Source organism: Tasmannia lanceolata, unplaced genomic scaffold (assembly GCF_043159265.1).
Source record: "Tasmannia lanceolata isolate RefF3 unplaced genomic scaffold, GAP_Taslan_0.1 ptg000015l, whole genome shotgun sequence".
Lineage (NCBI taxonomy): Eukaryota > Viridiplantae > Streptophyta > Magnoliopsida > Canellales > Winteraceae > Tasmannia > Tasmannia lanceolata.
Genome location: NW_027518692.1, coordinates 43,783,525 through 43,904,651, shown reverse-complemented (window position 1 = coordinate 43,904,651; position 121,127 = coordinate 43,783,525). Strand labels below are relative to the sequence as shown.

At 38.2% G+C, this 121,127-nt stretch overlaps 8 protein-coding genes across 13 annotated transcripts; 5 read left to right on the top strand and 3 right to left on the bottom strand.

The window, feature by feature from the left end:
• Positions 1-507: 507 nt before the first annotated feature.
• LOC143847459 (histone-lysine N-methyltransferase ATXR7-like) lies at positions 508-33,046 on the top strand. 4 transcript variants are annotated; one of them, XM_077356281.1, is made up of 20 exons: positions 508-746; positions 2,371-2,600; positions 2,736-3,333; positions 3,519-3,635; positions 7,198-7,521; positions 7,610-7,978; positions 8,070-8,369; positions 8,563-9,030; positions 9,184-9,622; positions 9,709-9,864; positions 10,053-10,477; positions 10,554-10,676; positions 10,850-10,930; positions 17,721-17,774; positions 17,871-18,022; positions 20,418-20,464; positions 26,267-26,484; positions 27,708-27,757; positions 28,755-28,805; positions 33,031-33,046. In XM_077356281.1, the coding sequence occupies exons 1-16, from the start codon at positions 687-689 to the stop codon at positions 20,437-20,439; spliced, it is 3,918 nt and encodes a 1,305-aa protein (XP_077212396.1). In that variant the 5' UTR covers positions 508-686; the 3' UTR covers positions 20,440-20,464; positions 26,267-26,484; positions 27,708-27,757; positions 28,755-28,805; positions 33,031-33,046. The 4 variants fall into 4 exon arrangements, with proteins under 4 accessions (XP_077212396.1, XP_077212395.1, XP_077212394.1 ...); XM_077356280.1 differs by lacking the exon at positions 33,031-33,046 and having other exon boundaries at positions 28,755-29,284; XM_077356279.1 differs by lacking the exons at positions 28,755-28,805; positions 33,031-33,046 and having other exon boundaries at positions 27,708-27,922.
• Positions 33,047-45,350: 12,304 nt separating this feature from the next.
• On the top strand, positions 45,351-53,451 carry LOC143847458 (putative cellulose synthase A catalytic subunit 5 [UDP-forming]). Its single transcript, XM_077356277.1, has 14 exons — positions 45,351-45,855; positions 45,944-46,139; positions 46,382-46,593; positions 46,754-46,856; positions 47,004-47,178; positions 47,990-48,256; positions 48,337-48,682; positions 48,783-48,920; positions 49,294-49,419; positions 49,984-50,196; positions 50,304-50,589; positions 51,442-51,638; positions 51,767-52,117; positions 52,221-53,451. The coding sequence occupies exons 1-14, from the start codon at positions 45,775-45,777 to the stop codon at positions 52,803-52,805; spliced, it is 3,276 nt and encodes a 1,091-aa protein (XP_077212392.1). The 5' UTR covers positions 45,351-45,774; the 3' UTR covers positions 52,806-53,451.
• Positions 53,452-57,486: 4,035 nt separating this feature from the next.
• CLC-E (chloride channel E) lies at positions 57,487-77,244 on the bottom strand. Its single transcript, XM_077356276.1, has 7 exons — positions 76,609-77,244; positions 72,003-72,393; positions 67,499-67,699; positions 66,507-66,973; positions 60,964-61,506; positions 58,238-58,455; positions 57,487-58,117 (listed from the first exon to the last, which is right to left on the bottom strand). The coding sequence occupies exons 1-7, from the start codon at positions 77,002-77,004 to the stop codon at positions 58,057-58,059; spliced, it is 2,277 nt and encodes a 758-aa protein (XP_077212391.1). The 5' UTR covers positions 77,005-77,244; the 3' UTR covers positions 57,487-58,056.
• A 2,805-nt stretch (positions 77,245-80,049) lies between these two features.
• On the top strand, positions 80,050-83,366 carry LOC143846066 (putative jasmonic acid carboxyl methyltransferase 1). Of its 2 annotated transcripts, none has more exons than XM_077354477.1 (4): positions 80,050-81,273; positions 81,364-81,768; positions 82,502-82,756; positions 82,890-83,366. In XM_077354477.1, exons 1-4 carry the CDS (start codon positions 81,199-81,201, stop codon positions 83,208-83,210), a joined length of 1,056 nt encoding a protein of 351 aa, XP_077210592.1. In that variant the 5' UTR covers positions 80,050-81,198; the 3' UTR covers positions 83,211-83,366. The 2 variants fall into 2 exon arrangements, with proteins under 2 accessions (XP_077210592.1, XP_077210591.1); XM_077354476.1 differs by having other exon boundaries at positions 82,493-82,756.
• A 3,652-nt stretch (positions 83,367-87,018) lies between these two features.
• On the top strand, positions 87,019-88,422 carry LOC143847096 (uncharacterized). 2 transcript variants are annotated; one of them, XM_077355778.1, is made up of 4 exons: positions 87,019-87,171; positions 87,268-87,456; positions 87,906-88,097; positions 88,189-88,422. In XM_077355778.1, the coding sequence occupies exons 1-4, from the start codon at positions 87,088-87,090 to the stop codon at positions 88,300-88,302; spliced, it is 579 nt and encodes a 192-aa protein (XP_077211893.1). In that variant the 5' UTR covers positions 87,019-87,087; the 3' UTR covers positions 88,303-88,422. The 2 variants fall into 2 exon arrangements, with proteins under 2 accessions (XP_077211893.1, XP_077211891.1); XM_077355776.1 differs by having other exon boundaries at positions 88,183-88,422.
• A 5,842-nt stretch (positions 88,423-94,264) lies between these two features.
• LOC143847456 (UDP-rhamnose/UDP-galactose transporter 2-like) lies at positions 94,265-101,448 on the bottom strand. The gene is made up of 6 exons (XM_077356275.1): positions 101,293-101,448; positions 101,009-101,144; positions 99,111-99,295; positions 98,817-99,017; positions 95,009-95,170; positions 94,265-94,910 (listed from the first exon to the last, which is right to left on the bottom strand). The coding sequence occupies exons 2-6, from the start codon at positions 101,142-101,144 to the stop codon at positions 94,554-94,556; spliced, it is 1,041 nt and encodes a 346-aa protein (XP_077212390.1). The 5' UTR covers positions 101,293-101,448; the 3' UTR covers positions 94,265-94,553.
• Positions 101,449-105,498: 4,050 nt separating this feature from the next.
• Positions 105,499-111,960, top strand: LOC143847454 (NAC domain-containing protein 17-like). The gene is made up of 5 exons (XM_077356274.1): positions 105,499-105,842; positions 106,975-107,252; positions 107,339-107,650; positions 109,516-110,461; positions 111,104-111,960. The coding sequence occupies exons 1-5, from the start codon at positions 105,641-105,643 to the stop codon at positions 111,499-111,501; spliced, it is 2,136 nt and encodes a 711-aa protein (XP_077212389.1). The 5' UTR covers positions 105,499-105,640; the 3' UTR covers positions 111,502-111,960.
• Positions 111,961-117,533: 5,573 nt separating this feature from the next.
• Positions 117,534-119,887, bottom strand: LOC143845691 (transmembrane protein, putative (DUF677)). Its single transcript, XM_077354097.1, has 3 exons — positions 119,703-119,887; positions 118,909-119,612; positions 117,534-118,110 (listed from the first exon to the last, which is right to left on the bottom strand). The coding sequence occupies exons 1-3, from the start codon at positions 119,773-119,775 to the stop codon at positions 117,796-117,798; spliced, it is 1,092 nt and encodes a 363-aa protein (XP_077210212.1). The 5' UTR covers positions 119,776-119,887; the 3' UTR covers positions 117,534-117,795.
• Between the last annotated feature and the right edge of the window lie 1,240 nt (positions 119,888-121,127).

The window sequence follows — 121,127 nt, the reverse complement described above, 5'->3', positions numbered from 1 at the left end:
GCTGCAACGTAAATAGGTTGTGCCTCAAAAATCATTTTCAGAGGATGATCCCAACCATCTAATCTATAGAAGTTTCCATAATGTGTGAGTCTCGCTTTAGATAGGAGGGTTAGAATCATCCTATGGTAATGATTTTTTGGGCACAACCCATTTACGTTGTGGCCCATCAAATGGACGGTTTGGATCATCCTATGGTGTGGGCTTTGGCTTCCATTTTGGAAAATAGGGGATGTATTCAATTTAATCTCACTATTCCAGCCACTCAAACCCAAAAAAAGAAAAGAAAAAGAAAAGACGAATTGCGGGTACCCGCGGGCTCACCCGACCCAACCCTTGTTTCGGGTCTCTCAAATGCAAGCCGAACTTACAAATTTGCGGGTGGGTTGGGCCCGGGTCGGTTTTGCCAGGTCTAGCACAACCTATTTACTTCGTGGCCCATCGGGCATCCTCTGTGGTCCTCACAGTACTTCTTTAGAAGGGCATAAGCCGTATAAAATCTCCGAAATATCGCACATTTTTTGTTCAACCGGCAAAACCCTAGCTCTGATTTCAATCCGTACATCTTCCTCCCCCTCTTGAATTCGTCCTCTCTCTCATGATCATTGCTTCAATCTCTTGCCTTATATCCAGATTTCGTTGGATATATTTAAGATCCCGTCTAAATCTGACCGGCCTACATAATCTGGATGCCGGTGGCCGGCGTCTTATCCGGCTCATCGGGTATCCGTTTCGACATTCCGGATCCTGTAAGTCTCCTTTTCAATCCTTGATCGAATTTGTAATCTCTTCTGTGCTTAAAAGAGGAAAATAAATTTGATTTTGGAAAGATTTCTTGGGTTTTCCTTTTCGTCACTACTTAGGGTTTTGTTTTTTTCTGACGTTCTTCCAACGTTACGATGATTTTGTTCTTATATATTTCTCTGGTTAGCATCTAGACTATATTCTTATTTTACAATCGATCTGTTCTCTCCTGTCCATCTCGGTTTTCATTTGTATCTTGTCAGAGTTTGCAAGATGTGGATCATCGATCACTGCTGTCTCTGTCTAGAGGCGGAAGAAACAATGTATCGTTTGTTGTTGCATTGTAAGTTTACTCGGGAAGTGTGGTGTGCCCTATTAAGTAGATTGGTATGTCTTGGGTGTTCCGTCGTCATCTTATTGATCTTTTGGATTGCTGACAGTTGGTTCCTTGGGGGGAAAAGGGAAGATCTTGTGGAACGTCTCCTTGCTACTTTATGGGTTATTTGGAAGGAGAGAAACACAAGGATCTTCAATGGTCACGTGAATAGTCCTCCTTTCTTTCTAAAGGAGGTCGCATTAACTATTGCTTGGGTTAGAACTATCCTGAGCTTCATGTTTGTGTCCGCTTTCGATTTATGGTATGGATGGGGGGAGATCTGCTTAAGTTTTGAATCGCGGCCGTTGGTTGATCAAGATTGGGTGTTGCCGCCTCAAGGTCATTTTAAATTTAATTTCAACGAGTCTAGTTATGGAAACCCTGGCCCTACAGGAATTGGGGGCGTTCTAAGAGATGACTCAGGCAGTGTGAAGTGGGCTTTCGTTGGCCCTTTGGGGGTAGCCGATTCTACCGAGGCGGGGGTTAGGGCGGTTTTCGATGGTCTTAAAGTCTTGGTGGGAGAAGACCTTAATAAAGTGGTGGTGGAGGGTGACTCCATTAATGAAATCCGGTGGTTATGCGGCTTTAAAATCTTTCCTTGGCATTTCGCTCAATATTTTGAGGAAATCCATGATATTGTTGGCAATTCTTCTATATCTTATAATCATGTTAGAAGATGGGCCAACGGGCGGCGGATGGTTTAGCTAGGAGGGGGGTTCACTTGGAGGCTCTCGAGCAATTCGACTTTCTTCCTCCTACGTGTTATCTTTTTTGGAAGTGTCTGTCTATTAGTTTGTGTACCTTTGTACTTTTTCCTTTCTTTTTTGTATTTGACCATCTCGGTTATAACGAATTCTTGACTATTAAAAAAAAAGTGACTCTAATCTTTTACCTTGAATGACTCTTTCCATTAGGAAAAAAAACTCTTTAACATGACTGACTTGTGGTTTACTTGAATCAATTGAGCTATTCTTTTGAGTGCTTAATTTTGAGTTTAAGGCAGTGTCTGCTCCTTGAAGCTCAATGTATCTTGTTGTTTTGGGGCTGACCTTGACACCTTGTCTTTATTATAGCCAAAATTTTTATTTTTAAGCTGGCTCCTGGAAATATAATTTGTCTAGTTTTTACTGTGGTTTTATTGTGTTGATTGGAGTGGACAACAATCTGTGGTTACTCTTTGATTTTCTCTACTAATGTTGATGAATTAATCTCTCTGAAGTGATAGCTTGAATTTGCACATTTTTATTATTCAGGTCTCATGCGAGGAACTCTTACTTAGCATGGTTGCCTCAACACGTTGCGGTGAGAATAGTGATTTCTCTGCTGCAGAAATTCACCCTTATGGGTATGAACAGTTATCAAGAAAGAGGCTAAAAAGACTGGATTCTGAACAATCTCATTTGGAAGCATATATTTGTGTTGGTAAGATCGATGACATTGCTTTGCCTTGGCATCAACACACACAACGCTGCTCACCTTATAGGTATTGAATTATTGATTGTTGCTTGTTATCCTAAATCACTAATATTATCACATAGTTTCATGTAGCATCCTAATTTAAGCTGATATGCAACTCCTCTATGTGTGGATCTACCTTGGTATGGCTTTGCATTTTCAGGTGCTCGGCTGATGGTCATGGTTCTTCCTCTTGCTGTGATCCACTTGAAAAAATAGGGTCACATGTTGCTATGGAGGGAGGCTGCCAATCTGCAAATAATAGCAGTGATATTTCTCAGTTGAACAGTATTGGTGGGATAACATCCCACAATAAGAGTTATCCTGAATATGCTCATGCTCTCTCCGTGAGTGGATGGATGTATATTAACGAACATGGGCAGATGTGTGGGCCATACATCCAAGAACAACTATATGAGGGCTTATCTACGGGATTCTTACCCGAAGAGCTTCCTGTATATCCCATTGTTAATGGAAGTCTTATCAATCCAGTACCCCTGAAATACCTTAAACAGTTTCCTGAGCATGTCGGTACAGGTTTTGCATATTGGGCTGCAAGTTTCCCAACCGCGTTACCAAGTGAAGACTCCGTCTCTAGTTCCAGCAAGGACGGGAAGCTTGCTCATTATCCTGTTCACTCCTCAGCTACTTCAAGATCACAGTTAGAACAGCGGTCATGGGTTGGCTGTCATAGTGATGTTTCTAAACTGCAAACGGCAACCACAGAAGTAACTAACTTGGTCTCATCGAATCCGCCAATGGTATCACAGTTCTTTCATCCCATGGAAAGAAAATAAAGACAAATAGCTATTTGAATGCATTTTTTAGTTTTGATAGTCGAAATAATATTTCCTTTTTGGTTTTCCTGATGCACTAAGTCATATTTCGAAAGTCTTCCATCTAAGGTTCTTTTCTTATGGATGAGTTCTTTTTAAATCTATTGCAGTCCAGTGAAGAATCATGTTGGATGTTTGAGGATGTGGAGGGAAGAAAACACGGGCCACATTCTCTTGCAGAGCTTTATTCTTGGTATCTTTGTGGATATCTTCATGAGTCGTTGATGGTATGCCACCCAAAATTGGAATTTATTACATACTGCCATGTTTTTATCTGTAGCTCATTTGAAAATTTCGAGGAGAGGGTCGACTTGGTCAGTTAAGTATGTCAAGCAGTTAACATGTAGGGCTCATTGATCAATTTTGAACATTCATGATAAGATTACGAAAGATAATGTAGTCACCCCTTCCCCTTAGAACAGGTACCAGACTTGGTCAGCTAAGTATGCCAAGCAGTTAACATGTAGGGCTGATTGATCAATTTTAACATTCATGATAAGATTACGAAAGATCATGTAGACACCCATTCCCCTTAGAACAGGTACCACGGTTTCCACTTTCACATCACCAGCTCCTATGCGTACTTCTGTTTTTTTTTTTCTTTTGGAATGAGGATTCTTTCATACTTTCCTTGGTTCTATGAGTACACATTGTTTTCTTTCATCTTCAGAATTTTAAATTGAACTTACCTTTAATAGTATTAATTTGTCTTAAGAATCTAATACTCACCCATTCTTTGAATTCTGGAGAGTTCCACTGATCCTTTAGTAGATCTCTTAACCCCAAAGTTCCTAGCTACATATTTTTAAACTTCAAAGGTGCCATGTTTCTACAACCATTCTTGAGCAGCATGAGTGCATGATTGGATGCCGTGACCCAGGGAGGCCTTTTTTTTCAATGTGAGGAGTTTGATGTTAGCACTTAACATACCTCAATATCCTTTTATACATTGACAACTTTAATTGAATCATTCTCAGCTGTTACAGAAATTGGCTCGTCAATTGATAAAATTACTCCGGTGATGGTTAAGTCTATTGTTTAGAATTTTTGTCCTTGCATTTGCAAGGTTTGCTAGCTATAACTCGAGTCCTTTCAATATTTACGAGTATTCGATAAACTATTGTTTAAAAACTCGGTTCTCTTGGATCAACCCCGTTTTAGCCCTACTGAATTAATGTAAAAATTCGTGGCACCCAATGCAGTTAAAACTCGTTGTACTACTCATCTGTTCACCCAAATCGACTCTGTTTTACATTCTGTGAGTTCTTGTTAGATTATGAGCTTTTTTAGGCAATGCAATAAGAAGAACCTGTGCGTTTCTAGGTTGTTGAATGAACTGTTTTTTTAATTTTTCAACTCACAAATTACGTCTCTGGTTAAATATATGAGATTGCCCACTTATTTTCAGTAATTCACGTCATCCAGAAGCTCCCGTCCACTTGTGTTCAGAAGGTTTAATGTTAATTACGTCAAAATCTCACTGGGTTTGCCACCAAGCATTCTGCATTTCCTTGAGTGATCCAGGATGCATTTTCATACCGAGGTGCCTCGATTACTAAGAAGTAAGAAGTATTTTAGGTTCCACAGATTCATTACATCAAACTTGTCTCTCAGCTTCTTCTTCATATTAACTATTAGAGTCTTTGTCATCTCTCATCACCACGATGTTCCATGTAGAAATATGAGTGACATACCTGATAGATCACTGATAAGGTGCCATCACTTGTGAATTCTTCGAATCCTTTTTTCATCTACTATTGTGTTGAACTTGGATGATTGGGCACAATGTCTTGTTTCAGTCCAAAAGTAGAGGTCTTTTACATCCGGAGACGTTTTATGTATTTACATCTCAAGATGGTGAGGAATTTTCCTGCATCATTTTTGTTAGAATCCCCATAAAGAGAGGCGTTCTTGGCACCAAGTTGGAGCAACTCCTAACCATTTTATGACTGCCACTTATAAAATGCTCGATAGTGTTTAAACTTATGACCAAGGTTTGAAATTTCGGTTTCGTTCATCATGGAAACGTAGTTTAGGTTGAAACTTTTGGTGGAAATCTTGTAAAATCACCGTAACATACGGAAACATATGCAGACGATAGAATTTTAAGATGAAACTTCAGGAAATGCTAGAATAAGCACAAATACACACTTAGAAACTATCACATAAGTAGGATAGCCGAGGAATTGTATGATGAATGGGCGTTCAAACTTGTATTCATCATCTCACGCTTGATATTTGATCCAACAGTAGCACACATTTTAAGATCCTGCTGTTGGATCAAATATAAAGGGTGGTACTTCACTCGTACCACAAATACAGGTCTGTGCGGCCATTCATCATATAATTTCTGTGGGAAAGCCTTCTATAATAGTTTAACAACGTCAAAACCTTGTGGCACGCGTTTTCGCACATCTCTGGAACAAACAATCAAACAATTTTGCAAGAAATGTTTCCTATTTTGATCCTTTAATTTTTTTTTTTATTTCAAGGTGTTTTAGGTCTTTTTAGAATGCAAGAAAAACATTTCTGATGCAAAAATTTTCTCAGAATTTTTTCCTCATTTTAGAGGAAAATAATATATTTATGATTAATTTAGAGGGATATCATCATAAGTTGAATGTCCCTCCAAATAAAAATACATTAGGGTTGGTTCAAGTTATGTTTTTTCGAGTAAAAAAAGTATGAAATTTTAGAAATATTTTTCCTTTCCAAACTTATCTAGGAAATTCCTACAATCCATACAGTGAAAAATATAGGAACTTTTACAAAAAAAAGTTGGTACTTTTCCAGATAATTCCTGCAATCCAAAATTTTCCAGAAAAATTCCTGCAATCCAAATGTAAAATTTCTGCAATCCGTTGGAAAAAAAATTTCTTTCCATGGTTTAGAGGGAAATGTTATATTCTATGGTTAATTTAGAGGAATACTAATACTATCATGCATTGAAAGTCCCTGTAAGTAAAACTAGCATAGGGTTGTATCTGTTTGTGTGTGGTTAAAAAGGTAGGTTTTGAAAACCACGGCCTTAAGGAAGTATTTTCCCTTGCCAAGGATCCATTAAGTTGGGGACCCTCCAACACCACTAGAGTGAGTCCTCACCTCTAATGAGAAGACTTATACAAACTTGTTCTTTAATGGTCTATCTTTCTTGCTGTTCAAACAAAACGAAGCTTTGCTTTCCTTGAACCTCTGCACCGGCATAGGCAGTAGAGTGAGGAAATGCTGATACAACCATTGCCAGCTCATCTTGAAATGCAGCAAATGGGAAATACAAATGTTTTCTTTTACGCTCTATCTTTCTCGCTGTTCGAAAAAAAGCTTTGGTTTCCTCCAACCACTTTGTCAGCATAGGCAGTAACATGAGAATGCTGATGCAACCTCAGCAACCTCATCTTGGAATGCGCCAAAATGCAATATGAAACAGTTTCCTATGTTTTTAGAGTTGTTTAGCCATATAGTTCTAGCAAACTTCATGGGTGAAAATCTTGGCTCGATGTGTTGCCACCACGATAGTAAGCATTCCTTTATCTAGCCAGGTTCAGTTTACTTCACATTATCTAAATGCTTTGAGTATTTTTTTTTGAATGATATCTAAATTCTTTGAGTTATTAGCACATTTTCTCTGTCCTTCTTTGGCAGATCTTATCTAAATACTTTGAGTTATTACTGCATTTTCTCTGTACTTCTTTGGCAGGTCTGTTTCGTGACTTATTATTTTGCTAGCATTTGGATGTATGTTCTAGTTGTCATCTATTTCTTGTTAATTTTTTTATTGGATTTTTGTAGATTTGTCATGTAGAAAACAAGTTTCAGCCCTTTTCTCTTGTATCTGTAATCAATGGATGGAGCACAGACAGGCCAGAAATCTTTCCTGAAACTGAGATTAAATGCCACGACACCAGTTCTCTTCCCACATTCATAGGCAAAATATCAGAAGAAGTTTGTGCCCAACTGCACTCTGCGATTATGAAAACAGCTCGTCGGGTGGTTCTAGACGATATAATTAGTAGCATTATACCTGAGTTTGTTGCCTTGAAGAAAGCTCAGAAACATCTCAAGCCTGAAGTGGCAAATCAGCCTATCAAGGCCTCTTGTTTGGATGATAAGAGGGTAATACATTAGTTAAGACACTGTATTATACTGTTGCCATTACCTGTCTATCTGTGAAATGACTTTATGTTATTTGCTTGATACACAGTCGGAACTTCCGGTGAAGAGAAGTAATTATTCTTCTTCGGGTAATACGGCTGCAGTCACCTTTCCTACTTCTGACCAGGCAATTTCTATTGACGATTCTCCTGTGGAGCGTCGTGCAAGTATAAAGTCTGCTGGGAGGATCGAAGATTTTTTGGGTGTATTATCGGCAGCCCGTACAGTGTTTTTTGATTCTTGTATGCAGGTCATGTGGAATGCTATCTTTTATGACACAGTTGCAGAGCATTCTTGTGCCTGGCGTAAAAGAAAACGTTGGTCTGGTTATCCTATTTTGCCAATTGTTTCTGGTGTTGAACATGATACCCCATGTGAAAAATTGTTGTACATGAGTGGGATGCTAACTGCTGATGATGTATGCTTTTCTTTACTTGACTGATGAAATTTATCTATTATTTCTCTTGTCAATCCTTGAATGTTACACTCACATATCTGTAGTTTTACAGGTGGATTTTGAACCAGAATCTTCTATTCGTGGCGTGGATTTTCCTCCTGGCTTTGGTCCAATTCATGCCCAGTCACCACTCATTTCAGTAGACGGGTCCTCTTCTTTTGCTGGAGCAGCTCCACTAAAACAAATTACAGTTTCTAGTTCATTCATGAAAGGCATGCAAGTAATCCAGGAGAGCGTAGAAAAAACACTATATTTCTCAGCAAAGGTCTCGTTATTTGAATATTTTGAAGATGTTATTAATGCGGAGGTGGTGAAACTGTCTAATTTTGCAGTGGAGGCTGAAAAGAATGAGGTAAAGTCCTGAAGTCCTTGTATCATAATACAGCTCATTGTGGGCAATATAGCTACACCCGTTTCTCATTTCATGGAATTTGAGGCTTATTCGGTAGTGAAATCATATGGTCTTTGTTTCGTATTGTTTAGGAACTAGTATTTCTCTTTCTGTGGTCAGTTTTTTGTAAGATGGAAATACCTTCTGATTGCAGGATGTTGTTGATGTTGATAAGCATTCTTGCACATCCGAATCTCGCAGTATTGGTGCTGATGCTTATGGTTCTCTTGATGTGGGCATTGCTATGGGTTCTTTTTCAACACGTACTGTAAGTGTCTTTGAAAGATTGGGTTTACCCATGGTGGAAGAGGTTATTGACCATGAGTTTGATGAACCACCACCCCCTGGACTTGAAGAAGGTTCTATGCTTCTTGATCCACCTCTCAAAATCAAATTCCGACCATCAAAAGCCGGTGAAAATATTCCTAAGATTGGCATATATGTTGCCATGGCTTTGTGCCGACAAAAGATTCATGATGACGTGCTTGACAAATGGAAATTCTCTCTTTATGATGCTGCTCTTCATCGCTATTTTCTGTCATGGTGTGCTTTGAGGAGAAACCATGAATCTGATGTCTCCGAAGTCCCCAATAGGACACAATGCCTCCATAATATATGTGAGGTATAATTTCTTATTTTTTCTTTCATGCATTTATACCCTTCCTTTTATGATCTATAATCTGGGGATTGTGTTTTGTTGTTGTTTTTTTTTTCGTTATTATATTCTCTATTTTTTGAAGTTTGTATTGATCATACTTGCCTATGTTTATTTTAGGATCAACCATTTCAAACTGGGAGAGGGGCTGATTCTCCTGTGATCCTTGAAAACCTTAGAGTAAGGCCAAGGGATTGTCATAGTTCAGGTTCATCTGGAGTTTCTTTAGTGATGGGTAAATATACATATTTCCGCAAGAAAAGATCATCGCGGAAAAAGATAGGGTCTTTGTCAGAGTGTATTGCTTCAGAGAATAACAGTTTGCTGAAGCAACTTGGGAATAACATAGGAGATCAGGTTTTGTCCGGGATGCTATCCGAGTTAACTGAAAATGCGGATGCCAATCTTCCGGAAAATGATCTAATTAAACTCAAGGCAGATACTTTTGTAAGCTATGCATCTTTGCAAGCTACTGTTCAAAGTGGATCCCCTGGTTATTGCCCATCAACAGGCGAGACGGCTTCTCATTTATCTAGAAAGATTTCTTTTGACATTCAGAGTATGGTTTGTTTTCACCTTTGTGTAAATAACTAATTAGTATTTTCTGAAGGATATATCTCATTTTTCTGAATGGTGTAAATGTAGGTAATAATGAGGTTACAAAAGATGTTACAAACTGCAGCTTAGAAGGGGTTTCGGTTTCAAGTCAAAATTTTAACCAAGTTGAGAAGGTTGTGGATAGCACTGGCTCTGGTTTGACAGCTCAGAAGGGGCTTTCTGAAAACAGCCCTGACAAGATTTGTAAGTGCTATGCCATTAATTTTTTTGCTGATTATTTGGAAAATTCATTTTCTTCCTTACATGTTTCTGTTTTTATGTTTTGACGTGACTTTCCTTGCACTGTCCAAAGTCATCCGTTTCGGTTTTTTTTTTTCTATTGAAAATGAACTGTTTTGGTATTTTATAGTTATTTTTTAAAATTTTGACAGCAACTAGGGTATCACATCTGAAAAGGAAAGGTTTAATCCATGAGATGTCATCGTCTAAGCCTGCAAAAGCTTTGAAACTATCATATATGGGTTCTAATAAGAAAGAAAAGCACAGACAACTAGAAGTAAAGATGGTTAAATCTGCTAGGTTCAGATTGACAGATCAATGCCCAAAGTCTGATGGCTGTGCTCGAACTTCCATTAATGGTTGGGAATGGCATAGGTGGTCACAGACTGTGAGTCCTGCCAACAGAGCTCGTGTGAGAGGAACTCAGTTTATTAACAGTCAATATTTAGGTTCTGAGTTTAGTACTTCTCAGTGCTCAAACACCAAGGGTCTTTCCGCTAGAACGAACAGGGTTAAACTCCGAAACCTTCTTGCTGCTGCGGAAGGTGCTGATCTTCTCAAAGTAACTCAATTGAAGGTGAGAATGAATTCTAGGATCATACTTTGTCATTTACTTGGGCTATCAGTTTTAATATTCCATGTTCTTGCTCCAGTCAAGAAAAAAACACCTGCGTTTCCAAATAAGCAAGATACATGATTGGGGTCTTGTTGCTCTTGAGCCAATTGAGGCATATGACTTTGTAATTGAATATGTCGGTGAATTGATTCGCCCTCGGGTAAGAGTTACTAATATCATCCATTTCTTGTTTATTGGTATATTTCCGATTAAAGAACTACTGATTTATTTTTGTTAGTTTGAGCTTTTGATTTTGGTTTTGTTTTATTTGATGATTTGGTTAGTATCAGTTTGGCTGCTCTTTTTTTTTACTTAATGATTTGAATTTCACAGATATCGGATATTCGTGAGCGTCAATATGAAAAGATGGGAATAGGCAGTAGTTATCTTTTCAGATTGGATGATGGTTATGTGGTAAGTAAATTACATTGCCTTCCGTGCTTATTTTTTGTTGCTTATTGTTTGATTACATTTTTATTGTTTATTTTATAGGGTCTTTTTAGAATCTTCATGATAACATCCGGTGCTGGTTGGACTATGTACTTATGGTACTTTGAGTCTTTGAGAGTCTCTGGTGCCCCACTTTTTAGTTCCAAATTCTACTAACTTGTTATTGTAGATCTGTTGCCTTTTTCATCTTTTTAGTTATGTGGTTGAATTTCTTAATCATAATGCATATGTTTTGTTTCTTCACAAGGTTTTAAATTTCGGTCGGAAACGGAAACATTTCAGTTTTGGTGGAAATCTTATAAAATCACGGAAACGTATGGAAACATATGCAAATGATGAATTTTTTAGATCATTTAAAAAAACTTATGCAAATGATGAAATTTTGTGATGAAAATTTGGGAAATGCTAGAATAAGCACAAATACACACCATTAAAAAAAAAGCACAAATACATAATTAGAAACCATCACATAAGCAAAAAAACTATCCATAATGGCTTTATCACATTGAACACCTAGCTACATGCGTTGTCGCATGTGTATAGAATAGTAAAGTCAATAAAGAAGTACAATGTAATGAAGTATAAGAATGTACAATGACCCGTCTTCCCTCTAAGGACCCCAACTCTATGTCAATACCGCATAGAGTTACGAGGTATTATTGGTCCCATGCCGATATGACATCCCATGCATAAGAGACAATTGCTTTTTTGTGCAGTTCAATGATGTTGCCTATCAAATATCATTCTTTACATTTAATGAAATGAAATGCAAATTATAACATCTTTCCATTTTTTTTCGTTCCGACCAATTCGGTCAAATTATGGGCATTTCGGTCCAGTTTTGGGAATCTTGGTCAAATTTCGGGAATTAATGTCAAAATTTCGGGGAAATAATGACGTGAAAGGAAATCATGTAGATTTTGTTTCGATGGGGATGGAAATGGAAACATTTCTGTCATTTTGGGGAAACTTAAAACCATGTCTTCATTCAAATAATAGCCCATGAGGGTTAGAAGAGAAACTATCAAATAACGGTTCACTTAAATTGTGTTTAGAAATTGAATCAGTCTGTGTCCATTCAAGGTTCATCCCTTGACATTTGGAGTAACGCTAATGGTTAATAGGGTATGAATTTCAACATCATGAACTAGGTCTGGGAAAGATCCTTTTGTGGCATGTGGACTGATATATGTTGAGGAGTAATTGATGCAGCGCAAGTAGAGAACTTACAAACTTTCCAGCAGAATAAAATGCATCTATTGTAGCATTGACTGAAAAACATTCTAGAATCATCGCTCAGAAATAAAGGCACTAGAATTGTTTTTGCAATTTTCAACATAAAAACCATGAAAACAAAATACACTTCAATGAACAATGTTCCCTTATCTTCTTGTTTTCTCAACCTGGAAGTTGTATGCATATTAAAACACTAGTAAGACTATAATCCAAGGTACCAACTGTTTTTGGACTACTTTCCATACCCATTTCTACCTTCTAAATTCAAAAAACCTGCAGGTAATGCAGCATAAACAAACTAACTTATTGAGAAAAAAATAAATCTAAGGATGCATTCTTTAATCATTCTCATAATTCTCATTCAGCAAGTTAGAGTCAATTCTTATTCTTTAGAGTGCTTCCAGAATTAGAATCACATTCTTTAACTCACTTTCAAGAATTACTTTTTCTATTTTTTGGAACAAAATTACTTCCTATCATCTAAAAATTTGATTCTAGTTGATGGATCAAAATAACCTTGTCCTCTATTGGTCTTAACCAATGTTACTTGAAACGACCCCAGGAAGTGGGAAGCACATTTCCAAAGCGCAAACGCGGTGCTTCCCAAAATGTGAGAAAGCGCGTTCCCGAAACATGAGAAGCACGTTCCCCCTTTCCTGGGAGACATTTTCGTGTTTGAGAAAGCACGTTTATAGCCCCGGGGATTCGTGTTTCAGGATATTTTCCGTTCTCTTCCTCTTGCTACTTATTAGTTCTCTGTTGAAGAACATGAGTAATACATGAAACTGCTATTTACATGCAAAGTCATTTAAGTACTTAAGATTTACATCGTTTGGATTTATTAAAAATAATTTCAAGACCACCCAAATGCAAATGTATAAAAAGTCAACTTTCCAGTTATATTACAAAATCCGATCTTTTTCGGTCATTCTGAGCGGGTCATAATCTTAACTTCCAAACGATGAGGTAATTTGCCAATTTTAAAAATTCATAAATTCTATCATGTCCAAGTCCAAAACATTATTAAATCCCAAAAGTCCGATAAAAAATCTCATAAATTGGTCTCTAAAATAATTTTGGTCAACATAGGCATTTCAACTGACAATGATTTTCTTTTTAAGTACAATATTGCGTGTAATTTATGATGGTCATATTCAAATTGTTTATGTTGGTTGGAAACTAGAATTTACTTATTTTTAAATTTTGTCATTTTTCAATTATTTCACTCTTCCCCTTCCTTCCCTTCACGCTTCCCAGTCGCTTCACGCTTCACGCTTCCCACCTTCCCGTGAGCCTTCACTTCTTAAGATCTTCAAAGGACTGTCAAGGCCATAGTTGCCAATGCGACTACTCACTCGAAGACGGCTGCTAAGATCTTCAATGGAGGTCCTTTGGTCTGGCAATGCCGGAGAGATGTTCTCCACTGTCTTGTCACTCTCTCATAAGTTCAAAACTTTGAAAATTCCAAGTCCCCTTTGAACTGAACACAAGAAGTAATCTTATTTACTTGCTCATTCACCTGTAAAATGAGTTTTTTTACCATGACTTGCTGACATAAGGTTTCATTCACCTGTAAAATGACTCCTTAACCCCTGGTTGCCGACATAAAGACTGTTCCCAATTGATGTCGCAGCTTATTGCTAATTAAGTACCAACCTAACTTGCAACTCCCAAGTGATGGGGCAGCTGGTTAGCAACATCAGTAATCTGAACTTTTGTCCAGTAGTTTCCTGCATAGTTTTAAAACTCCTCCGCATCTGCGTCGACTCCCCCGAGTCGACTCCCTTTTACCTTGGCCGTGTTCCGCGTTGCGCCTCATCTGCATTCCTCATTTTTCCCTACAGAGTCAATAAAATTTCCTTTGATTCTCCTGAATTATGACTGCATCAACCAATTACTCAGCCGCGTCTTGCCGAATCGACGAGAATTTTCTTCGGCAGCGTTCTGCGACGTATGCGCGTCTTTAGATACTTGTTTCCTGCAGTCATCTTACTACATCTCGATTTTTAATTCGGCAACTACCTGTACTCAATTTCCTGTGCTTCGATTCTTGATTCCAGAGACTTAGTTGGCTGCGTGTTTGATTATCCGGATGAGCTTATGAGCCTCAAATTTGAGCCTTTAACCTCTCAGACCTTTTGAGAGTTTTTGGATGCTCCAAGGCCTTGAGAACCTCATTCTCAATTTACTCAGCTGAATCCACATCCTCATCACTTTCTTGGCCATAGATAGGTATTTTATGATGAAATCTGTTTTGTTTGACAGTCCTGTTTAGAAATCTGATTACTATTGATTAGTCACCTGTTTGTTTGATTTGGACTCTATTGTTTGGAATTTCACTTGCCCGATTAGTTTTTTTGATAATGGGATTTCATACCCTATGAATCTTTATTGAATTCCTGGCAGCTTATTGTCTGGTATGTGTTGTTATTTAGTCTTTGGGAATGCTCGTTGATGTTAAAGTGAACTAGAAATCATCGTTAATATGCGCCTAAGTTTTCAGAAGTTAATCTATGAACCCTAAGTTTGCACTAATTTGGTATTAGAGCTAGGTCTGCATCAGGGGAAGGGGGTAGTAGAATCTTTTCCTGCTTAAACCACTATGATGAAATTCTATGAACCCCAAACCTTTTGATGAAAATCTTAAGCACAATTCAGTTATTCTATTGAGTTATTGACCACGAGGGCCGCATGACCTCATATGCCATCTTGTCACTTAATTAACTTAGATGGCCATTTGATAGTTTTGTTTGGAAAGGAAGCTGAATTTGTAAGAGAAGCTGAATTCGCATACAACTATTCAAGAAATCACACTACTAGAAGGAGCCCATTTGATATTTTTGTATTCAAGGGATGAAATAAACACTGTAAATCTTTTCTTCCCAGGCTGACCTTCAATAACTATAATTGAAGGCAAGCCAAGTCATTAGTACAACTTGATCGATTTTCTTAATTCAGAGAATGCAAGCAGGGATGCAGCAGAAATGGCTGGACGCATGAAAGATTTGCATTTGGAAGTCTGTAAAACGATTGAACACATGAATACAAATATAAGGCCAAGGCCATTTCATCTTCGCTTATGAGTATTTGAAAAAAGTGTCATTATTATGGTCAAGGCTATGTCACAAATATCTCCTATATTTTCAAAATATAACGATTTTTTTGCAACATTTTGATAAAATGACAAAATCCCGAATTAATCCTGAGATTTGAAAAAAATTATAGCGATATTTTCGTTGTAATCATTTGCTGCAATAATATCACGATATTTTTACGATTTTTTTTAATAATGACTTTTTTTACTTTTTATTTTTACGATATTTTTATTTCCTGTTTTTTAAATTATATATTTTTATAGGGAAAAGTGTTTCTAGTCGGCTGACAATATACGTTATCGACTCCGTCGCCAAAAATACAATGGGGGCCCACATTGTTTGGGTGATGCAAACCATTAATTTGATGGCCCTGGCATAGATAGTGTGTGCCCAAAAAATCAGCTCCAAAGGATCATCCCCACCCTTCGATTTGTGGAGGTTAAATTGGACGGACCTCCACAAATCGAAGGGTTAGGATTATCCTATGGAGCTAATTTTTTGGGCACATAGCTATGTCAGGGCCTATCAAATGAATGCTTTGGATAATCCAAACAATGTGGGCCACTGTGTTTCTGGCTGACGTCATTCGATTGGGATGATGTATTTTCTAAACGAACCTTCACAAATCGAAGGGTTAGGATTATCCTATGGAGCTGATTTTTTTGGCACACCCTATCTATGTCAGGGCCTATCAAATGAATGCTTTGGATCATCTAAACAATGTGGGCCACTGTGTTTATGGCCGACGACATTCGATTGGGATGATGTATTTTCTAAACCGAATACTATATTGAATGTTCTCTTGTATGGTCAATTTTAATAATGTTATCTCTTTCATAATGTAATGATTGTTTCACTGTAATACAGGTGTATGTTACAATCCGTTGTGCGAGATCACACTCCACTGGCGGCCACCCGGGCTAGATAATGTTATCTAGTCGGTCGACTAGAAACACTTTGCCAATTTTTATATATTTTTCAATAATTTTTTTTATCATTTTTCCCAATTCCCGATATAAACCTGGAAAAAATATAAAAATAATATATCCTGAGATTATCCCTTCCCGAGAAATTCCCATGAACAATATTTTTGACTTAGGGTGAAGGTTTGAAATACTCTGAGCACACATCCTAAGTTGGTAGATACTCGCATGGGATGGTGCAAGGTGTTTGAGCGAATAAATCTCAACGCTCGTAAGAATGAGACGCCGACGACTTAGTTGTCGATAACACATTTGATTTAAAAGACGTCTTTACTTATCGAGGCATCTTAGGAGATGAAAATATCGGTGGTCTCCCTGAGAAACACATGCTTGAAGTGTAGAAGATGGTGGTGAAGAGGTGGCTAAATTTTTAGTGGAATGGACTGACAGAAATTCATCAAAGGCATGGGTTTTGAGGGAAGGGTTACAGGACACTGTAAAAATGATGGAAGTATTAGCAGCCTTGAATTTGAAGACGAGTTCTTCCCAACTAGCGATTGATGCAAATGTAATCTTGTATACACCATAGAAGTCAAAGAGGACTAAAAATAAGACAAGTTGCAAGGGGATGATTTGAGGCGGCAGTCCTAAAATCTGCCCAACCTCAGATTAATACTGCGGTCCGCATGTTGTAGCATGTGTTAAAACTTGTCATGGAGGATGTCAGAGTCAATACCCATGGTTAAAATTTTATATGAAATGTGTAAAATTTGCTATGATTTAGGTGGCTTGAAGAGGACTAGTTTGGTAATTACCACAAATAGGGCATGTTTGCCATTGTTCTTTAGATAACATATTGGGAGAGGAACAGGGGGGTGGGCGTGGGGGTGGGGGTGGGGGTGTGTTTGGGGGGACCTTAGTAATTTTATTTTATTTATTTGCACAAAAACAGATAAACCAAAATTACTAGACTGTTCACCCTCACACCACCCATAACTTATTTAAAGAAAATGACAGATATGTCTGTGTGCAGTAATTAACAAACCTGTCCTCTTTTAGTCACCCTAATTCTGTCAATCTGTGTTCTTTTCTGTTGAAACCTGCTTTTTGTCCTGTCATTACTCAATTGACAGGATATGTTGATATTGTATGTGATTTGATACACGCTCACATGGATCGGTTTCTTAACAACATGCTTTAACATTGCATTGGTGGATGTTAGGTTTGAGTTTCCAACTATAACAAAGTAGTCTATATTTTCCTTGTAAGCTTTTGACATTGGTTGTGGAGTAAAATTGACTAGGCTTGTTTAGTTTTGAACTTGGAATTTCTGACTGGGAAGCTAAAAGCTGATTGGGTATGGTATCTTATGTCAATGGTATGCTATTATATTATGAACTTCTATCCAACTATTCATGGAAGTTCTTTTTCTCTTTGTTTATTTGTATATGATTCTAAATTAGGTTTTGGCGAAATTTTATATCCTCTCTATATTTGTAGGTTGATGCTACCAAACGTGGTGGAATAGCAAGATTTATAAACCATTCATGCGAGGTAGTTATGTGAGCACTTATGAGTTTTTTAATAAGTAAAAGCTCTTAATTGGCTTTTGATGTTACTTTTTTCTTTATTTTTTTTTATCCTTTTCAGCCTAACTGCTATACCAAGGTGATCACTGTTGAGGGACAGAAAAAGATCTTCATTTATGCAAAGAGGCAGATATCTACTGGTGAAGAAATTACTTACAATTATAAATTTCCACTTGAAGAGAAAAAGATACCCTGCAATTGTGGTTCTAGAAGGTAGTATGGATTAGTTTTTTATTTGTCTTTAAATTTTAACTAAGAGAAGTCAATGGGAAAAAAAGTTAAAGGGGCTGCTTTTCATTTTATTTGATTGAGTTTTTTTATTTTATTTAGCTGATAATATCCTCATAATGTAACTTTTTCTTGGTTCATATGACGACTCCCTGTGCTTCTTTATTAGCAAATAAGGATTTTTTTAATGTCTTAATTGATTATCCACAAGGGCATACGTAGGCTGAATTTTGCTTTACAAGAAATACTTTACAAATAGCAAAGTTCACTCCATTTCATCCTTTTCCTGTCTATAAATGAGTTATATCTGAATAATGTTGCTATAACAAATGTGCTTAGCGACAAATTGCTGGAAAATTCCATGAGGGAGTAACCTTTATGGCATCAAATGATAATGGAAATCTCTCTTCTCTGCCAATAACCCAATGACAAGAGTATAATCTATTGTCAATCTTTAGACCCTTTGAGAGAGTCCTCCCTCAGCCTCTCCCGTGTCAGTAAGAACATACCTACAGAAAAGAAAATGTCACCTCTTCATTGTCGCTTCTCTAAAACTTGTAGGAAAAATTGACAAAGGTTAATTTTGCCTCCTCCACTGAAGTTCATCTTCTGGGAAGCATATGAGGTGATGCCAATGATGATTATGTCCCCTTATTTCAGCAAGAATATACCTAATAATCATACCTACTTAAAAGAAACAGAACCAATTCATCTTCATGGGGCACACCTCTAAAACTTGTAGGACAATTTGACAGCAATTGTGTCAGTTCTACTGAAGTTCATCCTCTGGCAGCATATAAGATGATAACTATGCTTATTGTGTTCACTTATTCCAGTTCAACTTGTGTAGCCAGTGGAAATCAACTTTGAAATAAGAATGATGCAACGTGGTTTTGTTTGCATCTTGGTGGGCGGCCCTGATATAAAAACATTCTTATGGATTAGCTTGGTGCCTTTTCTTTTGAAATTCTTTGAGCATTTGGAAGATCAGGGTCCGTTAATTACTCTCATTCAGTATCATAGTTTTAAAACTCCCCCGCATCGGTGTGGACTCCCTTTTACCTTCACCGTGCTGCGCATTTTACCCTACAGAGTCAATAAAAACTTATTCGACTCTCCTGAGTTATGACCGTGCCAACCGAGTACTCTGCTGCGTTAACCGAGTACTCAGCCGCATCAACCGTGTTCTTGGCTGCGTCTGCGCCGAGTTGACAAGGATTTTTCTTGGCCGCTTTTTAACCCTCATCCGCATTTTTAAACACTGTTAAGTACTCTCCATAAATTTACTAATTTTGTCATCACATCTGAGTAGGTAAGTACTATTGGTACACAGCAGTGAAGTGTAGGAAGATTCTGACTGAAAATTGACGTGCTCTCTCTTTTTTTTTTTTTTTTGGGGAAATCCTTCTAATAGTGATGAGAAAGCCCAGGATCCATAAGCATCCCGCCTAGAAGACTCAAACAGCACCTCCATCCCTGCCACAAGTTTCTAAAAATTGTCTCCAGGTTCTAAGCATAGTAGAAAATCTCCCCCTGGGGACTCTCAATCAATTAAACAAACACACAGAAAACAGATCATGCAGAGATGTTTCTTCATCTCACAATGAATGCACATATGCATGAGCTGAATATTATGTGAATCTGTTTCTTTTCTTCCCAGATTCTGCCACATGTAGGTGGCTTGCTTGAATGCTGCGATAACCATGAGATTTGAATTATTTCTCAGTGCAACGCCTTTAGTACGATATAAAAAGAGAACGGAAACAATCCTACCTGTCTCTCAGTCCCTAGTACCTACGAGAATGAGTGTTAAATGCAACGAGTGGACTGACCTGCTAAAGCCTCGAGAAATCCTTCATGGCCCCTTCCCTCCAAAGAAAATCTGCAATGGTCTATGCTCCCTTTTTACAACAGGACCTTGTTTACAAAGGAATTCTAGCACTGCACTTCTTGTCCCTGCCCAGTTAATTATTTATTTATTTTTTTGTGTGTGTGCGTGTGTGTTGGGGGAGGGGGTGTTTGGTTCTAAGGTTCCTCTTGTTCGCAAAACTTCGTGCTATAACTAGGCTTCTTTATTGATTATGATCTGAAGGCCAACTTGCCCATGAATTTCTGAAAACTTTTACCTTTTTCCAGAGTCTCACATGTCCATCCTACAGCTTTCATTTCTGAGAACTCAGTATCTAGTTAGATTATGTGAAGTTATGACCTGTTCTAACAGAAGAAGCATTTATACTTAATTTTAGTTTGCCTTTGTGATTAAGTTTATAAAAAGTTACTAACAAATGTGACCACATCTTGGAAAATGTCACTTCTGGTTGTCGATGTGCTAGTTTCTATTTTGGTAAAGCAGTGGTTCTAATGTTCTCATTTTGTACAGATGCCGTGGATCGATGAATTAGGAAGGGCATAGAGTTGCTGCCACTGGTGTGTACTATTTGTCTTTTGATTTTTAATTCCTTTTATATATAGGTATAGTTCCTTTACAACTGCATACCATACAGTTGTAATGTACATAATAAGTAATAACTAGTATTCGTGGGTTCTTGATGTTTTATCAGTTATTGGAGGGCTTTAGTCATTAATTTTCTTATTTCATTTATGATTTATCAGAATATTTTTTTGTTACAATATATTTGTGGATGACTATTTCTTGTGCAGTATTGGTTGTCAAGTATTTTTGTGCAAGGCTATGGATAACAAAAACTCCTACTCTGCTTTTGAACTAATAATCTTTATCATGTTAGGTATGCACGTTCATTATTATTTGCAACTTTCGTGGTATGAGCAAATAGGTAATGGATATTGTCCACACATGAAATAGAAATTTATCATTGATGGTTTTTAATTATCATGATAATGGGATCCGCGAGATCCTCTAGTTTTCATTTGGATAGACCTTGGCTTTGCAGAACTGCACAGTACCGAAGGTGATAAGTCATTGGAACTATTTTTCCATGTGAAAAGGAGCTTTCACGGAGTGTTATTCTAATTTTCTTGGCACAATTGTTCCACCTGGGGATCTATTATGTCATGTAGTTAAACCTCAAGTCTGGTATCCGTGGATCTACTTTGCATAAGTTTAATGGTTTAAAAACAGGAGTCAGTTATCTTTCCAGTTAAAAAAAAACAGTAGTCAGTTATCAGGTTGAAAGAAGAATATGACCTAAGTCTGTAATTATACCAAATAAAATTCAAAAAATTCCTATCAATAGCCTAATATAATGAACAAGATACAGATGCCTCTCTATTTCTGTTTCCATCCTTTGTCATTGTATTTGAGACGCTCTTGGTCTCGCTTTTAGTAATGAAATCCTTTCACCATTTAAAAAATAAAATAAAAATGAACAAGATACAGATGTAAAATGTAAGATATATGAGGTGAATAATAATGTTTCATATTATTTTGTTCTAGTTTTTTCTCTCCATTCAGTCATTTGGTCGCAGAAAACTCAGTTTTCAAACCATTAAAAAAAATAAAAAAATCTCACTTTTCAATTTTAGTTGATGTTGGTCTGCTCCTGCTTTGACAGACAAAATGAATTTTGTTGATAAACAAAGAGATAAAGGGTCCAACATCAGGTTGAACCGATGTCAAGTGTTTCAAAAGAATGACACAGTACGAGTATAATCTCAACTATAAATGGGGAAAAGGATTTCCTATGTGAAGACTGAAGACTTGATCATTCAATGCCTTGTGTTGTGAAAGTATCTGCTACATCTGTCCTGATCGACTTTCCTGCTCACATATTTTATCCCATTCTTAATAAATTCCTTTTGCTAGAGTTCAAAATACAAAATAAAAAGGGCAGTTATTTTAGGACCTAAAGCATATATTGAGTGCCGTGTCAACTTGCAGATCATTCTATTGAGTTCTGGAATGATATTTATGTAATTTTAGTTTGCTTGTCTGTTCCAAATTCACATCATAATCTGTGAATTTATTTTTTTTGGTGTGTTTTTAGATTCTTGGGGCTTTGTGGGTGTTTATTTATTTTTATTTTTACTTTTGCTGTATTTCCGTAGAACTATATGCTCTTATTACTTGTAAATGGGTCTTGGATACTTATAGGAGGTATTTGTTCATATAATCTTCTATGTGGGGCATTTCAATATATATGAGGATTTAACCAGGTCATTTGCCATTTCTCTGCTACAAACATGTTCATATTTTCTTTTGCTTGGGTGTCGTGATTAGCAGGGCGAGAGATGCAGTTTTTTTGAATGCTTCAAAACTAATGTGGCTTTCCCTTTGATTACTTACTTACAATTTGTTGATGATTTAGTAACCCATCAATTTGTTGAGTTGAGTTAGTAACCCATCAATTTCTCACTTATAGTTTGCTGATGATTTAATAACTTTAATAAGTATAATAAAAAGCATGTCAGAAATGTTCGAGTGATTCTAAGATTTGTTTGAGGTGGTTTCTGTTTTATAATCAACTTGATTAGAAGGTTCGCTAGTGGGAATCAATTTTGAGTAAAGGAGACCCAAAGAGGTAGTTAACATGGTCAGGAGACTCAAAGAAGTAGTTGGCATGGCCAGCGTTAACAACCTGGCTTTCCTTTCATGTATCTTGGTCTCCCTCTAGTCACAAGGAGGCCTTCTAAAGCTCTATGCGTAGTGTAAAGAGTTGAAAGTTAGGTAGGGGGAGGGTGGTATGTTTTTAGGTATTTTGGAGCAATTTGAATCAAATGGTAGGTTCTTTAGCCTCATTTCTTAGGCAATAATGCACTGCCGGATAATTCTTGTTACCCTTTTGATCCTTCATTGGCTAACCCTCTGGCAAGACCATCTTTGAAGGATGATGGCCACTTTCTGAACCCTTATGTAGCATGAGCGAACCACATACTATTGGAAATGTCTTTGGGTCACCTGACCGGCGGCTCGCTGCTAATCCTCGCGTACAAATTTGAATAATAGTAACTAACGAAAGTAGATCCTTGTTTCCTTTGTAGGAAACATAGTTTAGCCATTTGTATCCTTATATCTCATATCCTTTTGCATTCCTGAAAAGTCTTCATCGCAAACATTTTCAAAAACTGGTCCCTCATGTCACTCCGACAAGTGATGGGTCGGTGTTACATTAGACTCAGTTTCTTCTTTAGTTTCGCCCGCCATTATTTGGTATAACCGGCCAAAGTTACCCTAGCAAGTGCAATCATTGGGTCATTGTCCATTCGAACTGCCATAAATACTCCTCCGATGCTTCTACCCATTCAACACATTCTTTTTTCAATGACCCCATTAAAATCTGGTATATGCCTTTAATCCTCACAGTGTATCGATTATGATCCATTGGCTCGGGTCTTCCCATCACAATCTTGCAATTCCAAGTAGCCATTTGGACCTAGGCTTTGATACCAATTGTCATATGATGGGTATGGAAAGATCATTAATGAACATCGCTTCGATACCAATAGGTAAGGAATTTCGCTGGATATGGATTGTAAATGGGTTTAAAGGATTGGATATGGGTATAGGAGGGACTAGTGAGGTTTAAGTAGGGCTGTAACAATGTTTTGGGGCTGAATAATAGGCAGGTGAGTTGATTGGTGGGGCAAAGGTAATAAATCTGGGCAGTTACAGGTTTGCACAGGGACCACTGTGTTAACTGGAAGGTGTAGGGTGATTTACAATCTATGAATATGGACTGTAAAGGGTTGTAGGATGATAGGAGGGTAGCTGACGAGGCTTTTGGAGTGTAAAATTGGACTGGGTGCAGGTTTTACATGCAGGATAGTCAATCATGATGGACTGTGGGGATACAGTATGGCAGCAGGTTGGGGATATAAGGCCTGGGATAACAGATATTGAAAGAGAATGGAGGATTGATTTGGGTTTCAGGGTTGTGGGCATGCAGGGAATGGGTTTCAGGGTTTATCTTGGGTCTGAAAAATAAGTTGTAAGGTCACTGGTCAAGGATTGTTGCTGAATAAAATTTCTGTAGCAGAAAATTATACAACTCAACTCAACTAAGCCTTTGTCCTAAAGTAGTTGCGGTCGGCTAATGAATCCTTTAGAAAAATTTCATGAAGAAGGTGAAAGGATCTACCCGGCTCAAATTGACCAAGTATAATCCTGACACTAGTTGGGTTCGTCTACATTGATCAATTTCTTCCATTCAATCCTATCCAAGGTCATGTTCTCTGTTATATTTCTAGCCCTCAATCTTTCGTCACTGTTCCTACCCAAGTTGCTTTTGGTCTGCCCCTACCTCTTTTTTGATGTGATCCGACTGTTGGATAATCATTTGCTTGCTTTTGGACCACTATTTTGTTATTTTGTTTGTTAATGGACTTATTTATTGTTATTTGGGTTTCCTAGATGTGAGGGGATGTCCACATCAACTAGGGCCCACACATTTGCACACACATTTGTCCCTAGCCATTTTATTTTGGGTAACCTTCTGATCAAGTTAACCTCTTTTTTTTTCTACTTTAGGTACTTGACCTGTAACCTATGACTACAGGTTACAAGGAAAGGTTGTAATTCCTTTAGTTACCTATGATAACAGCTCACAATATAAAGAGAAGTTAACCTGATAACTTAAAAGGTGACCTAAAGCCAGAAAGTTAGCAACAAATAGACCTTTTCCTTTTAACTTTATTGTTGTACCTTCCTTTTTTTTTTGGGAAAACCTGCTGTGCAAGTTATTGGTTTGGCTAGGATAGTTAGATACGTATAACTTATTAAGCTAATGGGCCCCACATTTTTTCTGTTGGGATATGTCTGTTGCGGCAAGACCCCGCCGCTAGAAATCCGGTTATCGTAGACTACTCGAACCAATCAACAACAAATAGCCTCCGGCAACCCACGGAATTAGCCCAAACGAGTATGTGCACAAATCAAGAGTGTATGGAAATAAAGAAGGAAAACAAGAGAGCAAGAGACACAAGAGATTTACGTGGTTCGGCACTTTGTCCTACTCCACGGGCAATCCGGCAAGTAAACTTCACTATCAACAATGGGAAATTACAAACAAGGGTTAAAATCCTTACCTCTCCAACAATGGTGAAAACCCCACCAATACTCTCTTCTTACAACTCAAGCAAAAACACAACTCCCTCTTTACAATGTCTTCACAAACCCAAAAACACTATAAAAGGAACCCCAATAACCTTGGATTAAAGTTCTTGCAAAAGAAGAAGAAGAAGTAACCCTTGGAGAGAGAAAACCCTTTTCTAGTAGAGAAAAGCCCCAAATCCATTTCTTTAGAAGAATAACACGACTCCCACATTCCAAAAATGCCCCTTCTTAAAGAAGATATTACCAAGTGATTTTATATCACTAATACAACAATGTCTTCTGTAATCGATATAGACTGGGGGGATGCCTTGTCCCCATTGTCGTACCCAGGCTACAAGTTCTTTAACAAAACTTTTATCTTTCGAAAAAAATTGCGTAGTTCTTATTCTTGGACGATGTGGATTGTCCAAATCTGCATTATTCTTGGGCATAGTTTATCCATGGCGGGTCCTTTATTAGTTTATCCATGGCGGGTCCTTAATGAACGTCTCAACCGTTGGCAGTACGGTCAGGATGATATATGCCTCTACAAATAGAAAATCAATCACATTTTCTTTGTTTTGGGTGGGTATCAATCACATCTTCTGTTATGCACTGAGGTAGAAGTAGATGGTAAACATCATTAGCTAAGTGTTTCGTGCCAAGCTCCTGATCTTACATGGGAATGAATGAATGGTAGCATAAATTTCAATCATTGTATTATTATTATTAGAGAAAAGTGTTCCTGCGCTGTAGTTGTGTTATAAAGCCTCCCATTGGTTCGTTTAGTGGTCCACGGTCCACCTTTGCGGGCCCACAAAAAGTGACGAATGGGAGCCGTTATAAACAATTACAGCGCAGGAACAGTTTCCTCTTATTATTATTATTATTATTATTATTATGGCTCATTGAGTTTAGGTGCTTAGCGGTCGAAGTGTACCTATTAACCGTATTTGTTGGATTAATGTTTACACTTGTAGGAATAGATGTCATGTTGGATGGTTAGATATAAGATTACTGGTAGCTTATCTTAAATTTTGAATAAGAGATGTTGCAAATTCATTTATGGACGATTTCATTTGCACAACCTCATCCTTTTTTTTTCCTCTTCTTTTTTTTATGTGACTGAAAGATCTGAAATAATGTGCTAATAGTAGGTATACTGGTTAGAGATGCTCTATGTAGACATTTGAATATGGTTTCATTGTCTTCTATTGCAGGTTATGGAAAATATTTCAGATAGCCACATAATACTGGTTTGTCTATATATTGTTACTCCACTTGAGGATCGGTGCTTGGAAGTTTTTATCACCAAGCATATGGAGACCACTTGTCGTGTAGCAGAGCTTCATTGCCTTTTCCTGCTGGGTGGATGCTTGTAACTGTTAAAGCAAAACTGAGCTGCAGTGAAACTATGTCTGGCTGTATTTCTTACCTTGTATGTATCTAAATAACCTGTCGATTTATTTCAAATAGGTCTACATATCACATCTACTTGATTGTTTCCGTTTCATTGCCAATCCCACATCGGCAAGAGCATATATGGAACCAATCTTCATTTTCAACTGATCTTGTTTTTCTTGATACAAAGTTTTTCAAATAACTAGAAAATTCTTGAAAAATCCTAAATTTCTGATACTCTATCTAGGCTATAAAAAATCCTGAATACTTCGAACTTTTTTGTAATTTTCTAATTAAACGTGAATTTAACAAATAATTCGTCAAAATTTTTTTTTCCTGAATTTCTGATGCTTCATTTAGCCTATTAAAATTCCTGAATAATGCTAATTTCTTGCCTTTTTCGATTCGTCAAATTCTCATATACTATTATTTGTAAAATCTTGCGAGAATTTCAAAATGAATACTGAACTCATGTCCTAATCTAGCAAACACATGCATTTAACCATCCTTCTATACCTATTGTTGTCTTATTTAGAAAAATAAGTATATTTGTATAGTGGATATATGTGTAATACATAGAAAAAGGAACATGCTTTTTCTGATTTTTTCCCAATTTCTTCTCATACTTTCCCGAATTTTGTAAACATTTGCGTCCCTGATTTATTCCTGAATCTTAATTTTGTAACTATTCTTGGATGCATGAGGTTCAAATTGTAGAATTGTTGTTCTATTTGACAATTTAGGACAATGCCCCGTGATTGTTGTGACTTAATATAACTCAAGTCTGTTGAACTTTTCCCGGAATGCTCTCAGGGTTTTAACAGTTAGTGATCTTTGACAGAGCTTTCTATGAAAAATTGGCTTGGACATGACCTTCACGAGCCACAGAAGCAACAGTGTGTATCTTATTTGAGGATGACCCACTTGTTTTCTATCAATAGTGTTTCCGATAAACACCAGTTTTTATTTATTTATTTTTTATTTTCTGAAAAATTGGCTTGGGCCTTCACGAGCACGGAAAGCAAGTGTGTATCTTAATCGACGAAGACCCACTTATTTTTTTATCATAGTGTTTCCAATAAACACCTGTTTCCAATAAACACCAATTTTGATTTATTTTATTTGTTTTCTATCAATACCTTTCAGATCTCACTTGATGGTGTTTTGAACTACATTAAATTCAGCAATTACCCACTTGTTATTCACATTTAGGAGAGTAAAATTTAGTATTGATATGTGGGGTCTTATGTTCTGTTTCAGGTCAGAGTCCTTCCTATCCCCTATGGCTGGTCGAGCAATCCTGTATACAGGTGTCTATTTTGTCTTGTTGCAGATGAGTTCTCTTTCATTCAAGACAACGTGTTACTGTTTATTATTGAACACACGAGGATCTGGATATTCCAAATCTTTGTACGGGCTCATGCCAGACTCTTTATTTCATTCAATATATAAGGGAAATCCCTTAGTTTCTTTTATGACACATGGCATTCTTTCTTTATATAATCTCGAGCCTTCTTGAATGGCTTACATCAATCCATTGATCATAGCTTGCAACGATCTTTGTTACCAAAACCCAACGCCAGTTCAAGGAAATAGTATGGTTGTAATGATTATACATTTCTTCTCCAAATTTAATCCTTAGCCTATAACGTGTGGCTAATCTTTACTCCAATCTCTATCATTACAAGAACTTTGATTGAAAATCAATGAATGCTGAAAACGTCTAGAGTTTCTTGAGAAGTGCAAGCATGTTTATTGCCCAGCAAGAGGAGATTCATAATGAAAATGGCTGGTATGGCCAACTGTTTAGTCGATGTGGGTTCTGTCTAGGTTTTTCTTCCACCGAATTTACTTCAATCCCACATGATTATGTAGCTCCCTGAATCTTACATGTTTGTGATCATATTCTTACCGGATTTTGAATCCATTCTCATATTTCCATCTCTTGGAGAACTTAGCCAAAATTCAATATTTGCCAAAATGTTTCAGTACTTTGTAAGCCATGGCGTGGGCCTTGGGGAGGTTGCAACACGGTGGGCACTTCTCAGGAAGGAATAGGTTTTGATGTCCGACGCAGACTCGCCTAACTAACAATGACATTTTGAGTCCAGGGTGTGTTGGCTGCGTCCAATTGCTCAATTAGGACAGATAGTGATCAAGTTTATCTAAAACTTTAGGAGCCAACCATTAGGGTCTCGTAATACTGTGATTATCTCATGTAAATTGCTGATGCATATTTTTTTTCTTCTTATAATTAAGTTGATTTCTAAAACTATTGAAGCTTATGGAACAAATATCTCCATGCAGGCAGAAGATGAGAGTCAGGATTTTAATTTTCAAAAGCTTGCAACGTGCAAGGTATGTTTATTTACTCCTTTCTCAACCAAATCTGCAAACGGTGAAAATATTCCATAAAATAAGCTGGCACTAATCTCTTGGTAAGTGGGTAAAAAACAAAAGGCTAATAAAATTTAATTCCATGCGCCCTAAAATGTCAAATCTCCTATGTAACGAGGGTCACATTGCATATTTTTTAACGTACCTTAACAAGCATTTTTTAGTTCTTCATTTTATAGGTATGTGAGCTGAATATGTGATACTGTAATATCTTTTAATATCGTCATATCACCGTGACCATGACAAATGGCTTGCTAAGATAGTTTGAAAAATCAAGCGGGTCTTGTGATATTTGCAAAAAAGAGAGGGCAGTGTGGTCCGTACTTGAAGCTATTTGACCCCTTGATATGGGAGATTTGCACATTGGCGCAATGCAAGCAGTTCATTTTCCAAAAATTACCCTCACGGAACATAGATTCATAGGTTAACAAAGTAAAGCCTAGGGCTACAACTCGGGTCGGGCGGGTCGGGTTTTGGAGAACCCAACCCTACCCGAGAAATATCTCGGGTCGGGTTTTTTTTCGGAAAACCCACGATTCCCAAACCCGGCGCTACCCATGATAAATGTTGGGTCGGGTTGGGTCGGTTCGGGTTTTTTCACGTTGACGCAATTTTTTAAGGAAAATTCTTGTTTGGCAAGGCAACTCAACTCATAGAAGCAGAAATTACACTCACATTACACTTGAATCAAACAATGATGTAATTACACTCACATTACACATGAATCAAACAATGCTGTAATCAAACAATGTTGTAATTACAATCAAACAATGCTGAATCAAACACTTGAATCAACTCAACTCATAGAAGCAGAAATTACACTCACACGCAATAACAGTGGGTGCGTGGGTTTTCACTTTTAACATTTAACTAACAATAGAAAAAAATGTACATACTGTAACTTATGTTACTCGGGTCGGGCCCCTTCAAACCCGGCTCGACCCGAGATTCATGCGGGCTTTTGAATGCTCAACCTGACTCGACCCGAAACCCATGAAACCTGAACCCAACCCAGGCTATTTTCGGGTCGGGTAAAACCTGGCTCGAGTTGTAGCCCTAGTAAAACCAGTAGGGTGTGTCCTCTATTGTATGATTGGATGTTAGTATTGTAATATCTGTGAAAAGCTAATTAAAGAAGTGTAAAACAAAATGAGTAGTGCCATTTTCAAAATATGGTAGTGCAGATATCAGTTCCGAAACCATGATACTTGGGGCATGTCTGGCAACCATGAAAAATTATTCCGTGGAATATTTGTTGGCCCAATTATGAAAGAGAGAAGAAGCTGAACAAGAGGGAAGGGGGCATATTTGAGAGTGCAAGAGTACAGAGGGCGCGTGGGAGCATGAGAAATCCCTAAAAACAGTCTAATTTTTTTTTAATTTTTTTTTTCATGTTTTTCGAGGTGGTTTTTCATGCTTCCCTCACTCTCACCCTGTCATTCTCACAGCGTGTCCCTCACAACTGGCCCGACTAATATTCCATGAAATATTCTCTCATGGTTGCCAAACATGCTTTTGTTCACCAACATGGGATTTGATATTAATACATTATGAGGGATTTGCTACAGAATTTTGCAGAAAGGCATTTTGCCCGACTTTTGCATGAAAGAACAGCCACCTCAGATGAATTGACTGAATAAGACAAAAATTGCTGAAAAGTGAGCCCGTGTGGTTCTCTCATGCAAAAGTCAGCCGCGAAATGCCTTTCCCCAAAATTCCCTAGCAAATCCCTTATAATTATTATTAGGGAGTTGATATTTTCACTCCCCTGTAGTACGCATTCGCCCCCTTATAACGTGAACAGTGGGCAACTTGGACGCTTTTGACGTTGAATCACGTTAAAAGGGGGGCGAATATGTACTGCCGGGGCGGGGGGTGAAAATATCATCGCCCTATTATTTTTGTTGTTGTTGATTTGCTAGGCAATTTTATGGAAAGCCATTTCGTGGCTGACTTTTGCACAAGAGAACAGCCACCACTGATGAATTAAATGAATAAGACAAAATCTGCTGAAAGTGAGCCAATGGCTATTATTGGGATTCGCTAGGGACCATTGCAGAAGGCATTTCACGGAGCGGCTGTTGCACGAGAGAACATCCACCTCAGATGAAATGAATGAATAAGACAAAATCAGCCTACGTGGCTGCTCTCATGCAACTGCTGATCCGTGAAATGCCTTCTGCGATGGTTTCTAGCAAATCCCTATTACTATTACTGTTACTCTTACTCTCACTGCTGCTGCTGCTGCTATAATATTTCTCCGCTTCTCTATCGTTTTTCTTTTCGGCTGAAAATAAAAGATACAAAAACAATACTTGTACTCAGCAATGCTTGCAAGATTGGGTAACCGACCTTAACTCAGATGGCAGAGTGAAGGATTTTAGTTACATCTAAATCCTTAGGTCGCCGGTTCGAATCCGGCAGGTCGATATCCTGCAGGTGTTTTTAGCATGTATGCATGTCCCTTATATGTTTGATTTTGTACTAATCTTTTTTGTTTCCTTTGCTCTTTTCTCTTGCAAGCAAAGTGTAGAATTGTATGCAAGAGTTTTACAGCCATGGTTAAAATGTTTTTTTTTTTTTTTTAATAATTTATTATTTAATGAAATATCTACTTCCCTTATGCCACGTTTGGCCACCTCATTTTTTTGTATTTGGATTTGGATTTGGATTTGAGTTTTGGATGCAAAATACATCAGTCATCTTCATGCTCATGTTGTACGAGAGGGAGGGACGTCTCGCTGCTGCTGCAGCAAGGTTGAGGAACTTCGAAGGTGAAGGTAATTGCCACAAATATTGATTTCCAAATAATGTCTTGCAGAGTAGATTTGAAAATTGGATTTTTTTTCAGTGATGTAGCTGATTTGGAAATCTTAGGATTTGATCCAGTTCCAAATCCAAATCTAAATCTTGTAGGTATCCAAACGTGGCCTTTTAGAATTAATAACATCTCATTGATGCCTTCATAGGTCAACAACCTCAATTTATAGGAAGGCGAAATGGTAAGCTGTGTAGCTAATGTGACTTTGTCAATCATTAGTTCTTTTTGTATGATAACAGCGAGCAAGCCCAAATAGTTTTAAAATTGAATTAAAGTCAACTTTAGGGGGGTGTCCGTAATATTTTTAAAAGATAACTGATTAATGGAGAAGATGAATACAACTGCACATCAAAGGGCAACTAATATAAAAGAGATCTATTGACTCCTGATTTGTTCTCTGCAAATGCTTACTGTGTTATGGATATCCAATGATACAATCTACTGCTCTTACTCTGCCTGCAAAGAAAAATGTTCATCATGGGTGATGACTAAAGTGACTGCAACCATGAATTAATGTTGGGATGCAAGCTTGGATCAAGTGTAGAGTGATGACTAGTCAGTGGAGGTTTTTCACTTTATATTGTCTTTTGAAGGCATGCAATAATGTTGTTGGTAAAGAAAATATAGTTGGAATATTTTCCCTTTTTATTTGCCTTTACTTATTATTATCTCTTGTGGGCTTATACCCTCTGTATTTTTCAGTTTTGTCAATGTAGTTTTCTCACATTTGTTAGATTAGTTGTTAGAGTGAAGATTGAATTGTGATTGTTTTCAAGAGCAAAAGGGAGGTCAAGAGAGAATGAGGGTATCATTTTTTCCAATCAAAACATGCTTTCTTGTGTGTGAAGGGGGTTCAGAACTATAAACCTAGGTCTGATTTCTCTTTACTCGTGCATTAAAACATGCAGATAGTTAATTCTTAAAAACTCTCACGTGACTTATAAGTCTGACCTTTTACATTCCAGATCAAGGGTGTAGATCATTGCCCCTTGTCTCCACTAATCACACACCTACCTAAGATAACCACCCTGCTCCTACGTTGGATATCTTTGAATCACCTTATGAGTCGTCTACATCAAGGTAGCTGGTGTGTCATTACCCATCCCACCCATAAATCCCCAGTGCATTTGTCATGTATTTTATAATGACATATTTTTAAAAATCAAATGCCAAGTGGGTGTGTGCTACACCTGACAGGGGTTTTTTATTCCCCAATTTGAAGCATCCCAACATATTCAACTTCTTTTGGTTCAAATTGTAATACTTAAAAGCTATCCCGTTTCTTTTGTTAGGGATAGTTCTCTTAAAAGCACAACAGAACCTTCACCCATGTTCGCTAATAATCCAAAGCCTTTTCATTCACAGCACAATGAAGGGTCTAGAGAGCGGTGACATCATGTGGATGCGTTGGAATGAAGCCTTCATTCGATTAGAAGAACATTGTTTATTTATGTGTATCAAATCATTCTTCTTTGAAATGATGTAAATTCAAGAACCTTGGTGACATCATGTCAGGAAACATAATTCCTTACAATATGCTGCTCTTCACATGAAAAAGTGGGGCGCACAGATGCAAAATATGAAATTGTTGAGACTCTCTTTGGTTCATTATCTTTGATTCCACCGTGATTGGATAATTATAAGCCATTGATCAATAACTCAAACACAAAATGATCAGCACAAAGCACCACATGTGATGCCTTAGTCAGTCTGTGTTATTAAACAAATGGTAATCCTAATTCTTGATTTTCCAATACTGTATTCCGTGCTTGACGATAGTTAGAGAATTTTCTGATGCCATTTTAGGCAAATAAATTAGGGGTGCAGCTCAAGATGATTTTTGGGAATTTTAGTTGAGCTTTTACCATAAAATCAGGTCGAAATGTGGTTGCCTCCAATTCATTTTTCAGCAAAACCCTTGACCCATGGCAAGGGGGCATGATATTTCTCTTGTAAGAAACGCCACTACTAGTAATAGTAGAAGTACATCACAAGAAATAAGCCTCGTTTTGTCAGCCTCGTGCGCCCAACCTTGTCAGTTGTGGCCCCGTAAGCCTCAGCCTCTCTCTCTCTCTCTCTCTCTCTCTCTCTCTCTCACACACACACACACAGAATAAACATTTCCAATTTTGGGGCCATAGGTGTCCCAAAGCTTAGCCTAGCTAACGAACAATTCAGATCAATCAAAGGTAAGACCCATCGTACAGTAGGGGGTGTGTCTCACCTTATCGAAACATTCAACTATTCAAGTATGTGCATACATGTATGTAACACTCATAAACTTGGGATTTGTTAGGCAATTTGGCCAAATCCATTTTCCCGAAAAAATTCCCACCAAATCAATACAGAACCTTCCATCTAAATTTCCAAGTTGTTTATTTAACCGAATTAAGCCCCTTCACCATTATTATTCTCTCAATTTCTTTATAATCAACCCGATTGGAGGACGACCTACTATACCTAATTAATAACATGTAATGTTGGTCTGTTCTCTCATCCACTATCCGATCCAGTAGATGAGAGGTCCGGATCAATCCATGATGGGGCCCGCCCAGCTTCCATTTCCTTGAGATAATAACCAGCCTGTAATGGGGTCCACACCATTAGATATGCCATCTTGAGGCTTTCATCCAGCTGGATCTCTCCTTTATTCCTCTCTCTCTCTCTCAACTTTAAATTTTTTATGTCTATTTCTCGGAATCCAAAGCTATGTACAAATACTTTTAAAGTTGATGGAAAAGTGTGTTTCAACAACCGCAAAACTACAAAATAGAAGAAAAATGATTAGTGAGTCTGTTTGAGCCTATAAACATATATATATGTTTTGCTATTATTTGTTACTCATACCCATATTATTAGATAGATGTTAGGACACGCAACCCCCACAATCTTAGGACAACGGTTAATGAAATTTGTCCACGTCTTCCAATTGCCTATAGTCCCGCTCTGATTGGATGATTTTAGACCGTTCATGCCTTTTAGGATGTCTCAAGCCGTTGATCTTTTCTGTCGATCTTATAGATGATCTCCAAGTCGTTGATCCTTTGCACATGTCAATCTTACATGCCCAGCATGCAAAATGAGACATGGGTGGTTAATTGAGATGAGATCATCTTGCTAGATTGGAAATGAAATAAGTCTTCACTAGAGCTGTCAACCATTCCAACTTCGATTGGATCCAACAATGTCTTAGTCACAGTTGGGGGTACCAGAAGGTTTGAAGATTGGTTAGGACAAGGGGGTGATTTCACAACCCTTCCAAAAACCCTAAAAACCGACCCTGTCAGCAGCAGGATAAACTTAGAAACTGAGATTTCTGGGAGCCTGTCCAATCACAGAAGACTCAAAAAAGTCAACTTTTCATAACTGCCTAGGACTTCAATATATAAAAAGGGGACCAAACTTCGAAGTACGCATCTAATAAGTTGTTCCCATTGTTCTTCAGGCTAAAGTGTATGCCCTAAAAGCTAGTGTTGGGTGTATTGAACCTTCTTTCATTTCATTTCATGGCATCTTTCTGGGTACTTTACAGGAGTGTGTGATGTGGTTATTGACACACGTCCCTCCTTAGGCAGCATCGTAGGAATGGTCATGCCCATATATTCACAGATCTTAAAGGATGGGGAGATATAGCATTCTAACTTTTTACACAACTAAAACATTTCTGTTGGGGTTGAGATTGGACATCTATGTTCTTCCTGCAAAGCACTTTTCACCTCTTTCAACAAAGCGTTCATTTTCCAAATAAAATACATTAAAAAATATTCCATGGAATTGTAGTGGTGCCTGTTGTGAGAGAGAGAGAGGCTGCGAGTGAGAGACTTAAGAGAGTGGGGTCGAGGGGAGGATGAAAATGAAAATAGGAAAATAATCCAATTTGAAATATATATTTTTTCACTGTTGTTTAAGCCCCTGTTTGTTTTATGTTAAGAACCAATTCTGAGTCCATGACTGATTATTGGAGTTTTGAATTCAACAATCAGTTTTGGACTCTCAATCGGTTCTCAAAATCCAAAACAAACACGGCCGATAAGGATTTCTAAGGCTATCTATTTGCTCTCTCCACTCAGGCCCCTTTAAGTCTCTTCATATCCCTACTTAGCTCATCTTTCACAATTGGGCCCAAAAATATTCCATGGAATAATTTTTTATGATTGCCAAACATGCCCCCAGCGAGAGATAATACAATTTAAATCATATGAGAGAGGGAGGATAATATTTTCATTGAATTTCATGTCAAGTTCAACACCTTTGAATATGAAGTCTACAGAGGAGGAGTAATTTTTATACACTTTTACCAAAATAAAAGTTAGAGAAGTGATATTTTCGTTCCCTTTTCTTGGAACAGCCCCCTCTAGTGTATTTGTGACTACACTTTTACACTAGAGGAGGCTGTCCCAAGTAAGAAAAAGGGGTGAATATAACATTTCTCAAAAAATTATTGTAGTCAAACACCCCTTAAGATAATTTGTTCATGTGACTTTTGGGGCAGGCCCATCCACTTGGGTGGCTTACCAAAGCAATCATTCAGGAGGTATGCCATATGCACCACAAAGATAAAGAAACCATCAAATTGATAAGTTTAAAATAGACAATAGGTTACATGGCGGCTTCAATAAGCTTTTATCAGTGGGTCCGAACACTTGTTAGAGCTTAATTTTATATGAGGGGCCGCTCATACTCACTTTTCCCATATATATATATATGTGGGAAACTTTATTAACCTTTGATAGATTTCCATTAGAAAGCATGTCTGATTTTATCAGATTTATGGAATTCTTTGTTTTATGTGCTGTGATATTGATATAACAAGCTACCAAAACATTGATTACTGAAAATCTCATTTCAAAGCTGACAAGGATATTTGAGAGAGAGAGAGAGAGAGAGAGAGAGAGAGAGAGTTGGTAATATGGTAGGACCACCATGATGTTTGCCTAGAGAGAATATGGCATCCAACAAGCATCTAAGGATGGGCTGGTTTGCACGAGCCACATGACCAACTTCACAGGCAAACGAACATCATGGTGGTCCTACCATATTAACAACACTCACAGAATCTCTCTCTCTCTCTCTCTCTGACCACGGCCCAGCGTATGACAGTGCCGCACACCTGCAAGCCGAAACTCACGCCGTACAATGCATTCCATACTACTTACAATTTCGCCAATAACAAGAATATAACCAGGCGTATAAATAATATGTAGAAGTCTTTACATCGATATAGAACAAAGATAACCGTCAAAGTCTCACTCCCATCCCAAAGTAAAACAAAATCATAACATCCATCAACTCTAAATCAAATCAAATCAAATCAAATACACTCTAAGTAAAAGTTAAGAAAATGTGGCTAAATCCCTAAATAGCCAGGTTCGAGCCGAACCAGGCTCAGCTCGAACCAGACTCGGCCAGGTTCGGCTCGAACCAGACTCGGCCAGGTTCGGCTCGAACCAGGCTCGGCTCGAACCAGGCTCGGCTAGGCTCGGCTCGGCTCGGCTCTAACCAGGCTCGCGAGCCTTGCCTCCCCTTTCACTCCCTGGATAACCCTTTTAGTATGTATATTAATATATAATATATATATTTAAATATATTAAATTCTTAACGAGCCGAGCCGAGCCGAGCCTAGCCTAAATCGGGCTCGGCTCGTTAAGCTTAACGAGCCTGGCAAGCCGGCTTGGCTTGGCTCGTTAAGGATTCGAGCCGAGCTTTTTTCGAGCCGAGCTTGAGCAAGCTTCCCAGCCCGAGCCAAAATTGACACCCTTATCCCCAAATAATAGAAGACTACGCTCCTACCTCTGCTCCTCCACAAGACCATGGGTGAGTGAATGCTCAGTAAAGTAATAAAGTACTACTATAACTGGATCTAAGCATGCCAAAAGAATAGAAAGCTAAACAATGAATGATACGAGCTAGGGGTGCAAGTTTGGCCCTGTCAGCCCTGAACCGCCCTGAGCCCGAACAGGGTCAGGGCTGGATTTTCCAACCCTGAGGGCGGGTCAGGGTTCATTTTTTTAGACCCTGACTCAGGTCGGGTCGGGTTCTGGGTTAATGCCTCGGCTACCCTCACCCGGCCCGACCCTGAGTTTTCTATTATAGAATTGAACCATCTATGCATGTTTCTTTTGCTAATGTTTTCTATTATCTTGGATTGGTGTTTCTTTAGATAATTATTATTAAGTGTTTCTGTTGCCCGTCATGTTGTTGAATTCATATTGTCTTATTTTGTTCCATTTATCTGTTTATTGATCATTTTGTTACATATGATAAGTTGTTGCTTTATTTTTGGCACTCTTAACAGGTATTTGTACTAGGGTCAATTAGGGCCAGCATTGAGCCCTGTAGGGCGGGCCATGGGTTGGGGTTTTTTGGCCCTGACTCAGGGTCAGGGCCGAGATAATGGGATCCAGGGTTGGGCTAGGATTTTGAAAAACCAGACCCAACCCGACCCTGTTGCAGCCCTAATACGAGCTAAAATCACAAGGTGAGAAAGGGGTCACATATTCTAAGGGTAGTCTCTTTGATCTATCACAGTAGAATTCCAATAGGGTATGATGCAATTTGACTTAGAAAAAACTAAGTTTCTGAACACATGAAGAATGGATAAAGCTTCATATGGTCACAGTTTGATAGAGTCAAGAAATCACACATATATCATATGCCGAACAAAACACTTCGGGGCATAGGTTTAGTTCACATTCACATTCAGCCACAAAACCCTGTAGAGCCCTGTGGTTTACAAAGGCACACTGCATCCGCCATCAGTCAGTGGCATCACAATCTCTTATTGACAGGGCTAACATATTAACCCCCATTAGCGGGAGTCACAATAATAACCTAAGCCTCCACAAGAAGTATCCATAATACACAAAGCAAATATCATGAAAAGAATATATACAAGTAATTGGCAAAGGTTACAATATTACAATATTACATACCTCGAACTAAGATCCAACACCTTTTAATTTTCAGAATCTTTAAAGAGCACAAACCCATTCATCTTTAGGCGAAAGAGTATTTCGTCTCAAAGGGCACAAACATTCGTCTTTGAAGTGAAAGAGTGTCATAAAAAGTGTCTAAAACGGCTCAAAAATCACACTGGGGAAATCCCTGGTTCAGTCGACCGATACCTATTTGGTCGACTGAATCCACTAAAATAAAAATCCAGTACGCTGTGTTCGGTGGCTTCAGTCGACCGAGCTCTTTTATTTATTTTTATTTTTTAAATCAAGTACACCCTCTTCGGCCAACCGAAGCCCTATTTGGTCACCGAACACATAAGAGGGAGTTTTTCTCCTGAGGGCAATTTCTCTCCAATTTTCACCAAACCTTGATTCTCTAAATCCATCATTTCCCGCTGAAAATAAGCAAGGTTCTCATTGGAAAGTTCATGGCAAGAGGTTTCCAAAGGGTTCAACAAACTTGCCGGAAACTCATTGGAAGACGATGAAAACGAAAGACAAATCCGCTCGATGTACATTTGGTCCAATCTGCGATTCACATTTGATGAAATAATCTAGGTGTTCTCTTCTCTTTTCATAGGACGAACGAGGATAATTTTCATTTCCTCCAATGGAATATTGGACAACAATTCTTAAGTTTATGTCTCTCACCAAGTTTCAAAAGACTTGGTTGTTCAAGGAGCACGTGTGAAGTGTTCAAAGTAAAAATCCCCTCTCAAGTCTATAATTTTTCAAAACAATATGAATCTCGGCAAGAGATTTGAATATTTTTTCTATGCAAAAAACTTTATTTGAGGTATAAACAATTTGATGAGGGACAGATTGATTAGGCCAAACTTGCGTGCACACAATTGAAGAGAATAAACCGCCACTGCACAACTGTTGTTGCCAGAAGGTTCCAATATAGAATTAAAATTTAGATATTTAGGCGTCAGAAATGATGACCATACCTCGGTCAATAATTTGGACTAGCCATCCTTTAGAAGGTATTGTTAAAAGATCATTAATTTCTAATGAAATGTATGTAGTTGTGGCTTACACCTATGAAGGAAACATTGAGGAATTCATGAAATCAGAAGGGGCCGAATTGCAAAGAACAACTCTGGATGGAGTTCTACCGATCATAAAAGCGGGAAAGAGAAACATGAAAAGAATGGGGATTGCCCTTGAAAGAAGCAAATTGGAATTCCAGAGTAAGAGAAATCTCTATAGAGAGAAAATTCGATCTAAGTTCTTGAAAGTATAAATCAATCCATATTTGGGGGATCCAAAGAGGGCTAACTATAAATTATGACCGTTAGCTAGAGGTAGGGCTAACTATAAATTAGCCTTGATGATTTTACAAGACGAAAGCAAAATATTCTTGATCAATAAGAGCTATGTATCATTTCTTATAGGTAGAAATAGGGGTGCAAGTTTGGCCCTGTCAGCCCGGACCCCGAACAGGGTCAGGCTGGATTTTCTAACCGTGAGGGCGGGTCAGGGCTCATTTTTTTAGACCATGACTCAGGTCGGGCGGGTTTTGGGTTAATGCCTCGGGTACCCTGACCCGGCTCGACCCTGAGTTTTCTATTATAGAATTGAACCATCTGTGCATGTTTCTTTTGCTAATGTTTTCTATTATCTTGGATTGATGTTTCTTTAGATTATTATTATTAATTGTCTCTGTTGCCGTCATGTTATTGAATTCATATTGTCTTATTTTGTTCCCTTTCTCTATTTATTGATCATTTTGTTCCATATGATAAGTGGTTGCTTTATTTTTGGCACTCTTAATAGGTATTTGCACTATGGTCAATTAGGGCCGGCCCAACCCTGCCCAATCAGGGCCAATCAGGGCCAATCAGGGCGGGCCAAGGCCAGCACAATACCCTGTAGGGCGGGTAAGGGTTGAGGTTTTCCGGCCCTGTCAGGCCGAGATAATGGGATCCAGGGTTGGGCTAGGGTTTTGAAAAATCCGACCCTGTTGCAGCCCTAGGTAGAAATATACTTAGAAAAGGTTGATTTCTTGTCAAATTTGTATCTTCTAGTATTTCAAAAGTTGCAAAAAATTGAATGCATTGTAAAAGCTAATTTCTTTCCAAAATTCAGCTTTGTGTTTGCTTATACGGTCTACTCATTCCCATCACTCTACATCAACAATGGGCCAAGATTTCATATGTTTGGCATTGGTCCAGTATGATATGTTGATTGTGGTAATTTCTATCAAAAATATTTCTTTCAAGTTTTGAGGAAAATTTTTCCATAGGTTTCCCAGAGGAACTACAGAACATCAAGGACCTAGAATAAAGGAAGCTGAATTGCGTAAGATAGAGAATACTTGTGTATTGAATATTGCATATCACTATTCTTGAGCACCTTTAAGCAATCTAAAATTTCAGGGGACCTCACGCATAGCATGTATGGGGCCATCATTTTACAACACATGTTTTGATAAGGGGAGATGATATTTTCACCCCCTGCATTACATGCACGCTCCCCTATTAACTTGATTTGACGTGAAAAGTGGGCAACTTTATGTCAAATCACGTTTTAAGGGGAGCGTGCAAGTAATGCTGGGGGAGTGAAAATATCATCACCCATTGATAAGGGGTGGCCCATAATTTTGATAAGAGTGCATATCAGTCTGGTTCCATTGAGCATTAAAACACAGAACAAAAACAAAGGTGGTTTGTCAAAAGAAGATTACATATGGTTTACATGTGTTACTAGGTTTTACTGTATCTAAATAAATGGGAAATAACATTTCTACACCCTTTCCCAGCATTTCCACCGACTTCGTTTGCCCTGTTGGATTACAGGAGTGTTTTTGGAAAATTTTGGAAAGCAAAAACATTTCTAAATTTTCCTATTTTTTAAACACAAAAAAATATAACTTGAACCAACCGTACTCAATACTTACTTAGAGGGACCTTTAATTTATGATAATATCCCTCTAAATGAATCATAATCATTTCATTTCTCTCTAAATCATTGAAAGAAAAAAATTTCCAAGAAAAAAGTTTCCATCATAAATGTTTATCTTGCAATATAAACAGGGCCTTCATGAATGATGAATGGTTTGACTTTAAGCCAGTATATACCATTTGTATAATTAGAATGATCTCTTAAACTAATGTAATGCACACTAAACCCCTACTTGAAAATACCCCATTTATTATTTTTATTCAACTAATCCAAAGAATTTTAAATATAATAATCAATCACATTCTCTCTTGAATATGTAGTCTAAAAGTCACATTCTTGACACATTCAAGGATTAGTAATGAGAAAAGTTACCAATAAAAATACTAAGGTCCTGTTTGTTTTGGATCTGGAGAACTGATTGTGAGTGCAAGGCCCATTATTGGACTCGAAATTAAACAAAAATTTTAGTACTTGGGACAATTTATACAGTTGACCGGTCGTGCATGCACATGCAGCCTAAAAATACGATGTGGTTCACATGGTTTGGGTGATCTAAATCATTCATTTGTCGGGCCCTAACGTAGATAGGTCTTTCCCAGAAAATCTTCTCCATATATAGGATGGTCCCAACCCACCGAGGTTTCTATATTGTGCACTCCATTTTAAACCTCCGCAAATTGGAGGGTTATGATCATCTTATAGAGATGATTTTCTGGGCACAAGTTTTGGACTCACAATTAGGGGTGCAACTTGGGTCTGGTCGGGTCTTATTTTTTATAGGAAAACCCAAGATTCGTAAACCCAACCGTACCCAAGATCGTTTCTCCGGGTTTTCATTTTTTAGCGTATGATGGTGACTAGTTTTAAAAATTGTAGGAAAAAAAAACAAATCTTCACACCAGAAATTTCTAAATTTATGTCATAAGTGTATAAATTTAAGGAGGACACTATATTTTCACATAACAGACATGATCACCTCAATGAAAACAATTGTATCAATATACTGGAAAATAATTTTCTATATTATTCAAGAGATATTATCTCTAAGAAAGTGACAGTACACCCATACGAGTCGGGTCGGTTTTCGAGTTTTAGGTTTTTTTTTCCCTTTATACCTGGCCCTACCTAAGATTAAGTCCGGTATTCCAATTTAAAATCCAACCCTACCCAAGACCCATGATTTCTAAACCTGACCCATGTTATTTCGGGCAGCCCTAGTCACAAATCGGTTCTCAAGATCCCCCGGAGAAGACGAAGAAGAAGAAGAAGAGGATCGTACAATATCGGCATAGACCTTGTGAAAGTTATCAGTGCGAAGGAGGTTGAGCTTTTGCTAAAATAAATAGGCGAGGACACGTAACCCACAGTCTATTGGCGTGGAATGTAGTCTCAATCAATTGGAAGGTAGTACCTAAGTATCCAATGCATTGTTGCCTCCAGCTTTCTTTGTATAAAAAAATATATAAAAGAAAAGTTGACAAATATATATTTATATAAAATATTAACGGGGGAATGCTAGCAGCAGACGCAAGATATGCAGATTCACTAACATACGTTGGATAGTCTCTTAGCTTTTTCGGTTGAATATATTCAAAACAGATAATTATTCATTGTCTCTCTCTAGTCTCTACACGCCTTAGATGCATTTGAAGACCTTGCATCTGACATTCTTTATTTTCTAAAAGTATTTGCTGACCAAGTCATTTCTGATACTCATTAATTTCCTTAAATTTTTATAGAAGTAAGGTAAACGAAGATGATGTTGTACCTAATTTTAAGAGCATTGGAGTTGTGCCTCTGGCTTAATTGGTAAGAGGCAGGAGGTTCAATCCCAGCCTACCTACCAGAAAAATAATCTTAAGAAAATCAATACTCTCTCTCTCTCTCTCTCTACCCACTACCCTATTTTGATAGTGGCATTAATTAGTTTGGTTTACACCTTTTGAATTAGCTTTTAATGGTTCAAAGTGAATAGAGCTATTTGTTAGGATTTTACCAACACTATTATCAAAATATGGAAGTTTGGATATCAATTGAATTATCTACACTTATGTATAGCAAATTTGTATATGTAAATTATAATTTGGAAGGTGATATTGAAGTGCTCTCTTTATTTTAACCTTGTATCATTAGCAAAAAAAAATTCAGAAACAAAAAGGAACTGTAACTTTCTTGCTTTGATCTTTCAAATGAGGTAGACCATCTTATCAAAAAAGAAAAAGAATAGGGGTTTGCTAGGAAGCCTTGGGGCTCTTTCAAGATCATAGTCACAGCTGCCATGACCCAACCGTTCAGGGCCATTTTTTAGATCTATTGGCCTCTAATATTGATGGTTTGTTAGGCAAGAAATCAAAATAGTTGGTCTTTCCCATCATGACTCTCCCACATTGATGGTCTCTCTCACATTGATGGTTTTTGGGCTAAGACATGTATGTGGGGTCTGTAGATCAATGGCTCTGACAAACACACAAACAGTAAAATATCAATAGTAATTTGGGAACATCTTTTACCCCAACATTATTTTCAGTAAGGTCATTAAGTAAACTGAGCTTGAAATAAATTTTAGAGCTAGCAAAATGGGAATCTGTTCTGTTAAAGAAGAGGGGGATCAATTATTGGTGCCACATTGGCGAGAAGGCAATGAAGAGAGCTCGAATCCCATGAAATGCATTTAATAATGTGAAAATGACCAAATTCCCGGTCATTTCCACTGTTGTCTTTATTTTCAAGACGGGATTGCGTTTTCAAAGTGTTTTCGTAAATTTTATACTCATTTTTTCCATTCAAAGCCATGAACCAAATGGGCTATTATTAGGCACAAACCCATCACTCTTTTAGTCCTTGGGCCATGTTTTGGAATTTGAGTCCAGGATTTAATATTGGACCCAAAATGATAGGTGATTGAGAGTCCAATAATCAGTTTTGGAGGAACAGGGCCAATATAAATGGGCTTCAATTAGAAAAAAACTCACGAATTAGACAATCCTAGCCATTAGATTGTTGGCCAATCAGCCAATGTTCAATTCGGGGTGTTCCTCAACTCTGCTGAACGGAGTATGGCCCAATTTTTAATCTTTACATTCTTTAGCATCTCTTTAAGACAGTGCCTTTATTTAATAAAGAATGAGGCCTTTTTTCCAGCTAAGTCGGTGGGTCAGTCAAGCAATGCATCCACATAAATATGTTAAAAAAGCAAGTCAAAAGAAGAGAGAGAGAGAGAGAGAGAGAGAGATTTTCAAGAACTACCGTACACAACCCACTCCACTGGATGATCCAAACTGTCCATTTGTTATGCCACAACGTAAATAGATTGTTCCCCATAAATAATTTCAATAGGATGATCCTAACCCACTGATCTATAGAGGGACTATAGATTATGCAAACATCTATAACTCGGAGGGTCAGGATCATCCGATATATAGATGTTTGAGAGAGAAATAATAAGGTGGGGTCTATAGAATAGAGATGACGAACATATAAAAGAAAAGAAAAGAAAAGAAAAGAAAAGAAACGATGTGACCAACTGTAACCCACATGTGCAAAGCTGTTTTTTCACTACATTTGTTATGTTTTTCCTCACCACCTTGCTTCTTCCAATTTGTCTCTCTCCCCATTCTTTTGTAATTTTTTCTTTTTCAAAGTCTCTTTACCTCTCTCATCCAAAGGAATTTTTTTTTCTTCAATAATATCTTTTTCTTATGCATTTGGATTTTGGACATTGACCCATAAAATTTCCTCCAGTTAAAAAATCCCATTTTTATCTTTTTACCCATGTTTATAACTCTCATCTCTCTCTCTCTTAAGCTTTATTAGTGTTTGTTTTTGCCGCGTTGGGTTGTGTCGGCGGAGATATTGATAAATGCAGAAACGAGTGGCAGACGAAAGCTGCAGAGAGAAAAAAAGAATGGCAGTGTTGTAGTTTGGGCTGGATTTCCTTTTCTGCATTTAAGATGCTATACGTTTTTACTCAAAGAGGTGTTTTTATTAATGGGTGATTCATTCCTAAGCAAGGCATAATATCAGAGAAGAGGGCTTTTGGTTCTCTCTCTCTCTCACAGACCTTTTCTTTTTCCCCCATCTCATACATACTCAGATGGGGGTCTTCCATTTCCATGCCTGAGATCTCTCTCTCCGAAGGGTTTCTTCCAAATTGCAAAAAGATTGTATCTTTAAGCTAATTTTGTAGGAAAATCTATAGATCTGAGGAAAAAAAAAACCAGGTTTATCTATTTGGGTTTTTTGATCCATGGAGGCGAGTGCTGGGCTAGTTGCAGGCTCTCACAACAGGAATGAGCTAGTGGTTATTCGTCGCGAAGGGGAATCAGGGGTAAGTTTGATGATTTTATTTTGTGTGAGGAAAGATTGGAGTTTTGTGGGTCTTGGATTTTGACATTAGGGTTTTGTTGTTCTTGCAGCCTAAGCCTTTGCAACAACTAAGTGGGCAAATCTGTCACATTTGTGGTGATGATGTTGGGCTAACTGTAGATGGAGAGCTATTTGTGGCCTGTAATGAGTGTGCATTTCCAGTTTGTAGGACTTGTTATGAGTATGAGCGTAGAGAAGGAAATCAGGTCTGCCCTCAGTGCAAAACCAGGTTCAAACGTCTAAAGGGTAATGCTCTTTTTTGTTTTATTTTTGCTAGATCTTAAAATTTGGAAATTTGGAGTTTGGGTTTTTTAAGAGGTTTTTGGAAATTTGGAGTTTGGGTTTTTAAGAGGTTTTTGGAAATTATGGGTTGTTTTGGAGGGAGGGAGTCTTGCTTCTCCAATTTTGTTTCTTTTGTGGAAATTGGATCATGGGTGTTTTGGGTTTTCTTTGTGTTCTGAGTTTTGGGTAATTATTGGAATTTGCAGGGTCTGCTAGAGTTGCGGGCGATGAAGAAGAGGATGATGTTGATGATCTTGAGAATGAGTTCAATTTTGCGGGGAGGGATAATCAGGATATACAGTACCTTGCAGAGGCTATGCTTCAAGGTCACATGAGCTATGGCCGATCTGGTGATTCTGACATGCCTCAAGTAGTTCATACAATGCCTCAAGTCCCTTTGCTCACCAATGGTCAAGTGGTACTTGAAAATCTTCCATTTTATTGATTAGTTTGTTCTTATTCTGTGTCTTTGGGTATTATTGTTTAATGTATTCCTCATATATGGGTCTGGGTCGTCCCTTTTTATGATTTTTTTTTGTCTCTTAATTTTGGTTTGATGAATATTATTGATTGTATAGGTTGATGATATCCCTCCAGAACAGCATGCTTTGGTACCTGCTTTCATGGGTGGTGGAGGGAAAAGGATTCACCCCCTTCCCTTTTCAGATCCTAGCGTTCCAGGTATTTTGATCTGTCCTTATAACAAGTTTTGTGCTTTCATATTTTCCCCCAAATTTACTTCTAGATCCAGTAAATTCTTTGTTGAGATGCGATGCTTCTTTGGAAGGTTAGTGCTTTACCTAGCTTGGATCTTTTCTTCTTCGACAGTGCATCCCAGATCCATGGATCCTTCTAAAGACTTGGCTGCTTATGGCTATGGAAGTGTTGCTTGGAAGGAGAGAGTGGAGAATTGGAAGCAAAAGCAAGAGAAATTGCATGCCATGAAGAATGAAAATGGCGGCAAAGATTGGGATAATGACGGTGATGGACCAGATCTACCCTTGTAAGCCCTTGACACTTCTCTAGGATCTAGAACTTTTGATGGATTACCGATGATAATAGTGGCAATGATGCTTTTTATTGTTGTAGTTGATAATTCATGGCATAATTGTGAATTTTTTGATGGATTAGTTATGATATAAGACCTTGAAGCCCCTCTAAAATATGTATTATATGATGGTTTTGATGCTGTAGTTGGTCAATTGTGTAATTGCATATATTCAGATGTTTTGTACTGTATTATCAAAAGTTGAGAACACTCTAGGATTTCAAAACTTGATTGATCATATAATCACGATTATTTTCAATATACTAAATGATGGATTATTTGTGGTAAGTATGTTTTTTATGTTGCACTTGATAATTCAGTTATGTAATTGCAGAGACTTTGATCCGTCCAAAAATAAAATAATACTGTGCATACTTTGATAGATTAATAATATTAGGTGATTTTTTGTACTCCTATCGGTCCTTTCACTTTCTATAGATTACAAAAACATGGTTCATTATATGATGATGGTTATTGTTTGTATATGATATGTATTGCCAATTCAGCTGTACAATTATAACTGTTTTGATGGGCAAGTATGTCAACTGGCTCTTTTTTCTTCTAAATTCTTGGATCCAGACTCACTAAGATCTTGAAAACTTGATGGTTATATGCCGATCCTTGTAAATATGATCTTTCATTTTGCATTTATAATTTAATTGAGGCATTTCTCTCGTCAGCTATGGTAACTGGGTTTTGTACTCTTTTTTATTCAGTTAAATTGCACTTCTTGGAAATCTATATATTTAAATTTTTTCTTGATCAGAATGGATGAGGCTAGACAACCCTTGTCGAGAAAGTTGCCCATTCCATCCAGCCAAATAAACCCATATAGGATGATTATTATCATCCGACTCATAGTTGTTGGGTTCTTCTTTCATTACCGGATTATGCATCCCGTGAATGATGCTTATGCACTGTGGCTCATATCTGTGATCTGTGAGATCTGGTTTGCTATTTCTTGGATTCTTGATCAGTTCCCCAAGTGGCTCCCCATTGACCGGGAAACTTATCTTGACAGACTCTCTTTAAGGTCAGTGTTGATTATTGTGTTTTTGTTTTGCTATATTGTCCAGTTTCGTTGACCTCCCTCCTAACATGTGATCCATGTAGGTACGAGAAGGAAGGCCAGCCTTCTCAACTCTGCCCAGTTGATTTATTTGTGAGTACGGTGGATCCTCTAAAGGAACCGCCATTGGTCACAGCAAACACGGTTCTCTCCATTCTTGCTGTGGACTACCCTGTTGACAAAGTTTCATGCTATGTTTCTGATGATGGTGCTGCAATGCTGACATTTGAAGCATTATCTGAAACATCAGAGTTTGCAAGGAAATGGGTTCCATTTTGCAAGAAATTCAATATTGAACCACGGGCTCCAGAGTGGTATTTTGTTCAAAAGATAGATTATCTAAAGGATAAAGTTTTACCCTCATTTGTCAAGGAGCGGAGGGCAATGAAGGTGTGGAACTTTCAAATAGATCCAGTTAGCTTTTGCCTCTCCCCACCCCTTGTGGTACCTTATGTTAAATTTTACAAGCTGAATTTGTGTATTCATACAGAGAGAGTATGAGGAGTTCAAGGTTCGTATCAACTCGTTGGTTGCAAAAGCTCAGAAGGTCCCGGAGGAAGGGTGGACAATGCAGGATGGGACTCCATGGCCTGGGAATAATGTCCGAGATCATCCTGGGATGATTCAGGTCTGTATTTCAAGTTTCATAACCATAATACCTTTATGGCCCTGTTTAGACTGCTAGAAAAACATTTATGATGGAAAATTTTTTCTTGGAAAAATGTTTTTCTTTTCACAATTTAGAGGGAAGTGATATGATTATGATTAATTTAGAGGGATATTATCATAAATTGAAGGTCCCTGCAAGTAAAAATTGAATAGGGCTGGTTCAGATTATGGTTCAGATTATCCTATTTTGTGTGTTGAAAAGTAGAAAATTTTAGAAATATTTCTCTGCAAACTTTTCTGAAAAAATTCCTGCAATCCAAACAGGTTTTTTTTAGTTTCTTCTCCTTTTTTGACATCTCATTTGATTTGTTTCTTCATTTCTTGAAATTCAGGTCTTTTTAGGCCAAAGTGGGGGACATGATACAGATGGAAATGAATTGCCACGCCTGGTGTACGTCTCTAGAGAAAAAAGACCTGGGTTCAACCACCACAAAAAGGCTGGTGCTATGAATTCTCTGGTAACTGATCATCCCCTTTAGTTTCCAACTCACCTTTTTAGATGTTTCCTGATGTAGGAATTACCAATGTATTAATGAAACTACCATTAAAAGAAAAGAAAAAAGGTGTCTGAGATGCATGTTGGATACACTTCAGAAAGCTGGCCTAATTATGGCCCAAAACCTTCAGCCAATTTTTCATGTTTTATCAGCTATTGTTTATGTAGTTATTATGTATTTCTGTTTATCACTTTATTTTTTTATTTTTCACTTTATCTGGATTCACTTTTTCCTGTATCTAACATGCACGATTGAGTATATAAAAAATTGCGTTTTGCTAGGTAATTTCATGGAAAGCAATTACGTGGCTTACTTTTGCAGGGTTGAACAGTCACCTCATATCAATTAAATGAATATGCTTCTAAAATGTGAGCCTCTGTGGCTGTTCTCTCATGCAAAAGTGAACCACGAAATTGCCTAGCAAATCCCATGAAATTGCCTACTGATACCCATGTTGCTATCCAAATTACATATGAGATAAATTTTTTCTGACTTTTCTTTCTCGTTACACATATATCATGGCAGGTTAGAGTCTCTGCTGTGCTCACAAATGCACCTTATCTGTTGAATTTGGATTGTGATCATTATATCAACAACAGTAAGGCTCTCCGAGAGGCAATGTGTTTTATGATGGATCCGTTATTGGGAAAGAAAGTGTGTTATGTGCAGTTTCCACAGAGATTTGACGGTATTGATAGAAATGATCGATATGCCAATAGGAACACCGTATTCTTTGACGTAAGTATAAATATCTTCAACTCTAAATCTACTTTCCTTGGTTACTATCTTTTTGTTTTTTTTATCAATTAAAACAAATGAGAACAATGGTAAATCTCCTTGTGCAGATCAACATGAAAGGTTTAGATGGAATTCAAGGACCCATTTATGTCGGCACTGGATGCGTATTCAGAAGACATGCGCTTTATGGATATGATGCTCCAAAAACAAAGAAACCACCTACAAGGACCTGCAATTGTTTGCCTAAGTGGTGCTGCTGTGGGTGCTGTTTTTCTGGGAGGAAAAAGAAAAAGGCTGCGTCGGCTAAGCAAGAAAAGAAAAAGAGAAACTCTAGGAGACAAGATGCAGCCGCACCTGCATTTGCTTTAGAACGGATTGAAGAAGGAATTGAAGGTAAGATGCGTTTTTACCAGTGCCCAATGGTTGGGTTTACATTGCTTCTAAACTAAGGGGCGCCTTTGCATAAATAAGATGAAAGGGTGCCCCCGTTGGAAAGTCACCATAGGCATTTAATGCCTTGCATTTTTCGGTGGTATTATAAATGCACTTTGGTGTCTTTAGCCCAAAGGGGTGCCCTTGAGTTTAGCATTCCTCATGTTTTAATTGTACTTTTTGTGCAATTACTCCAGAAAGAAAATTGTTTTCCTTTATGTGCAATTACTCGAGAAAGAAAATTGTCCTGCACATGCTTATGTTACTTTAACAACTGAACTCTTGATGATTTTGTCTATGGTTGGGAATTGGGATGACTCGAATAACTGTTCGTTGGTTCACATTATTTCTTCCAGAGCCACAATAATTATACACAAGTTGTTATTTGGCTCTGTAAAAAACATTGTCCAAAACCTTCGTTGCCAGGTCCAAACTCTCTGGTTCTATAATAATTTGGCAGAGTCGATGTTCGACTTGGCTGATTTTTTTTTTGTCCAAAAGTCTCAAATCAATTTGGAACTGTATTGCTCTTTATATATTGGCTAGAAGGATGTAAAACTTCATTAAAAACAATGATAGACTATTATATATTTGAATGTTTGAATTTGTTTTAAGTGTGTCAGAGCTGTAGATCCATTTTCAACATTTCTTTGTTAGTGTATTCAGCCTGGGTGCTTTTTGAGAGAATTTTTGGTTTTTTTATTCTTGTTAAAGTTGTGCCCTCTGTATTTTCATGGCGTTTACAAATAATGGGTTATGGGTTTTGTATTTTTCCCGTGTTTTGTGTGTTGACTTAGAATGAACTTTTTGCAGGGATTGAGAGTGAGAAATCAGCTCTGTTGTCTGAGCAAAAGTTGGAAAAGAAATTTGGGCAGTCTCCTGTTTTTGTCGCATCTACACTGCTGGAGGACGGTGGGGCCCTGAAAAGTGCTAGCCCAGCTTCTCTATTGAAAGAAGCCATCCATGTCATTAGCTGTGGATATGAAGAAAAGACAGACTGGGGAAAAGAGGTAATGTTAACCTTATTTATTTTGAAAGATGACTGAGTGGTAACGTTACTTTTAATCCTTCTCTAGACTAGAGTCCCTCACATTTCTTGCTGGATATTTTATGTTAACAAAAACTTTTCCCTTTTTAGGTTGGATGGATCTATGGTTCTGTTACAGAAGATATCTTGACGGGCTTTAAGATGCACTGCCATGGATGGCGATCCATATATTGCATTCCATCAAGGCCTGCATTTAAAGGATCTGCACCCATCAATCTTTCTGATCGTCTTAATCAGGTCCTCAGGTGGGCTCTTGGATCTGTAGAAATTTTCTTGAGTAGACATTGCCCTCTCTGGTATGGGTACGGAGGTGGTTTAAGATGGTTAGAGCGGTTATCTTACATAAATGCTACAGTTTATCCATGGACATCGATTCCATTGCTCGCCTATTGTACCTTACCTGCCGTGTGCCTGCTCACTGGCAAATTTATTACTCCAGAGGTATGAGATTCACAAACCACAAAGCCTAATGATAGAGGGCTGCTCCATTGCTGTGGAGTTTTAAATTTTGCTAATTTCTGCTTTTTTTTGTTTGCTTATGCAGCTGAGCAATGTGGCTAGCTTATGGTTCTTGTCACTTTTCATTTGTATTTTTGCTACGAGTCTCTTGGAAATGAGATGGAGTGGTGTTGGCATTGATGCCTGGTGGAGAAACGAGCAGTTCTGGGTTATTGGAGGTGTTTCTGCTCATCTCTTTGCGGTGTTTCAAGGCCTGTTAAAGGTTCTTGCTGGTATTGATACTAATTTCACCGTGACGTCAAAAGCTGGAGATGATGCAGAGTTCTCAGAACTTTACGCATTTAAGTGGACCACATTGCTTATCCCTCCCACGACCCTTCTGATAATAAACCTAATTGGTGTTGTTGCTGGCGTTTCAAATGCGATAAACAATGGATATGAATCGTGGGGACCTTTGTTTGGTAAGCTTTTCTTTGCCTTTTGGGTGATCGTTCACCTCTATCCTTTCCTCAAAGGTCTATTGGGCCGGCAAAACAGGACACCCACTATTATCATCGTCTGGTCGATTCTCCTTGCTTCAATTTTCTCTCTTTTGTGGGTTCGGATTGATCCGTTCTTGGCCAAGTCGAATGGCCCAGTATTGGAGGAATGTGGATTAGACTGTAATTAGCTGATTAGAAGCAATTACATTTGGATACACAGGAGATTGTCTGATGTGTTTCGATCAGTCACCACAAGAATGTGGTGAGACTATTTGATGGATACTTGAATGGCTTGGATGGGATTCTCTGCAGTCTGTAGATAGATGCGAAGGTTGTTTTGCATTTTTTGGTGGGTGAGTCCATTTATACTGCTCAGTAGGTCGAGCTTGCTCGCCATGTGTAGCGGCAGTGCTCTGTAATTCTTTATAAGTTGGTGCGATGAGAGAGGTGGAGGGATCAACAAAATTATTTCCATCATCAGAGTTGATCTCTATATTGATATCTTCACAATAAGGTAGTCCTTGCTTGTTTTAGAAACACCAGGGAACTCAAGTGTTTGATCTGTGGATGCGATCACTCTCCCTCTTTCTGGATGTGTTTATTCGGGGACGCTCCGTCCAGAACAGTTAGATGATGATAATGGGAGGTATGTGTTTTATTTAAAAGGAATGTTGTTGTGTATTAAACTTGTGTTTAAAATGTTTAAATTAGACAAGTATTATTTGGGTTGGGATTCCCCCACTACATATACTTGAACTGTCAGCAATAAGGTGATTGATGTTATTCTCTCCTTGTTGATGACAACTATATAAAATGTATATGTGAGCTTGCATACATTCATTCCATTTGACTGATGCTGAGGAGCACCTCTGTAGTTTGTTCAATAACAAATATTTTTTCACACTGATGCTGTCATCATCTTCTGCTGTTAAGTATTTATAGGTAAATTATCTGCTGTCACCATTCCTAGCATTCAACCCTTTTAAAATTACTAAATACACCCCCTCCTCTTGAAAATGATATCCCACTCATTTCCAGCCCCCCCTTTTGTCATTACGTACCACCTAACCTGGTTACAGGCAATGACACCTAACAAAGGAGAAAAACCAATTTAAAATCTTTAATCAATCAATCAACCAACTTTTAATGATGCATGTGACTACGATTCCTTTACCTTTCTGGAAACAATGAATATCATTGAGAATACATGGCTTTTGTCACTTGGAAAACGGCTGTGGGGGTTTTGTTGTTTACATTCTAAATATCATTGTGGGACCCAGTACCTGCCTTTAGGAACGTTTCTTTTTAGTGTATTACATTACATATGTATACACGCGATTTGCTATGGAATTGGACAGAAAGGAGTTTTGCAACTGACTTTTGCATCCACCCTGAGATGAAGTAAATCAATAGGTCAAAATCGGCTGGAAAGTGAGCCTGTGTTGCTGTTCTCAGCGGCGAAATCCCTCTCTACCTATATAATTGTTATAACAGTTTTAGATATGTTATAACACCAACTCTAACCGCTTAAGCATCTAGAGTAATTGGTTGTTTCACATGGTATCAGAACAAAGGTCCTGGTTTCAGACCTTGATATTAGCAGTCCACATGGAATGGCCAACCCAAAAGAGGGGCACACATGTGCCATTTGTACGCCAACCCTAAAAAGAGGAGCCACACATAAGGGGGGCCTCTTAATGTATAAAAGATTTAAAAAACACCAACTCTAAAGGCTTAAGCTTTTGGAGTAATTGGTCGGTTCACAAGATATATCTTTAAATGCTGTAATTCATGGAAAATTATTTTTAGACAACCAACTACGGCTCCATCTCAAGGTTGCCACTCATTGTGTGCCCTAATGCTATCCTGCTAAACCGTCACAGTTGACCGAAAACCAATTATAGTGTACAGCTAGCTAATATGCATTGGAAATTTGATAAAATCAAATGTACTTTGCTATGTTTTGAACATGCAAAATATAAGAGGGAGATGATTTTTTCACCCTCTGTAGGATTATGCGCCACCCTTTTAACGTGAATGTGGGCAGACTTCAACACCTTTTGACGTCAAATCACTTTAAAAGGGGGGCGCATAATCCTACAGGGGGCGAACAAATCATCCCCCAAGGCAAAAGTTAAGTTAGTACATCTTCCAATGTAAACCCTAAACCATGCTTTCCCCTTTAAAAAACAATCCTTAAGCATAAGTATTCCATGTTAATCATTTAGGTCAACTTTGACATGTTTTCACTAAATGAAAGTTCAAATCGTAAGATACCTTCATTTATGCATAAGAGTAGTAAGTATGATGCAATAATACCTTCATTTATGCATAAGAGTTCAAATCATCCCCCTTCAACATAAAAAAATGATTTTGAAAATAACAGTTTTTAAATTTGAAAAATGGTTGTTTTTAGAAAGAGGTGAAAAGTGTCTGTGGGAAGATTAAAAGTTTAGTCTCACATTGGAAAGTGAGAAAAGTAGAAAGGATTTTATAAGTATCTCCACTTTTCTCTCTTGTTTTGAAATTCAAAAGTTTTACAGATTGTGGGACCATTGCACCGTCCCTTGAGGTGCCGCAGATGCGTGGCGTGTGCAATGAGGTGCTAATAGCACTTTTTTGTTGCATTCACATCGTCGTGATGAGAGATTAGAGCGCTTAAATTTTATGAGATTTGATCCGATCCATTGATCAAGATTGGTGTGATCGTATGGTTTAGGCTTTAAGGCGTACGAAGATGCTAATTCATTTCTTTCTAGTTATTGTGGTTGCACAAAAGGGTGATGATATTTTCACACACCCCACCCCCACCCCGCATTACTTGCACGCTCCCCTTATAACGCGATTTGACATAAAGTTGCCCACCTTTCACGTCAAATCAGGTTATAAGGGGAGCGTGCATGTAATGTAGGGGAGTGAAAATATATCTCCCATCACAAAATTGCAAAAATGTGAAATTTATTCGCTTTTACAAAAATACCCCACACATTACATATGTTATTACATACTTTATAAGGGTATTTTTCTAAAAAGAGCTTCGGATTGTGACTGTCCATCAGATTTTGTTTGCAAGTTCAGATCTTATCCGAATAATTTTCGGATATCCAAAACGCATCCATGAATCTCTTTTAGTATGCACATATCCCATCCATTAAAGTTCGGATTCAGAGGATCCATTGGACTGTCGGATGCCTGCCTAGGCGAACCACGACATATGCGACGCGCCTTGAAGCATCTCAACTCTCATTTTCTCATCATCAACTATTTTTCCAACAGTGACATGCCTGTAATCATTTCAACTTTATTTTCGAACAGCTGTATCTTAAGATTGTTGGAGTAACACCGCTTTCCTTTTGACAATATTGGCTCCCACCAATTGTCTAATTGGTGTGCCTTTGGTTACCGTGAAGTTGCCTTCAGAATAGAATGAAGCCATCTCTTCCAACTATCATCAATTTACGAAATGCACCATCGGTAATGAATCCATATTACCCTCAAATTTTGACAAGCTTGATGATAAAACTAGTTTTTGTTTTGCTAGACATTATAGTTTTAATCTGTATATCCATACTATAATTTCACTAGTTGGCTAGTGGACTTTTATAGACCTACATTATAGTTTTTTACTATTAGACTGCGATCGTTGGTTCGTGACAGATGGCAAACCTATGGTCATGATTTTCTTGACCGTTGATATGTACCTAATCCCTAGCCTACATTTCAAGGAATGCTAGATCTAGATTGACCTTTACCAATCATAAACTGATCGCATATGATCTCGATTAGGATTGGAGTTTAATAGTGATGAAGGACCTATATGCCGACGATTGTGCACGCACGAAATACAAATGCACCAAAATATGTCACAAGCGTCTCTATCATACAACGGTCCACTGGCCCGCACCGTGCGTGGTTACAGATGCAAACAATGCGTTGCATTGTCCTGGAGCCCACGGCATTAGCCTTAAGCTCCTTTTTATTTTTTGAAAGGCAATCGAATATATTAAAAGGGAGGACCAAGGAGGTCACCCAAAGAGAAGCCTTAAGCTCCTAAAGTAAAAAACTCAAAGGTGAGAGCGGATTTGTATGCCCCCTCCTACCTTTCCAATCTTCCTTGACCCAAAATTTCTTTTTCAAAAGGAGGACACTTTAATTTATTTTGAAAAGGAAAACACTTCCTACACAGGATTTCGTTTGGATAATAAAGAGGAAAGCGGAATTCACCGACAATTTGGCCATTTCCAGTTCCACCGTGTTTATTGCATTTTGTGGGTGGGGATTCGAGCTCACATCCTTGTCTTCTTCCTCATGTGTCACAACATAGGGTTTTGTCTTTACTTTCCAAATGAAATCCCATTTTGCTAGCAGCCCCACCTTTGAAAATATTTCCTAGCATCTCTCTCTCCCCCATATTGGCCACACCTGATTATCTCTTCCATATTGGACACACCTGATTGGATGATCCTACAACCTATCAATAAGAGAACTTTATGGACTTGCCATGGTAAGCTCTTGATGTCACAAATAAGGTTTTCATATGGCATGGGACAATGGCCAAGCAGGTCCATTCAAAAGGATCAGTGCTCTTGATCACACATGCGTAATAGATGAGACTCAAAGTTGATCAACAGAATCATACACACTCGTATTAGATGAGACTCAGTTGATCAATAGAATCATATCTCAACCAAGATCATTTGGGCAGTGAAAATTTACGCTCTCCCTTCTTATCTCATAAAGTTTATACACACACATAATATTCCATGGATCATATATGTGCTGATGCAATTTTCTTGTACACATATTAGCCATTGTGACCCTTCAAGTCAAGAGACGATGCCAGCACAAGAGTAAAATCAGATACAAATATTAGAACAGAGGAGTTTACTCCACTATATAGACTGAAATATGCCTACTGCTTAACATATATAGAATTTGTAAGACATAAATTGGTCAAACACACTGTAAATTGATGGAAAAACATTGCAGTAGCATCATTTTTTGTTGTTGTGAAGCATTAGGTTGTTTGGAAGTGTTACAACTTCAAGAAAAATGTATTCTCTTTCAAGAAAAAGTGAGCATCCGTCTTTTCTTTGAGGGAAGCACTGCTGCCTTATTTTGTGGAGCAGTCTTCAGTCTTTTCATTGAGGGAAAACTTGAATAATAGAAAGCACCAATTTTGGCTTTGAAATTGACAATCATCATTTTTTTCCAACTTCTGCACCAACTCTTGAACTATGTTGCCGTATAGAAAGTTGTCTGGGAAGTCACACTTCATCGTTGGGAAATTTACTTGAATTATTTCCATGTATATTCATTCCTCATTATCCACAACTAAGAATCTGGGCTCTATAGTGGACAGGAAATTTACTTGAATGATAGGAAGTTGTAAGAGAAGTCCGGGTTCATCGTTGGGAAATTTACTTGAATGATTCAAAACTAAGAATCTGGGCTTTTTAGTGGAGAAGATTGGCTGAGAAATTCTTTAGTTGCCACAGCTCTGGATGCCATTAAGAGAGAAAAGAGTGAGTTTCCAGTATGTAAACCTCTGCAATTTGCTTCTTGCACTATTACATAAACTAGAAGATATACCATGGAACCAAAGAGAAGTAAAATAAACCTGCAAGTGAGGGTGATGCATTCTCTGTCTAAAACACCAATAGGGTATCCTCGTTTGTTGTCTTTGATGTGTTGTGACACAACGGGAAGTTGATTCACCCCATGTCTGTCCATAATACTTTGTGCGTAAAGAAGACTCATGTTAGGTGATGCTGTCCATACATTTCGACATTTTTCACCATCAAAGTGCCACATTTCAGATACCAGAAGCTTACCCACCTGCCAGACACCAACCGGTAAGTAAAATGTCAATGAGTATTGAAATTGGATCAGAAATCAGTTTCACAGTTTTTGAATTTGATACGGCCAAAATTTGAAACTATGGAAATTTGAAAGAGTTCATAATATTGGCAATGGAAAATGGAAAGCTTCATTAGAAAGTTTGGATAATTAAACTTGCTTGGAAATATGCAAGGTTCGATGTTGTTCATTAAATTATGTCTAATCCACAATAAAAAAGGAAATCATGTGGGTAGGCAATGGTTTCATTTCTTTCGACGTAGGTGGAGTGGTCAGTGGAAGAAAGAAAGATCTATAGAGGTGGGCACACGTTTGAATAGAGAGACATCGAGAAAGAGAACAAAAGGAAAATGTGGTACATTTGGTATTTTAGATAAGGTGAGCTCCAATTCCAAGTGGATGGGGACAGGGATAGGGGTTTCAAAAGAATTATCATCGTGAAGAGATACCTATATAAAAATTCTTTTTCTAAAAAATCCTTCTCTTGCTGCCAAAAAGGTTTTAAATTTCGGTTTTGGTTTCGATTGCCATGGAAATGGAAACATTTTGGTTTTGGTCGGAAATTTCGGTAGGAATCTTGTAAAATCATGGAAGCGTATGGTAATATATGCAAATGATATAATTTTAAGATAGAAAATTCAGAAGATGTTAGAATAAGTGCAAATGCACACATAGAAACCATCATATAACCAAAAAGTCCATCCATAATGGTTTAACAACATCGAACACAAGTCTAATAATTCAGTACATGCTACATTTCATATGCACGCGCTCACGCGCGCGCACACACACACACAGATATATATATATATATATATATATATATATATATATGTATTGATCAAGAACAGTACATATAAATATATACATGATACATACACAACATTCCACATGCAATTCATATGAATATAATTATGTAACACATATTGATATAGTATACAACTAATACAGTTTCGGTTTGGTTTCGATATGTATTTCGGTTTAGGTAAGAGTTTCGATGGGGATGGAAACGAAAAATTTCCGATCGTTTCATGTCTACTCGCACAAGCTCATAATAATGTATATGTATATATAATTATATACTCTATTATAGGAAATGATATTGCCACCTGCTTTCTCAGTATTTCCACCCCATCTTGTTCCTTTTTCCCAGAAAATGAAGAGAAAGATAAACCAAAAGTGCTGGAAATACAGTCATTGACAAATAAGGAAGGGTGGAAATGCTGGAAAAGAGGGTGAACATATGGTTTTAAATTTTGGCTGAAACATTTCGTTTTGGCCAGAATATTTCAATTCCGGCTGCTACCGAAACGAAACCCACTTGGATTCAGTAAATACAATATCTCGCCTGAAATTTCGGAAATTAGCTCGTAATTTCGGGATTTCATTAATTTTTCAGTTGAAATTTGCAAACCATGCAACTTTTTAGAATAAAAAACAAAGACATTTCGAAAGAAAACCTGACAAAAATCAACTCCACTCATAGAAAAGAGAAGAACCATGAGATTTCTTTAAGATAGTTCTAAAAAAAAAAAAAAAACCAGTGCTGATGAATCTTGCTTGGATTTCGGCCGTCATTTCGTACTGAAACTGAAATTTAAAACCTTGAGTAGAAATAAGGCTTAATGAAGGGAGAAAGAGACATTATTTATTCATTCACTAAAGAGGAAGACTATTACAATACATTATCTATATATATGCTGCTAATATCGGCACGAACATGTTTTGATAATGAAACAGACTTACCTTATCATATATGTTTAAGAAGCTGTCAAAGGTTTCTGAGAGCTTTTTGGAAATTAACAGGCCTTTAAGACCTCTGTGTGTGTGTGTGTGTGTTTCACTAGACAAGAATGCCCTTAAGTTCTATTTCTAGCACTCCCCTTCGACCTGGTATGTTTCCTTCAAACATTGACAACTTGTCAACAAAAAAAAAATGATCAGCATTTAGTTCTCTTTTCTCAATGCAGCTGCTATCCGCGGCAAAAAATGAAAATCTATTTCTTCATCGTTACTCCTGGCATGAAGGGAATGATTATCACACTAGAACAAACACAGAGAAGGCTTTACATTCAGCTTTGGCATCAAATGTGTAAACTACATCAAATATGCAGCACTGGTGGCTAGAGCCTGATATTCTGCTTCACCACTAGATCTAACTAACATTATCTACTTCTTGCTTCTCCATGAAGGTTTAAATAGATCAAATCTTTGGGAAGGCAATCTCTGCTATTCTTGAAAACCTTTTTTGGTGAGAGTACTGTTGTACTATGGTTTTCTATTAATAGCCTTTTTGTAACTGTTTGAAAAAAAAGAAGGAAAACAACATCTAAAGGAATTTAGAAGGGCAAATTCTTCTAGGGATGAAAAGAATGAAAACAAACCTGTATCTTAATCTTATACTCAAGCCTGAATAAAATATGTAGCTTGCAGACATGAAGAAAAGGTAGATGTGTAGTTCAGAAATGGAGAGACTAGGTTTCTTACCTCGACATGCTTGTCTCTCACTCTAGTGACTTTGCTGAACTCTTGAATGTCTCCAAGTGTCAACAATCCTACGAGGAAGTTATCACTATCAATTATAAGCACAAAGGGCTGCTTCTCTGCAAGCATGAGATCAACTGCTTCCTTTAACAAAGTGCTCATCAGGACAGTAACATAACTTTTTCGCATTGCTTGTGAAACGTATATTCTTTCTTCCAATTTTTTGGCTTCAGACCTGGACTCTAATACACATAGTGAACTCTCCAATTCACATAAGTCACTTGTATGACTAGAAGTAGAAGATAATTGATTTGGATTTAAAGAAAAGTATTCAGGCTGTTGGATGAGATTGGTCTTTGCTTCCAAAGGTGACATTTTATCTCTGTCTTGTCGTTTTCTTGTCTGAGTTGATGCAATCCATGAAGATAAACCGACAGCTCCAAGCAGAGGTAGAACTATACGGTAGTCGTGAGTCAACTCAAATAGGAGTAACACCGAGGTCAGAGGCACCTGACATACACCTGCAAGAGTGGCAGCCATCCCTACCTGCACAGACCGTAAAATAAAAAAGAGATCGGGGACATGTACACATCTGCTTAAAGCACATCATAATTTAAAATCATCATAGGTACTGAAAATATTTGAACAACACCAGTATGATGCAGGCCATTGCATTAACTAATGTCAGACCAGTTCTTTTGCATATATTAGTATTTCATTTTAATTGGGAAGTCCAAAAGTTATCATCTTTCTTCTAGCTGACTTCCTGGAAAGGAAACGACAGAAAGGCACCAAAAAGGGAAGTAAACCAAAACAGTCTAGGGTTTATTCCTTTAAAGAATGAGGAAAGTGTTCCTGAGCTATAGCTCAGATAAGCTATCAGAGCTATAGCTCAAAAACACATGTGGCCCCACATTTTTGGGGGATCCAAAGCATTCATTTGGAAGGCCCTTCCACGGATAGGGTGTGTACCAAAAATCAGCCCTATATGATCATCCTAACCCAATCAAAGGTGGAGGGGAAAATGGACAGACAATGCGTGTCCATGTTTCTGCCCAATTTTTCCCTCCACAAATGGCAGGGTTAAGATGATCCTATAGGGCTGATTTTTGGTACACACCCTATCCATGGAAGGGCCTTCCAAATGAATGCTTTGGATCCCCCAAAAAATGTGGGGCCACATGTGTTTTTGAGCTATAGCTCAGATAAGCTTATCTGAGCTATAGCTCAGGAACACTTTCCTCTTAAAAAATTAGTACATTCTTAAGATCATATGAAAGAAATTGCTATCAATCTTCTGCAATTTCTCATTAATAATTCACGGTTTTGCTTGTATTTCTTAACCAATGTCAAATTGATCATGATAGGGGCCACAATAAGAGAGAACTAAACAAAATAATGGAGTCCTTAAATTTCATATGGATAATGGAGTCCCCAAATTTCATAATGAACAGCGAAAAAGTGAAGTTTATGTACTATATGATCTTTCAGTTGTACCTCCTCAAATGTCCTGTTAGTGTAGCACTTAGAAGATTCTGAGAAGATTCCTATGGCGTGGCTCTGGTCTAATAAAAATAAGGGCATTCCTCTTGTGAATTGGAAAGATGTTAGAAAGCCAATTAAAGCGGGCGGCCTAGGGATAAGAAACATAAAATTAGTGAATTAGTCTCTGCTCAGAAAATGTCTTGGGAGATATGGGGAGGAACCGTCTTCGTTATGGGTGAACGTGATTGATAGCAAGTATGGTGCCATTGTGGGCCATTGGGAATCTGACGATAGTTTTGTTCGTAAGGGATGCACTGTTTGGCGAGACATTTTGAGTTTTATCCATGTTTTTCGTGCCGGTACTCGACTTAGGGTGCATTCAGGTGATCGTGTTAGATTCTGGTATGATAAGTGGTGTACCCTATCTCCTTTAAGGGAGATCTTTCTAGATTTGTTATTGGTGTCTTCCTCAAAGGATGCTTTTATCAAAGACTGTTTCTTGCAGTTTGAGAGTAGGATTGTATGGGTCCCATCTTTCAGGCGAAACTTTTTCGATAGGGAGATACCACCAATGATTAGATTGTTTGAGCTTCTTGAAAAATGCTACATAAAGAGGGACGGCTCCGATGTAAGGGTGTGGGTATGGGATTCTTCTAGGGAGTTCTCTGCCAAATCGTTTTACTTTCACCTCTTGTCTAGCCTTGATTCACCTGATGTTGCTAGAATTTGGTCTGTTCCTGTCCCTCCCAGGGTTGGATTTTTTGGTTGGGCCGCCGTTCAAAAGCGTATTCAGACGGTGGACTTCTTAAGGGAGAGAAAGATGTTGATCATCAACCATTGTCCCCTCTGCATCGAGGATGGAGACTCGGTTAATCACCTCTTTTTTCACTGTAAGCTGGCTAGAGAAGTTTGGGGCAGTTTTTTGAAGAGGTTTGGCATTTCTTGGGTCTTCCCCATGGACATTTCACAGGCGTTGTAGTGTTGGTTCTTTTCTCCTGTTAACTTACCAACTTCTCCAAAAGCTTAAGCTATTGGAGAAAGGCGTTATTTATCTTTTATACTTTAACACTCCCCCGCACGTGTGACCCACTTGGCAAACACATGGCACATGTGGTCCCACTTTGGGCCGACCATCGCATGTGGATTTTTGCTATCCGGGAGGTTTGAAATTGAGACCTTTGGCTCTGATACCATGTTAACTTACCAACTTCTCCAAAAGCTTAAGCTGTTGGAGAAAGGCGTTATTTATCTTTTATACTTTAACAGAATCATCTAAAGAGCCTTAACCGAATTTTCTCCTAGTTCCTTCAGTAAGAAGCATCCATGTCAAGAGATTTAATTTGGGTCAAAGTCATGATCAAATAGTCCCATGTCTTAGGCATTGAACAAAATAAAATGTTGCTCTTCTCTTCATTGATTTTAACGTTGATCCCCATCAACTCGTTGATTAGGGCGTTGAACTTGTTTAGGTATTCTACTATTCTTGCAAAGAGCCTCCATCTTTCATTTTTTTTAATAGGTGATCTGGGATCGAACCTGCGACCTCAAGTTTGAGAAACAAAGCCTCAATCGTTGAGCTACAGGCCCAACCCCTCCATCTTTCATTTTCAAACTGTAGAGTTGCTATCATAGGAAGATTATATTCACAAACAATTTCCCTTCATACAATTTTTTTTTTTCAATTTGTCCCACAGCCCTTTCGTGCTTTCATTGTTCATAATCATCCAACATAAGAAGAAGATCCATCATTGCCACTCGATTTTTCTCCTTGAACTATTCATCTTTCATCTCTAGCAGGCTAAATGGTGAAAATCATTTCGTTTTGACTGAAACAGACGGACCATTTCGTAGCAGTAGCAAAACCAGTAAGTAAAGCTTGAACAAAACATACTGGTCAGAAATTTGTTCTGTATAGGTCCATTTCATTCCATTTCGTCTGTTTTGGACAACAAAACAGGATGAAATAGGGCAAAATTCCTTGTTTCACCCAAAATTGTATTTCCAAGCCTATGTTAACTTACCAACTTCTCCAATAGCTTAAGCTATTGGAGAAAGGCGTTATTTATCTTTTTACACTTTAACACTCCCCCGCACGTGTGGCCCACTTGGCAAACACGTGGCACATGTGGTCCCACTTTGGGCCGACCATCGCATGTGAGGTTTGAACTCGAGACCTTTGGCTTTGATACCATGTTAACTTACCAACTTCTCCAAAAGCTTAAGCTTTGGGAGAAAGGAGTTATTTATCTTTTTACACTTTAACAGCCTACAAAACCTACTTTCCAAGCCTTTTACATTGATTGGAATGGATCCCTATGGAAAAGGTACTCGTACCACTTTTGTGAATTTTGGGTTATCCGTGGGATTTCTCCATGGTGTTGTATCTTCTTCCATTGAAGAGGAGAGATTTCACGTCCCGTGAGGATTTGGAGCTTTTTGAAGTGAAGTCGTAGACATGTATTTGAAGTGCGGGTGGTTGAGAAAGCATTTGAGGTGTTTGATGACATGAAGGGAAAGAACGTTATGTCTTAGAATGCATCACTATTGTCGTATCGTTGATCTATGAGGTGGAGCATGGTTGTTAGATCGAGCAGAGAGGGTGGTCAAGAGAATGCCAATGAATCCCAATTATGTTGTTTGGGGATCCCTCCTTAATGCTAGCATAATCCATGGAAATGCACATACGCACGGTCTAAAACAGCTCATTAAGTGGTTTGTGTTGTGGATAGGCCTCAACCCAAAAATCTTCTAGATAAGGTGATCCTAATACACCGATTTAAATGCCATAGAAACAGATGGCTAAGAGAAGTCCATGATTTACGTCGTAAAATTAGTGGTCATTGGATCATTGTATTTGTTTTGCATCTCATTTTACTGGGTGCAACGGATCAACAGAAAAAGAAAACTTTATGGAAAAAATGTTTACTATGTAAAAGGTTACTCAGAAAATAGTTTTAAGACAATTTTACTTTGATTGGAACGAACCCGAGGAGAGAAAAACCACAAACACGTAATAGGGGCCGTGGTTTTAAATTTCGTACGTTTCGACCGAAATATTTAGGTTTCGGCACAAACCGAAACGAAATTCACATGAAGTCGTTTCTTTACAAGATTTCGCCGAAATTTTTCCGAAATTCAGAAATATCGCCGAAATGTCGCCGAAATTTTTATTATTTATAATATTCCTACCGAAATTTTAAAAATGTACATTGAAATGTTATAATTTCCACCGAAATTTCAACCGAAATCGCCTAAATTGACACCGAAATTTTAGACATTTCGGTCGGAATTAAAAAAATAAACGAAATCATAATCATATTTTTACATGATTTCAGCCCGAAATCGAAACATTTCGGTTTCGGTGGTGGCCGAAACCGACACCGAAACCGAAATTTAAAACCTTGATAGGGGCTTTTAAAATAAGAGAAGTGCGTGAAAGTAGGTTTCAACCAAATAGTAACCTGTTGGGTTCTATCAACCAAAACCAATTGAAAAAGAACAGTCCAAACATTTGTTAGAAGAAGACTCTTAGCATGTATTCATGCCTTAGGATTGATGTTAGGTGAATAATGATATGAATTAATAAAAATAGGAAAAAAAAAAGAACATAAGGGGTGAAGATTTAAGTGGTCCGGTCTCTGACCTACACATCCACGGGCATGAAATCTCTAATTCTTCAATAGGTAGCACCTAAAACTTTCTTGGAGCAACCCTTACGAACAACAGGAACATACGAAACATGATTAGAGTTTTTACAAAAGAGGAAAACAATGAGTGCATAATGAATGTGTCGAACTACAAAATACAACATAAAAGAAGGCCTATGGAAAATGATGTCCTAATGTGCCTTCACTTCGCAACATGGGATAACTATCTAATACGCACAAATGATACCAATATGATAAATGGTTAAAAGTTTTTTTTTCCTAATTAGCCATGTCAAAGCGTCTCAGACATGCATGCCCAACATTGAAATTATTTAAAAACAAAACTGCTACATAAGTAACAAGATAAATAGTATCATAAGTTTAGAATTGATATAACTTTAAAAAAAATGTTACCAGGCCATATGCTTGAGGTGACGCAACTTCCAATAAAGCAAGATGAAAAATAGGATCAGCCTGGGCGACTGCATAGCTAGCAAATTTTCCGTATGCCATCCCTGTAGCTGCACCAATGAAAAGAGATGGTGCGTAGTAGCCTCCAATTAATCCAGAAGCACGGCTCAATGCCGTCGCAACTATCTTTACTCCTACTAATTGAAGCAATAGATCAGCAGGGACGCCTTTGACAAATGGTCTTGATTCCAACAAAATGTCGACATTCTCAAAACCCCAGTACAAAACCTCTGGATATGCCAAAGCTATCATCCCAACAGCTAAGCCACCAAGTACAGGAAATGCAGCCTTTGTTATTCCTGTTGCCTTGTGAATATCGTCAACTGCCGTCAATGCAAATGACGTGCATCTAGATAAGGTTAAAGAGACCAATCCGCATAGGATGCCCAGCAGCAGATACAGAGGAAGTTCTGAAGATGCATTGGATCACACATTATCAGAATTTTATTTTTTTCAAGCTCTAATAACAAGAAGAAAATGTGTGGAAAAGGTGAATGGACCTTTCTGACAGAAAAACTAGAAGTACCAACTAGAATTTAAACACTTGATTGAGTACTTGAAAAAATGTCGAGTTCGCTCAACTCGATCAAGACTTGGGTCAAGCAGTAGGCTACCCAGTTTCCCTAAATGCAGAAAAAATTAGACCGAGTCCTCAAAAAGCTTCACAAAATACTTGAAAAAAAAAACTGAAAAAATCTTGATCGAGAAAACCCACTCAAGTATTCAAAAAAGTCAACCGAGAGGATTAAAGATCGAAAACTTAGATAATACCATCATCTTTCTAAACTCAAAAACCCAATTAAGTACCTTTTAGTTTCAGGTTGACTGAGACTCAAGCCCTCATCAAGTCCAAGCTTTCCAGTTTTTAAACTTGGTTCCACCTTAACTTATGGAGAATGGCAATCTTAGATGAAAATTACAGGGTAGCAATGTACCACTTGGAGAACGGAAATCGTATTCTGGAACCCTGAAAGCTGGATCTGATCCAAGACCAACTTCTGAAACTACGGATGCTATCACAGCACTGAGTATCACCATTGGGGTTGTATTTGTAAGTGATGATGATGAATCTGCTGGTGATGGCCGTAAGACAGATTCCACAGCAAAAAAGCAGCCAGCCACAGCAGCGTTGAAGCCTAATAATCAGAATAATAATTAAAATTGAAAAAATAATCATATTTTACAATAAATAAAGCTCAAAAAACATAGAACTTCATAAAAGTCTGCAAGTTCGAAAACAAATAAAATGAAGTACAAATACTCATCTTACCAACAGTAAGACCAAACTTTCAATTTTCACCTTGTATTCACAACTAAAAAGGGTGTATGCCCCTCAAATAGGATTAAATGACTTAGTCAAGAGGCAATTTTGGGAGGATATGGATAAAGTAGTCCAAGGGATACCACGTGGAGAGAAGTTATTTATAGAAGGAGATTTAAACGGGCATGTGGGAAGAACTAGTGGACGTGTTGAGAGGGTTCATGGAGGACTGGGTTTTTGAGAGGGTTTCATGGAGAACTCTAGGGTGTTTGAAGGGTCGTCTAAAACCCCCTATTGGTTGTATGTAAAGATTATAGCTGCTTGTATTCTTTGGGCTAGAAGTCTGCCCCTCTTTAGGTTCGTTTCGGCCTTTGATCTTTGGGAAGGGTGGCAGATTATTTGTAATGGAGGGAGAAAAGTTCAAAAATTACAACAGTGGGAAGCACCTTCGGCTGATATGGTAAAACTGACTTTTGATGGATCGAGCTTGGGCAACCCCGGTCCAGCTGGTATTGGGGCTTGTGCAGAGATTCAGAGAGTGCAGTTCTGTGGGCCTTTTCGGGGCCTATCGGTTTCTCGGATTCAAATGAGGCGGAAGTAAGAGCTGCATATTGCGGGATAAAGCATCTGGAAAGAGGGTCTTTCGATAAGGTCATAGTAGAGGGCGATTCTTCAAATGTTATATCATGGCTTTCGGGTTTTGCAGCTCCTCCCTGGAGGTTCCTTTCTTTAGTCGAGGAAATATCTGATTTAGTGTTAGGCTCCTCGATTAATTTTAAGCATGTAAGGAGGTCTGCTAATTCTGAACCAGATTCTCTAGCGAGATCGGGTGTGAATAGGCTAGGTTTGGAGTGGTTTGACTTCCTTCCCCCATGATTTTGTTGTAGTTCTTGTGCTCCTAATGTAATCTCTAAGGACCATCTCGGTTCTGTTTATTAATATAGTTCATGTTGCCATTTCAACAAAAAAAAAATGAGGCAGGAGAAGATATTTTGGAGTTTGCAGTGGCATATGATTTGATGTTAACAAATACTTTTTTTACAAAAAAAGATTCACACTTGATAACCTTTAGCAGTGGCATAGTGGCATCAACTGTAGCCAGATAGATTTTATTCTCACTAGGAGAGAGGACAAAGCTGCGTGTAAAGATTGTAAAGTCATACCCGGGGAGTGTTTAGTCACACAACATAGGCTAGTGTTGTTGGATATATGCATTAAACGTTGGAAAATAAAAAACAGAGATGTTAGAGACATCCGAGAACTAGGTGGTGGAATCTCAAACGGGAAAAACTAAATATGTTTAAGGATAGACTGCTTAAAGAAGGACTTTGGAGTCGTGACGAAGAGACTAATATTATGTGGAATGAGATGTCTAGTTATATCAGAAAAGTGGCTAGAGAGGTACATGGAGAATCTAGAGGGAGTGGGCCGCCGTCTAAAGATACGTGGTGATGGAATGAGGAGGTCCAAAAGGCGATTAGCTCTAAAAGGAAGTGTTATAAATGTTTGCCTAAGTGTAGAAATGAGGAGAACATTGAGAGTATAAATTGGCTAAAAAAGAAGCTAAGAAAGCAATAAGGGAAGCTAGAGGCAAGGTTTATGAGAATTTGTACCACAGGTTAGGGACGAAAGACACAGGTTAGGGACAAAAGAGGATGAAAAAGATGTTTACAAGCTTGCTAAGATGAGCGAAAGGAAGAGAAGGGACTTGAATCATATAAAATGCATCAAAGACGAGAATCAAAGATTGTTAGTAAAATTAATATCTATCAAGAATTTTGCCGAAATTTCTGAAATTTCGTCAATTTTGGTTTCGGAACGTTTCGGTTTCGGTCCTCACCCCAAAATTTAAAACCTTGCCCTTAATATTAGTTGGTCAGCATATAAAAATGCAACAGTTAATTATATTAAGGGCAAGGATTTAAATTTTGGCCGAAATCCGAAATTTCGGATTTTCGGATTTCGGTGAGGACCGAAACCGAAACGTTCCGAAACTGAAATTTTGAAAATTTCGGCAAAATTCTTGATAAAATATTTTTTTTATTTCTTTTACAAAATTTCAGCCGAAATTTCGGCTTAAGAAAATGACATTTTGAGCGCGTCTACCGAATTTCGGGATTTCGGTTTTGGTGAGGACCGAAATTACCCTCAAAACCGAAATTTAAAACCTTGATTAAGGGCAAGGTTTAAAATTTCGGTTTCGGCACAGATTTCGGACCTTGAAATTTTGAAATTTCGGTCGAAATCTGGTACCAAACCCGAAACTAATATTTTATTTAATATTAAATTTCGGCCGAAATTACAAAATTTTGGTAATATTTTTTGGGTCAAATTTCGGAAAAACCGAAATTTCGGTCGAAATAAATGACCGTTTCTGTTTTTACCCATTTCGGTGTCGGTCTCCACCGTCGAAGTTTAAAACCATGATTAAGGGTACCATCGGTAAGCTCTACTATTACTATTTTCGGAACTGATTTCACAATTCTCTTGTTACTGTTTTGTGAAGTGTTTTCACAGATCTATTATTACTGTTTTGAAAACTGATTCGCGAACTCTTTCTACGTAGTGTAAGGTTCATTCAAAAGCTTACATCTTAAGATCTGGGTGTTGGATTTATCTGATGTTTTGATATGTTTTACTGATCAATACTACCATTGCCACTTTATGATGATACTTCTTGATGTGACTTGAATTGTGGTTACCTTGGCTGAGTCATTCAGTAAGTATATTGTTGTGCACATATAATTATGATATGATTTATGGAATACTTGTTGAATGTGACTTGTATTCTGGATGCATATACAATTTCCTTACATAAGACTAAGTTTATTTTTATTATATGTTATGATGACACTTGTTTAACAAAAGTTGAATTGTGGTTGCCTATACCGGGTCCTCCAGTAAGATATCATCTGATTTTTGGTTACCTGAATTGGGTCCTCCACTAAGATATCTTCTGATTATTGGTTACTTGTACTAGATCCTCCGGTAAGGTATCATCTGAAGGGGTTCATCTTGGTGCTAAGAGAAGGTTGTAATTCCTAGTTGCCTTGGATGGGTGCTCCAGCGAGGTATCATCTGATTATTGGTCACCTGTATTGGGTCCTCCAATAAGGTTATTATCTCCGCCATAAGGTCACTGGAGATTGTGGCTTGTGCAAGTCCCCCGCTTATAATCCGTACCACATCCAAATGGGGTGCGTGTGTGTGTCCATGATGTGATGATGTGTCAGAATTTACTTGTGAGTCTTGATGCTAGATTCAATTATGAATTCATGAATATGTGATACGATTTGTTAAATTATGAAATGTCTTTCAAAGCAAATTGTAGCATTTTTTACTGAATGAATTGTGATTATTGTATTTCTTATTATATTGTAACATGACATGATTGGACATAGTTTAGCCTTACAAAATATGTCTTGGTTACTTACTGAGCTATCTAGCTCCCTATATTCCTTTACTTGATTTTGTAGAAGTTATGGTGGGGGTAGTGACCAATGAAGATTATTGTGAGACTTTGAAGAAAAAAAGTGAGAGATAGAATAGTTTATTTCTGTGTTTACAGGTGATTTCTATACGAGATAGTGTTTTATTTGGGAAAAATCTGGTGAGCTTATGATGCACAGGACATATGTGAATGGGTGAATGGAGGTAATCATGGACATTTTGTTAATAAACATGTGGGAGTTCTGTGGGTTTAAAGAAGTTTTTAAATATCAGTATTAGGGCTTATGTAATAACTCTGTACCTTGCTTGCGAAGATTTTTTACGGCGTCACGCCGCAGGATCTCCGGGTCCCCGGGCGTGGATCTTGACAGTGTGGGTTTGAACCCAGCTTAACTACGGAAAAGAAATATAGAGACAAAATTTTCAAATATGCATCCATATGATATACATTTAAGTCGAATCAATCATACAGAAGTAATGGGAAAAATGATGCATCTAGTATGTGGACATGATTTTAGTACAGCAAAATCAATATCCATCCAATAAATTGTGACCTTGTCAACAAAATGGTGCAGTTACGCTAATTGCTTAATGCATATGGGATGGATTAAGTGATTAAATGTCAGTAAATGGATGCATAATTCAATCAAAGTTCTGCTGTAAGGAATGATTAACATTTTTTTAATGGAAGGTCTTAATAACATGATAGTACTAGAAAAAGAACCAACCTGCGGAAATGCCAGCAGCTGATCCTGCAGCCACAAGAGACAGCCTTCTTTCACTATTCGTTTCAAATAAATTATCAACTCCCTTGGCAATTGATGCACCTATTTCAACACTAGGACCCTCAGGCCCCAAAGAATTCCCTGTTCCAAGGGTAACAGATGCAGCCACTGCCTTCAGAAATGGCCTCAATGCAGCCTTTGCATTAGATAACAGCATTCCTTCCGAAGTAGTTTCAAGGGCACTTCGTATGCTGTTCAATATCCCTACAATCACACCCCCACAAATGGGAACTAATATTACTCGTTGCCATATTTCTTCAATGGGCTCCTCCCTCAACCAAGAGGCACCTCGAGAAGGAATACCATCCCAGAAAATGTCACGTATTTCATACACCTAGAAAAAGGGGTGGAGTCAGCAAAATAAGAGATTTCCTTGTACTGTGAAAGCTGAAGGTTCGGCTGATGTTGAGAGGTACGCACCATATATGAAAGGAAAGGAAATACGGTGCCCACAGCAAAGTATCAACTAATAACAGAAAATTATTATTCAACGAGTTCTAACATCAAATTATTGTTAATTGAAGTCAATTTATCACCATTCAATCCATTTCGAGAATATTAGACACTAGTCATATGGGCTGACAGACGTGAGCACAACAAATCCAACATAGGGACACATCATATAAATATATGACATTTTTTTATGATTAACTATTAATTTTTCTTGTACTTATACAATCAATGTTTACAAATTGCGTCCTTGTCTTGAAAATTGGCCAATTTATCTTGGTTTCGGTCGCAACTAAGTTAATGAAAAGCTTGAAAAACTTGACTGTCATTGGAAAACTGGACTGAGTCAACTAGTTCAGGCTTCCAAAGTGTTCTGAGTTCAGTCCTAGTTCTTAAACATCATACAGTAAAACATATTAATACTGTATAAATAGTATAATAGCCTGACACAAGCAAGAAAAGAAAGATGCATTGTGGTTTTCCCAAATAGCTGTTTAGATGCCAGTGCAATAAGCATGACTAACATGCATGCCCATTAAATACTCTACATTTTTAAGAGGTGGAGTGTCCTAGTTGGATAGCTCCCAAAGCTTTGGAAGTGTAAGATTCATCAAAACAAATTCTACATGACACATAGTCCTTGCATCACAGAAAATAAAAGGAAAAAACCAAGAAAACGTAAAATGCTTAACGGACCGACCTGTATCTTCTTGGGGCAAGTTATCAGAGGCATGTGGGGTCTGCCATACGTAATGTACCCAACAGCTTCAAGAGCTAACCATCAGTAATGCATTTGATCATACATGTATGTAACACAAGGTTTTCAACACCCATGGTTCAAAATAATGAGCTGACTTGGCATCAACCATGTATTCGTAATTAATCTATACGGAATGTAGACACAATCATATCCATATGTTCCATACTAATGAATCCCATCATGTGATTTCTAGTCTTGCAGCTCCTAGTCTTAATATGGAAAGATAATTAAACCCAATCACTTGTACTGGCAGTAATATTCTGAACAATGTTCTAGAAATTTAATTGAATCATAAAATGTAGGTGCCGATCGAATATGAATCATGCTATAAGATCCATTTTACTTTTAAATTATAAGTAGAAGATAAAACATGCTTAAAAGATGTCAAAAATAAGATATGTTCAAATCAACCGCATTATGACACTCTGCATTAAAATTTGATCAGGTTATAGTTAGTTAACTCTAGTTCGAACAAGGGATCCAGGCGCAACGGATGGCCTCGGATTCTACATAACAAAATTTTCGCCCTTGTCGAATATCTAGGATCCCTAATTACTGCGTTTCCATGGTGATCAAAATAAAAAAACACAAAATGCACAAGAAATTATACGAAAACAATTACTCGACTGGTAATCTCTGATTGAACTACTACCTGCTTCACTTCGAAGCTTTTCAAGCACTAACGCCTCGGAAGTCGAAGTGATGGCACCTCGTTGACTGCAATGACAACAGAGGAATCTCAAAAAACTCTTCTTCTTGAATGGTGGAAGAATTAACTTTCAAGAACCAAAGAGAGAAAGAGAGAGAACTTGAGAGAATTTTTGGAAAGAGGGTGAGATGGAGAAAAACGTACAAAACTCCTCTCTCTCTCTCTCCTTCCCTTTTCACCTTTTATAATATGGGAGGAGGCGTCCAACCCAAGTTGGACATTTTCTCCCTATAATTTTTCCAATTTGGAATTATCCAAATCTCCTCCGATTATTTTGCCAAATTAAAACTTAGATAAAGAAATCTCTCTCTCTCTCTCTCTCTCTCTCTCTCCTCGAAATTAGAAACTCTAGATTTCCTTCTTCCATGAGAATTAATTACTTAATCTAATTAATTAATTATTCTCCATACACCACAACTATGGTATATACACCTAAGCGCATACACTACTGTTACAATGTAAATCCTCCCTGTATCTCATATAATAGATATCATTCGTCCGTGCAATCCATAAAATCCAAGACCCGGATTCTCCAAGAATCCTTGGGGGTCAAGCGAGTAATGAGTGGGATCGACGCAAGGATCCGACAGTCTATCATGCAGGACTCTCAAAGCCTCACTGCAACCTTGCTCTGTAGTCCAACTATGGTCGCACATAGGTAAGTGGCCCCCACCAGGACGTTATTATAAAGATGACTGTCAGATCATTCAAATATCCCTAATCACATCCTACATGTACGTCCTTATCGAATCATCATTTGCTGGGCTAGGTCCTCTGAGAGGCGGACACTTACTACACCTGGGCCCACCCAAAGGTATACATTTCAATCTAATAGTATGGGCCCACAAATGCATTTGCAAATTCATTTGAAAAGCAAACAATTGTTTTTGAAAACCTTTTGATAAACACTTTATCTAATCATCTAGCAAGACATTTTATAGGCCTGTGCCTGAGACTGAAACCGTAAATGACTTTCCTCAATATAAGAGGTGGGGGATTCTGCGTTGGGCATCCTTATTGACCTTGTGGGATACCATGTGACCCAATACTACCCGAAAGTAATCCCAAGTCAGAACCACCATTAGGTAGACTAAAGTCTTAGAGAGGGCCCACAAACCAATATGACCCCTCGAGTCTAAGGACATATAAATGGTCCAGCCTGGCAGAATAGCCTTATACTTATTCCTTGTCCACGGGCTATTCTATAGTGATCCGTTCAATGCGCAAACCATTTGCCTGCTTAGGGTCAGTGTTTGAGATAAGCCACCCCAATGAGTGTATAGAGGCAAGGTCTGATGCTGGTTTTGTACAGGAAGAGATGTCAAGTCTCAACCCCAACCAGGAACCTTTTAGGTTTGCAAAGAGCTAGAATATCATATCTTCCTACCCCTTAGGATATGTGAATCCATGGGCATGATATTCCTAAGAAGCTACCTAAGGACAAATGTGCGTCAGAATAAAAAAAGCACATCACACACTTCTTTATAGTACCCAGTGAATGTCATGAAATGAAAACTTTATTAATAAATAATGTTTCAACGCATCAAGAACTGGCTTTTAGAGCATAAACTCTAACAGTTATAACATATGGTAGCATTGCAAATAATCTTGAAAACAAAAAAGAATAACATGGAACCGAGGATGTACCCTACAGGTCCAAAATACTGAACCACATGCCATTTCCGGATTGAGAAACATTCAAAGTATATAGAGCATTTGGAACAATAAGAAGTTGTAGAAAATTCAGTGAGACTAAGACCGGTGTTTAAAAACGCAGATGGGATGCGGAACGTGGCCAAGAAAAATCCTTGTCGACTCGGCGCAGACACGGGCAAGAACGTGGTTGACGCGGTCATAATTCGGGAGAGTCAAAAGAGTTTTTATTGACCCTGTAGGGCAAAACGTGGAATGCGGATGCGATGCAACACGGAATGCGGCAAAGGTAAAAGGGAGTCGATTCGGGCGAGTTCCGAGTCGAGTCAATGAGTTTTTAAACACTGACTGAGACCCTATGCCATTTCCATACTAGAGAGAATTGTACAATCCAGAAAATACTTATGAGTTATGCCAGATGAGAAGCAAGTTAACTTCTCAATTTCCATAGGATTAAAATAGAATCAGTGGATTTAAACAACGCCGACATAGGATAGAATCAATTAGGAAAGCTTTATTGAGAAAAGATAATGCAACGGTGGAGGCATGTCAACTAATAATGATCTCGGAACCATAGTCTTGGCCTGGCTGCTTCATAGATGGCGGGGTTCGGCAGGAAGCTCTATATGTTTATCGGACAGTGACAGTGACAGATAGTCCAACACGAATCTTTCAAACACAGAATAAAAGCATTGAAATGGCTAAACACCATTTGACAAATAATAGGATTTTGTGCATAGATGCATCAATTTTGACAATGTATTTCTCAAATTATTTGTGGGCACGAGAGCAAAGAGATGTCTCTTATTGTAACAGAGAAATAACGTTGGAGTTTCATAACATAATTCAACTAAAATAAAATTGTAAGATGCAGCCATATATGTAATAAAAGAGGTGGTGTTGCTCTCTGGTAATTCAAGCCTACTTGCTAAACACATATATATACAGAGAAAAACAAGTAAACAACAGACAAATACCGCGTTGTTGAACAAGACGACCGCAAAGCCAGTAAGGAGGCCGACGAGGCAAGCGCTTATGATTACAAAACCCTGTGGGGGAATTGGAATGGCTTCTTCCATCACTGTTCCCACTCCTCTTTTCAGTTTCTTATTGAATTTCTCACTTCCACCACCTCCATTTGTACGTTGTTGTGCTTGTTTTTCAGGCAGGCAAGCTAGGGGTGCTAAACCCAGATGGAGATGGGATGTCTGAGGGCATAAAAGCCAACGACAAGGACAGCGAAACCCATTTGGGAACTTGGTGTGGGGAGAAGAACCCTTGAAGGTTTTGTTCCCAAAAGAAGCTAATGGGTGAAGAAGAGTAAAAGGGTTTGGAAGGCGGCATACTTGAAGCAGAGAGGAGACTAAAGCCATGAATGTACATAGAGATCGTTAATTAGTACATGAGAGAGAAAGAGAGGGTGCAGAGATGGATGGTAGACAAGGAAGAGGTTTTGATTCGACTGTAAACAAGAATTTTTTTTGATTTGCCTCTGTTTCTTTCTTCCTTCCTTCATAACAAATAGAAAGGGAACCAATCAGATAAGGGTGTTTCTATGATAGATACTCGTAGTAGAAGCAGATAAGGGTGTTCGTATTTAACAACTGTGTAAGTTAGCTAGCTTCTGTTTGGATGCTATCTAAGTAAGGGAATTGCCAATGTTCACCAAGGAGACAGGAATTGGGAATCCCTGGGTGCACCCAGTGTTTCCACTGTTTGGTTAGGGGTACATGGGGATGTAGGGAATTAAAAGACCTAAAAAGACCAAAGGGGTTAAATTCTATTTGTAAATGATATTTGTGTCCCTTCCCTTGTTTTTTTTCACGATTTGCTACGCTAAAATCCTAGGTGGCATGCCGCGGTGGGAGTGGGAATACCATCCATTTGTGCACAGACTTTCCTCACTTTCTTACACTCTTAAATCCCCTACAATAAGTTTTACTTCAGTCTTCTTTGAAACTTTCTTTAAGTGCATTGTTATTCTGCAGAAAAAGTCACTTCGGTCTCAAATACTTGGACAAATAAAAGGTGATATTGGTTTGGTGCCATTTAGTGTAGAACATCATCAAGCAATTGGTTTAGAACCAGGCGTTTAGAACCAGGCTTCATTGTATTTTGGAGACGAGTTCGTAGTCCCCTTTGCACATCACTGATGGGGACGAATATCATTTTAAGGAAAGCGATCACTCACCTTAAAAACATTTATATTCTACACATCTCCACCGGTGGTCTCCAACATGAGGTTGAGATTAAGTTAAGAGAATTGGAAACAAATAGTATTAACTTACCGACTTCTCCAAAAGTGAGATTAAGTTAAGAGATTTGGAAACAAATAGTGTTAACTTACCAATTTTTCCAAAAGCTTAAGTTGTTGGAGAAAGGTGTTATTTATCTTTTATACTTTAACACTTTCTCGCACGTGTGGCCCACTTAGCAAACGCGTGGCACATGTGGTCCCACTTTGGGCCAACCATCGCATGTGGATTTTTTCTATCCGGGAGGTTTGAACTCGAGACCTTGGCTCTGATACCATGTTAACTTGCCAACTTCATGTGGTCCTACTCTGGGTCGATCATTGCATGTGGATTTTTGCTATCCAGGAGGTTTGAACTCGAAACCTTTGGCTCTGATACCATGTTAACTTATCAACTTCTCCAAAAAGTTGTTGGAGAAAGGTGTTATTTATCCTTTATACTTTAATAAATAGATGGACAAGATGAAAAGAATATGGAATATTCACTTGAAAACATTTTTGGGAGCAAAAGAAAATGCCCATAAATATATGCTTTTGTGGAGGAATGAAAGACTTTAAAAAAGGCAGCCATGTGTCAAGAAGCACATCACGCACTCCAAGAATTACCTAGTAGATGTCATGAAACAACTTTCAATATAAGGGCACACACTGTAACAGACCGGCCTCCACCACAGTCGACCAAGCCCACGAATCTGGGTTTTCTCTTAGATTGCGGCTTCTTCTATTTTTATGTTTTTTTTCCCACCAAAACTCGTTTTTTACACATGAAAATAACTGCAAAATATCCTAATGTCTAAATCTTTAATTCTCCAAGTTCCTCCCTTATCAAATCAAGTAACTAATGCGGATCCATCGGAAATATTTGCGATGGCAGGGGTCTCCATGACCCCGACATCTGGCCGAAATCTCCTCCGGCCTTCGATGAACCCATGCTATGAATCATAAATCTCTTCAACACATGTTGAAATCAATTAAAGCAACTCTTATTGCTTCGATTAATGATTAATGAACCTTTTACCTCGAAGATCGATTTTCTCCATGCAAAGTTTCTCCTACTTCAGTAAAAACTCTCTTCTAGGGTTTCTTTGTCAACTCTCTCGCTATCTAGTGTTTAAAAGTGATGAGTTATGAGAATTGATGGGTATTTATAGTTGTTAACCTTAGTCTTAGATTAAAATGAATTGAAATAATTACCCTAAAAAATTTCTTAATATTCGAACCGCACCCAATTCGGGCTAATAGACAAAAACGTCAATAGAAACGGGGCATTTCATGCGGTACTTTTGTGTCATACTGCACGCCCTGGATTTCACAGCCGTGCACCATATAAGTGGTGCTGAATGCTCCCTGTTTGTTTGAGATTATGACAAGCGATTGTGGAGTTCCAAACCGATTGTTGGACCGAAAATTGCACTAAATTGGAGTCCAACAATTGGTTGGAGACTCCACAAATCTAAAACAAACAGGCCACACATCCCCATTACCTTCTTCTTGCTTTGTAGGGTATTTTCCTTCCTTTTCTTCTGGTATTGGCTCTGGTGGTCTCTCCCGTGCAGCTTTTATGTAAGTTGTGGATCACATGCTATCATAATTTCAAAGAGATATGTTTTGCATTATCATGTGGGGCCATCAAGTCAATGTCAACTTCTCTAAGTCTCTGCTTTTTCTGACAACTTTGGTCTCAGAGACTCACACCATTAATCCAAAGGCCCCACATGTTACCGTGAATCATACTGAACTCTTGGGGGATTTGCTAGCGTCCATCGCAGAAATGCCTTTTGCGATGGTCCGTAGCAGATCCCACAAAATAAATAGACACAGATCCGTTATCAAACAGAGTAGGACCCATGCTCTGGTCAGAATTTAGGTGACCCGCGCGTCACCCGCAAATTCAAACAGTTGCTTATTTTGGGAAATGCTATCACTGGATTTTGATTTTTGATGAGGACGGTATGGCCGGCACCGTGGGATTTTGTCGGTGGGGAGCTGCATGAAGAAAACTGTCGCGATAGATGAACGCCGTTTTCGAACGAGAGGTTTGTAATTGAAAGAACGGAGCTCGAAATCTGCAAATTGAGAACTGCTCTTGAGATTAGTAGCCAGGAATAGAGAAGATGGAGGTGATTTTCGAGAGGAGGAGGGGGAGAATGAGGTGGAAAGAGCGTTCGAGCGGCCATTTGGGAAACCCTAGTTTTTTCAAAAAGAGAGGGCGTGGAGAATTCAAGAACCCTAGTTCATGGATTTGTTTGCTCTGCTCATTTTATTTTATTTGTTCGAATATTGGCTATTGCTAAATGTTAAGTTTAAGTACGCTGTAGGACTGCGACTCGTTCTGGAACTCGTCTATCCTCTCTCCCCGTCCCGGTTCATAAGCCTGGGAACGAAAACTAGTCGCACTGAGGTTGGTGAGCCGGTCACCCAAAGCCTCTCAGCCGGTTCTCACCTTCCCCTAGCCGGTAAAACCGGTCACCTTTCCTTCTCAATTTCAGGTTGTCGGTGTGTGGTTGGTGAAACAGGGGTCCCACGCTTTTGTTCACCACCCACACTCTGTGAAGGAAACGTCCTGGTCACCCTTCGCTTTACGTCATTCCAGACGTATTTGGGTCCCACCTGCTCTTCCTTCTCTTATGCTTATAGTCGAGGGATCAAGTGGGCCCGCATTAGAATCGTCGAATCGTACGGTGTGGATTAAGATTCAACGAAATGGGTGTCTAGAAAGTAGAAACAGTCAATTTCAAAAAAGAGAAAGTAAAAATGGAATCAGGCTCTGTTGCTTGTGGAATTTTCCACGGAAAGTTTTTTCTGTGTTTGGAGGCTACCATGCTTCGGGAACCTGGGAGTTGGTAAGGGTGGGTAGAAAACTGTCGTGACAAACTAAATGCGGCAGAAAACAAGATAAGCACTCCCGGACAAGAAAAAGAAGAGCGATGAGTTAGATTACTATGATCTGGACCGTTCGTTCGGTGCGGGTGCCTGCGGGTTGACCCGACCCGACCCGTGTTTTTGCGGGTTGGGTCACCCACGGATTAGTCTTGACGGGTCACTAAAACTCAGACCTGCGGGCACGGGTCGCGTTTGCCGGGTCGAAAAGAAAGAATGGTCTTTTGGGCTAAAAAATTCGTCAAAAGCCATCATAAATAAAGTATATGAAAAGTTTTTAAAGAGTAATTGGTTTTTGGTCTAAAACACTTTTTCCCTCTATATATCCCTACTTCACCTGTTATTGGTATCACAAAATGGTAGCTTTGGTGTAGATATTAGTAAAGAAATATAAGGTGTGTTCTATCTCGTCTAGCTTAAGGAGGCCCTTGCAATGGAAGTGCAAAATATTCTTCACATGATTGGGGGAGAGGGAGATACCAGCTATGCTAATAATTCAACAATACAGGTTCTCTATATCTCTCACTTACTCTCCTATTGGTCTTCTACATGATTTGATTATGACATTTTTTTTATTTTTTTTTTTCATTTTGTACAGAGAACGGCAATAAACAAAGTGAGGCCCATTGTAGAAGAAGCTATATTAGATCTTTATTGCATCTCATTCCCTAAGAAGTTGATCATGGCAGACTTGGGTTGTTCTTCAGGACCTAATGCCCCCTTAGTTCTATCTAATATAATAGATGCTATTTCAATGAAATGCCGCGAGCTGAACCATCCATTGCCGGAGTTCCAAATGTTCTTGAATGACCTTCCAGGGAACGATTTTAACACCATTTTCAGGTCTCTACCGGGTTTCTATGAGAAACTTAAGGAAGAGAAAGGGGTCGATTTTGGGCTGTGTTTCGTAGCAGGAGTGGCTGGTTCCTTTTATGGGAGGCTTTTCCCCACCAGAAGTTTACACTTTGTTCATTCTTCTTATAGTCTCCATTGGCTTTCTCAGGTTAGCACCGTCACCCACTCAATCGGCTCCTGGTTTGTGTTTGGATGGTTCTAGAAAACCTTTTTTTTTTCTATTTATCTTCATTTTAAAATTAAAAAAATAAATAAATCAGGAGAAACATGTTTTGTACGTAGGCAGATCAGGCAACAAAACCGAGAAACATGGTCCTGCACAAGTGTGCAGGTAAGCTTACCTGCACACGAGTGCAGAAACGGTGGGGGCCCACATTTTTGGGGGTCCAAAGCATTCACTTGGAAGGCCCTTCCATGGATAGGGTGTGACCCAAAAATCAGCCCATTGGATCATCATAACCCTACCATTTGTGGAGGGAAACATGGACACACGGTTTATGTCCATTCCACCCCCCACCATCGCCTTTGATTAGGTTATGATCCAATGGGGCTGATTTTTGGGCCACACCCTATTCATGGAAGGGCCTTTCAAATGTGGGCCCCACCCTGTTTCTGCACTCGTGTGTTGGTAACTTACCTCACACCTGTGCAGAACACTTCTCTCTCTCTCTCTCTATATATATATATATATATATATATAGAGAGAGAGAGAGAGAGAGAGAGAGAGAGAGAGATGGAAACTCATGCATAAACAAAAAATTACGTACAGTCCAATTTGTTCAAAATTCAAAGATCATATGAGAAAATGGCAAGCATGTATCATGTGTGAGCATGTCGTATTTCTTAAAGCATACCCTAATATAAACATTAAGACATTCCAGGTTCCCCAAAGGCTTCAAATCACATTAAACGGGGGTAGTATTTACTTGGCAAAGACAAGCCCTCTCAGCGTGTTTAAAGCATACTTAGCACAATTTCAGAATGACTTCTCCTTGTTTCTCAAATTACGCTCGGAAGAAATAGTTGGTGGAGGACGTATGGTTCTAACACTTATTGGCAAGATAAGCTCAGATCCATCTAATATAGAATGTTGTTGGGAACCGCTGGCTCAAGCTCTCAATGACATGGTCATACAGGTAGAAGGAACTTCATATTGTAACCTTTTAAACTCCTCCTCCCTCTCTCTCTCTCTTCTAAATATGGTTTCATTTTCATATATTATTCTTTTTTTTTATATATATGTTTTGCTAATAAGTTTGTCCTATTTAGGGAGTGATTGAACAAGAGAGAGTGGATTCATTTAATCTACCCTATTATGCACCTTCAATTCATGAACTGAAGGATATTATTGAGACAGATGGATCCTTTAGTCTTGATCGACTCGAAATAATTGAACCTGGGTACTTCAAAAGTGCGCAGGAAGCTGCGAAGATTGTAAGAGCCATTACAGAATCCATGCTTGCTGGTCATTTTGGAGAGGCAATACTGGATGATTTGTTCCAAAGATATGAAGTGGTTGTTGCTGAGTATCTGTCAAATGAGAAAGCCAACCCTATCCGTTTGGTACTTTCTATGACTAGAAAAGGATGAAAATCAACATATAACTCTGCCTCATCCGGAATTAATGATATGTAGTAGTTATGTATTTTGAAGTTTTGTATCCTCCTTTCATATTTTGATAGCATTTTATGCTTCTTGGCCGGTATAGAATAAAGATAGTGTAAGAACAATTTAAATAAAGTGAGTTTTATTGATTCTAGAAGGATGTTGTAAGCACAATTAATATAATGGGCTCACAAGGTACTGTCATAACTCATAACAATCTTGCAGAGCTTTTATGTTACATATGGAATGTTAAAGTGTGATGCACTCCAAATCATTAATCTTGTAAAACATTTTTAAAATGTTTGTAACCATGGAAAACAATTGTAGGACCTTGGACACTAAGTGTTTTGCTCTCATTCTTAATGGGAACGTGACAAAGACACAAAAAGCAAGATCCACAGTTGGAGCCAATGGAGTTACAATTTAAATAGACAGTGACACTGACATAGTTGAAACCCAAATTGAGTACGTTGATAGCCTTATATCTACTTCATCAACAGTAGAAGTGTGAAGCATGAAGGCAAGCATTTTCTTCCACAGAAATATTGTATGCAATGTGAAATGAAACAATGATCTTTTGAGAGACAAACTTCGTAGAGCACATCAATAATATAACATATGAAAAGCTTTTTAACAATCATTGTTTTTTGTTAAGAAAACAATTATAGTGTAAAAGATTTGATTTCTACTGATCTTCCATGATTACAATCAACCCTAACAGTGCTTATATAGAGCACCACCAAAGGGATAAACAAGGAAAGAGATTATGATAAACGTGGAAAGAGGTGATTGCAATCTAATCTATTATTTTATCCTATCTACGTTACCTCATCTAACCTACTTTCCTAATATACCACCAAGATTATCCAACAATCAGATGTCAACCCAATCCACATATTCTAACACACCCCCTCAAACATATGTCGATTAGACATTGACATGTGTTTGATTACAATAAAATATCCCCAATAAGAAATGTAATTTATATCCGTCAATTTGATGCCCATTACCCAATATTAATTGATGATATCCGTTGATGATGTCGACTTATGGTGTCGCCGAATTTTCACTGATTTTGTTTGTTGATGATGGTTTCCTAACAGACTATTGCTTGAAATTACAACAAACACCATATAGATGTTAGAGATATTTATGTATGAAAAAGATCCTATGTTTTTCAAATAAAACCTTTAAAGAGTTCTCATAATACAATATTATTCATTAATAAAGCTTAGGTTCATCCAGGTTCATTTTTACCATTTATAAAAGACGCTCTAAATGACTTGAAAAGCTTTATTCACATTGACTCAAATTAAAGATCTTATAAAAATTTATCCACAAACGTTTCTAATGAAAACTATTGCACTACTAGAAAAACCTTCTTTAGCGACAGCATATTCCCATCGTCGAAGAGTAATAAACCATTGCTAAATGCTTATTCACGACGGTAACTCTTCCATTCCAATATTTATCACCACTAAAGAGTCATGGCAACGGTTTAATAACCATCTCATCTTATATGTAATAGTGATAGTATCCTCCGTCGATGAAGATTAATTATCTCTCGTTTAAAAAGTATTGTGAACTATATTAGAGACGGTACATATCCATTGCTAAAATAAAACCGTCACAATTAACCGATTTTATTGAGACAGATGTTTGGCATCGCAATTTCTACCTGATATTAGCGACGGGTAGGTAACATCGCTAATATCTATATTGACAACGCATGCTAACCGCCACCAATCCCGTTAAATGTTTTTTTTTTTTTTAAATAATAAATTTACTTGACGCTTCCTATCGGCACACCAGGTAAATTTATTAGTGCACATCTAATTCTTTGCCCGATTTTCTACATAAATCTAGATATTCTTGCCACAGCGTGAAATTTTCCTTTTAACATGCACAAACTCAACAACTTTGATACATACTCGGCATATATAGTTATGGCAGTAAAAGCATTGAATTTGTGAAATTTACTGCAAAAGCATTGAATTATTGAAGTTTACAGCAGATGAAGCAAGAATACCAACTACATATCCATCTATCTTTTTGTCTCCAAGAATGTGAAATCTTTCCTCGCACACTGAGAATGATACATTTTAAGAGAATGTCAAAATAGGCCTCTTGTGAAGGCCATTGTTCACTCTTTGACGCAGATCCTCTCATTCTTCCTCAGAGAAGTCATTGTTTGCAACCATGGTGAGGCGGATATCCCATGGTTGCAAACAATGACTTCTAATCAATAGAAACCTCTGTTGATTAGAGGGTTAGGATCATTCAACATGATTTACGGGATATAACATATTTACATCGTGAGTTCGTGACCCAATAAATGAACGGTTTGTATCATCATATGAAGTAGACCCTACAGGCTTTTAATTAGTAAATCTCTTTTTTTCGTGCCAAACAAAGGGATTTTTGCGAATTGGGTACTATTCAAACAGTCCTACTTTCAGAAAATTATTGCCAAACAAGTCCCGAAAACAAACCGATGCCAAATTGATGTGTTAAAGTATACAAGAAGACAAAATTACACTATCTTCTCAACGTTCAATTACTTTCTCCCAATATGTTCGGCAAAACTCTTCCTAAACGTTTTACCTTCTCCATTTTAATTAAAAATATAATTCCATTTTTTACAAAGATTTAATATCCAAGTTAAAGATGAGAAATTATATTATGGCTGTCTAAAAATACAATGGGTCCACATTATTTGGGTGATCTAAACCGTTCATTTATTGGGCGCCAATGTAGCTAGGGTGACCTCATAAAATCTTCTCCATGGGATGATCATAACCATGGTTTTCAATTTCGACCATTTCGGTCGAAATTTCGGTTTTTCCGAAATTTGACCCAAAAAATCTGTTTTTTTAATATTAATTTAATATTTCACCGAAATTTCAGGGTCCGAAACCGGTACCGAAACCGAAATTTTAAACCTTGATCATAACCCACTGATCCAAGGAGATTTCTATATTGTGCTGTCCATTTTATACCTCCACAAATTGGAGAGTTATGATCATCTTATTGAGAAGATTTTTTAGGCACACCCTATCTACATTGGAGCCCAACAAATGGATGATTAAGATCACCCAAACAATGTGGGCCCCAATGAGAACCAAACAAGATTTTTGGGGCCTGCAACTATTAAAACATGGATTTTGTTTCTTCGGTTTTGGGACCCCATTGCAAATGATGCCGCGCCCACTTATTTTGATAATGACAATCCTTAACCTATTAATTTGTAGAGAAATTATATGGTGGCCGGTTGTGCATACACGTGCAGCCCCAATAATAGTGGGGCCCACATTTTTAGGTGATCTGTACCATTCATTTGTTGGGCCCTGATGTATATAGGGTGTGCCCGGAAAATCTTCTCCATAGCATGTTCCTAAATCTTTGATTTGTGGAGTTTTAAAATTGACGGAACGTTACAAAAAATCTCCACAGATCAGATGGTTAGGATCATCCTATGGAGAAGATATTCCGGGTACCCCCTATCTACATCATGGCCCAACAAATGAATGGTTTAGATCAGCCAAATAATGTGGACCCCACTGTTTTCCACCATATAAAATCTCCAATTTGTAACACTGCTGCAAATGACAACTAATTAGAAAAGCGTGTAATGAAGAAACGAGAGCCATTAGTAAAACATCCTAACCATAAGAGTAATAGTTGAGCGATAGTATCGGTTTCTCACTCGTAGTCAACAACAAACTCACAAAGAGCAGCTAGAAAGAAGCCTCTTCCTTCTCAACAGCAACAAAAACCAAAAGACTCGGCCTCATTTTTCTGTTATGACTACCAAAACAATAAGAAAGACATACTGGCTTTCTTTGCAATAAGGTATAGACAAATGGAAAACAAAGGAGGCTCCAAGATGAGCACTTGCTCTTCACCTGAGACTCTTCTTCACAAATTGGATAGTCTTGATACTCGTGTATGTCATATTGTCATCTCACTCCATGCCCATATATGCAACTTAACTCCATTTTTAGTTTTGGGCTGACCCTTTTTTGTTGCCTATCTGATACAGCTGCAGCAGCTCGAGGAGAAGCAAAGGCTCACACAAAGCTATGTTCTTCCAGATTCACATCACTTGATAAATCCCTCAACTGTAAACTTTGATCGGCAATGCAAGTCATTAGCATCTGCTCTGCAAGAAGTTCACTTCAAGGGCACTCTGATGGACCGGCTGCGATTACTGGAGAATCGGATTTTACAGGTAAAATGCCTCAGTTCTATCAAACACCCAATCCAACCAACAACCCATATTGGGCTAGAAATGTTGTTACCAACCGAAATCGGTTTCATCTTCCTAGAGGGAAGATCAGCCTCTTGATCCGCTTAGAGGGAAGTTTCAATCCTCCTTTGGGTGCGAAGACACAATTTTTGGGACAAATGTCTTCGTTCATTTGAAAAAAGACTGCTTAAAACCCCTCTTTCGGCCACTTACCACTTCCTCTAAAACTCCTACCCAAACCGATCTAGATTTCGTACCCCTTATTATCAAACAACTAGATAGCAAAATCACAAGCTATACAAATTTAAACTAATTTATTCCACCCAAGTGAGGCCCGTCTAGGTACGTAACAAATGTCTTGTTAGAATAGAGATTTCATGGACTAACACCTCCAGTGTTTCCTTCACCTATTTTTTCTTGTATATGTTTAGCTAAACAATGAATTGGAGAAGGGAAACAGTGCTGCGAGCTCTTCGACAAGAACACCAGATGAAATTGTATGGCTTGCTCCAGAGAAGAGACATGATGTTTTACCCTCCCAAGGCTTTAACCAACCTGAGAATCCTAGGGAGGAATTGCACAGAGGCTTCTCCGAGCTGAATGGCAAGAATCCTAAACGACAGGTGAGTTGATCCGGATGAGTTGATTGAGATTTGATGGTATTCTGATTCATTTTCTCACTTTATCTATTCTTGTTTTCTTTCCAAGGGAAAGGGTCCGAGAGGAGGCATTGGTGAAGGAGAGAAAAAAGGAAACAAGCGGAGGAACGAGAAGAGGCCACTTGATAACCAACAAATTCATAGGAAATGGTTCGCGATTGGATGCTGATTTATGTCTTATTTTTTCGTAGTTGATCTCAGAAGTAGAATGCCTTGGATTGCAATTAGCAGCACTATCAACTTTATTCTGAACAGCAAAACTGAATAAAATTATTTCATTTCCTGTGTCTGAACTTTTCTATGCAACATCTTGTAACAGTGAGGTTCTGCTCCAAAAAAAAAACTGGATGAAATGTGGCATCTCCAAGAGTACAATATCTAAGTATACTCAGAATGTCGTATGAGAATGGATTTCCTTGTAGTATCACTAACATAATACAATTCAATTATGAAGGGAAAGACTGCGAATTACAAAAGTATTTCAACTTAAGTTTGTTTTGCAAAACCCAAAATATGCATGCACAAATACCAAACAAAATGCAAACAGATTACTTTTAAGCTTCTTTAATCAATATACTGGTAGGGGTCCGCCTAACCCCAGCTTACCGATCAAAAAAAAAAAAAGAAGATAACTTTTAAGCTATTTTATCTGGGGAAATGATTTCAGCACAAACATGTTTTGATAACATGCGCTCATGTATCATGTTTTGATAACAGCACAAACATGCGCATGGAGATGACAGAGGGTTAATCAGCCCTTCATAGAGAGGACGAGAACCAGACTGTCTTTGCTCTTGCATGGGAGCAATCATTTTTCGCAGATTCCCATTAATTTTAGCAATTTGTTGTTCCCGTCCACCAATGGTCTGTCCTTGTTGAACAGTCGACTCTACTAAGTGTTCACTTTGGATTACTGTGTTTTAGAATCTGATGAAAATTGATTCTCTTAGCTAAGCTAGATCTTCCAAGGAGGCAGTTTGGGCTTCATTAGTAGATATGGAATGCACACCGTAGTTCAACAAATCCTTGGGGAGTTCATCTTCTTCTCCACCAAATGGAATATAGAGCCTCAGTCTGGCCGTGAACGTTCTTGCTCTTAAACATACTGGGTGTGTTGTTCAGTGTGTTTGGCCAATTTTGACATGAAGCATTAAATCAACCATGCATTATAGGGTTATCTGTGGCCTAGTCACTTATTCAACTCAGGGGATTATGAAGGCCTAGATTTGCCTTACCTGGGTCCCTTTTGGGGTACGATTATTGGATAATCATTTCAACAGACGGTGGATTATGCAGGGTAAGTGATGCCTAGATTTCCCTTACGCGGGTCTCCTTTTGAGTATGAATATTGGATAATCATTTTGATTAGGCGGGGTAAGTGATGCCTGGATTTCCTTTACGTGGGCCCCGTTTGAAGTACGATTAATGGATAATCATTTTAACAAATGATGGATTAGGCAGGTAACTGATGCCTAATGCACTTGGCCGATGATAGGTAAGAGGAATGTGGGGCAGTTTGCCAGGTCTTTGGAATGGCAATTGTTTTTAAAACTATTTTAAATTGTTCTAGCTTATTTAAATATTGGCAGTAGTGTTTTCTTGGAGATTGTTTTAATATATATATATATATATATATATATATATATATATATATATATATATGAGAAAAGTGTAGCTACACATACGTGTAGCTAACTTAGCTACACCGACGCCTTAAAATACAGTGGGCCCACATTATTTGGGTGATCCAAACCATTCATTTGATGGGCCCTCACATAGATAGGGTGTGCCCAAAAAATCAGCTCCATTGGATGATCTCAACCCTTCAAACTGTGGAGGCAAAAATGGACAGATTTGTGAAGGTTATTACACGTCCATTTTCGCCTCCACAAATCGTAGGGTTGGGATGATCCTATGGAGCTGATTTTTTGGGCACACCTTATCTATGTGAGGGCCCATCAAATGAATGGTTTGCATCACCCAAACAATGTGGGGCCCACTGTATTTTAGGCCGTCGGTGTAGCTAGTTAGCTACACGTATGTGTAGCTTCACTTTTCTCATATATATATATATATATATATATATATATATATATATATATATATATATATATATATATTAAAACAATCTCCTAGAAAATACTACTGCCAACATTTAAATAAGCTAGAACAATTTAAAATAGTTTTAAAACAATTGCCATTCCAAGACCATCCATATGTGTAGAGAGAGAGAGAGAGAGAACGGTTCCTACACATATGTGTAGATAGTTCTCTACACACTAGCTTAAAATACAGTGGGGGCCCACATTGTTTGGGTGATCCAAGCCATCCATTTTAAAGGCCCTCACATAGATAGGGTGTCTACAAAAAATCAGATCCATAGGATCATCCCAACCTTACGATTTGTGGAGGTAAAATGGATGTCTTTAAACCTTCACAAATTAGTCCATTTTTTGCCTCCATAGTTCGAATGGTTAGGATGATCCTATGGATCTGATTTTTTGTGGACACCCTATCTATGTGAGGGCCTTAAAAATGAATGGTTTGGATCACCCAAATAATGTGGCCCCCACTGTATTTTAAGCTAGTGTGTAGATAACTTATCTACACATGTGTAGGAACCGTTTTCTCATATATATATATGAGGAAAGTGAAGCTACACCGCCGGTGTAGCTAACTTAGCTACACCGCCGGCTTAAAATACAATGGGCCCACATTGTTTTGGTGATCCAAAGAATTCATTTGATTGGCCCTCACATAGATAGGGTGTCCACCAAAAATCAGCTCCATAGGATCATCCCAACCCTACGATTTGTGGAGGCAAAAATGAACGTGTAAAAACCTTCACAAATTTGTCCATTTTTGCCTCCACAGTTTGAAGGGTTGGGATGATCCTATGGAGCTGATTTTTGGTGGACACCCTATCTATGTGAGGGCCAATCAAATGAATGGTTTGGATCACCAAAACAATGTGTGCCCATTGTATTTTAAGCCGGCGGTGTAGCTTCACTTTCCTCTCTCTCTCTCTCTCTCTCTATATATATATATATATATATATATATATATATATATATATATATATATATATATATATATATATATATATATATATATATAGAGAGAGAGAGAGAGGAAAAGGAGTGTGCGGTCGACCGCATATAAGGTTATATGCGGTCGAGACCCAAACACATGGGTCCCACGTTTTGTTTTGGTGATGAAAACCATTCATTTGTAAGGCTCCATCATAGATAGGGTGTGTATAAAAAATCAACTCCATTGGATCATCCTAACCCTTCCAAAAGTGGAGGGCAAAAATGGGCAGATTTGTGGCAAACAATGTCTGTCCATTTTGCCCTCCACTTTTGGATGGGTTAGGATGATCCTATGGAGCTGATTTTTTTAACACACCCTATCTATGTAAGGGCCTTGCAAATAAATGCTTTGGATCATCCTAACAATGTGGGCCCACATGAGTTTTGGCCCTCAACCGCACCTAAACTTGGTGCGGCCGAGCGCACAATCTTATTCCTCATATATATATATATATATATATATATATATATACTAGTAAAAAAACCCGTGCGATACACGGGCCGACAAAGAACTGTACGGACCACATCATAGGTTGATCCAAACCGTCCATGTGATGGAACACTACATAAATAGGTTGTACCCCAAAAATCATTTCCATAGGCTGATCCTAGCCCTCCAATCTATAGAGGTTTCCATAATTCCTCTTAAATCGGATGGTTAAGATCACCCTATAGATTTTTTATTAAAAAAACATAAAGGAAAGGGGTAAGATTGAAATTATGTGGTTTAATGGGTGCCTTTGTTAAAAAGCATAAAGGAGAGGGTAGGATTAAAAATATGTAGGTTGAATGGGTGCCTTTGTTAAAAAAAAGTCAAAAAAAGTGAAGTGTAATTCGTATAGAATTTTCAAAAAATTCTCTTCTTTTCTCTTCTGCTATATAGTATACTAGTAAAAAACCCGTGCGATGCACGGGCCGACAAAGAACGGTACGGACCACGTGATAGGTTGATCCAAACCGTCCATGTGATGGAACACAACATAAATAGGTTGTACCCCAAAAATCATTTCCATAGGCCGATCCTAGCCCTCCAATCTATAGATGTTTCCATAATTCCTCTTATCTTAAATCGGATGGTCAAGATCGCCCTATAGTTTTTTAATTAAAAAACCATAAAGAAGGGGGGTAAGATCGAAATTATACGGCTCTAATGGGTGCCTTTGTTAAAAGCATAAAGGAGGGGTAGGATTGAAATTATATGATCTAATAGGTGCCTTTGTTAAAAGCATAAAGGAGGGGGGTAGGATTGCAATTATATGAGTTGAATGGGGGCATTTGGTCAAAAAGTCAAAAAATGTGAGGTGTAATTCTCACGGATTTTTCAAAAAAATCGAAAAAACTCTCTGTACGAACCACGTCATAGGTTGATCCAAACCGTCCATGTGATGGAACACAACATAAATAGGTTGTGCCCCAAAAATAATTTCCATAGGCCGATCCTAGCCCTCCAATCTATAAATGTTTCCATAATTCCTCTTATCTTAAATCCGATGGTCAAGATCACCCTATAGTTTTTTAATTAAAAAACCATAAAGGAGGGGGTAAGATTGAAATTATATGGCTTTAATGGGTGCAGTTGTTAAAAGCATAAAGGAGGGGTAGGATTGAAATTATTTGATATAATGGGTGCCTTTGTTAAAAGCATCAAGGGGGGTAGGATTGAAATTTTCTCGGTGAAAAGATGCGAATGGCAACTGTAGCTAGCAAACACAAAAAAAAATTAATAATTTCAAATAAAAGATCCTGTGTAAAGATGCGCATGGCAAATGATGGCAAATGTTGGTAGCAAAAAAAAATAAGTAATCATGACAAAAAAAAAAGTAAATAAGCGAAATTTATAAAGTTTTCAATGAGAAATTACCAATAAATGGTTACAAAGTTTTGAAATTACCAAACAAATACGAACAACATGTAGTAATTTATGACAATTACTGGAAAAAAGTCAAACATCTCTGACATAACTATACACCGAAATATCTCTTTAAAATGAGGTATACACAGAAGCTGCATGTATATGGGGTAAATTGAGGGGACGTATGCCTTTCTATACACAGAAATACAGTGTATATCTTTCTCTTTAAGAGGAGGTATACACAGAAGCTGCATGTATATGAGGTAAGAGGGAAATCAAAATTTGTTGGAGGGCTGAACCGTAAAGAAGCAGGCAAAAAGCAGCTGGGAGAGGAAGGGACGATGACACGCGGCAGGGGTGAACAGTAAAAAAAGCTTCCGGCTTATTATAGTAGATAGATATAAAAGGAAATATAAATATATAATTAGAGAAATTCAAATAAAGTTCAAATGACAAAGTTATATGAAATAGTAAATTATTTTACTCAAGTTAATCAAATTAAATTTTATTTATTTTATTTCTTTACTTGAAAGATTTATTTATTACTTAATTGTTGTAAAAACTTTTAATCTTTGTGATTATTGATGGGTTAAAAATAACAGCCTAATCACAGGCTGACACGTGGGCAGAGGATAATCTAGTAATCGTACCCAATCTGAAAGGTTCTAGAGTAAACCCTGGTCCAACTGTAAGGTGACACTTGTCCAGAGGCATTAGGGCAATCTCATCCCTAATTCCTCTTTAGCCTCCTAGTATAGATAGCCTTCTAAGGCTCTAGGTAAGGCTCAAATTCCTAAAATTTATTATTCTTGTGCAAATTTCTATTATCTGTTGCTGGTCATTGACTTAAGCATCGGAGGGCCTTCTTGGAGCACAAACTCTGGGTTGGTCTTCTGACCGTTTGTTCACGTGGAAGTCACCTCAGCAGATCACCGATTTTGGCCGCAACAATTATCATTGCTTAATGAAGAGTCGTGGGTCATATTGAAAGTTTTGAAAATACTATTAAATCCAATTTAACATTTTGGCTCGAGCATAGCACGAGCAAGAATTAATCAAACTAGTTTTGAATGTGTGAGATCGGCATCTACCCTCTATTCAGAGAGTCATCATGCAGTAGCAGCTGAGGAGGTCCCCTCCTTGTGGGTATTGGTGGTTGTCATCAAAGTATCTGCTACAAAAACAAAGAAAAGAATTTACTATTCTTTTGTTGCATATAAAATAAATTCTGGATTTTCATGAGACCTTGCAAGAGAAAATGAATAGAACATATAAAAAATCCTAAGGCAGTGAAACGAACAGAAAGATTTTACATGTCCCCACTTCCCTAATACAGCTTCTTCTCCCTATGACCTCTCTGCACAATAAAAGAATTTTCACCAAATGGAAATACAGCTTTGGCAGTCAATCCGCCCCATTCATCAGTCCTTGGCCAAGCTTTAGTAAAAATATGTTCCTTTTGGTAGGGAGGAATGTTTAAGCTTTAGAATTCCCGAGCTCAATATCCTTTGCCAAAGTATTTTCCATCCCATCCTTTAACAGCTTAATATCCTCTTCGGTTAGACTCTCTTTCACAAGGGAGATGTTAGCTTTAGCTTGCTTCTCAATCTCTACAGCCCAACTATAAATCACCATTCCAAGCACTGCAGTGGCCATCCCCAGGATGTTTTTTAGCGTCAGTTCGGAATCAAACAAAAGCCAACCTAAAGTGAGCACACATACGGTTTTCATGTGTCCTAACACCTGGAATGAGACCGCCGAGAATCGGCCAATGCAGAGGTACTGACTAACGTTGCAGAATACAGCCAGAAAGCAGGAAAGGAGTATGAAAAACTGCACCATTTTTCAGTGTTCAGCATAAAAAGAACATAAAACAAGGATAAAAAGCATTAAGGTACTAATTGAAAGCATACAAAGTTTTGATGACTTACAATTGCAGCTGAAGAATACTTGTAATTTGATATGAATTGACCATTGAGATAGTAATCTATGAAAGGTCCAAATAAGAGAAGGGAAAGAGCTTGTATGGGAGCCGTCTTGCTCAACAATTCAAATGAGCTTATAGAGTACTTCTTCTGTAAGGAGCCGATTGACTGCGCAATTCAGAGTGCAAGATCAGACATTGGAGGGCAAAAACATTGTTAATCAACTAACATGTAATGCATATAAAGGATGTGCAATCGGTAGTAAGTTATTTATATGCTCCAGTAGTGATTCTTGCCACAGCTTCCACCAAGTTTCTTTCCATTGCAGACATAGTTTTTCACTTCTTTCCAAGATTTTTTTTTGAAATATGATAGTTTCATTAATATATGTTTAACAATCGGGACCAGAGGTCCCAGCCTGCATTACAAAATATTAGTATATGATGGCTAGGGCATACCCAAAGCCAAAATGAAGTAAACAGGAGATGAGTTACAATCCTTACAACTATTCCGTAAGGTATCCCTATACAATTCCACTTCTTTCCAAGATTTGAAATTGTTTTTTACCAAGTCCAGGGTATGGAAACTCGACTTTAGTTTTGACCAAGTCGAGTTCACCTCCAGCTTTCCAAGTCAACTCAACGAGCTGTAAGATTGATGCGTTGTAGAAGTGAGACTACACCTGCTAGTTATTGGGCATGCATGAGTGGGGAACACAGCTTGCATGAAAATATGTGCAAAATGTGTGGCATCACAACTTTGTAAATGTTTGCATGGTCGCCTTGGGCTGTAGGTCTTGATTTGATAATCCCTAGTATGTCGGCTCCAATGCAAAAGAGACATTTAGGGGCTAGTGCCATATTGGCAGGGCCCTAGTAGCAATCCAATAAACCACAGCAATCATAATCTTAGCAAGCTGTTGGGCAGCCTAAACCTCAGTCCCAAGGGAGTGAAAGGGGGGGGGGGGGGGTGGGGGGGCAAAATATGTCACTTCATTTTTGGAACCCCATTTGTTACTAGGACCACCCCCCATAGTGTAAAAAAGTAGTCAAATTACACTAGTAGGGCTGTCCAGGGAAGATGAGGGGTGTGAACATAATATAACCCGAGCTCGGTAAGGCTCGCGAGCCTGACCGAGCCGAGCCGAGCCTGGCCAAGCTCGGCTCGGCTCGTTTACACCCCTAGTGGGGAAGACACCTTGCCTGAAATATGTGCGGGGCAAGTGACATATTGGGAGGGCCCTTGCAGGAATCCAATCAACCCCACCAATCATACTCTTAGCAAGCTGTTGCGCAGGCTAAACCTTAGCTCCAAGAGCAGAATAAATAAAAAAATCCTTTCGAGCTTTAAGACTGATGCATGTTATAGAAATGAGACTACACCTGCTAGTTATTGTGCATGCATGAGCGGGGAACACATCTTGCATGAAAATATGAGCAAAATGTCTGGCATCACAACTTTGTGAATGTTTACATGGCCGCCATAGGCTATAGGCCTCTGATTGATAATACCTAGTATGAGAAAGGATCCAATGCAAAAGAAACAGTTAGGGACTAGTGCAATATTGGCAGGGCCTGGTAGCAATCCAATCAACCCCAGCAATCATACTCTTAGCAAGCTGTTGAGCAGCCTAAACCTCAGTTTCAAGGGCAAATCGAAAAGGCTTCATAAGTACAATACGAGATAAGGAGATTTAGGGGCGAGTGCCATATTGGCAGGGCCCCTATTGATGTAGAAGCACGTGACCGTTTTATCCATAAGCCTACGGTAGGCAAGGAATTTTAAGTCATATCAATTCCATACAGTCGGAGTTGAAAAGGGTGATGAAAGGATAGGCCAAAAATGAGGAGATTGGCTACATGGGTAATTGGATACTGAATAGGTCTAAGGTATCATGTCTGGTACAATATCACATGTAAAACGGCATTGAGTACTTCATGGGCACTTCTATTTTCCAAATTAACAATTGTGCTTCAAATATAAAGAATGCTCATCGAATTAACTATAATTTTTCTTGCTTGTTTGTATTATATATTTGCATTTTAAGTTTGAGTGTGTATTTTAGATATTGTAACCAATAAATATTTCACTAATCCCGTTAAAGTTAAATTTAGTGAAGTCTTTGTTTTTTTAACATCTTGGGCATTATGAGATTGGTCACCGGGGTATCTATCTAGTGACTAGGATTTGAAAAATGGCAAGCCCCACCTCTGACACCCTACCCAAGTCTTTAAGCATATCTAGATATCATAACCAAATATTTTAAAATATAAAGTCAACAAAATCTCATTAGATAATCCAATTTCAATAAGCATCATTGATGCATATCATAACCAAATATTTTAAAACGTAAAGTCAACAAAATCCCATCAGACAATCCAATTCCAATAAGCATCATTGGTGCTTTTAGGAATGATAGAAGGGGTTGTAGGATAACAGGGGGGATGAGAGTCTACTTGGTTGCAGTGTGGAAAAAAGCTTATAATTAAGTCAAGGTATTGGCTCTACTTAACGAGTGGGGACAAAAGCTTATAATTAAGTCAAGGTGTTGGCTATACTTATCGGACATCAAATTTTTTGTCTTGATTTAGCACATCAATGCCGTTTCTTTGGCAACAAAATGCAGTCCAGGTCCATCGATGATTGTTCATATATAATAAATTTAAGTTTCACTAGTGATCCTGATGTTCGGTTTTTACAGATTTTGAGGGAAGCTAACAATGTAGCAGACAATTTTGCAAGGGAGGCATCCTAAATAAGTGTTGATTAGTAGGCAAGGAACCCCTCTTTGTCAATAAATTTCTTCATTCAAAAAAGGGTGCACGAATGAAGTGTATATAGTGATATGAAATCAACTCATTGATGATAATGAGATGATTAAGAAATGAGATTCCTCCCACTTGGTGATAGTGATATGAGGAATCATTTATCAGAGTGCTTGCCTACTCTATTTCCTATAACCATCATGAAGGGAACCATAGTGTGGGATGAGATTTCCGATCTATAAGAGGATGAGTGGCCTTTTTTGTTTTGCTTGTTCTTTCTTTTGTGTTTATTTTTTCTAGATAGCTTGTCTAGCTGCAGTTTGTAGTCTTCTTCTTTATATGATTTTAATTGTTAGAAAAATATAATAAAAATTACGGAAACAGTGAAAGCATCATGGAGTGTGGAGACAAATGGTGAAGCATGCAAAGATTCTTACACCAACTCCAGAACAAATTTTAAAAGAATAAGGCACAAAAAACAGATCTGCAATTGAAATCATTAAAAACATTCCAGATAAGATATGCAGAAAAAAGAGGCAATTGCAGACACTTGTACACATGCCAGCAAACCATGACCTAAAACAAATCAATATATTAAAGGATAGTGAAGTGTTTGAATACAATTTATGCGCACGATTAGGAAAATCATAATAAGAAGAGAAGTGCTAGCAGGACGCTCAGACACAAGGGTAAGGATGGCCACTCCCTGCACACCATATGCACGATCAGCAGTCTGGGCCATTTTAGCAATGAGCAAGGAGTGGCGCTCCCCATATCATTTTCCTAAATCGTGAAAATCATAATAAGAAGAGGAGTGCTAGCAGGACGCTCAGACACAAGGGTAAGGACGGCCACTCCCTGCACACCACATGCACGATCAGCAGTCTGGCCCATTTTAGCAATGAGCAAGGAGTGGCTCTCCCCATATCATTTTCCGAATAATAAACTAGAATATAATCCACATCACAATGCATCCAAATTCACAGATTAATAGGACATGAAAGAAAATACTTCAGTAGAAAAGATCCACACAAAACTCAAGTACTCACAATTTGTTGCAATGATGTAGAGAGGATAGCTACACAGGCACAAAGAAAACCCTTGGCATTCACTTTTACATCTGTTACTGTAGAGACACCCACACCTATTACAACTACAGCGACAGCTATCTTCACTTCTCTCGAGTAATGTTTGCCATGAAGGATCCATTCCATTATGCAGACCACAGGAATCATGCTTAGCTTTGAAATCTACACCAAAAATGCAGCACAGTCACTAACATATCTGGCCAGTTGAAATTGAACTTCTATGTGAGGTCTAAAGTGTTTTTGAGCAACCCAGACCTGATAAAATCCCACAGAATTGAGCATGAGGCTGAGGTTCATCCCAGTGATAGACATATTCGCGACGATTGAGAACCATAGAAGTTCCCACAAAGGAACATGCTTCGATTCAGAAAAACCGGTTGCATTGGAAACCAAACCGACCAATGCAGTTACAGCAAAGTGGAATCCAGTTAAAGTTGTGGCTGGAGAAACATAAAACATGATTAAGCATGTAGCAAAATTAATAGGGATTGAGCCTCTAACTCAATGGTAAAGCCTTTGTTCTTTGACCTAGAGGTCGGGGCTTCAATCCCAACCAACCTATAAAAAAAATTAATAAAAGAGTATTCAATAGTGAAAGAGATGATTTTTTTTTTGAATGGCGGGAAAGAGATGTTGCAATCTGGACAAAAATGGAGAGAATTACGTAATGATTTTTTTAAGGGATGAGAGTTTCAGTGACTGGTAAAATATTGTAAATTCGCAGCAGAATGAGCATATTTGACAGAAAAATAAAATAATAAGATGAAGAGAGATAGAAAAGGTGAAGATTTACAGAATGAAACTGCTTCATTATAAACTAAAAAGAGAAATTGTAGCACTGATTAAAATGCAGGAAAAGGACACCCAAGGATAGATCCAAGAGTTGCAATTTAAATAAAGTTTAATGTGTCTTCTTGATATTAATAAGTTATGAATTACTTATTAATGACTTTTTCATCTCGAATACATGATGAATCCCTTATGATTGAAGAATATTAGATAATAATTCCATGAGAACATGTAGGCATGTTGCTCTAGTTGCTTGCTTTAATTCATGATTATTGAATTATTTTAAATTCTTTTTATCGAACTTATTTAACTCTTATGTGCTGGCTCTTGAATACTTTCCCTACACCTCAAGATGATAGGATTGGCGGGTGGTACCGCTGCATTAGCCGTCGTGTGTGTGGGTGCATGTGTGGGTTTCTTGCATTGTGCATCTCATTGTCATTAGGCGATTAATCCATTTGTTAAGCAAAGAAATATTGTAGAGTTAATTAAATGGCCAGAAAGCAATATTCAAGAATTCACTTTTTCATCTGAAACAATTAGCAACTAAGAACATAATTGGCAGGAATCCTGATCCCCCCCTCACAACCAGCTACATTTCTTGATTCACTTTTCCCATATCTTTTTAGCACAACTAGATAACTAACACAACAAAAATATTTGACATAATTTCAACATTGATTTCACGGTAGCGACACTACAAGTAAGAAAGCACAAAAATAAAATAAATAATTCAGCAGACTGTTCACAAGGAAAGGATTTACATGCAAACATAAACTCCAACAGAGGAGAGCCAGATATCAATAGCTTGTTCCAGTAGTAGAAAAGCTTAATATGGTGGGAAGAAAATTCAGATGGGAGAGAAGATGAAAATGAAAACATTGTAGTTATAAAAAAAATCAAATAAAAGAGAAAATTTACACAATGGCATCAGGGCTGGAAATATCAACACAAAAGGCAGTTCTTTACAGGAAGAATTAGGTTACATATATTGCAGAACTGCCCAAACAGAGTAGAGTCAATTTTTTCTAGGGAAATCTCGAAAAATTCAGGACTGGAAAAACAAAATTGAACAAAATTCATATGCTTTCTATGTCTTAATTGAAAAGATTCACAAACAGAAATCAAAGGGCCAGATCCGAAAGTAATTAAAAGAGAAATGAAAGTGTGATAGTTGTAGAGAATAATTTACAGAGAAATTCAGTACTAATCGGTTTCAATTCAAAAATAAAGGCAAAGAGACTATTCCAAAGTAGGAATCAGGAGCGAGTAAACTGTTAATCTAGCATCAAGCCTGAGAGAGAACAATTGAAAGAAAATTCAGTTTGAAATTTATGGAAGAATGATGAGATCTAGAAACTAACCGAAGCTGAAAGCATAACCATTAGGCGACATGAGCTCTTTGTTGGCCATGATAATGCCTACAGAGCTTACCACATTCATTGCCCATGCTCCTACATCTGAGACAGAAGAAGATTTCTTCTCGTCCTCCATCTTCATCTACTAGAACGGAAAAATTCTAGAGTCAATACAGAGGAATAAGAAGAAGAAAAGAAAAAGGGCAGGGGTTTGTTCTTTGTTTTTTTTTTTCTAGGGTTCATGTATTTAGCTTCCTTGCTCTCTCAGCAATCGGGGAAAGAGAGCTCACAACTGTAAAAAGCTCATCGGTAACGTGTTTATATTCTCTCAGGTAAAATTGCTTTCTATTTATAGCTTTCTTCCTCTCTCTTGTTTTTCCACTGACTCCGTTACAAATCCTCTTCTCGTTTCTTCATTAAGCATGAGTCCTGTGAGTCTTTTGCATGGAACGCGTGGAGGGAGTTGAAAAGTGTGGACTCATCCTTGTTCAGGTGGGCCCACCAAGACTTGGCTACCCTACGGAATTTGTGAGATTTTATACGGTGTAAGCCCTCATAGACTTCTTTTGTTCTGTAGGGACTACACCATAGGATGATCCAAACCGTCCATGTGATGGGCCATATTGTAAATAGGTTGTGCCTAAAAGATCATTTGCATAGGATGATCCTAGCCCTCTGATCTATAGAGGTTTCCATAATATGCACTTCCTATATATAGGAATGATCTTTTTGGGCACAACCTATTTAGGATATGGCCCATCACATGGACGGTTTGGATCATCCTATGGTGTGGTCCGTAAGGTAAAAATTAAGGGACTATGAGGGCTTACCAGGTATAAAATCTCGGAATATGTGTCTATTTTTACCTCTCCTAATTATTCTTAAAAAAACATATAAAACATTAGAGGCAGTCTTGTGTCGGCAGAAGAGTCTAAGAGAGCCCAGCTGTCCCTCGCAGGAGAAGAAGAATGGGATGATTTAGCATTGTGTTGGTTGGGTTGGCAACTTGGCGTAGAGAGAAATGTAGGGGGCAAAGACTATGCGTTTCTCACTTTCTCTCCCTTTGCCTTTTTAGGCCCACTAGTCTGCGTCTGCTTTTGAAGGATGTTGCGGTAAGCAATTCTAAATGGAAAGTGATATTTCAACCCCTTTTTTTAACTTGGGACAGCCACCTCTGGTTTATCTATGATTGCACAAGGGCTGATTCACTTCACCTGGCCCACCTGGGAAGGATTCAACGGACCTCATTGCCACTTACACTAATGCAGATAATGATGAACATGATGTTGCAGAAACAGGATTTTTGGTGAGGCAAGGCTTGGATTCGTTTAATTAAAATAACGGGGCAACAATGGTAGAGGGACTTCACCTTCGGAAGATTTCTCTTGCTTGTTCTTGGTGATCTTCAAATAGGATAGGGAGCTGTTCTTATAGAATTTTGTAGAGTTCGAAACTGTATGAATGCATTAACCCAAGGTTTTATCATTGATGAATGACTCGTGAAAATCCTTGGCTTTTGAATGTTTTTGTGAAATCCCTCTAAATTTTCATACTTGCATTTGTGTGTGCGTGTTTGTTTGTTTTGGCGTGGGAGGTGCTTTTGCTTAATGTGAATCCTATGCAAGAAAATCTTATGAAATTTATTCATACAGAATATCTTGATCATGTTCATAATTCTTATTGATTATTTCTCATGTTTGATGGGTGAATTTTAGATGCTTTGCATTTGCACCCACAAGCTTTCAAGATAATCAAAATTTATACCCAATTTTTAAAATTGATATTGGTTCTTAAACTGCCTTGCCCCAATCTTTTAATCATATCAAAAAGGGGGAGCTTTGAATTTTTAAATAACCCTCTAGTATTGTATATTTTGTCAAATTAAGTTATAAAAATTAGTCAAATATCAAGGGGGAGAAACTCAAATTGTTATATTTTTGAAACCTACTTTGAAATTTCATAAAATCCTTCGATCCCCATCTTTTTGCTGATGACAAAGGGGAAGAGAATTTGGACATTTTGGACTTAATTATAAAATTTTTCTTATGACATTGTTTTAAACTTAGCATATGTTTAGGGGGAGTTTTTTTAAGTTTAAAAAAAAAAACATTTAAAGCGAACTTTATTAGAAAATCATCTTGTGTTTGTCATCCTCAAAATGAGGAGATTGTTAGCCCCAGGGTTCATCCTTGGTCACTTTGACTTGTTTTTATGGCAACAAACACAATATGGTATGTTTAAATTAGTAATCATACTAATGTTTATTTGTGTTTAAGAGTTGCCCTTCAAAGAACCTAAAGTTGAAAAATCAAAGCATTGAAGACATGGAGCTTGGAGCATAAGCCAAGTCCATGGAGAGTAAGTTTTACAGCATGATCCAAGGACCAAAGAAGATGGAAGAACCATGGAGAATGGAGGAATGCTCAAGCTGAAGAAATGAAGACTTGAAGAGAAATCACTTTGAAGATTTAAAGTGAAGTCTATCTCTTAGATTGTAAAATCTAATCCCTCACTTCTAATCCACTTAGAGGCGTTCAGAAAGGGCAAAATAAGTTAAATATATTAAGGAAATCAAGTGGACCAACAGCTCATAGGCCAAGAGAAGGATAAAAAGGAAGTTGGTACTTCCTTAGTTAATCAAAGGTAATTATCTTATGGTTAATGGATCTAGTGAATTTTTAAATTATTTTTAATAGAAAGTAGATTACCTTAGCTTTCCGTAGAGCATAAGATCATCAAAATGGGATATAAAACGAGAGAGAAATGAGTTTTCAAAGTTAAATGCGCAAATTTGGAAAGAGTTCAGACTTCTAATCTGAGTCTTCAGACATCTGATGACCTAGATGAGATGTCTGGTCACTGTAACGGCTAGTTTTTACTAGCCTCTCGAGGGCAGTAACATCTAGTTTTTGCTTGGATCTTCTATATAAAGGGGTTCCACCCCCTTACACCATATATACACTCTTAAACATCTTTATCGAGTGATTTCATACCCTTCATCCTCTGTTGGATTATATTTGAGAAATTAGAGTAGGATTTCAATTGTCTATCATTTTGTGAGAGAGCTTGACTTGTGTATTTGCCTAAATTTCGGATTTCAGTCGAAATTTAAAACCATGCTTAAAAGTAGCTGGTGGTGGATAGAACTAAGAAAATTTTGGATGTAAAAGCAGGAACCTAGTATGATCAAGGGAAACCTAGTCAAATGTGGCGGCTTTTGCTCTTTTTTATATTCGTCAACATCTTCTACTTTTTTATTATTTTGTAAGATCTATTTCTTCTCAGATATTTAGTGAAGAAACTCTTGTTGAGTTGCTAGTGTAAGGCTGCCGACATTGACACTACCATGTTTAGACAATGGGACTAACCAGCTGTCCATGTCAATTTTGGCTCGGGCACGGAAGCTCAGTCGAGCTCGGCTCAAATCCTTAACCAACCGAGCCCGATTTAGGCCAGGCTCGGTTCGGCTCTTTAAGAATTTAATATATATATATATATATATTTATATATATATTAATATATACACTAAAAGGGTTGTCCAGGAAGTGAAAGGGGGAAGCAAAATATGTCACTTCATTTTTGGAACCCCATTTGTTACTTGGATCACCCTCATAGTGTAAAAAAAGTAGTCAAATTACACTAGATAAGGTTGTCCAGGGAAGATGAGGGGTGTGAACTTAATATAACCCGAGCTCGGTAAAGCTTGCGAGCCTGGCCGAACCTGACCGAGCCGAGCCGAGCCCGAGCCTGGTTTGAGCCCGAGCCGAGCCCGAGCTTGGCCGAGCTCGGCTCGGCTCGTTCACACCCCTAGCTGTCCAAAGGTATTATGATTCCTAAAAAGCTCTCATCAGCCAATTAAATAATAAAAGACAATGTGGGTTAGCCCCATTATCAGAAGGGATTTGCTATGAAACATCGCAGAAAGGCATTTCATAGCATGCTGTTACATGAGAGAGAGAGAGAGAGAGAGAGAGAGAGAGAGAGAGAGAGGGGGGTCACTTTTTAGCAGGTTTTGTCTTAATTCATTTGAGGTAGCTGCTCTCTCTCTCTCTCTTGCAACATGCCGGCCGCAGAATGCCTTTCCGCAATGGTCCCTAGCAAATCCCTTATCAAAATATGGTAGTGCGAATATAAGTAGCCTTACTTTATTGTAAAGAGACGAGACTTTTCTTTCTAGAGCTTTTAATAATTAATATTAAATGTTTGGTGCTAAGGAAAACTGGTCCACGTTCACAAAAAGACAAAATCACCTGTCATTTTCACTGCCCTTTTGATGTTTCTATGGACTTCATTGGTTCTACCACCGAGTTAGATTGACTTGTACTGTTAAGAAGTGGAAATGAGGGTGAAAATGAGTTGGTAGAAGGTTAGGAATTAAACGGCTGCGGTCTCGTTTACGGTTACTTGCGGAGATGCTAACCCCATTCAGTTCTGTTTGACTTTACCTTAGTTGAAGTCTTTATAAGCCCAAATGTGGGTCTCTCTCTCTCTCTCTCTCTCTCTCTCTTTCATATTTTGTTTTATAATCAGGGGATTCTACTTGATAGAGAGACTCATTTTTTTTATTTTCAGTGAGGAGATTCTCTTCTTCTTCTCGCTGCTGCTGCTGCTGCTGCTGCTGCTGTTGTGGTTTGGGAGATGGAGATGGAGATGCAATCGGAATCTTCAAGGTGTAATTTTCATGTGGCTCCCGAGTCATGGCCTCCTGGTGTTCGATTCCATCCGACCCACGAAGAACTTATATTGTGTTATCTCAAGAAGAAGGTCTGTCTTCGCCGCTTCAAGCACCCCATGATCGGGGAGATTGACGTCTACAAGTTTGACCCCTGGGAATTGCCTGGTACATATAATCTCTCTCTCTCTCTCTCTCTCTCTCTCTCTCTCTCTCTCTCTCTCTCTCTCTATATATATATATATATATATATATATATATATATATATATATCCTGTTTCTTCTTATTTCTTATATACGTTAATCCGATCTAGACCATGTTTGGTTTGTATGAGATCGGACATGTCTTGTTCTGTTTTCTCAAATTTCTCGGTAATCTCTGTATAGGTTTTGTTATAGTCTCTTTCTTACTCTGAATTTCAATTCTTGAGTATGTAAATAATTTGTTGTTATTCTTCTTATCATTGATGAATATCCAATCTTGATCCTTCCAGTCTGGTTGCTTTATTTTCATTGGTGATCTCTCTATAGGTTCATCACATATCTCAGATTTTTCTTTCCCATACCAGGCTGGGTCCCGTCCCACCTACTCCCATACCCAGCCAAGGTCCCCGCTCAGGACCCTAACATCTTACTTCGTCATTTTCATGAATTTCTCAATTATCCCGTTTCATTCATGTCATTGTAATCTCAATGTTATTTGATACTTTAGGTGTTCAAATTTGGATGTCGTTGTTGCAGCTATATTAACTTATCTATGATTTGTTCTATTCATTCCCTTTTTCCTTTTTTTTTTTTTTTAAATTCTATTTGGTTGCGCATCTTTGTTTGGGTTTCTTCATATGTCTCTTATTCTGGATCCCAATTCTTAGAACACAGGAAATAGGTCTTTGGCAGGACAGATGATTATACAGAATTATATTGGCTTTTCGTTGACAGTCTTTCCTTTCCTCATATCTCAGACTGATGGGTGTTGGTTATCTCAGTTTCTACACATGCTTCTGATTCTGGATTCTAATTCTTAAGAATAGACGCGCTACTGTAAGCTTTGACTATTTTAGTTATATTACGTTCCAATTCTCTTCTTTGTTTAATACTTGGGCTAGCCCATTTCTATTTGGGCTTCTTCACACACTTGTCATTCTGATTGTTGGAATCTAAATTAATGTATGCTGCAATACAGTAATTAAGATGGCCATACTAACTTTCCTATGATTATCTGTTGCTTATCCTTTTCCAGTTTGGTGAACTATCATAGTTTGCATTTTATTATGCATTCTGATTTGGACGTGGAATGCAGAAAAATCACTCTTGCAAACCGGCGATAAACAGTGGTACTTCTTCAGCCTCAGAGACAGGAAGTACGGAAAAGGGTCGAGATCAAATCGGGCAACAAAGCATGGTTACTGGAAGGCTACTGGGAAGGATCGTAGCATTTCACAAAATTCCCAGCCAGTGGGTACGAAGAAAACCCTAATCTTCTACACTGGGCGTGCTCCCAAGGGAGGACGCACCAATTGGGTCATGCACGAGTATACCATGGATGAAAAGGAGCTTAAAAAATGCAGTGCCGTGCAGGTACACAGACTAGTTACTGGAATGATCCTCTCTGTTTTTAGTTTTAAGGTTCTAAGATTTCTCATTTCTGGTTGTTTACCATGCAGGACTCATATGCAGTTTATAAAGTTTATAGGAAGAGTGGAACTGGTCCGAAAAATGGTGAACAGTATGGGGCACCATTCAGAGAAGAGGAGTGGCTTGATGATGACCAGGTTGATGATGATATCCTTGGAGACCAGCAGAACAACAGAGAAAATCCGGTGTTAGAGGTCACTTGTGGTCCTTCTGTTGATACCATTTTAGCTTATAATCAATGCACACCTTCGATCAGTATTTTGAAAGAAGCCTTGCCGCAAATGGTTGATTGCATGGAAATAAATCGTCAATCTTCAAGCAATTTTACTGGCGCACCTGAGGTAAAAAGTTGTACTTCCTGCTCTTTACTTATTATAGCTTACTTTGAATTACATCAAGTGTTAGTATTTTCAGTTTAGGAATTTGTGTGTACTTATTTTCACTGTTGCTAATTATAAATTATATATCTATAACAGAAATTTTAAATCTAACAGGACAAGATGTCATAAAACAAATTTGCAATACATTAACAAGTATAACAGGTGACTGAGATCTACACTCTACAATGGAACCGAGGTACCAATGTTCAGATTTATCCTGATTCACTCCCCAACTGTTCATAATATCATTCGTTGATCTTCCTATGTGATCTAAGCACGATAGAATTTTTGGATAATGTCAAGAATTTCTATGATGACTCACACTAGTTTCTAAGGGCCTAGAGAAAGCAATTATCCCACGTAATTGCATTCTTAGAGTCGCCTTCTACAACCATCCCGGTGCATCATCCTCAAAATATGCAATTCAACAAGGGATCTCAATCTGCTTCACTAGAATCCGTTCTTCCTAATGGAATGCAATAAGGCCTTCATGTTTTGCCCCATTGCATTTCTAAAAATCCCACCAATTCTGGTAGACCCTAGAGTCCCACTGGATCTCCCATTAAATTAAGTTCTGTGACGTTTTGCCATCACCTTCCAATCTAAAGAAAATCCTCAACTAAAAAGCCATGAAAAACCCCCTTTCTTCTTGATGATCTAACTTTGTAAATTCTGATCTATATTATTAGCCTGCTGATGGGTCTCTACTTGTCTCTAATAACTCTCTTATTTTGTTCCCCTCAAGTGTTCCGAAAGACCGCTAATGGAACTAAATCCCAGAGACTACCTTTGCCCCCAAACGAATAAGCCCTCCAACATCTCTGATTTTGGAAAGGCTGATGCCATATCAAAGCAAGAAATAATTGTTCTCCAGATCCTAAACCACAGTGCAATGAAGAAAAGGAGATCTATAGGCTCCTCTTCTTTGCAAAGTGCACCCATTTGATAAGGAAACGTTTTCTCTTAAGCATATCTTCTGTTGGGCCTGCCCGCAATAGCCGTCCCTTTCCAACAAGAAACTTGAATGCATAAAGGTACCACGGCAGCTAAAAGTGGAGGAAGAGGAGATGAAGAGTTCATCAATCAAAGAATTTGACTGAGAATACACCTTCCACATCCTGAAGCCAAATTTTCTTGTCGAGAGCCCATGCAGAAATGTGACATTTTTTAGACACCTATGAACTATGAAAAGAACGGTAAGGCTCATAATCCTCTAGCTTGAGGCGTCTCCCAAAGATCAATGTCCAAATTATCCGTCCCCATACACAAACACAATTTTTTATATTGAATGCCAATACTATATGATCTGACCTGCCTCCCTATGGGCTGAATCACATATAGAAAAGCAAACAACTCCTTGCCCTAAAAAGTCAGTGGGGCTGATGTGTCTGAAATGATGAAATGAAAATGCTAGTCTGATTTCTTTTTCACTTGAGAAAACTGCAAAACCTTCTGCTTTTTAGCCATTGTTGCCAGTGGCATGAACTTAGAAACTACAAAACCTATTCAAATTAATTAGTTTTTCACAAAGCCAATGCATAAAAGAAATTCATGTACAGGGCTAGGATGCAAACTCACAACTCCAGGTGTTTTAGCCAATCTTGCACAACCAATAATCGTTTAAGTGATTAAGGGTGTAAACACAAATCCCATATATAAGTTTGAATTGATTGAGGGATCTCATGTTTACATCTGGCGGTTAGAATAACCATCAATATCTCATTAATATCCTGGTTTTTGTTTCGCAATCTGCCTGTTTGATTTTTGACTTGATATTTTATTTTAGAACATGGATTTTCATTGATAGCTTTACTATGTCACTGTAGATTGATGGTGAATACCAAACACAACAGTTTGTGGTGGTGTCATCAGCGAAGGAAGCCATTTCTGCTGAACCAAGCAATATTTTATGCCAAAATGAGTGGTTTACTGGTGCAGAGACGAGCCTTCAGATCACTCATTCAATTACCTCTCTTGCGCAACCTTATGAAGCGCCTGAGGTTACGTCTGCTATCAATTGTTTTGAGCAGGATCCTCTCACTAATGAAGGGGATTTTGTGGAATTGAATGATCTTATTGACGCAGAGCCTGGTGTTTCGAGTTTAGAGAGCCTCTTTCCTGATATGGGTGGATTAAGCGTCAGGGATTTTGTGGAATTGAATGATCTTATCGATGCAGGGCCTTGTGTTTCGAGTTTGGAGAGTCCCTTTCCTGATATGGGTGGATTATGCGAGAGGGATTTTGTGGAATTGAATGATCTTATCGATGCTGAGCCTGCTGTTTTGAGTCTGGAGGGCTCCATTCCTTATGTGGGTGGATTATCCGACAGGGATTTTGTGGAATTGAATGATCTTGTCATTGCAGAGCCCAGTGTTTCGAGTTTGGAAAGCCTCATTCCTGAGATGGGTGGATTATGGAACAGGGATTTTGTGGAATTGAATGATCTTCTCAATGCTGAGCCCGGTGTTTTGAGTTTAGAGAGAATTGGCAATGACTGCCCCTTTCTTGACATGGGTGGATTAGATAATGCTGAGATTTACTATGATGCCCCCATGTTTCTTTCTGAAGTAACTGTGTCTCAGGACAGTACTGCTCCACAACCATACGTAGCTGACGCAGTTAACCAGTTAGATTACTTTATATTGCCACCCTTAGATGATGATCAATACCATGCACCTTACCTGACTAGTCAGCTCTGGACACATCAACAGAATTTCAATGTCTTTATGTCAAAGGAGTCAAGTCACGTTTTTATGGCACCTCCTACTTCAGGTACCTGAATCATATTTAGTGTCAATATTACAGGCATGTGTACTTGCTGAACTGGAGCTGCAGGGTTGCTGAACCATACTAGCCGGAAACATCTTGGGCGTTTGGGAAACTCATTTCCCCTAAAACATGTTTCAAAAACGTTTCCGAAACATGATAGAAAAAATTGGGGAAATGTTTCTGAAACATTTCATAAACGCATAGGAAACATATGAGAAACTTATGTGGAACATGTGTGAAATCTTGAGAAACGTATGCAAAACTCGTGGAAAACATATGCGAAACGTGTGAGAACATGTGTACTTACGAAAATCATTTATAAAAAAATAACAAATATTCAAATAGAAATTTGAAATTAACAAATTTAAATTTACAAAACCATATATTTCGTGTTTTCCATGTGTTTCATGTTTTTTCATTTGCGTTTCTCTGTTGTTTCTGAAATGTTTCTAATGCATTTCCTAAGAGGTTTCTCAATGTGTTTCTCATGCGGTTTTCTATTGTTTTCCCGTTTCACATTTCCCCTCTATTTTTTCTCTGCGTTTCCCATTTCCTTTTACCGTTTCGATTCCCGAATTCGTTTCCCACTCAGGTAACTATGACTTGAACAATTTCTCATCTGCTCATTTTACTGGATTTTTACAGGTGTAGTGTATGATGGTAGCTCAACCGATGTCAGTGGGGAAACACATAAACCAGAAGGTGGCGAGGGAGATGGTTCAGAATCGTGGTTCACATCGTCAATCCACACCTTGTTGGATTCAATACCTAGTCATCCAGCATCAGCCTCGGAGAATGCTTTGATAAATCGAGCATTTGAGAGAATGTCCAGTTTTGGTGCAGTACGTGTTGGAGATAGAGAGATGGCTGTTGCTGTGGGTGTGGGTGTGGGTGCTGCTGTTGGAAGGAGAAGAGGGAGAGGAAATGGAGGATTCTTTTTTGTTTCATTTCTAGGGGCAATGTGGGCTGTCTTATGGCTGTTAATGATCGGAACCACGTTGAAAGTTTTCAAGTCTTTCTTGGGCTGGTTCATAGCCTCCTAGTTCTGTATGTGTACCTATGATAGCTACACTAATCAGTGGGGGAAAAAGGAAAAATAAGAAGCGAAGGAAAGCATGTAGGGGGAAGATGCTGTATAACTGTACAAAAGAGGTTTGGAGTTGCCAACAGCTTTGATATGGACTCATGTCAAATCCATACTTATTTGATTAGAACTCCAATAAAAGATGAAAAGTGAGGTTCTCCAAGCCAATGTTATTGTACAGTTCACAGATCAGACTGAAAGAATCCTATTTGTTATTCAATGTTTATGTTCTTTCTGTTTCTTCTGTAAATCTAGTTTGATTGACTGTCCTTATGGGAATTAATGTTTCAATTTTATGCTGTTGGCCTAGGTTAAGAATATGTTTGTCACATACATAGTGGTTTGCTTGTATAATGAGACGCCCATGTAGCAAGATAGCCAGCAAACTATTTAAAGTATTTGTACACTTTGAATGCCATACTTGACTCTCTTCTTCTTTTTTTTGAAAGATGACTTTTTCATTAATTCTCAAAAGAGCATTCGGGACCAGATGTCCATCCTGCATTACAAAAAAGTAACATAAATATTGGCACAGGTGTAGCCATAACCAATGAAATATACACATAGAACAGAAGGTCAAACTTATCCCTTTCCTCCCTCACCAATCCTACTTTTCTGATATTACCGATAACATAATTAAAGATATTCATCCCACACCCTTTTCCCACACCTCATCTCCTTGATCGAGCAATGATGAAGATTCCAGTCCATAGTGCCTCCATTTAGCGAAAGACCATGGTCTCTCAAGCCTAAATGAAACATCATCTTTCTTTTAGCGCAATTAGAATCTTGAATTACCTTCATGACTCGTTCAAGTATTCTTTCTATCAATTGTCGTAACTTCAACCTATGGGACTGAAACCATCATCACAATTCCCACCGTCTCAGTACCGGCTACCTAGATTCCCACAATTGTTATCTTCCCAACCCATCGTTGTACAATTAAGTAATTCTGGAACATCATGTCTAAATGGACTGTAACCAAAATTCATGTGTACTACTCCATAGCTTGCAATTTCTCAGACAACACATACTCCCTAACACACATCTTTTCACCTCTCAGAATGGGAGCTTTAATCCTATGATCGAACATTTGGTTCAGCCTCTTTATCTCTTCCAATTGTATCACCTGCAACTCTTGCTTCCCAAAACATTTCTCTCGTCTTTCCTAAATTCTCCTCAGAGAGGATCCCAAATAAGTCGCCAATCACCATACTTGACTATTTATCCATACAGTAATTAGAATTTTGTCACGAGTAGTAATTTTCCAAGTTTCTCTACTTCTTCCTCTGTTGCAAATCCCACCAAAACTCTAGATTCGACTGATAAAAGAGTGCCTGAGCACATGGCACATTCAGTGAGAATCTTCTGAACAAAGTAATGGAAACAATCGCTGAAAGTGTCTCGAAGCAGAAATCTGCGACGTTTCTGAGGAAGAAAAGTCTGTATTGCGGCAGCTGAATAAACTCTTTGAACGCCAGAAGACTGCATAATGTTTTGGGTGGTGGAAAACCGACTGATGTGTTGTTATGGAGGAACAAGTTGATCTATTCAAGTGTGTGCCTTGGTGCTTTTAGAATGGCTGAATTATAATTTTATGGCTCATGCTTTGCACTAGTCATAAGCATGCTTATGCAGTTCATTTGAACCAATGCTTCGAGCTTACTGATCCTAATCCGATTCCTATTTTTTATTACCTTGGAAATGGAATGAAAAAAATTTAAATAAAAAAATTTCATACGAACTGGGGCGTAGTTCATTTGAACCAATGCTTTGGGCTTACTGATCCTAATCCAATTCCTAGTTTTATTAACTTGGAAATGGAATGGAAAAAAAATAAAAATAAAAAATTCAATTAAAAAAATTTCATACCAACTGGGGCTGAATCAAATGCTGGAATTGGAATAAGAATTCCAATTCTGATTCCAACAATCCAAATAGGCTCTTCTTTGAATATTTGTTTACCGTGTAAGAGAGGTACAGAGGTGGGATAGGATAGATTTGAGGAGGAGGTGAGGAATTTTTTATTTTTTTTTAACTTGCACTAGACCACCTCGGCAATTGGGTTCTGCTCATTTATTAATAAAATTTACAACAATTAAAAAAAAATATATATATATATATATATATATATATATATATATATATATATATATAGGAGGATTTTTTTTTTAATGGTAAAAAATATAGGAATTTATTTCTATGTTTTAGAACCCATCATATACTCTCCTCACTCACCGCCCTCTCAAGTCTCTCTCAACAGCCATATCTACCCCTAGTTCACCTGGGTAAACAAATATCGCATGAATTTTATTTTTATGGTTACCAAACATGCCCTCAGAGTAAACTTAGGCCACCTTTATCATTCCCATATTTCCCATTTCATATACGCTACTTTCTTTTTTATAGTTTGATTAGCGGAAATTTATTGCATAATAAAATGGGCTACACAGAGCCTCAACTAATGGTTCACCTGGGTAAACAAATATCGCATGAATTTTATTTTTATGGTTACCAAACATGCCCTCAGAGTAAACTTAGGCCACCTTTAACATTCCCATATTTCCCATTTCATATACGTTACTTTCTTTTTTATAGTTTGATTAGCGGAGATTTATTGCATAATAAAATGGGCTACACAGAGCCTCAACTAATGTGGGAATGGTATCCCAGGAAGAAATTGAGAAAGTCATTTTCCCTAATGGAAACTGGTGTCAATGAGTTATACTTCCAACAAATGTATGAACTACCTTAGCCTAACCCTTCTACTTGTTTTTCCCAGTTCCCATTTTCAATACAAGTTTACTGTTTGCCTTATTCTAACCCTGCTAGTTTGTCTTTCCTTTAAATTTATGGTTCTCATTTTCAATACAAGTTTACCAAATAGAGTGAGGTTCCCATATTCAAGTTTGCATATCGCTGTTTTTGAGAAATCTAAATAACTGTCATCAGCATAATATATTTGTTATAAATTGATTTTAATTGCTTTTGTTAAAGTATAAAAGATTAAATAATACCTTCTCCAAGAGCTTAAGCTTTGGGAATAATTGGTTGTTTCACATGGTATCGGAGCAAAAGGTCCTCAGTTCAAACCTCATTAATATCAAAAAATCTACATGCAATGGCCAACCCAAAAGAGGGGCCACATTTGCCACGTGTAGGCAACCCTAAAAAGAGGGGCCACATGTGAGGGGGAGTGTTAAAGTATAAAAGATTAAATAACGCTTTCTCCAACAGCTTCAGCTTTTGGAGTAATTGGTTGTTTCACAGCTTTGTTTATGCATTACACCATACTGGAGGCATTGTTAGGAACTCTGTTGGCAATATCATCTACTCTTTTGTTGGCCCAACTGGTTATACTGATTCATTTGAAGCCGAGGTATGTGCTCTTCATCATGGTTTGTGCATCGTCATTAGTTAGATGGAGAAGAACCTAGAAGTAGAGAGCGACTCTTCTAATTCTTTAAGATAGGCAAAAGAGGCTAGAGACAGTCCATGGAGATTAGATAAATTATTGATGAGATGAGCAATTTGAGTGGGATAGACCTATATCCTTTTTTATTTGGCGGAATGTTTAGCCAAGAAGGGGTCAAATAGGGGGCCTCTAGTGTTCTCTTTTTATAAGAGGACCTCTTTACCCCAAGATGTGCACTTGTAATCTTTTTTGTTCTCAGTAATAATTGTTGTCTTATACAAAAAAGATATTTAATATGTCCTTCATAATGGAATTTTCTATTTCTGTCAACGCAATGTATTTGGGTTTTAGTTAAATGTATGTTTAATCTTGTTTCAGAACTTTTCTAACAATTATCCTCTTCATGAATTTCTAAGGGCTCCCTGTACTATGCCCATTACGTTTTGAGTTTAGAAGATGTAATGTGAGCATCTGGCATTCAAAATATCTGTTTGTTTGATTTGAATTAACGTGCAGGTTTCTCATATATCATGGAATCAGATATTGCCTTCAAGTCCAGGTCTGTGCTTTGTAGAAGAAAAATGTTAAGTCCTAGTAGGAGTCTTTGCTGTTTTTTTCGTGATTTTTAAGTGAAGAAAATCCCATCCAGAATTTCTTTCTTTTTGTTTTCTCTGAAATATCGAAGTTGCAGAGGTGCAAACCTCACATCTGTTATCAGAGCCAGAGCCAGAGCCAGCAAGAGTGCCAAAAACGATGTGAAAAATAGAGTAGAGGTAGATCGACTCGAAACAGAAGTTCACGGAATCCAGGAAGCCATTTCCCATACGACTTCACACTAGGATCACATTTCAAGCTCCATAGAACAAGTTTTGGAGCTTGGGCTGGAAGCATCAGTAAGAGAATCCCACATAAGAAACCAGCATAGTCAACTCGGGTTTGTAGAGAGTCACGGCACAACTGTGAGCAGGATTCAAGCCCAATATCCCAAATTGATTTTCCAAATTTGATGACGAAGACCCCACCAAGTGGATTTATAAAGCAGAGCAATTTTTTTCGATTACCAGAACACGCCATATGAAGAGCGAGCACTATTGGCTTCCTTTCATATGTAAGGTGTGGCATCACAGTGGTTTCAGTGGTACCATAGGAGCCACTCAAACTTATCATAGAAGGAACTGGTAGAGGCTTTTTCTGTGCACTCCGGGCCAACAACCTACCAGAACTTTGATGGGGCACTTGCAAAGATTTGCCAAACAGGCTCGGTTCAAGACTACCTAATCGAATAGAGTCAAAGAATGGTCGGAGAAAGCCTTGGTAGGTAGCTTCGTATTCGGTTCAAGAGAAGATATAGCTTCAGAAGTAAAGATATTCAACCACACGACTAGGACAAAAACCATCAGTCTAGAGAGGGCACAAGATGAGAAGATCAACCTCAGAAGAGCAGCCCTGGGAAATATGGGCAGTCACCCCCAACCAACCCCACTTTGAGCCAAGTTAAGCAAACGTCGGTATCTTCTCCAATTATTAAATGATTAACCTTTGCCCATATAATGGAACGGAGGGACAAAGGGGCTATACTAAAATTGTGACGAAAAATTTGTTCCTGGGCACCACTGTAAATCCGTCCAGATCTTCAAGCTAGAAGGAGACTTTGATGAGGCAGAATCAGAGGAAAATGTGGAAGATTGTGTAGAATCTAATCAGAGGCAAATTAGATGCAAGGTGTAGTGTAGGACACAAAAGGAACTGATAATTCTGAAAGTCAGGTTTTATATAAATTACTTATGAGCCTTTTCCCTAATGGTGGTGACCTGTTAGTAATATGTTACAATTAGTGACCATCACACTGTGGAGAAGGTGAGCCCCACACTTAGGTTAGCTCATCACACTTCCGGTGCAAAAAAAGATGGAAATAGAATCCCACTCATGATTTTCTTGATTAATACAGTAAATACAATTAAATACTGCTCTCCTTTCGATGTAGGAGTAAAAAAAAATTGAATCATATAGATAGTGGTAACAGAAATGGAACAAAAGTCAGTTGTTTAGTGAATGTTTTCTAAACTGTGGGGCTATTTTCAGTTCATGTTGTTGATCGTTGGGAAACTGTTTTTATGTCCTAGGCAAGTGAGCAAACTTGCGTTTATCTAGAAAGAGAGATGGTTGGTTGTCTAGCTGTAAATCTTTGGCAATAACAGACGGTTGGAATTCTGCTTTTCAGTTTCTTTGTCCATCTTATATGTTTCCAATGGCTCATGTCTAAAATGAATTACAAGTTGAGAGAAGCTCAGCCCAAAATGCTAATATTTTTTATATAAAAGCATAAATAAAATGTAACAGTTTGTAGAAGCCATGCATTCAGGATCAAGGATACAGCACTAAGTATATGTGTATAAAGTGTAAATAGGGAAAATATTGTTTGTTTGGCAGTTTATCTTTTCTCTTACCTCATTTTGGTTCACTTTTTTCTTGGCTTGGACTTGTAATAGCCCAATATCAAAAAATCAATGTCTCATTCATGGTTTCAACAGTGCAAGAGTTTCTAAATGTATGAAAATGTGAAAATAGGCAGTCAGTTGTCGAAATGAGCAGTCAGCTATATCTCTTCCACTAATGTTTAAATGATTTGGAGAACGCCTCTCATACAATGACTACAGTTACATCGAATTTTGCAATATAGTTAAGACACCAAAAGAACTCTGTTAATTGCCTGAACAACTCAACCAACAGAATCCCGAAATGGGTGACTGACTAGGAAGAAAAGAAGAAAAAATACAGGCAGATGAAAAACAAATCAGTTTTATCTTTTAAAGTGTAAGCTTCTTTGAGTGTGGAGAGTTACGCTGTTTGGTGGAGATGGAGCTCTTGCAAGAGGAGAGAGCGGGCCTTGTTAACAGTGGCAAAGCAGAGGCAGACGTGTTCTTCGAGGTCCTTTAGCCGATGGAGGAAATTAGGGTGATTCTTTCGGAGCTGCTTCACAACTTCCTGAATTGAGTACCTGTCCCTACCCCTCTGCAATCCGAGCCCGATTAGAAGCTTGTCACTCTCGACTGCGTTGTGCAGACAGCTGACAAGGCGATCAATTGTGTCAAGGTCATTGTTAAGGACGTAAGTTCCCTTGGCAGCAGCGTCGAGCTGGGCAATGTGGGCTACCTGTTGAAGTATAAATGATCAAATAACACCAAATCTAAAAGCTTTAGATGTTAGAGTAATAGGTTGTTTGACATAGTATCAAAGGTACTGCTTCACGGCAGGTCTTAGGTTTAACTCCTTGACATTAAAAATCCATGTGTATGGCCTACCTAGAAAGAGGGGTCATATATGAGGTGGTGTTGAAGTATAAATGATGAAATAACACCAACACTAACAGCTTAAGCTTTTGGAGTAGTAGTTGGTTGTTTGAAATGGTATAGAGCTATTTCCTCACAGCAGGTCTTGGGTTAAACTCCTTGATATAAAAAATCCACATGTACGGCGAACCCACAAAAAGGGGCCCATACGTGAGGGGGAGTGGTGAAGTATAAATAATTAAATAACACCAACTCCAACGGCTTAAGCTTTTGGAGTAATTGGTTGTTTCACATGATATCAGAGCTATTGCCTCACGTCAGGTCTGGGTTTAACTTATTGATATTAAAAACTCACGTGTATAGCCAACAAAAAAAAAAAAAAAACAGAGAGAGAGAGAGAAGCCACATGTGAGGGTGAGTGTCGAAGCATAAATGATTAAATAAACACCAACTCTAACAGCTTAAGCTTTTGGAGTAATTGGTTACTACAAATGTTAGGTATCAGAGCTATTGCCTTACGGCAGGTCATGAATTAACTCCTTAATATTAAAAATCCACGTGTATGGGCAACCCAAAATGATGGTTCACATGTGAGGGGCAGTGTTGAAGTACAAATAATTAAATAACACCAACTCTAACTGCTTGGGCTTTTGGACACTACCTGCTTCTTGGAGAAGTCAGTGGGAAGGAACCCTAGGAAGGGAGCCACAACAAGGGCTGCGAGAGCGTGGGTAGCAATCAGGACGGCAGACAGGGCAACACCAACAGTAGTCCCAATGAGGCAAATCGCCGAACAGTTAGTGGTGCGACGTACAAACCGGACCTTCTTCCGTGCCTTACGGAGGCGTCCATCGAGCTGTTGCTTGAGCTGTGAAAAACCACGGCGCATATCATGAAAGTTGTGGGAAGAGGGGAAGGGATTATCATGGAGTTGAAATTCAGTTAAGGTGTCAAAAGCCCAATCAAGTTGGGGCTGAGAAAAAGGTGTAGGGAGTAGTTCAATGAGGTCATGGATTGGGGCGTAAAGGGCGCGGGCTTCGATGATACTGTGGTGGAGGTGGAGGCAGAGGTGTGAGGTGTGTTCACTATTGTCAAAGTAAGTTGAAACGAGACGAGTAAGTTTGTTTGGGCGAGCTCTTTGGAGGGCTTGTTGGATTGAGTCTCGATCTGGGTGGAGGACTTGGGATAGAGTGTGGGAAGAGGGGGATTGGGGTTCATGGATTACTGTCCATATTTCGTTGTAGGATGAGGTTTGGAGTGCGTGGGTGTATTCGTCTGTGAGGTTTACGGTTGGGGAGATTTGGGAGGTGGAAATTGGTGTGGTTGGATTTGAATGGTCAGATGCTGATGTTCCTCCTCCTGTGTCTGCACAAAAACAATTTGAGGATTGTTAGGTGAGAGAGGGGTGGAATAGTAGAAATGGGGGGGTTTGTGATTTGGGCGTAATGTTATTACCTTGAGGAAGCGGTGAGGAGGGAGCGGTGGCGCCGCTAGTGGGAGAGGTAATGGTTGTGAAGAAGTAACACATTTTTCAACCTCGAGACATTTGGGGGAGGAGTTAGATGGGGAATGGGAAGAGAAGGCGGCCTACTAAGTTGGCTTTTGTCTGTCTTTGCTGCTTTCTTTCCAAGAAAATAGAGGAGAATATCCCGCGTTTAGGTACGTCATAGAGAGAGAAAAAGAAATGGATCACAACCATCGTACGATGATGGATGAATGGTTGATATAAGACTTGGTTCCCTTCCTCTTTAGCAAAGAAATGAGTCAAGAAATGAAAATGGGTCAAGTTCGATCGACGGAAGGTTCGAAGAAATTGTATTTATACAGGGGTCTCCCTCTCTCTACAGTAGGATGACTTTGTTGTGGGGTCCAAGCCCATGTAGGCCCCACACACCCAAACACACTGAAACCTATTAAATTAGGAAACCTACCAAAAAAACAAATAAATAGGGAAGAGAGAGAATCGTGGGTGCGAGTGAATGTTTGACATTTTGTGAAAACGTGAATAAGAAAAGAATAAGGGAGAAGAGGGAAAGAGAAGAAGAAAAAGAAGAGCTACGGTTTTTTCTTGGAAGCTCTTTCAAGGTTTTGGAGCATTCTTCTTGGAGATTTTCACCGTGACGTTAGATCCTCTCGTTGCACAGAGACTTCGTGAGGATTTGGGTTTCTTCAACTTGAAGATCAAAGTGGGTAATTTTTTGTAAGAAAATGAGTTTTATTGTTCGCAACAAGATAACATTTTATCTCTCTTGTTTCTTGCATTGGCTCAAGTTTTGGGTGAAAACTTAAGAAAGACATTGTATTAGGAATTCGCCCTGTGGTTTTTCCCTCTTTGTTGGAGGGTTTTTCATGTAAATCTTTTGTGTTCTTTTGTGTAATTGCTCTCCTGACTATTTGAATCGTTTATCCACATATTTATTTGCTTTGTAATTTTAGTGGGTTTTCTTCGGCGAAAAACCCTACATTTTGCAGCTATAAATTTGGCTGATGGGATATACGTTTGCCATAGAACCAGAAGGAAGTGGCTCTGGTGTGTGTCAATGGATTTTTAGGATCCGATCAACCTATTTCTTGGTCACCTCAATCGAGTTGGATTCTTTTCCGATGTGCTTTTTTTTAATCTAATTTTCTTAGTTTGGGTCAGGATCTATTTCAAATCGGACGGTTCATGGAGCATCCTAGGTCCTACTTACGTTGTACACAATTAAGGCTTCGGCTTAAGTAATGGAAGAGGGAAGAAACTAGAGAGAGACTCCTCATGTCAAAAGGCTTAAAAATAAAATGTTTTTTTATGGGCTTAAAAATATAAAATGGTATTTGTGGCTTTGAGTAGTATTGAGTAGTATTTTTAAGTACAATACTACACAAATAACTCTCTTG

Excerpts from the sequence above, each read along its gene's own strand:
- LOC143847459 (XM_077356281.1), top strand. The coding sequence starts at position 687 with ATGCCGGTGGCCGGCGTCTTATCCGGCTCATCGGGTATCCGTTTCGAC. Across the intron at positions 7,522-7,609 it reads CTTGTTTGGATGATAAGAGG|TCGGAACTTCCGGTGAAGAG; the intron begins GTAATACATTAG and ends CTTGATACACAG. Across the intron at positions 17,775-17,870 it reads TTATAAACCATTCATGCGAG|CCTAACTGCTATACCAAGGT; the intron begins GTAGTTATGTGA and ends TATCCTTTTCAG.
- LOC143847458 (XM_077356277.1), top strand. The coding sequence starts at position 45,775 with ATGGAGGCGAGTGCTGGGCTAGTTGCAGGCTCTCACAACAGGAATGAG. Across the intron at positions 47,179-47,989 it reads GATGGACCAGATCTACCCTT|AATGGATGAGGCTAGACAAC; the intron begins GTAAGCCCTTGA and ends TTTCTTGATCAG. Across the intron at positions 51,639-51,766 it reads AGACAGACTGGGGAAAAGAG|GTTGGATGGATCTATGGTTC; the intron begins GTAATGTTAACC and ends TTCCCTTTTTAG.
- LOC143845691 (XM_077354097.1), bottom strand. The coding sequence starts at position 119,775 with ATGTGTTACTTCTTCACAACCATTACCTCTCCCACTAGCGGCGCCACC. Across the intron at positions 119,613-119,702 it reads CTCCTCACCGCTTCCTCAAG|ACACAGGAGGAGGAACATCA; the intron begins GTAATAACATTA and ends GTTTTTGTGCAG. Across the intron at positions 118,111-118,908 it reads CTGACTTCTCCAAGAAGCAG|GTAGCCCACATTGCCCAGCT; the intron begins GTAGTGTCCAAA and ends ATACTTCAACAG.
- LOC143847454 (XM_077356274.1), top strand. The coding sequence starts at position 105,641 with ATGGAGATGGAGATGCAATCGGAATCTTCAAGGTGTAATTTTCATGTG. Across the intron at positions 107,253-107,338 it reads AAAAATGCAGTGCCGTGCAG|GACTCATATGCAGTTTATAA; the intron begins GTACACAGACTA and ends TTTACCATGCAG. Across the intron at positions 110,462-111,103 it reads TATGGCACCTCCTACTTCAG|GTGTAGTGTATGATGGTAGC; the intron begins GTACCTGAATCA and ends GGATTTTTACAG.
- CLC-E (XM_077356276.1), bottom strand. The coding sequence starts at position 77,004 with ATGGCTTTAGTCTCCTCTCTGCTTCAAGTATGCCGCCTTCCAAACCCT. Across the intron at positions 67,700-72,002 it reads AGCTGCTGGCATTTCCGCAG|GCTTCAACGCTGCTGTGGCT; the intron begins GTTGGTTCTTTT and ends TCTGATTATTAG. Across the intron at positions 61,507-66,506 it reads CACCTCAAGCATATGGCCTG|GTAGGGATGGCTGCCACTCT; the intron begins GTAACATTTTTT and ends CGGTCTGTGCAG.
- LOC143846066 (XM_077354476.1), top strand. The coding sequence starts at position 81,199 with ATGGAAGTGCAAAATATTCTTCACATGATTGGGGGAGAGGGAGATACC. Across the intron at positions 81,769-82,492 it reads GTCTCCATTGGCTTTCTCAG|ACATTCCAGGTTCCCCAAAG; the intron begins GTTAGCACCGTC and ends ATAAACATTAAG. Across the intron at positions 82,757-82,889 it reads TCAATGACATGGTCATACAG|GGAGTGATTGAACAAGAGAG; the intron begins GTAGAAGGAACT and ends TGTCCTATTTAG.
- LOC143847096 (XM_077355776.1), top strand. The coding sequence starts at position 87,088 with ATGGAAAACAAAGGAGGCTCCAAGATGAGCACTTGCTCTTCACCTGAG. Across the intron at positions 87,457-87,905 it reads TGGAGAATCGGATTTTACAG|CTAAACAATGAATTGGAGAA; the intron begins GTAAAATGCCTC and ends GTATATGTTTAG. Across the intron at positions 88,098-88,182 it reads GCAAGAATCCTAAACGACAG|GGAAAGGGTCCGAGAGGAGG; the intron begins GTGAGTTGATCC and ends TTTCTTTCCAAG.
- LOC143847456 (XM_077356275.1), bottom strand. The coding sequence starts at position 101,144 with ATGAAGATGGAGGACGAGAAGAAATCTTCTTCTGTCTCAGATGTAGGA. Across the intron at positions 95,171-98,816 it reads CTACATCATTGCAACAAATT|TCAATCGGCTCCTTACAGAA; the intron begins GTGAGTACTTGA and ends TGAATTGCGCAG. Across the intron at positions 94,911-95,008 it reads AGTATTCTTCAGCTGCAATT|TTTTTCATACTCCTTTCCTG; the intron begins GTAAGTCATCAA and ends AAAATGGTGCAG.